Source organism: Taudactylus pleione, unplaced genomic scaffold (genome assembly GCF_031769625.1).
Source record: "Taudactylus pleione unplaced genomic scaffold, aTauple2 ptg000703l, whole genome shotgun sequence".
NCBI lineage: Eukaryota > Metazoa > Chordata > Amphibia > Anura > Myobatrachidae > Taudactylus > Taudactylus pleione.
The window spans coordinates 36231-158126 of record NW_028285105.1 but is presented as its reverse complement, the minus strand read 5'-3'; the positions used below and the strand labels follow the sequence as shown (position 1 = coordinate 158126).

Sequence of the window (121896 nt, the reverse complement as noted above, 5' to 3'; positions counted from 1 at the left end):
ATGGGGCTGTGTAGCCACAGACTGTTCAGAATGCCCATGCTGACCCCTGTTCACTGCCGAAAGCACCTACAATGGACACTTTAGCATCAGCACTGGGCCATGGAGCAATAGAAGATCGCCCGATCTGATGAATCACGTTTTCTTTTACATCATGTGGATCATCAGAGTGCGTGTGTCATTTACCTGGGAAAGAGATGGCATCAGGATGCAAGCCGACTGAAGCAGTGTGATGGTCTGGGCAATGCTCTACTGGGAAATCTTGGGTCCTAGCATTCATGTGGATGTTACTTTGACACGTACCACCTACCTAAACATTGTTGCAGACTAAGTGCACACTCTCATGGCAAGGGTATTCCCTTATGGTAGTGGCCTCTTTCAGCAGGATAATGCGCCCTGCCACACTGCACAAATTGCTCAAGAATGTTTTGAGGACCATGACAAAGAGTTCAAGGTGTTGACTTGGCCTCCAAATTCCCCAGATAACAATCAAATTGAGCATTTGTGTGATGTGCTGGAAAAACAAGTCCAAGCCATGGAGACCCCACCTCTCAACTGACAAGACTTCTAGGATCTGCTGCGAATGTCTTGTGCCAGGTACCACAGTCCACCTTCAGAGGTCTTGTGGAGCCCATGCATAGACAAGTCACATCTATTTTTGGTGCACAAGGGGGACCTACACAATATTAGGCAGGTGGTTAATCATATGGCTGATGGGTTTAAGACAGGGGTATTCAACATGCAGCCCCCTTGGCTACTGTGAAACTACACATCCCAGGATGCCCTGCCACAACTTTAGCATGCCCTAATTGCAAAACTGTGCCGGGGAATGCTTGGATATGTAGTTCAACAGCAGTTGGAGGGCCGCATTCTGAATACCCCTGGTGTAAGGTGTCTCTGTACCCATGCATTAATAGTGTGAGTGGAAGCAACCAAGTAAAATCTCTTATGTCTTCTTTAAATATATGTTGTACTGACTTTTGTCTTATACTTTCACTGTTGTAATTCATTCATTGTAAGTAGACTCTGCAAATATCCAGCTATCTTTGGCTGTGGTTACACAATTTATACATGCAATCTGGGAATATTGTGCTTTTCCCTTCTATGTGCCAGCTGTATGCACACGTTCACTGCGTTTTGCTCCTAATATTTGATGCTTCTGTATTCATATTAACATTCATCACTGGTGCAAATTCTATCACACAAATCTTTGTTCTATCAGACACCGAGGTGTGCTTCGGTCAGACCTGGCTAACCTGTGGCTCTCCAGCTGTTGTGAAATTACAAGTCCTGCATACCCTGCCACATTTGTACGATTAGGGCATACTTGCCAACTCTCCCTGATTATCAGGGAGACACCCTGAAATAGTAGCAATCTCTGACTCCCTGAAGAGTCTAGTAATCTCCCTGATTGCACCTTACCCCCATTAGCTGTTCTATAAAAAACAATACACACACACATATATATACTGAAAAAGGAAAAGTGGCACTCACATCAAACAGAAAATATCAAATGCTGGGGTGTCAACCCAAAAAGTGGAATCCACAGACGCCACTCATTAGATAGATTTGAAAAAAAGGGAGCACTCACCAGGCTTTAAAAGAAGTATTCACGTTTTTAATCTTAATCATAGCATGGCTCCTCGACGTTTCGGTCACAGTGCATGACCTTCTTCAACAGACATAGCCCAATTGTAAAGACAAACACAACAACTACCAGGTAGGATCCAGAAATAGAACTTACCTTGACACAACAGCCTCTTATACCCCTTAACTAATGAGGAGATTGCACAGGGCGCACACCTGATCACCTTTCATGTGACTGACATCGGCATGACGTCACTTCCGGTCGCGGACCTCACAACATAGTGTAGTAACATGTAAACACGGGACAAACTAACACCAATCATAAGCACTAAGTGCGCAGAGCGTGTGTCAAGCACGCGATCGCGCTAACATAACAGCACAACATGTGCTCACAGTCCCGTCCGGGTAATCACAATGGAATTCACTCACAATGTTGGTAACCAAGGCAACCTACAGGAACCGGACGTGCACAAAGTAAACATCCGGTTGGCAGCGCTATGTATTTCTGGTAGTCACAGCAACCACCAACTACGGAAGCTCTGAGTTGCTACATTAATCAAAACGAGGTTATAAACAAGTTGTCAAGACAACAAATATTATAGAGGGCAACAGGTTAGTGTACTAACCGCAAATATAGTAAATATCGGGGCAGACACCCCTGATATAGATGCAGCCTACAAAACAAGTGTTGCATATTTGGTACAATATGAGGATAATAAAAGCCTCATATTATGGTCAGGATATAGAGGCAAGTTGTGTCATTGTATCACAAAAAAATGCGGTAACACAAATAATTCAATACAATATACAAAAAAATTCTATAAAGCATATGAAAACAAACAGATAATAAAGAAAAAGAAAGATAAATTAAATGAAGAAGCACAGGGTCATTGGAAGGCGGCAGCACAAAAATAGAAAAACTTGTCATAAAAAATTAACGTAAGAAAATATTAAATGGGTTACTTTCGTTCAAACCCTTAGGTATGAGGGTCTCTAGTTGGAAAATCCATTTCGTTTCCAATTTCCTCAGCAATAATGAGTGATCACCCCCTCTTATCGGTGGAGGTACCCAATCGATGATACATTTCAGCGCAGAAACTTGGTGTTGGAAAGCTAAAAAATGTCCAGCGACCGGTTTATCAGTTCTTCCACAGCTTAGTGCTGAACGAATAGCACTTTGATGATTCGCCATCCGTTCTCTAAAAGGACGAGTGGTAAGGCCAACATAGGCTAACCCATACGGGCACGTAAGTAGGTAGATAACGTGGTCCATCAGACAGTGTAATTTATACTTTATTTTAATAGGCTTTCCACTATGAGGATGTGGAAAGGACGAGCCTGGCGTCATGGACCTGCAAGTGGTGCACCCTGTACACCGAAAGCAACCTGGTTTCTGTGTTTGTAGCCACGTCTGGTCAGTATTGTTGGTAAATCCCAGAGGGCGCATTAGTATATCCTTCAGGTTTTTGCCACGTTTATATGCCATCAGCTGAGCTTTTTTTGATTTTTGACCCAAAGAAGAGTCAGAGCTGATAATGGACCAATGTTTTTTCACAGATTAAGAAATGACTGATGATTTATGGTCATATTGTGTGACATAGATCATTCTATCTTGTGATTTACGTGTACTTCTGGAGCCGCGGTATTTCCTAGCCCTGGTGAGGCAACCCTCTATCTTGGAGTTCGAATAACCTCTTGATCGGAACCTGTCCTTCATTTCAGTAATTTGTTCCTCAGCTTTGAGGGGATTAGAGTTGTTCTGGTATACTCTTAAAAATTGAGATATAGGAAGACTCTCTTTCAACCACGGGGGATGGTTACTGGTTGCAAATAGTAGAGAGTTCCTATCAGTCTCTTTACGAAAGAGTGTTGTCTTCAAAAACAAACCATTAAAGGTAATTGTCAAATCCAGAAAATTCAATGAAGTAGGGTTGCATGTATAAGTAAATTTAACCGTAGAGTCCAGACCATTCAGGGCCGCCACCATCTCAATGAGTGTCTCCTCAGTGTCATTCCAAATTAAAAAAATGTCGTCAATAAAACGTTTATAGTAAGAAATTTTATGACCAAAAGTAGGTATAATATAAGTATCCTCAAATTCATGCATGAAAATGTTTGCATAGGCCGGCGCCAGGTTTGAACCCATCGCCGTACCTGATTTCTGTACATAATAATCTCCATTGTACATGAAGTGGTTCTTCTCAAGAACCAATGACAACTGCAGAAGAAATTCAATGGGTATGTGTGTATTACTCTTCTCAGTGAGAAATTTACGTACAGAACAAATCTCACGATCGTGTGGTATAACAGTGTATAAGGATGATACATCCAATGATACTAGTAACATAGTGTTAGGTAAATCATGCAGTAAAGCCAGTTTATCAAGAAAGTCACTGGTATCCCTGATGTAACTAGGTATCAAAGGTACCACCTCTTGCAGCACACTTTTTGACAATTACCTTTAATGGTTTGTTTTTGGAGACAACACTCTTTCGTAAAGAGACTGATAGGAACTCTCTACTATTTGCAACCAGTAACCATCCCCCGCGGTTGAAAGAGAGTCTTCCTATATCTCAATTTTTAAGAGTATACCGGAACAACTCTAATCCCATCAAAGCTGAGGAGCAAATTACTGAAATGAAGGACAGGTTCAGATCAAGAGGTTATTCGAACTCCAAGATAGAGGGGGTTGCCTCACCAGGGCTAGGAAATACCGCGGCTCCAGAAGTACACGTAAAACACAATATAGAATGATCTATGTCACACAATATGACCATAAATCATTGGTCCATTATCAGCTCTGACTCTTCTTTGGGTCAAAAATAAAAAAAACCTCCGCTGATGGCATATAAACGTGGCAAAAACCTGAAGGATATACTAATGCGCCCTCTGGGATTTACCAACAATACTGACCAGACGTGGCTACAAACACAGAAACCAGGTTGCTTTCGGTGTACAGGGTGCACCACTTGCAGGTCCATGACGCCAGGCTCGTCCTTTCCACATCCTCATAGTGGAAAGCCTATTAAAATAAAGTATAGATTACACTGTCTGATGGACCACGTAATCTACCTACTTACGTGACCATATGGGTTAGCCTATGTTGGCCTTACCACTCGTCCTTTTAGAGAACGGATGGCGAATCATCGAAGTGCTAATCGTTCAGCACTAAGCTGTGGAAGAACTGATAAACCGGACGCTGGACATTTTTTAGCTTTCCAACACCAAGTTTCTGCGCTGAAATGTCGTATCATCGATTGGGTACCTCCACCGATAAGAGGGGGTGATCACTCATTATTGCTGAGGAAATTGGAAACGAAATGGATTTTCCACTAGAGACCCTCATACCTAAAGGTTTGAATGAAAGTGACCCATTTAATATTTTCTAACGATATTTTTTTATGTCAAGTTTTTCTATTTTTGTGCTGCCGCCTTCCAATGACCCTGTGCTTCTTCATTTAATTTATCTTTCTTTTTCTTTATTATCTCTTTGTTTTCATGCTTTATAGAATTTTTTTGTATATTGTATTGAATTATTTGTGTTACCGCTATTTTTGTGATACAATGACACAACTTGCCTCTATATCCTGACCATAATATGAGGCTTTTATTATCCTCATATTGTACCAAATATGCAACACTTGTTTTGTAGGCTGCATCTATATCAGGGGTGTCTGCCCCGATATTTACTATATTTGCGGTTAGTACACTAACCTGTTGCCCTCTATAATATTTGTTGTCTTGACAACTTGTTTATAACCTCGTTTTGATTAATGTAGCAACTCAGAGCTTCCGTAGTTGGTGGTTGCAGTGACTACCAGAAATACATAGCGCTGCCAACCGGATGTTTACTTTGTGCACGTCCGGTTCCTGTAGGTTGCCTTGGTTACCAACATTGTGAGTGAATTCCATTGTGATTACCCGGACGGGACTGTGAGCACATGTTGTGCTGTTATGTTAGCGAGATCGCGTGCTTGACACACGCTCTGCGCACTTAGTGCTTATGATTGGTGTTAGTTTGTCCCGTGTTTACATGTTACTACACTATGTTGTGAGGTCCGCGACCGGAAGTGACGTCATGCCGATGTCAGTCACATGAAAGGTGATCAGGTGTGCGCCCTGTGCAATCTCCTCATTAGTTAAGGGGTATAAGAGGCTGTTGTCAAGGTAAGTTCTATTTCTGGATCCTACCTGGTAGTTGTTATTTGTCCTTACAATTGGGCTATGTCTCTTGAAGAAGGTCATGCACTGTGACCGAAATGTCGAGGAGCCATGCTATGATTATATATATATATATATATAGACCATTAATATTTCTTTGCATTGGTTATAAAGACAATGATCCCTATGGGTACATGTATTTTCTGAAAAGTATCAGTAAAATCTACTTGTTTATGAATACACACTAACTGCTTTTGGTCTCATTTACATTTAGATGTAAGTCAATTTTATGACACACCTCTCAGATGTAGTAGTACAGTCCACTTTACCACCGCGCTCATAGGTGTTGCTTTCACAGTCTCCATGTAAGTAAGCAAGTACGTATTAGGGTATGCTAAAACTGTGGCAGGACATGTTGTTATGTGTAGTTTCACAACAGCTGGAGAGTTACAGGTTGGCCAGGCCTGGCCTAGATTTTATGCAGCCAGTAATGGTTAGGGACCACAGTTTTATAAATAGCAGAGTACATGGCCATCTCCTTGTATACCCATAGTACTGTTGTTGTTCTCCACTCCCTTGTGTCAACTTCCATAATGCTTATATTGGCAAATGGCTTTTAACACTCATTCTTTGACAGACTTCAATGCATTTAGTTGGACAAGTTTTAGTTTTATAGTGGGGCAAGAGGTGATTATAATTAATTTGTGGGGTTATTAGGTCATAGTGGTATTTATTTGGGACTAATTTAATACAGGGCTTAGTTTGTTGAGGAAAGCAATTAAGTGTGATTACTAGTTCATGTTGGGGGTCTTTTTTTTCAGGGGGGGGATAGGTATATTTATTAAATGTGGGTATTTCATGTTGCGGCAAATTGGTTGGAAATAGTTATGTTTATTAAATGTGAATATTAATTTGATCTCTGGGCTGCATCCATGCACAATAGGCCTATTAAATGTGAATACTATTTTTTATATGATGTGATTGGTTGTAGGAGGGATGAATAATAAATAAATATGGGCGCTATTAAATGAGTAGTAGCAGTATGGAATGACATTGCCACACATTCTAGTTTCTTTTAAAGACTTTCAGGACTTTAGTCACAACAATAAGTCAAAGATTTCCAAATTAACAGCTGTGTTTTTTTTTTTTTTTTTTTAAATGAGATCAGATTGGTCACAATTCCTGTATGTGCTAGATGCTCACCGATTATGGAATGCATGGCTTTTGAGAAAGAGGAGAAGGTAAATAATAACTACATTCCCAATAAAGTGTGTTTATTGACTTAAAGCAGCACACCACCTAAATAAAAGATCTGCCCTTGCTCTTGTCTGGAGCATTGGGGCTGCCACATGCATGGGACTCAGTTCTGTAATACAGATACCAGAAAATCAATTGAATTCACCATTTTTAAACACTTGTATACGAGTAGGCGTGAGAGCAGCCCCAGATGGGGGTTGGCACTTTAGTAAAATTCTCAGTAGGTGGTAGTACAGCAAATCCCTTTTTCCCAATAAATGTAGAGCAGACTAAACTGAGTCAGCATGTTTTTTCCCCATTAACGGTTTACAATTTCAGTGTTTCCTACCTCATCGGAAATTAAAGTGAGCCTGTCACCTGCACCTGAAGAAACATATAAACAAGTATTTGTTACATTTAGGTCTTATACTGTAGCATCATGTTTTATCACGTCTGCATGTATCTATCTTCTGGCAGGAATAAACATTAATGAAAGTGTTGAAAACCCATGTGCTGGCAGGAGCAAGGGTCACTATACACGAGTAGCTCTTTATGGAAATCTGTGCAAGTTAATGCAAAGGTCCTAAGTGGCTCTGAACAATCACATAAGATGACACATATATTACTAGATTAGCCCGCAGGACAGCATTCAAACAACTAGTTTGCATTATGGCTAAGACAAAATAAAATGAATACATAGGTAAGGGCACGAATGCTGTGTGTTAATAACTGTACATTGGAACTACGCTTAGGGTGTTAAAACCACCAATTTGAAATAACAGAATAAAGAAGTGATCCCATTTCACCTCAAAATCGAGGTTCAGGCCCCCTGGTTGCAATGTACCAAATCCATATATATCTCTCATTTCTGCTCTAGACAACTGGCTAGCTAAATCTCTCTGTCTCCAGTGTCCTTTAACCCATTGTAATCCTACAAAACTCCTGATTGCTGCAGGAGAGCAATTGTGAGTTAGTCTAAAGTGGTTCGACAGGGCATGACTCTCTAGACTCCTACTTATATTCCTGAGGTGTTCCCCAATATGTAATTTTAGGGGTCTAGAGGTCCTTCCTATGTAATACAATCCACAATCACATTGTATAGCGTAAACCACATTTCTTGTATTGCAGGTGATGAACTCCTTTATCCTAAGCTTTTTTTCATTTATCAGTACCTCGCTAATTTAGGATGTACTAACTTTACCATTTCCCTTATACCCCACACAAGACCCGCAATGATAAAAACCTTTTGATCTTATGCCAACCGTAGGTTTTGAGGGGGAAATGGCACTTATTACTAAATTGGTACTTATATTCAGTGCCCGTCTATACAGTATATGTACTTTGGTTTCTGGGGTCCCCTTAGACCACCGGAGAAACCGATAGTCTCAGGGATAAATTCTGTAACATCCAACTTATGAGAATTCACTGATTTTTGCCTACAGCCATTAGTTCTCCATAATAAATCCCACCTTAAGGATACTACAGCTCTCTTGGACCATCTAAAAACAATAGAATGGCAGGATGGATATATTATGGTTACTGCTGATGTACGATCTTTGTACACCACTATTCAACATCAAGAAGGTGTAAGAGCAGTTAGAAACTTCTTGAAGAACAGTGAGATTGATCCTAGACTTCAAGATTTCATAGTAGAAGCAGTCATGTTTATTTTAAATATATTATATATATACACACACACACATATATATATATATATATATATATATATATTTTGTTTTAAATAATAATTATTTTATATTCAAGAACAATTTTTATTTACAGAATATCGGGGCTGCTATGGGCACCAGATCCTATACCAAGTTATGCTAATATATTTATGGGGCAGGGAGAGAAAGAGTCCATTTGGAGTCAACACCCCCATGGTGCGAACCTGGTGTCATGGTCCCGATACATAGATGACGTCCTTTTTATCTGGAGTGAAGGAGAAGATACCTTGAATTAATTTTACACTTATTTAAATACTAATGATCTTAATATAGAATTTACTTTTACAGCAACAGGGAAACTATTATTTATTTAGATGTATGCATCTACAATCTAAATTGAAGGAGGACAGATACAAACCAAAAACTGTTCAAAGCCAACAGATTCCCTCAGTTATATTCAGGCGGATAGCTGCAACCATCCTAACTGGTTGAGATCTATGCCAGGTGGGCGGCTAAGGAGATTGAAGCGCAATTGCACACTAAATTATGTATACGTAGAACAGACTGTGGAGATGCAAAGAAAATTCTTAGCATGTGGGTAGTAACAGGAAGTCGTCCAAAAAGCAGTTGAGATAGTTATGAAGATCCCTAGACAGATCCCTACTATTATCAAAGAAATGCAATGAGAATAAATCCAATGCATACGAGTGGGCATTTATTAAAAATTTTAGTAACCAGCACAAATTGCTGGAAAAATCAATTAGAAAACACTGGGGAATATTACAAAAAGATCCAGTAATAGGACCCGCATTACCCCAGAAACCAAAGTACATATATAGACAGGCACCGAATTTAAGTACCAATTTAGTTACAAGTCCCCGTCCACCCTCAAAACTTACGGTGGGCATAAGATCGAAAGGTTTCTATCGTTGCGGGTCTTGTATGGGGTGTATGTAAATTGATAATATTAGTACATCCAAAATTAGTGAGGTACTGATAAACTCCTTTATCCTAAACTTTTTTCATTTATCTCCTGCAATACAAGAAATGTGGCTTACATAAAACAATGTGATTGTGGAATGTATTACATAGGAAGGACCTCTAGACCCCTAAAAATATGTATTGGGGAACACCTCAGGAATATACGTAGGAGTCTAGAGAGTCATGCCCTGTCGGTCCACTTTAGACTAACTCTCAATTGCTCTTCTGCAGCAATCAGGAGTTTTGTAGGATTACAATGGGTTAAAGGACACTGGAGACGGAGAGATTTAGCTAGCCAGTTGGCTAGAGCAGAAATGAGAAATATATATGAATTAGGTACATTGCAACCAGGGGGCCTGAACCTCGATTTTGAGGTGAAGTGTTTCTTGTGAACTAGACTCTTTCTCCAGGGATGTAGTTAATAGACCGGCGGACGCAATGCCGCCGGTCTAAATCCTGACTGGACCAGCCCGACAAGGGACTTAAGGTAGGCTATCTTAATTCCAACTCCGGAGGACCGACCCCTGCCATCCCGATCGTCCGCTGACGGGCAAGTATAACAGTTAGCCCAGGGATAGGGGGGGGTAGGTTTAGGGACCCCCGGGGGAAGGCTAGGGTTAGCCTGAAGGGGAGGGTTAGGCACTAGGAGGGTAGGTTAGGGTTAGGCAGCCCCCAGGATGGTTAGGTTTAGGGTGCGGGAGAGGGGGTTAGGTTTAGGCACCCCTGGGGGGAGGTTAGGGCTAGGTACTAGGAAGGGAGATTAGGCACCCCTAAAAAAGGGTTGGGGGGAAAGAGAGTAGGGGTTAGGGTACTTACCAACGCCTGTCTGGATTCTCTCACTGTCGGGATTTGAACCGGCGGCTGTTGAGCCACCGGTATTTCAATCCCATTCCCTTTCTCCATATGTCACTTTTTCTGTGGTGAAGGTGCATGTTACAGAATCTGTGTGTGAACATAAATATTTGCATTGGATACATTAATATGTATACCTCTTTAATTCTTCATTAGATCATTGTATATGTCTCTGAGAATAAAGCCCGGCCAGGCTGTTTTTAACTACATCGGAGAAACTTGATTTGAATCCCGACATAAAACATCAAACAAAAGCTAGAATATAAACAAATGGATCGCAATGCAAGCTATACAGCTTCTGACAAAAGGTGAATACTCCGTTGAATGAGAAAGAAAACGCCAGCTGAATAGTTTAATCTTGAGACGATATATCCATTGCATGATGGGATTTGTAGTTATAGATTGCATGCTGTTCCGATTGGTCATTGCTATGACAACGGAACACATTTAAGTATGGGACTCCTAGCGCACAGGATCATGGGACTTGTATGCGCATTAAGTGTATAGTGATCAGTTGCGCTGGAACCAATTAATTAGTTAGGAGGACTGATATAAGGTTACTCAGGACAGCACATGGCATTTGACTGTATGGATTACCTTGAGTAAGACCCCGGAGATGGTCGGAATGCGTGGGTGCCGTGGTGACTGCTAGAGACAATCCGGCGTGGACAGGACTCAGGATGAAGTGTATACCCAGGATTGCAGCTGGGTAACTCCTTTATTGCTTCGTGCGATATTAAGAACTTCCCGTTGCCAGTTCTGCCAACAGCTGGTAAACGCCTCTTTGACAGCCAGTTGAGGATTGCGCTATAGTGGAGCTTATATATGCCATGTGATTTACCACATAATATGTTATATGTGCTTTTATTATATATATGTTTTCATCTTTATGTCTGAAGTTGCTATTTTATCTGGGAGTTTATTAAACGGCATTACACTATATATGCTATTTTCCCCTTTTATGTTTCACAACTGAGGAAGTCGACAGCTAAAGAAGGGTTTTAACCAAAGGCATTCAGGATCCTATAATCAGCAGAATCTTCATTTAGGAGTCTATCAATTTATTTATGTGTGTGTGATTAAGCGCTATATTGTCACCAGCATACGTCTTATTTGTGTGTCACTGTTTTGGTGGAGGTTTTTGGACCACCTCTTAGTGGACTTGGTTTCATAAGCTGCTTATTTCTATTGCGTACCTGTGCACCCAGCTATATTTATTGCATACAAGGAAGTGATACAATACGCTAGATGTTCATTATAACTAGTAACACCAACACTGGGCCTGCCAGTAAACACAGAAAGTCATGTTGAATTTTGAAAATTTTACTTGAAGTACTCAGAGAAATAAAAATGTTAAATAACATTTACAATAAATAGAGTCTAGAACCTTAAGTTTTGGTCTCTAAAATAGTAATTACATAAGTATAAAAACACATGATCAAGCAAAAAAATGTTTAATTAGTAGGTCAGTCATAAATAAATCTGCAGAAATGAAATAACAAAGAATAGATCTGTTTTTCTGGGATAAATGTTGCATGTTAGTTGTAATCAGACCTCATCCATACGTAGAGCTGCACTACATTCATCAATGCTTCACACTTTAGCAAGTCATTTTTTAGTTACATTTTTACACTTAATATACAAATGCAATTCTATGTACATTTAATAATGAATTTCTATAGAGATAGATGCCAAGTCTAATCTTCCAGGTCAAGAGTGCCAAATGCCACAAAGTCGTCTCTTAAAATATAGAAAACAAATGTAAGTGAAACATTGGTCTTTGGCATCTCTTCATATCCGGAAGAAATATAGATTTAGGAAAAAAATAGTTGCTATCATCATGAAAACTGAAAAATCCATCCATCACATAAAATAAGCACAGCACCAGAATGCCACACAACTGAACACACACATCTGCAAAAAGTTTTGCCTTATCAAAAGGTTGAAGATTCAGTAAGTACTTTGGTGTCATTCATTTCTTGTTTCTTCTTAATAGACCACACAACAGAGGGCAGGGCTCTATTAACTGGTTCACTTTTTGCACAACCCTGTCATTTGCATACTTGCTGTTGAATGTGAAGTAAAAATTCATAATAGGAAAATGCAGCTTCTGATCGGTCCTCAATTAAATGCTGGAAAAACTCAGTCTTTCCAACACTATCATCCCTGAAATGACACAAAAGTTACTTCTACAAAGCTCCCATAAGAGACACAGAATATTTTTGCAACAAAAGCAACACATTCTAGCACCTTTGTGTTAGTTTTTGAAATTAAAAACTATCTTGGCTTAAAGTCAATCAGCAGAATCCAATATAAATACATAACAGGTAGTGTGCAATATATTAACTTATAAATTACACAGTTACTCATAATAAGAAAGGCCAGCATACATTACATAAATAATAAAATGATCATCCAAGTAGCGTACAATAGATGTAGGATTAGGGATGCTGTACAGTACAATGTACAAACAGGTGATATTTCCAGATGCTATTCTGGATGAACTGCATATTTACCATTTATTTTACAATGTATACAAAGTATTATTATCTGTTGTGGAGAAACTGAAATCACAGTATGGCTCCGAGCCTGGATAGACAGGTTATTGAATGCTTACAAGCCAACATTTCAAACATTCTTTTAGAACTTACTCCAAATTTACATTACAATAAAACAAAAGTAATTGTTATGGTCGTCAGAGTTATAATTGAAGAGGAATCTTATTCCCAAGGTCATAGTTCAAAATACAATGCAAATTCATTAGAAAAGCATACTGTATAAGAAAATATCTGAAATACTTACTTCAACACATATAAAACAGGATTCAAAGGACTATCCTGTTTAAGCCATGAAATGAAATGTCTTGTTCTTTCTGAAGCCACAGTGTCTAAATCAGGGAGCTGAGTCTGCACGGAGAATAACTAGGTTAGTCAAATAAAAGCAACAATTTTATAAATAAAAGGTGAGAAAAAAATAACGGTATGTCGTACTGGAGCTGTATCCAAGATCTCAGATACAGAGCCAGTACTACAAATCATTATTTTTTCTCACCTCTGATCTTGGTCCATATGGGTAGGACCTAGGTATTGTCAGTAATCTGCTTATCACCTCTTTGTAAAGCACTATATAGGATATCACTATGCCTTTCGATTTTATTCAGAAATAACTAAATTATCAAAGAACATTTCATGCAAAGTGTCTGTATGGAGCATGTGGGTTTCTGAAATCCAACGATTTAAGATTGTAATTGTGCTGATACTGGGAAATGATGTACCATATGCATAACATTAGACACTATATTATATTAGATACTGGGAAATGATGTACCATATGCATAACATTAGACACTATATTATATTAGATACTGGGAAATGATGTACCATATGCATAACATTAGACACTATATTATATTAGATACTGGGAAATGATGTACCATATGCATAACATTAGACACTATATTATATTAGATACTGGGAAATGATGTACCATATGCATAACATTAGACACTATATTATATTAGATACTGGGAAATGATGTACCATATGCATAACATTAGACACTATATTATATTAGATACTGGGAAATGATGTACCATATGCATAACATTAGACACTATATTATATTAGATACTGGGAAATTATGTACCATATGCATAACATTAGACACTATATTATATTAGATACTGGGAAATGATGTACCATATGCATAACATTAGACACTATATTATATTAGATACTGGGAAATGATGTACCATATGCATAACATTAGACACTATATTATATTAGATACTGGGAAATGATGTACCATATGCATAACATTAGACACTATATTATATTAGATACTGGGAAATGATGTACCATATGCATAACATTAGACACTATATTATATTAGATACTGGGAAATGATGTACCATATGCATAACATTAGACACTATATTATATTAGATACTGGGAAATGATGTACCATATGCATAACATTAGACACTATATTATATTAGATACTGGGAAATGATGTACCATATGCATAACATTAGACACTATATTATATTAGATACTGGGAAATGATGTACCATATGCATAACATTAGACACTATATTATATTAGATACTGGGAAATGATGTACCATATGCATAACATTAGACACTATATTATATTAGACACTATATTATATTGCACACTTCTTGTTCCAATATCTTAAATATGTCTTGTGGGAATCCATTGTCGCATGTCGCTGCATAAAGGATAAACAAAAATGCCAAAGGGCAAATGTAGTCTATGCTGATTTTAAAGTTATTGACGTGTACAATAATTCAAATATAAATATATTTATTAAATTGTCATTGGCATGCCTTTATCAACTCAGTTTTCCAGTAAGTCTGGACAATAAACACATTTTGTTCAGCTGTGTACAGGTTCATATCGGCACGTCACACACAGACAGGATGAATGTGGACACCACAGTACACAACACCACTGTCAGAAGCAGGAATACCTACTGACTAGCAGTGGGGGCTACAGAGGTGGGGCTGCAGCACAGTCTAAAATTCAAATAGGGGAACCACACCAACTGCCATCCTCACTGGTTCTATCCTCGCTGGCAGTTGGTGTGGTTCCCCTATTTGAATTTTGGACTGCGCTGCTGACTAGAGGGGTGAACAGCTGGCCTTCACCTCGCACATGTGTGAACAACTGGCCTGGATGCCAATGGTGAACACATCCATCACTTTCTATGACTTCCTCATGTTTCTCAAAGACCAAGGTATGTCTGTCTGTGTCACATTTCACTAAATTACGTCAATTACTTTAAAAGATATAAGAAAAATGTCGGGGCCAATAGCGAGTGAAGCACCCTCTATAATTAATATGTATCACTAATGGCACCCGACAAGGTTTCTGACTAACAAAACAGACAAACCTAATTCTGAAAAACAAACCTTAAGAATTTAGCATACAGTACAATAATGAAGGCTAGACTTACCACATTGACAGAAGAAATCAAATTCTCGTAATTCAGAATAAATTAGGAGTCAACATATATGGCAAAATACATAACTTTTTTATTGACCTTACAATAAACTAAATATTCTCCTGTATAAACTCAATAGCCTTGTTACACATACCATTTTTTGTGGCACTGATGCATAGTTAGGGAATCCTAGAACATCCTTCAAAAAGACAGTATCACAATTTCTTCCAACCCAGAGGTAAAGTGACTGAAACAATAAAGAAATAATTTTCATAAAAGATAACAAAAGACCTTCTGGAAAAACATGGTGCTATACATGTGTTTTCATTCACCCAGCATTTTTGTACATATGGGGCAAGAAGCTTGGCGCAAATTAGATGCTCTGCCATGGGTAGCAATGCATACTTTTCCCCTGAAATGTGCATCTTATTCGCATCATAGCCACATACACAGTGCTTACAATGTACACTAGATTAGTACTTCTGTTGCAAAGGAAATGGTCGCACACAGAAGTACATGGTTAGACCAAGAAGAAAAAACAAATAGAATTCCAGGATTAATCTTCATCAAAATAATAATCAAATGGTATTTATATGAGCTAATTTGTCACATGTTGTAGCAACAGTAATATTCAAATATTGGTTCAGGATTCATTTAAATATAATGTGATTTAATAGATTTTTTTTATATATATATATATATTTTCATAAAAATAATTAACAGACAAAATGGAGTAAGACCACAACAAATGTCTAAAAACATTTTTAAAGTAAGGATTTCCTAATACTTTTAGATAGTTTGCAAAAATTCTATACTAAAAAATTATGTTAAGGTCGCTAATAAAAAGTGTTATTTAAACAGGTCAATGCCATGCACCTTTTTATCCAATTTAGCTACTTACTACTACAGTAACCATCTTGAGTATAATTTGTTGTAGTTTTTTTTTTTTTTTTTTTTTTTAAATGAATATTAATCTACAAAAAAATGTAATGTTTCAAATTTACATCGTGCCCATTTTATCTCTTTAGCACACATTTCAACTTCCAGGATTGTAATATTATAGATTGTTTTTTTAAATAAAAAAAAAATGTATCACTCTTGTGTATGTAAGAACTAAGGCCCTCATTCAGAGCCGTACGCTCTGAGCAGAGCGCACGCTCTGAATGAGGGCCGGGCTCCATTTTCATGGAGCGTCCTCCTGGACGCTCGTATAGCTGTGGGTCACCACCCACAGGCTATACGAGCGTGCTTTGTGATGGCCACGATGGTCGAGACCATCGCGACCATCGAAATTGCGAGCCGGAGCCTGCGGTTGAGGTTTTCAACCGCAAGCTCCGGAGTGATTTTGGCTCTATCAGAGCCAAAATCACTCCCACTGACATCACTAGTGATGTCAGTGGGCCGGCTTCTGACGGGAGGCGTTCCCGTGGGAACGCCCCCGGCAGGGAGGCACGCCCCCGGCACGCCCACCAAAGGGGGCGTGCTGTCAATCAACATTGACAGCACGCCCCCTTTGATCGGACACAACGAGCGAAGGACTTTCCTTCGCTCGTCGCGTCTGGCGCATGCGCACGACGGAGCTCCCTCCGTCGTGCGCATGCTCAGTGCATAACATCGACCCACTTGCGAGCGGACAGCCGCTCGCGAGTGGGTCTGAATCAGGCCCTAAGACTCCATGTACAATAGTATACATATATAAAATATATATAAGTTCTGATGGAAAAATATAATAAAAAAAAAACGTACTGAACCGACATCCATGAGAAAAGCTCCTTCTCTCTCAAGTTTCTCTGCAGACAAGTGCTGAAGAGGTGGCTGTGGTACAACTAGGTCATTGATAAGAATAGCACCCTATGAGACAAGAAAATCAAGAATAAATAATATTTTTAAAATTAAATCATTGTAATGCAAAATGGTGACAAATGAGCAATGCGAACTAACTCCATTTCCTCCAAAAGCTATCAGTTTGTTGTAGTTATGTTTATCTCCCAAGTCTGCTTTGGCAGGAAGGCAACTTTCCAACAAGATCAACTTAATCTATAAAGTGGCAATTCAATTCAACGTGATTGCTGGTCTGGAACAGCACGTCGTGACCATCAACTGCAAGTTTTCCCCTCACACTCCAGCTGTAAAAGGCTTAATAGGTGTGCAGCCACAGCTCACCACTTTAAATTGTATTGTCCCCTAAGAATGCACACGAAATAACTGTGTGCCACAATAACCGAAACAAGAAGAGCTTACAGTATGTACAAAAATCTCATTCTAATGCACTGCACAGGGTAAGGTGAACTGGATGATGAGACATACAGAGCAGCCAACCTGAAAAGTGAATAGTGAGAAAAGGCAAAAACCACAGTTGCCTGCAGCACCTTAAGCCCAAAGCTGGTATTGATTGATGCCACCAAATTAAAACAATGTGAAAATGTGCATGGCAGACCATGCTGTATCAATCTTGCACAGCTGTTTCAGAGACTAGATTCCGAAAGACCCAGGATATGTTTACTGCCCACACACAGAATGCCATGACCTTAAAAGGGAAAATTATCCTTTAAAAGAATACATCTTATGAACTGACCTCCCCAGTGTAAGAGCCTTCTAATGAGCAAACTGTCCTGCAAGATGCAGAAGGCAAAAAGAATAAGAGCTTCGGAAGAAGGCTGTGCCATGGAGGGAGTTTTCAAAGGTGTGTACTGCATTTAATGAGTTACCTCCTGAGCATGTGGGAAGAACAAAAGGTAGGGAGCACATCCTTCCACGGATTCAGATGGCAGGATGACACTTTAGCAATATATTTAGACAAACGGAGAGGATGATGCATTCATCGGTATGATTTGTTGTAGAAGGTATTGGAGTGTGTGGAACAAGGACTAGAAGTGGATATTTCCACTTACACTATGTCCCCCTAGTGCAGTGTTTCCCAACCTCAGTCCTCAAGGGCACATACTAAACAATGTGTACCTAGCACGATCTCTTCAGCGACGGGACCCGACGGGGGTCCCAGCATCAGCAAGTGCATATACACTTGCCGATGCCGTGAGCGACGGCGGTGGCCATGCTGCAATTGGTGCATCGTCAGCGACATAGCTGGTCTAACCCATAACTAGACTAAGGAAAGAAGAAGGCTTGGAACTATGCTCTGAACATAGATGAGTTACTGGCTCCTCTTCAATGTCCACCTCCAGGGGGCAGGACCTATAACCATGGTTATGCATTCCCCTGTGCAAAACAGCAGACATTTTAGTAAATATTTGTAATTTCTTTACTGATTGGCTAAAAGATATTAAAGACCGTTTGGAAATATATTAAAAATGAAAGTTTACAAGAATTGCAAATACATCCACACAAATCAAAGTGATGGTAGCATGCCCTGTAAGACAGCAGTTCTTGATTAACAACTACAATTTAGAACATAAAGTCCATAATAACTACAACTAAAACATTTTCAGATAAATGTAATAAAAACTACTATGTAGCTAAGGTATAAATATTTCAAGACAATAAAAAGCAATAAAAGTAAAAATGGGCAATCTTTAAAATACATCCAATGTTGTAGACCAATTCTTGTGATCATAAACTAGTTCAAGACAATTGTATTTGCAATAGACACAATTTAAAAACAGGAGCAAAACAAAAGATTAAAGTCAATTTATGGCCAGAAAAAGGCACACAGTAATTTCCTGGGAAACAATCACACTACATCTTTGAAGCTGCTACAACAGCGGTTTTGCTAAAGTGAAATATCAGAGAGCACACAGGCTGTCCTCTAATTGCTTAATATTTCATGCACATGTTTTCCTACCTCATCAGTAAGCCTGTCTATTCTGTAGAGGCTTGGGTGAATCATTTTCATCAGATGAACCAGTGGTTGATATTTCATCTGGCACATTGCAAAGACTCGATCATCCAGACGTGTGCTGGTGCCAGTCCTGAAGGCTTTCTACAAAGAAAATACAAATAAAATTGTTCTCTTCAATCACACTCAAACACTAAGGGTGAAACTAAAGATAACTCAGGCAATCAGTGCCTCTCCAACTATTGAATTTCCATTATGCCTTCAGAGTTGCCAACTGAAAGCAAACCGCTGAAAAGGTTTTTATTTTTTAATTTACATTTTAAACTCTGTGTCATGATTTCTGTAATATCATGCACTTAGCTAATGTAGTGTTCCCTCTAGGCCGTTTTAATGGGGCACCGGACCTTGCCAGTTTTTAAAAGGGCAAAATGCGCCCTGCCCTTATAGAGGTGCCCCGCTAAAACAGAATGCTCCGAGTCTTCCCCACCCATGGGCCACAGTGGGTGGGAGAAGTTGCGGTGACAAGATTACCGTCCGGTGAATAGAAGCCGTGTGCATGACATCTATACACCGTTAGGGGAGACCTTGGGGGAGCCCAGCACCTCCGTAAGTCCTGGGTACTTACCCAAGTGTGCCGAATTGGGGGCATGTCACAAGGACAATTCATTCTTAGAACTAGTTTCCTGAAACCAGGAGAAATATGTGAATTTCACAATTGATAAAATAAGCACCTTGTACGGAAGTTACTATGAATCTTGTATCATCTTGTTATATTAGGTTAGTACAGGTGCCATTTTTCACAGGAAAACAAAGCACTGCTTAAGGGCACATGACATGTCCGTTACATATGCTCACTGGTATACAGTAAGTAAAAAGAAAGTTATTCAACCCTCTTTTTCTATTACAGGTAATGTGTGCATTTGTAAAGTAGATTCCACCATACAGAACTTGTACATACACTTAATAAATACACACTTTACAAACAAGTGATCTTATAGACAATCACCTGCTTCAGGAGAGCCAAGATATAAAGAGGAAATAGCTTCAGAGAATTGGGTGCGATCAGAGTTGACTGTTGTAGATTTGAAAGTGTTGAGTTGTAGGTTGCCAAGGAATCTACCGCTGCATTCACCAATGCATCTCTTGCATCAGAAAGACTAGATGTAATCGATCGGTCTACAGCTGCAAAAATAAACTGCATGTTAAGTAACAGAATTAAATACTCAAAGTAAACAATCTTTTGAATTGTAAATATACTATGTAACATCATATTACCCTCAGCAACACTAAACCATAGATTAAAATTTGTAGCCAAGGATCAGTACACATTATTGGATGCACAGTGGAAATGAGCTTGGTGATGCGCTGGTGCATATAAATGATCTGAGCAACTCAGTTCATCGCTTTGCGTAGTCTCTATTCTCTGGCAATGTCTTTAAGTATTCGCCTCTCTCCAAACAGGATTTGCGCATTGTAAATTATCTCCAGTGTCTGCTAAAACTTGTGCAAAAAAACCCATACGCAACCAGGTAGCCATGACAGATACCAAGAAGGTAGTTCTAACTAGGAAAGAATATGGCCGAAGTAAGTGACTGAAGGATACATATAGATGACTGAAGGATGACAATCACTCTTTGGCAGCAGGACATGGAGATAAATGGGAAAATAGGATTTTTGGTCAACTTACCGTTGAATCCTTTTCTCTTAAGCAGGCTGGGGGACAATGGACAATGGGACAGAAGGTTGGAGTTGGAGCTGGCACTTGATAAAACTGTATCTTTAAATCCTATGCTCCTCCTCCTGCAATCCCACAATTTCAGTACTTCTTTAAAAGAGTCCGGAGAGGAGTAGCAGGAACCCTGTGAAACTATTAGAACAACCGAACAAACCAGTAGGGAAGAAACCGGTTAAGAACGAAATATTTCGCAGTGTTCCCAGCCTGCTTAACAGAAAAGGATTCATGGCTAAGTTGACCAAAAATCCTATATTCTCTTGCAGTAAGGCTGGGGAACACTGGACAATGGGGCGTTCAAAAGCCGCCCCCAAGGGAGGGAACGCTCAGGCTGCCTTACCGGAGAACTGTACGACCAAAGTGGGTGCCGCCGGAGGCAAAAAAAAAGCCTGAAATGTAAAAATGAGCAAACGTGCAGACAGGGGACCAGATAGCCGCACAGTGGACCTGTGCTGCTGAAGTCCCGCTGCCCATAAGATTGCCGCCGTCCTAGTGGAAGGCGCTGACACCCGGTCTGGTGTACACATAGACACACCTGTGCACATACATATATAGTAGAGATGACCGGGTTCAGTTTCCAGAGATCTGGACCCACCCGAATTTAGCAGAACAGAGTCGGATCCAAGCAGGCTCGGAGCTTCCCGCCTGACTCGGATCTCGAAACCGAGGCAAAACGATAGAGTCTGAAATCTCGCAAGCTTTCGTCTCTATGATCAATGTAGTACATAAAGGGACCACGCGACAGACACCATTTCACTCCGGCTGTGGAGACTGAAAAGGGAGGGTGGGTAGTGTAGTGCTGGGAAACGTGCTGGTGCTGTCTGCTGATCCACTCGGGGCTGGTGCTGTCACTGTGCTGTCTGCTGTGTCCATCTGGGCTGTTGCTGATCCATCTGGGCTGTCTGCTGTGTCCTGGGCTGGTGTTTTTCATGTCTGCAGTGTCCATCTGGGCTGGTGCAAAACTGCAGATACATCTGGGCTGGTGCTGTGTCCATCTGGGCCCAAGTTCTGGACTCAAAAAAAATAAAATAAATAAAATATATAGTAAAAAAAAAAAAAATCAATCAAAGTGTCTTTTATATTTTTTGTGTGTGTGTGTTAGGCTTAACCGCAGTACCGCACAAGATCCAGCCAGCAACGCAAGTTGCAAGCTAGTGCTGCCTGACTCCAGCCGTTCTAAAAAAAAAAAAAAAAATCACAGTGTCTTTTATATTTTTCTGTGTGTGAGTGTACGTGTTAGGCTTAACCGCAGTACCGCACAAGATCCAGCCAGCATGCAAGTTGCAAGCTAGTGCTGCCGACTCCAGTCGTGATCAATCTGTGCTCTGGGCCCAAGTTCTGGAGCATAAAAAAAATAAAAATCAATTGTCTTTTTTTCTAATAATTGTATGTGTGTCTGTGTGTGTTAGGCTTAGCCGCACAAGATCTAGCAAGTCGGCAACGCAAGCTAGTGCTGCCTGACTCCAGTCGTGATCAATCTGTGCTCTGGGCCCAAGTTCTGGAGCATAAATTTTTTTTATATCAATTGTCTTTTTTTTATCTTTAACTATCTGTGTGTGTGCGTGCCAGCCAGCAACTCAACTTGCAACCTAGTGCTGCCCGACTCCAGTCGTTATTAATCTGTGCTCTGGGCCCAAATTCTGGAGCTGAAATAAAAAACATATATTGTCTTTTTTTTGTGTGCGTGTCAGCCACACCTGGCTGTCACTTTCATCAGTGTAGGTGCGCAGGGGTGCTGTGCTCCTGTCTGTCGAGAATCTGCTGCCCAAAATAATAAATAAACAATTTTTATTGTGTGCTTGTTAGCCACACCTGCCATCAGCGTAGCTGCGCAGGGGTGCTGTGCTGCTGTCTTGTCAAAGGGCTGCATGAAAATTGCATTTAAAACTTTTTTTTTTAAGCTATTGGGTTACAAAAAGTTTTTTTTTTTTTTTATCTTAAACATAGCAGAAATGTTATCCTAACAACTTACAAAGTTATATGCTCTAAAAAACTAAAGCCTATATTTACAAACCTATAGACATCCTAAATTCTAAAACTGTTCTATTCAAAAACGTAAACAAAAGTCAGGAGAGGCCTCAGAGAACATGAAAAAAGATGCTCTAGGGGCTGAACTTCAAGGGATTTCTTCATCAAGTTCTGCAGTGTGGAAAGGTTTCATTCACATGTTTTCTATAAAGCAGTTCAAAGTTACAGCCTTCAAAGTGTCTGGCTATAACACCCACCTTTGCCAGGAATTACCAAAGATTACTACAAGCAAAGGATTCATCTGTCCGGAATCTGTCTGGGAATTCATGGATCGTATTTGGCCTGAATGCACTAAGACATCCAGTGATTCTGTCACTGTGTTCTGTAGCCAACTTTATTCCTACCTGAATTCGCAAACTGAAAAACGGAATAGTAAGCACAGACAACATGGGGGCCTTTGTTGTTCCGCTGCCTGCATGCCAACCAATACCTCCCAGACAACACCCACTGGGGGGACCAGGTCTTGATAATGACCATCCCCCATCTGTTGCTAGGCCTTCTTCTTCCAAACCATCCATCCTGGACTTCCTGTCCAAAAAGGGTGAGCAGGGTACAGAAAGAGGAGCTAGATGTCCCCGATTACTATTTTTTCTTCTATAATAGATGATATGGAGAGATAAGAGCTTCAGATGTTGGAACAGGGGCTCCCACCTATTTGGCTTCCCTCCAGAGAACAGAGCTCTGTTCCTTAGGAAGTGTCTATGCCTGAGCGGATAGGTAGGCAGTCTCTGTCTGTTGGTAAACACCCTTCAGGAGATGGCAACCCAAAATAACAACTATAATAATGTGTTCACTGATGATAACCAGCCTGATCCCTTAACAGCAACATACCCCATATGGCCTCCTCTTCCTTATGACACTAATCCAGTCGACATGGTTGATCAATCAGCCATGTGTGGTCCACCCAATTTTTGGCCTTCTACATTCTAACATTCACATATCTAAGAAGTGGACACTGGGAACAATGGCAACTAACTAACTCTGTTTTTTTTTTAATGTCCCTGTACAGGTTGGGAAATTCCGTTACAGAACAGAAGGTTTGCAAAGGATTATTTAAGTCAATTGTTTATTTTTGGAAAGAACGCTTCCTGATCCCCTTCTGGGATGAAAAAATCAACTCCCAGCAAGCAGGCATGGCGCTCAAGAAAGAATTCCCAAAAAAGAAAACGTAATACTTAAACCTTAAATCTGAAATGTTGCATTTGCTGCTCTGTTCCGCTTGTTCACATATCTCATATGGTTAAGTGGACAGTGGGAACAACGGCAGTTTGAAGGCCACTAACTATGGTTTTTTTTATGTCCCTGTACAGGTTGGGAAATGCCTTTATAGAAGATTAGCAAAGCATTATTTAAGTCAATTGTTTATTTATTTTTGGAAAGCACGCTTCCTGGTCCCCTTCTGGGATGAAAAAAAAATCAACTCCCAGCAGAAGCCAAGCTCAAGTATTCCTCTGTGGCAAGGACTGATGTAAATGTACTGTATCACATTTTTTTGTAAATACCTCCTCCCTCAAATGTTCTTTGGAATCAAAAAACTAAATTAAATTTACTACCAATCAACCCCATTCTGTCCCTGCCCTACCTTCAACTACATACATACTCTAACTCCCTCAGGCCTCTCATGAATAATAACATGTGCCATGTTTGAAGTTGAACTGCCATGTGTTTGTGCCGCCCACTGCTGTAGCTTAGCTTAGTCAGTCAGGTATCTTGGTGCAAATTTTGGGCTAAACTAGATGAACAAATCAAGATTGTGAGCTGTGAGGTGGTCAAAATTGAGTGGAAACGAGTGGAAATAAATGTTATTGAGGTTATTAATACTGTAGGAACAAAAAAAGGCCCATTTTATGTGATTTTAGCTGTTTTTTTTTAAGAAAAAATCCAGATCCAAAACCAAAACACGAAAACAAAACACGGAGGTGAGGTTTTGGCAAAACCAATCCAGATCCAAAACCAAAACACGGGGGTCGGCGCACATCTCTAATATATAGTCACACACATATACACTTACATTCCTACTATTGTACACATAGACACACCTGTGCACATACATATATATGGTCATACACATACATACTGTCAAACACGACATACACATGCATACATACAGTCACACACATATACACATACAATGCTACTGTTGTACACATAGACACACATACATACATACTGTCACACATATACATACAGTAACATATTTGTATTCCCTTACACTGTCTGGTACACTGACTGCAGCTGCTGCTCCTCGTCCCCTCCTCTTTCTTCCATCCATACGGCTGCTGCCCTAACTTCACACAGACTCTGGACTCTGCCTTCACCACTCTTCAGCTCAATTTTTTCAGGTCGCAGAGCACTACACTGTAGCTTATGGGTCCCCCCTCCAGAGAGAGGGGGGACCCATAAGAGGGGGCCTGGGGGCACTAACCCACTGTGCTCCCTCTGTTATCTGACACTGGCAGTAGGACCATATTGCTGAACTGCCCCTGAGGCTGCAAGCCTGACTGTCACGACTTAAATAATGTGGCCTCACATACCCCCCTGCTCAGCCCGATCCTGTAACAGCCAGCACCAGCACCCTTGCCTCTCCTCCGGCTGTCCTGTCAGGCATGGTCAGTGCCGGCATGGTACGCTGTCACTGACGGCTGCTCCTCAGCTTCTTGGCTGGGTGGATCCTCTTTTTACAATGAAATGTGTGATCGGAGCATATGACATCCCACCTTACACAGGCAGAGGGGGTATACGGAGCCATACAATAGCCAGGTGGCCTCCCAAAGAGACTAATGTTCTGACACAGATCCCCATGCTATCGTGGCCACGCAAGCCCTGCCTCCTGACAAAAAGGGGCAGGTCTTAATGCATTGGGGCCCACCGGGGAATTACCCGACTCCCCGGCAGGCCTGTCCAAGCCTGGTGACAGCACAAAACTTTGCAGAACAAGGAATATATATATATATATATATATATATATATCTATCTATCTATCATCAGCAGTCTTAAGACTCAAATCAAAAGTGGAATGGCCGAACCCAAAGGTTTGGTGCCACTGCAGGCAGTAGATGATGGTATAAGTGAGGGAAGGTAAAGAACAAGAGGAAATAGGGCTCTAATTGTGAGAAACAGAGGAGAGGGACAGTGAGCAAGGAGCAGCACGGTTGGTGTAATGGTTAGCAGTACTGCCTCACAGCACTGAAGTCATGGGTTCGATTCCCACAATGGCCCTAAATGTGTGGAATTTGTATATTCTCCCCGTATTTGCATGGGTTTCGTACGTGGGCTCCGGTTTCCTAATACAAGCCAACTATATACTACTGCTGAGGTTCCCAAACTCGGTCCCCAGGCCCCCTAATGTTCCAGGTTTTAAGGATATCCATGATTGAGCACAGATGGTTAAATCAAAAGACTGAGTCACTAATTAAGCCAAAATCCTGGACCTGGTTACAAAAGCCTGAGCCTTTAGGGTGCCTTGAGGACCAAGTTTGGGAACCTCTGTACTAGTAGGTTAATAGGCTCCAGACAAAAATTTACCCTAGTATGTATGTCTGTGTACATGTGTCTATTTAAAATAGGTTGAGAATATAGATTGTAAGCTCCAATGGGAAGGGACTGATGTGAATGGGAAAATATTCTCTGTAAAGCGCTGCAGACCGGTAATAAGGAGCATGAAGCATTTGTTAGGATGAGGGCTGAAAGGCTTTGATAAAGTAGTGGGTCTTGAGAGCCCATTTATATTTTTCTAAACAGGTAGAGAGTCTGATAGGGAGAGAGTTCCAGTGGTAGGGAGCAGCACAGGCAAAATCTTGGAAGCGAGAATCAGTAAGAAGTAGAGACAGCATTGAAGCCAGTAGGCAGGAGAGTGAAGGTAGCTGAGGTTAGAGATGTAAATAGGATATTGGGTGAGGGCTTTGTAAGTGAGTGTGAGGAGTTTCACATGTCTGCATCAAGGTGTTTTTTGTTTTGTTTTTTTAAGAATGGGGAGACAAGGGCCTGCTTGAATGAAGAGAGTAGATTACCTGATAAGAGGGAACGTTTGAAGAGATGAGAACATGGGAACAGGCAATGGGAGAGATTGAGCAGAGAAGGCTGGGGTCAAGGGGGGGAGGAGGAAGGGGGCGAGGACGGAATTAGGGCCATGACTTCATCTCCAGATACAGGTGAGAAGGAAGTCAGAGTAGGTAAAATGGATGGGTAAGATGGAGAGAGGCAGGCTGGGACAGATGAGGATGGGATGATATGTCTTGATGTATGGATTCAATTTTGGATGCGTAGTGGGTGACAAAGTCAAGGACATAGAGTGAGGAGGGGAGGTGTGGATCTGAGAAGGTGAGTAGTGACCACCAAAGCAACAGTCTAGAGCAGAAGTAAGGGAAACATTGTATAGGGAAACAGCTTGGTCAGGGCAGGAGAGACAATAGAGAAAAACAAAATGAATGCAGACAACTTTTAGAGATGCTGCGCTCTAAGGCCTACCACTCACATTATCACTTCCTCAGTAACCGAAAACTGATAAACAATTGTGTAGGAAAAGGGTACAGATGTATCTTAATTTACCCATCCTTTTTGAACTAAACACTCCGTCACAGTTAGCAATTTTTGGAATTCATAGCTGCATCCAAGTTGCGTACTGGGTTCTTGTAAGTATTATTTTTATCGTAATGGAGCCGGTAAAAAGCTACAGATTAAACACAAACCTGTATGGCGGGATTCCGTATAAGCTCCTCGGCCTTTTGGCATTTTCCCCAGGTTAGCTGTATAGTCTCACACCGCTGCTGCATGCAATGCTAGTGGCAATGGCCAGGTTAATCCGTACTGCACTTTGTCACATTAGTAAAGTGATAAGACAAGCGATTAAGATACAACGGCATGGCTTAGTCGCATATGGTGCTTCAAACGGGGAGATCTGGTGCAATTTGAGAATAGGTTCAACTCATCTGTAATTACAGAGCTGTACCAAGGAGTGTCATCACACCAAGGACAAGATTGCTTTGACAATTTACTGGCTCTGTTCCTATTTTGTAATCTTTGTGGACTCATTGTTGACAACACCTAACCAGAAAGAAACCATAGCTCTGGATAGAGTAGAAAACACTGTTGTGCAATATCTCTGCAGTGCAATTGTGTGTGTGTCTGTCTGTCTCAATTCACATTCGGTCTAACTATACTACAGGTCTGACATTTCCTGCAGTCATGCAAGTGGTATCCAACATGAAAGGCTAATAGTAGCAAAGGATGGTGATTACACTCTTTGAGAAAACTGCTTGTTGGTACAATTGCTTGCAAAATAGTGAGAGAAGCAGGAAAGTGACAATGGCTAGGTTAGTGTTTGGCAGGGTAGCGCACGTGGAAGCAGTGCCAATGTAGGAAGATGAAGCAGAGGTCCAGGCCAGAGAACTGCAATAGCTGGTTTTCAAGGAATTTGTCAGAGAGTAATTGTTAACGTTAAGACTAATGAGCAATAGCCTACAGGCTACTTTCTGGGGAAAAAAAAAATGTTCATTCTAATACACAGCCTTATAAGAAAAACAAACACTTAATATACACTATATGGAAAAAATTATTTGCCCACACCTGTTAATTATTGGCTTGAGGTGTTTCAATCAGACACGTTGCCATAGATGTATAAAAGCAAGCACCTAGCCATGCAGTCTCCATTTGTGATACAAAATAGGTCGTGGTACTGTGATAGGATGCCACCTCTGCAATGACGGTTCGTGAAATTTCATCCCTACTGGATATTCCACGGTCAACTGTACGTGATATTATTAGAAAGTGGAAGCGTTGAGGAACAGCAACTAAAATTATAGAGCAGGGTCAACGATTGCTAAGGCGCATGGTGCGTAAAAGTCGCCAATGCTCTGCTGATTCCATAGCTGGAGAGTTCCAAACTTCCACTGGCATTAATGCAAGTACAAAAACTGTGCGGAGGGAGCTTAATGGAATGGGTTTTCATGGCCGAGCAGCTGCATGCAAGCCTCACATCACCAAGTTCAATGCCAAGTGTCGGATGGAGGTGTAAAGTATACAGACACTGGACTGTGGAAATGTGTTCTGTGGAGTCACAAATCATGCTTCTCTGTTTGACAATCAGATGGGCGAGTCTGGGTTTGGCGGATGCTGGGAGAACGTTACCTGCCTGACTACATTGTGCCAACTGTGAAGTGTGGAGGAGGAGGGATAATGGCATGGAGCTGTTTTACAGGGTTTGGGCTAGGCCTCTTATCTCCAGTGAAGGGTAATCTTAATGCTTCAGCATACCAAGACATTTTGGTCAATGCTATGCTTCCAACTTTGTGGCAACAGTTTGGGGAAGGTCCTTTTCTATTCCAACATGTCTGTGCCCCAGTACACAAAGCAAGGACTATAAAGACATAGTTTGATGAGTTTGGTGTGGAAGAACTTGACTGGCCCGCACAGAGCCCTGACCTCAACCCCATCGAGCACCTTTGTGATGAACTGGAATGGAGAGTGCGAGCCAGGCCTCCTAGTCCAACATCAGTGCCTGAACTCATAAATGCTCTACAGAATGAATGGGCACAAATTCCCACAGAAACACTCCAAAATACTGTGGAAAACCTTCCAAGAAGAGCGGAAGCTGTTATAGCTGCAAAAGGGGGACCAACTCGAAATTAAAGTATGTGTATACAATGTCATTACAGTCCCTGTTGGTGTATATGGGAAAGATTTCTGGACTGCACAACCTGACTATATATATTACGGGAGGTGCTACCTGATGAGGCTAATTGCAAGCACAGAAACAGACATCTCAGGTGCACAACTCCAAATTATTAATAATATATACAGTCAGGTGCATAAATATTGGGACATTGACAGAATTTTCATATTTTGGCCTCTATTCACCACCACAATGGCTTTGAAATGAAACAAACAAGATGTGCTTCAACTGCAGACTTTCAGATTTAATTTGAGGGTGATTACATCCAAATCAGGTGAACGGTGTAGGAATTACAACGGTTTCTATATGTGCCTCCCACTTTTTAAGGGGCCAAAAGTAATGGGACAAACTAAACAATCCTAAATCTAACTTTCACTTTTTAATAATTTGTTGCAAATCCTTTGCAGGCAATTACAGCCTGAAGTCTGGAATGCATAGACATCACCAGACGCTCGGTTTCATCCCTGGTGATGCTCTGCCAGGCCTCTACTGCAAATGTCTTCAGTTCCTGCTTGTTCTTGGGGCATTTTCCCTTCAGTTTTGTCTTCATCAAGTGAAATGCATGCTCAATCGGATTCAGGTCAGGGGATTGACTTGGCCATTGCATAACATTCCACTTTTTAGCCTATAAAAACTCTTTCGTTGCTTTTGCAATATGCTTCGAGTCATTGTCCATCTGCACCTTGAAGCGCCGTCCAATGAGTTCTGAAGCATTTGACTGAATATGAGCATATATTGGCCGAAACACTTCAGAATTCATTCTGCTGCTTTTGTCAGCAGTCACATCAATAAATACAAGGGAACCAGTTCCATTGGCAGCCATACATTCCAATGCCATGACACTACCACCACCATGCTTCACTGATGAGGTGGTAGTTTTGGATCATGAGCAGTTCCTTTCCTTCTCTTCTCTTCCCATCACTCTGGTACAAGTTGATCTTTGTCTCATCTGTCCATAGGATGTTGTTCCAGAACTGTAATGGCTTTTTTAGATGTTGTTTGGCAAACTCTAATCTGGTCTTCCTATTTTTGAGGCTCACCAATGGTTTACATCTTGTGGTGAAGCCTCTATATTCACTCTTGTGAAGTCTTCTTTTGATTGTTGACTTTGACACATATACACCTACCTCCTGGAGAGTGTTCTTGATTTGGCCAACTGTTGTGAAGGGGTTTTTCTTCACCAGGGAAATAATTCTTCTGTCATCCACCAGTTGTTTTCCGTGGTCTTCCGGGTCTTTTGGTGTTGCTGAGCTCTCCGGTGCGTTCTTTTTTAAGAATGTTCCAAACAGTTGATTTGGCCACACCTAATGTTTTTGCTATCTCTCTGATGGGTTTGTTTTGATTTTTCAGCCTAATGATGGCTTGCTTCACTAATAGTGACAGCTCTTTGGATCTCATATTGAGAGTCGACAGCAACTGATTCCAAATGCAAATGTCACACCTAGAATCAACTCCAGACCTTTTACCTGCTTAATTAATAATGAAATAACGAGGGAATAGCCCACACCTGTCCATGAAATATTTTTTGAGTTGATAGTCCCATTACTTTTGGCCCCTTAAAAAGTGGGAGGCACATATAGAAACCGTTGTAATTCCTACACCGTTCACCTGATTTGGATGTAATTACCATCAAAGTAAATCTGAAAGTCTGCAGTTAAAGATCATCTTGTTTGTTTCATTTCAAAGCCATTGTGGTGGTGAATAGAGGCCAAAATATGAAAATTCTGTCAATGTCCCAATATTTATGCACCTGACTGTATAAATGCAATAAGATTTTGCAATCAATAGAGGTTTTTAGCATAATCATGGCCAAGGTTATGGGCCTACCCACCATATCCAGGTAACCTCTTTCGGGTAGGTACCTAACATACTAGGGTTCAAATCCAGAGCGCAGGACCCCCCAAAACTGGCCCAGCCAAGCTGCCCCAGGGCACCACCATAGTAAGAAAAGTGCAGTGTAAAGAGATAGTTAGGAGCAGCTGCATATAAAGAATGAAAATAAAAAAGTGAAGTACATATATATTAAACACACAGTGTGTTTAATATATATGTACTTCACTTTTTTATTTTCATTTTTATATGCAGCTGCTCCTAACTCTCTCTTTACACTGCACTTTTCTTACTATGGCGGTGCCCTGGGGCAGCTTGGCTGGGCCAGTTTTGGGGGGTCCTGCGCTCTGGATTTGAACCCTAGTATGTTAGGGACCTACCCGAAAGAGGTTACTAGGATATGGTGGGTAGGCCCATAACCTTGGCCATGATTATGCCGAAAACCTCTATTAATTGCAAAATTTTATTGCATTTATATATATTAATAATTTGGCGTTGTGCACCTGAGATTTGTCTGTTTCTGTGCAGTCCCTGTTGGTGTAATGTCAGGCGTGAAAATTCTTTTGTACATTTAGTGTACATTACACAGATCATACATTTTAAATAAGGAAGCAGTTTGCCATTAAATTGGAGGTACAAGTAGCAAACAAAAAGAAAATAAATGGAAACACAAATTTGGTGTCAACGAAAAGGGGATATTACAAGTAAAGACTACATGTGACACTGAATTTGAGCAGACGGGATGCGACATCACGTTAGCATAAGAAATGCACCCCACAGCAGTAACGAAACACTAGAATGCATTGCTGTTTGTAAGAAGAACTCAGAGCTGTATAGTTCTTTAGGATTGGTACCATACATGCACTCACCCATTTGTTGAGAACATGATAAAGCAGATTGATCTGACCATATAACATTCCTCCACTGCTTAGTAGTCCATTGTAGGCACTCTCTGAACTAGCTGATGTGCAATGCCAGATGTGGGAAGTGTGTTGTGTACTACAACCTAACTATGATATTCCTCTCTGGAAAGTTCTCATCAGTTTGAAGGGTGAAATTAGCAGTTTCTCACCGTGTTCTATATCACTATACATCACTATACTAGACCATTCTCCTCTGTCCACTACTGTCCTATGCTGATGATTTATCCCCTCACATTTCTATGCAGAGATCACTGCTCATGAAATAATATACAGCTATCTTATTGGATAAGCAACTTTCAAAACGTGCCCTAACAATCGAATCTTTTTTACAAGTCACGGATGTCTCCTATTGGCAGCAAAGATAAAAATAACTAGCAGTCAGGACACCATTATTATTATGTTTTTACATGAGCCTGACTAGATGTTATTTACACGTGAGACACTCCTTTGTGGAAGCCTTTGCTTTCAATATGTGATAAAGAAAATAAAGAGAGCCCATGATCTTGTGCTCATAAGTTTGAGACATGAAATTACATAACACCGAACATCTTACAAATCGGAATGCGGTCAATATCCCGGCATGTGGGATGCCGGCACTTAGGACACTGGCGCCGGAATTCTGACACCGGCAACCCGAAGGTAAGTAGTGAGGTTAGGCACTAAGAGGAGGGTTAGGAGTTAGGGATAGGCATTAGGTTCAGGGTTAGGCACTGGGAAGAAGGGTTAGGAACTAGGAGAGGGGGGGGGGTTAGGATCAGGATGCGGGGAGGGAGGGTTAGGAGAAGGGTTAGGATACCTACCGACAGGTGTCGGTATCCTAACCCTGTGGGGATGCCAGCGTCAGGATTTGGACCACTGGGATCCCGAGCGCCGGCATCCAATATATCACCAAACTACCTTACAAGGTGACAAAAACGGAGAGGAAAAGCTGCACAGTAAAACAATTTGTTTAAAATCATAACTTACCCATGTTTGCCAAAAGGCAAGTGACAGCCTGTACATCTGCTCCTGCAAACACATCAGGCAGTGAATTTACCACAGGCAAGCATAATGTATGCACTCGGATCCTCCGCTGACCTGTGTAAAAAGAACAAATTCAGTTTGTACTAGTTTTATAATCGTTCTAGTAAATAAATGGCCTTTGCATTTGCTGGGTCACCTCAGTCAATCTGCCCCCTCCTGTCCCTCTATACTTACCTCGCCCGTTCCTTGTCCTCGTCTGTCCCATCGCAGCTGAGTGTACGTCACACCTAATGTGCACACGCAGTGGGAGCTGGGGCAGGCACGATTAGGTCATCATGCAAACTTGACTTGACTTTATCACCTGATTTTGATCAGGCTCCAATTTTATAATAAATATTTTTTTCAGTAAGACGTTCCGATTACTTACATACACAGACATACAACCAGTCACAAAGCAGAGCATAATACAAATACATATACAGTATAATTTCCTATTTGGAAACATGTCAGACAGATTATACTGAAAATTAGAAAGGAAAGCAAAATTTTACATTTTAAAAACTGGTGCTATTCTGTATATACACACAGACAGCATTTATTCCTGCTGGTACTACGAGGAGATCTTCTAAACAATTTCAGCAGAAATCGCAAGGGATAAACAGTTCCAAGTTACACAAATCTGTGTAGCCTAACATTTGCAATCATTTCTATTGACATCAATGGATGCACATTTTCCGTTACCTTAGGAGATCCCCATGGCTATATAGATCAGACTGATTTTACACAGAATTACTAGAAAGATACTAAAAAAGTGAAGCTAGAAATATACACTTTTAAAGTAAATAAAAGTAACTTGTGAAATACCATGCAACAATGAATCACATGCTTATAGATAATGGTGCAATACTGTTTTTAGAAATGATTAACCTAAATGGCAGCATTAAAGTATGATTACAAGCTAGGTGTTCACTTCTACACCCACAAGGCTGTGATCTTTACAAATGAACGAAAATAATTACCTTTGCTAGATGTATAAAGGAGAGCAACCTGAAAGCATGCCAAGGATGTATCTGTCAGACTTTCTTCAATAGACATTTGCACTGCAAACCCAGCATCTTCATTAATGTTAGCAAGAGATAACAGGTCCGTAGAACGCACAAAAAAATTCCCATGAAAAGTATGTATTGCGAGGCCTAAACATGAATATATATGAAAACAGTTTAATGCACAGACAATTTAATTTCTAAACCAGAAAAATTAGACTAGCCTTCACACACTGTAAAAGACTATTACAAATAAAAATAGGTCCACTCCCACCTGGTGAGTATCTTCAGCTGGAACTCACTAGCCAAATTGCTAGAGCTTATAAAGGCAATAATATAAAAATACATGACACACCTGGTTTAGCAGTTAAGATTATTACACCATTAAATCTAGCATCTGAAACCACTGATGGTGGTTTACAGATTGCTGCTTAATAAATTTAACACTTAGGGCCTGATTTCATTTAATATCAACCGTTACTAATTTTAAATGGTGCTCCAACCAACCAGCTCCTGTTAATTTTTAAACACAGCCTGTAAAGTGACAGTTAAGGCCGGGACACATTAGCGACGGGACCTGGCAGGGTGCCGGCATTGGCAAGTGTGTACACACTTGCCAATGCCGGGAGCGACGGTGCAACAGCGGGGGCCATGCTGCATTCGGCAGAATAGCCCACGCTGACGGGCGATGTCGCAGGCAATATGTGGGAGTGCGCATATTCAGTGACAAAGCCGGTACACACTGGCCGATGTGGACGGTATGTCTAGTGTGTACCTGGCATTAAGAGCTTATTGGTTGGAGCACCATTTAAGATTAGTAACGAGAGATAACAAGTATACCACTCGTTATTAAATTGGGCCCTCCTATATTATACACGTAACGGAAAATACTTACACTCCTTGTCTGGCAAACCACATCAGATATTCATGAGAATGACTATTAAACTAGCAGAACAAACATAGTCTAATGTATCATCTATGAGGTCAGCTACAGATGCGTGCATATACATCTAGCTTCCTAGCACATTAATAACAGCCTCTTCTAGAGGCGCCATGCCGTGACGTTACACGGTAGCGCCGAGCATCTTTACGTGCAACTTTTTCCCTTAAAATTAGAAATTCAACACAACATAGCGCACAGAGGATAGATGTATGTGGACACATCTGTAGATTTCTATTTATAGCAGGCATAATGCTGTAATCACTATTAGCCAATTACGAACACTGCAGTTCAAAACTTAAGAACAATCCCATGTTTCTAGTTTTTAGATTTAAAAAAATAAATAAAAATGTTTAGGTTACCAAAAGCTGCACAAAAATTTAATTTCTTCAGCGTTATAAAGAAAGGATTTTTTCAGGAAACAAGCAAATGGGCACCAGATTACCAATGAAGACTGGCAGTTGGTCTTCTGGACCAATGAATCACAATATTAAATCTTTGGCTCATCATGCAGGTTTTTTTATACACTGTTGAGTAGGCAAGATTGTGACAGAATTAACTCCTGACACCAATTGTCAAACATGGAGGAAGAGAGGTGGTCTGGGGCTCTTTTGCAAGATCCCAAGTCGTCGACGTGCAATGAGTGACTGGCACTCAAACTAAAAGTGTTATTATAGTGTTTTGCAGAACCATCCATGTAATACCTTTAGGCCATGGGTTCAACCTACAGCAAGATAATGACCCAAAACATAACTATAGGCTATGGCCCGTATTCAATTAGAGGCGAAAAGCCGCGATCGACTAAAAAGTCTTGCCAATGCGATGTTTTCGCCACATTCCCACTTATCGCCCTATTCAATTCTGGAACGTTTTCGCATGTGCAGAAAAGTCCATAGGTTAAAATAGGGAAAAAGTTTCACAACTCAAAGGCAGGAGAAAAGATGTGCAAAATCCCTATTTTTGCCTGCAAATGTGGGGACTTGGTTCAGAACCCTTTGGACACTCCCCCCTAATGATTAATTAGGCAAAAAAAAATATAAAATTATTTCAACACACCCTAAAAAACACGAGTCAATTTTGGGGTGAAAATGTAAAAATGTTGGAAAATGGGCATAAAATATTGGTTCGGGTATTTTCTATTTTGTGGTGCTGTATGGATGGGACAGGTGTTTCTAGAATTTTTTTTATAATGCACTTTATAGACACAAAAATATACTAGTACAATATTTTTCCCAAAATAAATTGCTTTTAATAATTTTTCCACACTTATGCAAGTAACAGCCCTATGACTCAATTTAAGAAGCTAAAATACATTTGTTAGGTCTATGAATACACTTCTATATTGATTCCCTGGGTCAGTTAGGCTTTTTAGGGGGTACAGACTAATTTCCGCCCAAAAAACCTGTCCTTTTCGCTATTCACTGCATTCACTCATATGTGTTTTTGCCTGTTTTGCAATTGAACAGGGCGAAAAGCTGGAGCGCGCATTGTGTAAGTAGGCGAATTATATCCAAATTAGGTGAACGGTGTAAGTATTACAACGGTTTCTATATGTGCCTCCCACTTTTTAAGGGGCCAAAAGTAATGGGACAAACTAAACAATCCTAAATCTAACTTTCACTTTTTAATACTTTGTTGCAAATCCTTTGCAGACAATTACAGCCTGAAGTCTGGAACGCATAGACATCACCAGACTATGGGTTTCATCCCTGGTGATGATATGCCAGGCCTCTACTGCAAATGTCTTCAGTTCCTGCTTGTTCTTGGGGCATTTTCCCTTCAGTTTTGTCTTCATCAAGTGAAATGCATGCTCAATCGGATTCAGGTCAGGGGATTGACTTGGCCATTGCATAACATTCCACTTTTTAGCCTATAAAAACTCTTTGGTTGCTTTTGTCAGCAGTCACATCATCAATAAATACAAGGGAACCAGTTCCATTGGCAGCCATACATGCCCACGCCATGACACTACCACCACCATGCTTCACTGATGAGGTGGTATGTTTTGGATCAAGAGCAGTTCCTTTCCTTCTCCATACTCTTCTCTTCCCATCACTCCGGTACAAGTTGAACTTTGTCTCATCTGTCCATAGGATGTTGTTCCAGAACAGGCTTTTTTAAATGTTGTTTGGCAAACTCTAATCTGGTCTTCCTGTTTTTGTGGCTCACCAATGGTTTACATCTTGTGGTGAACCCTCTATATTCACTCTTGTGAAGTCTTCTCTTGATTGTTGACTTTGACACATATACACCTACCTCCTGGAGAGTGTTCTTGATTTGGCCAACTGTTGTGAAGGGGTTTTTCTTCACCAGGGAAATAATTCTTCTGTCATCCACCACAGTTGTTTTCCGTGGTCTTCCGGGTCTTTTGGTGTTGCTGAGCTCTCCGATGCGTTCTTTCTTTTTAAGAATGTTCCAAACAGTTGATTTGGCCACACCTAATGTTTTTGCTATCTCTCTGATGGGTTTGATTTGATTTTTCAGCCTAATGATGGCTTGCTTCACTGATAGTGACAGCTCTTTGGAACTCATATTGAGAGTCGACAGCAACTGATTCCAAATGCAAATGTCACACCTAGAATCAACTCCAGACCTTTTACCTGCTTAATTGATAATGAAATAATGAGGGAATAGCCCACACCTGTCCATGAAATAGATTTTGAGTTGATAGTCCCATTACTTTTGGCCCCTTAAAATGTGGGAGGCACATATACAGTAGAAACCGTTGTAATTCCTACACTGTTCACCTGATTTGGATGTAATTACCCTCAAATTAAATCTGAAAGTCTGCAGTTAAAGCACATCTTGTTTGTTTCATTTCAAAGCCATTGTGGTGGTGAAGAGAGGCCAAAATATGAAAATTCTGTCAATGTCCCAATATTTATGCACCTGACTGTATATATACCAACCAGTGATGATCTGGCACTCAGAGTTAAAAGAAAAAGTAATGCTCCGGTACCCTCCTGATTAAGGGGAACGTGTCCCCACAATACAGATGGCACAACAGGCGGCACTCAGAGACTTAGTATAAAGATGCAGAATATTTATTCAATCATTCATCGATGTTTCGGGGGTAACCCACCCCTTCCTCAATATTGCATCTTGAGGAAGGAGGCCAAAATATGAATGTCAATGTCCCAATATTTATGCACCTGACTATCTATCTATCTATATATTCACACTGTAAATAGATATAGAGAGTGTGTGTGTATATATATATATATATATATATATATATATATATATATATATACACACATATATATATATATATATATATATACACACACACTCTCTATATCTATTTACAGTGTGAATATAAACAGAGAAAATATATATATATATTTATTATACAATGGGGCATGACTTGTTTTTTCAGCATCTCTCACAGAGGCTCAATCAGATTGAGATCTGGGGAATTTGGAGGCCAAATCAACACCTTTAACTCTGTCATGTTCATCAAGCCCTTCCTGAACAATGTCTGCAGTGTGGCAGGGAACATTATCCTGCTGATAGAGGCCACTGCCATAAGAGAATACTGTTGCCATGAAGGGGTGTAGTTGGTCAACAAAGTTTAGGTAGTTGGTACATGTTGTTAAGTAACATCCACATGGATACCAGGACCCATCGTTTCCCAGCAGAACATTGTCCAGAGCATCAAACTGCCTACCCCTGCTTGCCTTCTTCCCATAGTGAATCCTTGTGTCATGTCTTCCCCAGGTAAATGACGCACGCGCTCCCGGTATCCACATGATGCAAAAGAAAACGTGATTCATCAGACCAGGCCACCTTTCTATCACAGTCAGCATTAACTTTTTTAGCAATCGTGCTACAGTAGGTCTTCTGTGGGATCGGGCCAGATTGGCTAGCCTTCGCTCTCCATGCACGTCAATGATCCTTGGGCACCCATGACCCTGTTGCTGGTTCAACTGTTGTCCTTCTTTGGACCACTTTGGGAGGTACTAACCTAACCACTGCATACCGGGAACACCCTACAAGACCTGAGGTTTGGAAATGCTCTAACCCAGTTGTCTAGCCATCACAATTTGGCTCTTGTCAAAATCACTCAAATCCTTACACTGGCCCATTTTTCCTGCTTCCAGCACATCAACTTCAAGAACTAAATTACTTTATGCCTTAATATATCCCCACCCCTTGACATGTGCCATTGAAATGAGATAATCAATGTTATTCACTTCACCTGCCAGTTAAGTGTACACATACGCAGATGGTCTGTAAACAGTATTTTTAGTAAAGACCTTATTCTTAGACATGGGTCACCATTAATTCAGCTAGTTTTATTAACAAAAATGCAGAACAGGAATGATTTGGATACAATAGCACCAAAATCCATATTTAACAAAAAAAGTACATACCTTTTGTACAACGTATTCTCATTACTGCTTCAAATCCAATCTTTCTAGTTAGATAATGATCAAGATCTTGTTTTAATTTGTCAGCTTGAGCTGGATTGTGCTTAGAATGGAATGATGGATAGTAATATATGCAACCAGCAGAGTATTTTGAGACACATGCTAAAAAAAAAAACAAAGAAAAATGCTAAAGACAAACGCTCATTTTAGTCAGAACAAGTTATATTCAATAGTAGGATAGACGATAATGCATAAAATCTATTTTCAATGCAACAATGGGATATTTTGGTAGGCATTGTGATTTTGTAATTTCACCGGTACAGTAGTACATTGAAGGAGTCCCACAATCTCATGTAACACCATGAAGTGATGCTATTGTCAACTATTTAAATTCTCTCACAAAGTATGCTGTCTTTAGAGTTTTGCTTTCTGTCCCACTAATTTGGGGGAAGAAAAAAAAATCATACACAACTGAAGCCTACACTTACGGGAAAAAAATAAACCCATAACAGACCGGATGACAGATAAATCTGGAAAACTGACACAAAGGGGTCAATCCAATTAGCTGCGATGAATTCGCGGGTGCAAGTCATCGTGGCAACAGCTGCACTTTATGGCAGCCCAAACTCGCACAAAAGTGCTCGCAGACCCATAGGGGCATTGTGCGAATCTGGGCTCAGAGCATGCTACGAGGGGTGAAAGATGAGGTCTCGTTGCAACTCGAACGCTTTGCGGCTAATTGGATTTACCCCTATGTCTTTGTGCAGTCAAAGGAGTACAGCACCACCATAGCCTTGCAACTTGGAAAACAAACATAGGAGCAAAGACCCAGAGTGCTAGCTCACAACTAATACAGTAAAGAAAAGTCCATGGTACTCTAATAAGTATATTGACTGGTACAGAAAGAGTAATAGAAACTAACCCAGCATACTTTAGATGATTGGAAGTCCCTGCTCACATCATTGATAATTATCCAAATATCTAGGTGGATTATTGTCAAAATTAAATACCATAACAGGTAAGCTCAGCCTAGGTCTATGCAGAGAAAAAAAACTAATCTATAAGGGAGATTTATGACCATGTACATTGCTATTTTGATAGATAATTACAAAACATTGTTTTAGACCTAACTGGACAAAATGTACAGCATTAAGATGTTAAACATATAGGGGGCCATTTATCAACGAGTTTTAAAACTTGTTGCGTATGATAACGGTGCTCCAGCCAATCAGCTCTTAACTGTCATCTGTTTGAAAAATGACAGTTGGGAGATGATTGGCTTGGGCACCATTTATCATATGCAACAAGTTTTAAAACTCGTTGCGTATGATAAAACTTGTTGACAAGTGGGCCTCATAGTATATTATAATGAACACCTGAAAGGGTTAATTCATATACAAACAGGACGGCTGGTAACATCTGGTTGCTGTAGCACTATTTGACTGTGCTTCTATGATGCAGCCTTTAAATTTTAAACTTGTATATGTATTCTACGTCTGGGTATTTGAGACGAGCGGCTAGATGATCTCCCTGTATATGGGTACCTTAAGGGTAACAAAAATATACAAATCTATCTTCATAATATAATTCTGAAAAAGGCAGACTTTTCTTACACTTAGGAACAATTGTTGTTATAGCACTCACTGGCTGATTATTTTAGGGTCAAAGGCTCACTATAAAAAGGGCTGAGCAATAGCATTACTGAATCAGCTTCAACAAATAAATGTTTCCAATTATATTATTTTAGACAAAAGGTATCTCCTTCAGTTTTGAAGGTTTAAAACAAGTTGACTTCAAACCATAACTTGCACCTCTCAATACTTACACAATGAGGCAGATTCAGTTACCCACGAGTAGTGTGTTTACCCATAGATTCATTGAATGCTGGAATCTATGGGTTTCCCTGTGCAATAAGCCCCAGAGGATGCATTTAAAGCAATTTTTTTCCTCGCAGCTTCTAGGATAAATTTGTATTAAGTGCACCTTCTGGTGCTTAACACACAGGGATGAAGCACTTGACTAAATAGCCAGGGCTTACAGTTAGCTGCGGAGTGAACCTGCCACAATTATTGTTCTATCCTAGTTATCCACTGTCTTTCTGCCACAATAACTTCTCTATCTGATCAACGATTTAAGGTGGTAAAGTCAAGTATATACATGTAAACCTGGAGTACATATTTGTTGCTTGTTGAGTAGACAGCTATCACAGCATTCTGAGCCAGGCAGGGCACATTTGGCTTTGAGACCGAAGAGTCTCTCTATGTAAACCTGAGATGTACCTTGCAGGGTACCATGCATGGTCAAAGAGTAAATAATGGAAAAAAAACATCATTCAAATCAACTGGCGTTTAATGGTGCAATTCGTCAACAGTTTTCTAACTGGTGGTCTGAGAGGCTGAAAAGTGTATTACAAGAGGTACCTTAATCTCACATGGGTCCGGAGAACTAGATTACAAAGCCTGCTCCCTTTTTAATCTTCTCCAAGATATAGCCAAGCTTGAGAGGTCTCAATTGCTCCAAAGCAATTTCTACTACTAGAGATATGAATGCCTTTAGGCAGAAGTTGCAGGAGCCATTCAGCAGCCCAGATAAACTCTTATTTGCATGAATGATTTCAGTAATAAAAGCAGTACGCTTCTGTTCAGGGCTCTACATAAAAAGAGGGCAACTACATTTATTGGTAATCTAAAAAATAAGGCACATCTAAGTGTTTCCATGTGTATTATCCATGTCCCTATAACATGAGTCCTTATAAGAGTGAATTGGACATCAAGGATACAGAACTAAAGGATAACAACTTCATGCACTCAGACTTCAACAGGCTATAGGACAAAACAAAGTATGAGATAAACAAAATATATCAAATACCTAATATATGCTCTTGCTATATAATCAATAGCAGTGATTCAATATTGACTTTGAACTGTGGGCTACAGACTTAACACATTTATAGAGACCAATGGGGCCTTGCAGTACAGAAAGAGGCAAGGGACAAGACTAGGAAAGTTCTTCACATGCAGATTGAGCACCCTAAGTTAAGCTTCCTTGTTGCTGATGTCCAAAGATGCCGAAACAGTGTTTAACAGAATTAACCAGGCTTTTGTATTATCTTAGTTTCATCATCAAGGCTCTTATCTTAAAGCCACACAAGCAAAACTAGACTGGGAAAAAGAGCTCTGGGGGACAGTTATTGAGAAGAACAGTGACTATGCATTTTGAAAATTAACACAGAGCTTGACTAGGGGAAAAAACGACAAAGTAATCGTGTACAACTCACATTTAAGGAATAAAACACCCGTCATATTCAGTAAAAGACATCAAACATAAATAAATGTGTGAGCCTCCAAATGCCCCTATCCATTCTTCAACAGCTTTGGCTAACCAGGCTCCAGCCATAGCTGGATGAGTAACCACTACAAATAACAAAAATATATTTTTAAGACAGGCTGCAATCTATTTATCTGTGGATTTCCTTCAGCGAAGACACTGATGGAATAAACAATGTAGCATTTCTGATTAAATGTGTTACATGAGCATCCACAGTAAGAGGTACCTCCCACTTAGCACATACAAAAGATGGGAACGGGTACAATGATGTATTCTTTTATTCACATAAAATAATGGGGTTACCCCATGCGTCCTCGATAAGCTCAGTAAGCTGTTCAGATACAGGGAACTTTGTTGTTACTACCTTCCCGTGGTGATTAAACATTGGAGCCTTCTTACTATGAGCCGGTTCATCATCCTGAATATCTAGGACTGTTTTAACCGCCCTCACCAAAGAAGGAACTTCCACCGAGGACGGATGATCCTCCTCCCGAGAGCTAGATCCTGGAGAGAAACCCTGTGCTTCATCTGATTCCCCTGATGATGCGTCTGGTCTGGATCCATATGTTGGGCAGATTGATAAAAAGATAACTTGCGCTTAGGTTACTACCAGTCTGTTATCAACATTAGATGGTGCAATACTCGGACTAGAATAGCCATAAACATCCTTCCATGAAGGATGAATAGGAGGTGCAAACATAGTATACTGTGGACACCCCATCCAAGGAGGCATCGTAGGATCGGCTATATGATCCACAACCTTCATCGTAACCTGGGACAAAGTTGAAACCTAAGATGGCTCCTGTCCAGGGAGAGGTAAACTGGATTGGTGAAGTGACTCTTTATAACAGAAAACACACAAACCATCCTTTGCGTCCTGAAAGGACACATAAGCCGTACATGACTTACATGGAACCAGCACGGGCTGCTCCCCCTCCTGTTTCCCTTTATCTTTTCACACGGTCAATAAAGGCAATAATTGCAATGTTATGTGACAGCCTTCACAAAATCTCAATTGAATGTGAAGTACTCAGAAAGAAATCTCCACCCCAAGAAGATGGAGAGAAAACAGTGATAGTTATAATTGACAGATTTAGAAATAAGAGACAGCGTCAATCAGTAGCTAGCAAACAGTCAAACAATGCAAATGTAATATAATTACTTTCGGCTCTAAATCAACTACAGCATCGCAAAGGAATGGTAGGACATAGAGAACCATATACCTTAACCAAGGGAGAGGTATACAGGGAGACTTACCCAGACCCTTAGAGAGACCACAGCTACAGGGCGCACTGAGCGTGGACCATGAGCGTCTCATATACACGTGGAGGGTAGGTGGAGCAACCTAGACGCGCGAAACCCTTTGTAGGGACTGCGCCTGGGTCGGGAGAGGAGCTGCCAGGGGAGCGCCTACCTCCCCTAAGCTAATTTAACCAGCCAGGTATGCTGGCATCATAGCAGCAGATAGCGTCTGCTAAAGGTCCCCGGCATCAGACGATAAGGCCCCGGCTGGTGTAGCGGGGACGCGGACAATCCTGGGACCTGACAGCAGTGGCTTCTGGTGTGTCTGACACCAGAAGCAAGGACAGTCGCACGCGATTCCTCTTAAGCGAGGAATCGCCTTACCTGACATCTCAAGAGTATCCGATGCGGTCCAGGTCGCAGCATTGCTGCTAGCTAAGCTCAGCCGCGACCCGCTGAAATCATCAGCACAATTACTGATGTTGCAGCCCCGCAGAGGTAGATGGAGTCGCGTTATCTGTGTATTAATACAGACGCTGAGTACTGCTGACTCAAACATAAGAAAATAAAACTTAGGACTGCCAGAGCAGTCCCGTTACAAAGGCGCGTCTTGATCCTGCCGCACCAAATGAACAACCGACGTCCTATGGCTAGGGGAGGAGTATATATGGAGGAGGACCCGGGGCATTTTGGGAGCAGAAGCTTTAACTGTTTGGTGCCTGGTCTTCCAACCATAATATCCCCATGGTATCCCTGTGGATTCCTATGGACCCCGAAGAAGAAAAAGTTAAGTAAGGTAAGCCCTACCATAACTCTTATTTTCTTCTTCAGGTTCCATAGGGTCCACAGGAACTACCTTGGGGGATGTCCTAAAGCAGTTCCCTTAAGGGTGGGGATGCTCCAGAGCAGAGAGGAGAATCCACCGCCCAAAGGAATCATCATAAGAGGCAAAAGTATCAAATGCATAAAATTTGATGAAAGTGTGGACAGAAGACCAAGTGGCTGTCTTACACAATTGTTCAGTAGAGACGCCATGTCTAAACGCCCACGATGGTCCCACAGACGAATGTGCTGTCACAGCGTTTGGAACAGGGAGATCAGCCTGCGAATAAACCTGAGATATAGTCATACGCAGCCACCAAGCCAGAGTCTGCTTGTTAGCTGGCCAGCCTCGCTTGTGAAAACCATAAGGCACAAACAGCGCATCTGATTTCCTGATGGAGTTGGTACAGTCCACGTATATACGGAAGGCTTGAACCACATCCAGGAAAGTTTACTCTACGGAAAGGTCTGAATACTGGAAGGCTGGAACTACAATTTCTTCATGCAAATGAAAACGGGATACTACTTTTGGAAGGTAACCCACCAGTGTACGAAGGACAGCTCTATCTTGGTGAAAAATCAAAAATAGGGAGCGACAAGAAAGCGCTGCCAAATCAGAGACTCAGCGAGCTGGGAGATAGCGATAAGAAAAAGTGTCTTCGCTGTCAACTACTTGAGGTCCACTGTGTCCAAGGGTTCAAAGGGAGGAGCCTGTAGAGCCCTGAGAACAAAGGATAAATCCCACGTTGCCACCGGAGGAACAAAAGCTGGTTGAAGGTGGAGAACACCCTGAAAAATTTTCTAATATCTGGCAGGGGAGCGATTCTACAATTAAAACAAACTGACAGCGCAGAAATCTGAAATCTCAAGGTGGACATCTAATCTAGCCTGAAGAAAAGCAAGAACTCGGGAGACCCTAAAAACTTTAGGATCATACTCTGTGGGAACACCATTGAAAAAAGGAATGCCAAATCATGTAATAAATGCGGGCAGAGGAAGAATTTCTTGCCCTAAGCATCGTCTGAATCAGAGAACTAGTGAAACCTTTGACTCTTGAACCTTGCCGTCAAAGACAGACAATGTAGGTCCAAATGTAGGCAGGGACCCTGCGCTAACAGATCCGGCCATAGAGGAAGTGGAGTGTCTATGGAGAGACACGTTAGATCGGTACCAATGGCGCCTGGGCGAAGCAGGAACTATTAGTATCACCCTACCGCCTTCTTGCTTGAATTTTCTGAACGATCCTTGGAACGAGGGAGATTGGAGGAAATAGGTATGCAAGCCTGAAGTCCCACCTTACTGCCAGAACATCCACGAAGGCGCCTGAGCAGTCTCTGGTCCTTGACCCATATTGGGGGACCTTGTGGTTGTGACGTGAGGCCATGAGGTCTATGTCTGGCAATCCCCATTTGTCCACCAGGAGTTGGCATCCGGATGGAGAGCCCATTCCCCGGCGTGTATGTCCTGACGACTTAGGAAGTCCACTTCCCAGTTGAGGACTCCGGGGATGAATACTGCCGAGATTGCTGGAAGATGACGTTCTGGCCAAACCAGAATGTTCACCACTTCCTTCATGGCTGCCAGACTTCATGTGCCTTCCTGAAGTTTGATATAGGCCACTGTGGTCACATTGTCGGACTGAATCTGGAACGGCCTGCCCTGAAGGAGGTCCTCCAGAAGAGCCGTCTGTAGCCACCATGAAAGGGAGAACCAAACCTCTAGCGAGATGAGGATCCTTTGAGATGATACGACCCTTCCCAATGAGGCAGAATCCAACGTTGCAGGGACCTGGAATGGAACTGGGCATATTCCACTATGTCGAAGGTGGATACCATGGACTCCAGGACCTGCATTGCTGAGTGAACTGATACTCTGATTGTGGAGCAATTTGCACAACCACAATTGTAGAGCCGAAATCTTGTCTCCTGGCAGAAAGATCCTTTGTGCCAGGGAATCCAGTAGTGCTCCCAATGTACCATCTGCTGTGTTGGAGAAAGGGAAAACGCTTTCCAATTGATTATCCAGCCGTACTCCTGTAGACAGGCAATGGTCAGCTGGAGATGATGCTGTAAAACCTCTGTGCCAATATCAGGAGGTCTTCCAAGTACGGCAGTAATCAGAGTCCATGACGTCAGAGATGAGCTGCCATTATCTTGGTAAAACCCAGAGGGTCTGTGGACAGACTAAAGGGTAGAGCCTAAAACTGGTAATTTTGCTGAAGAACAGCAAATCTTAGAAACCTTTGGTGGTATAGTGCAATAAGTATGTGCAGATACGCATGCTGTATGTCAAGGGGAAGCCATGAAATCCCTAGGCTCTATTTGCCAGCATAATTGACCGTAGTGTCTCCATACAGAGCTTGGGCACATGGATTAACCTGTTGTGAGATCTCAGATTCAGAATAGGGCGATGAGACGCATTTGGTTTCTGAATCAAAAATAAATTTGAATAATATGTACTTCCTTTTAGGGCCAAAGGAACTGGGATTATCACCCTTGAACTCAGCAGGGCATGAATGGCCTCTTGGAGGGCCAGGGCCTTAATAGGGTCTGTTGGAGGAGTTGTACAAAATAACTTCTGAGGAGGACGCCTGAGGAAGGTGAGGGCGTAACATTGAGAGTGCACTTCTCGAACCCAGGCATCCGTTGTTTGATGCCAGGCGTAAGAAAACTGAAGAAATCGGCCTCCCACCACGAGATCCCCATCAGGCAGAGGGTTTGTCGTCCGGCGTCTGACCGGCCATGATTTCTTGGTTTGCGGCTTGGTATTACTGCAGGAACTAGCATGTCTGGAGAAAGACTGGCCCTTTGCTTTTCCTTGAGGGTTAAAGGACTGAAACAGAGGCTGCCCATACTTTGAGGTAGCTGTTGATGGCAAACTGGCAGATTTTGAGGCTGCCACTGTAGCCACTATCTTATCCAATTCTGGTCCAAACAGTAAATTGCCAGCAAAAGGCAGGGATTTGAGAGCTTTCTTGGATCCCGCATCTGCCTTTCAGGATCTTAACCAAAGGGCTCTACGAGCCACAACCAAAGTTGCTGATGCCCTAGAAGCCAGAAGTCCTGTATCTATAGCCGCTTCTCCCACATAAGATGCCGATTATCATATATGTGAGAGATAAGTCAGTTGCTCTCTGGTAGCATCTGGTATAATGTCTTCCAGCGCCGCCGTCCAATCTTCTATGGCCTTGGATACCCAAGGCTGCGGCCATAGCCGCCGGGGTAACCGCCAGATAATGAAAAAACACGATTTAAGACATGTTTCAAGTTTTCTATCTGTGGCATCCTTAAGGAAGGATGTGGACGGTATAGGGAAGGTAGAGCTCTTTACTAACCTTGCAACATGAGCATCCCCAGTAGGAGGGTCTTCCCACTTAGCACATTCGCCAGAATAGAATGGGTATGCTAATCTCTTTGTAGCATGAAAGCGTGTTTCCGGAGTACTCCAAGCTTCGGACATGAGATCAGTAAGCCGCTCAGACTGAGGAAAGTAATCCTTTACCACATTCTGATGTCTAAACAGCAGAGCTTTAGATTTAGGCGGAACCTCCTCATCCTCTATATTAAGGACGGATCTAATCACTCTCACTATAGAGGGGACATCCACAGAGGAATGCTGGTCTTCCTCACCCAAGAAAGACTTAGAAGAGGAACCATGTGCATCATCAAAATCATCGGATGATGCGTCAGAATCCTATGGCTGAGCAGACTGATCGGATTACTTCATTCGCCTATGAACTTTAGCAGTAACCGCTCTATTCGCTTGTACAATTTCGCTTGTACCATTTGCTGAAAAGCGGTAGCCGGTTGAACCATACTGTGACTTCAGTGAGCATAGGCATCCATCCAGGAAGGATGCATGGGGGGTATATACATAGCAGGTTGTAATTGCTGTGGGTAGCCAATAGTGGGAGGCAGTACAGGAGCCGCCATACGGTCTACTAACTGCTTCATAACCTGAGACAAAGAGGACACCCAGGGTGGCCTTGTACAGGAGCTGGTGTACTGGAATGGAGAGGTGGCTCTTTATAACAAACAGCACACAAACCATCTTGTATGAAATCCTGAGATGCCAAGCCCGCCAAACAGGATTTACATGAAACCAGCACAGGGGCCTCAACTTCCTGTTTCCCTTTACTTTTTGACATATCAAGTATAAAGGTGCAATGTAATGTGACAGCATTCACAATTAACTAGTAAATGTGAAGTACAAAGGAAAACCCCCACACCCCTTAACAGAGGGATGAGAAAAAAAACAGTGATAGTTATAACTGAGTCAGAAATAAAAGACAGTATCAACACAGCAGCTAGCAAAAGTCACATAGAATGCATATGCAATTTACTTGCAATGAGCTCTGAATCAACTACTCAAATCACGAGGCTTGGTAGGATATAGAGCACTATATACCTGACCCAGGGGAGAGGTATATAGGAAGACTGATCCAAAACCTCCTGAGACCAAACAGCTTCAGCAAAGCACCGATAGTGGACTGTGAGCGTCTCATATGCATTAGGAGGGGCATCCCAGACGCGCGAAAACCCTTAGATGGATCTGCGTCTGGATCGGAGCTGCCGGGGGAGAACCTACCTCCCCTCAGCTGCATCAACCGGCCAGATATGCTGGCCTCATGGCAGCAGATGCGTCTACTGCCAATCCCCGGCGTCAGACAATAAGGCCTTGGTGGTCTAGTGGGGGAGCGAACGTCCCCTGGCCTTCACTGCAGTGGCTTCTGTTGCGCCTCCAGCGCCAGAAGCAAGAACTGCCAAGCGCAATTCCGCGTAAGCGAGGACTTGCCTTACCTGACCTCTCCATGCATTCCGGACCCCCAGCGCTCCGCTAGCAAGCTCTGCTGTGACCCACCAGAGACGTTACTGGTGTTGCGGCACAGGGAGAGGTAGACGGAGTCGCCGTGCATGCGTCTCAAGACGCTCAGCACTGCTAACTCTATAAAATAGAAATAAAAAATAAAATTAAAGCTTGGGACTGCCTGAGCAGTCCCCCTGTTATAAAGGTGCGTCTGAATCCTGCAGCAACAAACCAAAAACTGAGGACCTCATTCAGAGTCGGTCGTTGCGGCCGCACGGTCGTACGCCACCGATGTTCGCTATACTGCGCATGCGTAAAGTTCGCAATGCGCGTGCACAAACTAGCCGCTACGATCAGAAATTTCTCTCTCCTTGAACACAGCCAGGTCGGTACTTTGAGTGACAGAATGAGGCGTTTGTGGGTGGTAACAGGGGAAGGTGCTTGAAAACGGGGGAGTGGAGATCCGAATGCAGGCGTGCCTAATTATGCGAACGGCGTTTTATGGGAGTGCATATGGTTTATGGGAGTGCATAATTAACAAAGTAGCGTCATGGCACATGTGACATGAGAGGTTTTTACACTGACATGATCGTAGAGCTTAAGAGAGGGTATGGTCAACCTTAAGCTCTACGACCAGTTCCGATGGTTCCCGATGGTCTCGATTAATCCTTATATGCCCGGAGATGACGTGCAATGCGTACAAGAAGGGGGCGTATTTTTTTAATTTCCGACCGCTTCCTCCCCTTGGTCGGCCAGCTACCGATCCGAACTTAGGGACGCAACTTGCAAGGGAATCATTTGAATATCCGGCCCCTTTTCCCGTACGACCGTGCGGCCGCTTCGACCGACTCGGAATGAGGTCCTGAATGCCTGTGGCTGAGGCGAGGACTAGGACATTCTGGGAGCTGAAAGCTGTTTGACTTTGGTGATCACTCCAACCACATACCTCAAGGTAGTTCATGTGGACCCATTGTGATTATCAAAAAAAGACAGGCAATTAAACTAGCAGCTGTACCTGTTAAATACTGAGCTCTAATGCCATACACCCAACATTATATTAACACAAGCCTAATAAATACAACAGGAGAAAATAGTAATAAAAGTTTAACAAACCTAGTGATGCAAGATCAGAATATTGAGAACTTAGTAGAAACAAATCAACGGCAGTTTGCTGACCGGAGCAATCCAAGGCCAACTTCTTATAGAAATCAGTGGCAGGACCTAGATGCTGTACTCCCTTAAAAATAAAAATAATTGAAACTGAAGCAGCCATGTAAACAGGTTTTGTATAACATACATACTACATCCAAAGTATGAGATATATATATATTTTATTATATAATTTTTATTTATGAATATAAAAAAAAAAAGGTTCACTTTGTCCAAATCAAACCCTCTCTGTGCCTCTCACACTTAAAGCTTTGGTGGTTCCTGTTTCCTAACATGCTCACATCATTCCTTTCTTGGTGTCTAACAGCAGAAGGTAGAGCACTCGTGCTGGGGGTGCAGTTAACTAGGAAGGGAGGCCCTTTTATATGTGGTTCATATAGCTGCAGCATTCGCATTCTCTACCCCTTTACAGTGCTGGCAGAATTATATCTCCAGTCCAGTATTCTACCCAGGAGAAAAGCTTAGTACTCAATCCATTGCCAAATAAAGAGGTCCTACATTGTAATTACACATTTTTTACAAGGTCAGCAATGACTTCTAGAGAGTAAAACACAGGTCACTGTACCTTTGTGCTTGATCTCTGGTTTGGGTCTTCTCTAGACTGTAACAGTCCGGACCCCAAGGATGGTAGCTGAGTTTGAAACACTGTTATTCGTCCGCCAGTGGGAGACATCAGTTTAAAAGCTCCCTGAAGAGCAGGGCCCAGAGCACTATGGGTTTCCCTTGTATTGGTAAACATGCTGGGCAAAGCAGTTAACAGATCTTTGACGAGCTAAGGGGCAAAAATGTAAAAGAACAGAAGTAAAATATTTACAACGCAGCACAACATTCAGAACATAAGAAAAAAATATGGTAATAGTATAACAACATTTTGGATAAATTGGTTGTATAAATAAGCAAAGGCTTTATAAATAAGTAACACAAAACATTGTCCATGCACATGATGATTTTTATTATCTTAACTAAAAACAAATGAAACAGTATAAGTCTCTGGGATATAGATATGGCGCAGTATAACAGATAGTTGATGTTTTCCGCCTATGCCGGCTATACCAGCATTTCCAAAACTTGGTCCTCAGACCCCCCCCAATAGTCAAGGTTTCAAGAATATCCTAGCTTGAAACTAGTGACAAAATTAGTAACTAATTTTGAATTAACCAGCTGTGCTAAATCATGGATATCCTTAAAACATGGACTGCGGAGGGGGTGTAAGGACCGAATTTAGGAAACACTGAGCTACACTGCTTCACATCACACCCAAGGAAATGTGAAAAGGAAAGAATAACATAAAAACTGTATATCAGAACGCCTACCTCCATGCTTTCATGTAGATTGACAAGTAATCCATCAGGCGTAGGTAAGAAAATCTCTGAAAGACAACAAGAACGTTACAAAGTTATTGCAAACACGCAAGAAAAAGGTAAGGGTTACTTTAGGATGATTGCTGGGGTCTGTACAATGAGATGGCCCCAAAACAGCAGTTTCCTTAGTGTTCCATTTTGTCTTGATCCAGCTGCACTACTGACTTGTACTACACATGCAGACACGTATCACAGGTTGTTTCAAAGTCCAATTTGTACCTTTGAGATTGGTTGCCATCTAATAAAATAACTGAAAGCTAAGGGAGTCTGTACTATGACATATGTGTAAATATTATGTCTAGATTTATGAATGATACAGGTATTTAGGTTTCAAGCCACATGATTCTCACTTTTATTCCTGGAGTTAATGTATGTTCACTGATGTGAAGGTTGCTAACCCCATTTTTCGCGCTATAGCTAAACATTTGAAGATGCACCTTTCTAATCCAGACCGCTGTGCACCTCCAGACTCTGATAAAAGGAGAGTTATGGTACAACTTACCTTTGTTAACTCTCTTTATCCGAAGTCCATAGGGAGACAATGGGGTGTAGGTGGACCTGGCGGACCAGACACCAACCCAAGATGCTCTGGTCCATCCCCCTATACCCTGCCCACAGCCTGAGGGCCACTCAATTTTGTTAACAAGCCCAAGGCAGGAGCAGGAGAGTAGAGAAGGAAGACTGGTACACTGAAGAATCACACTCTCACACATAGAAGGAAACAAGTGACCATGAGAAGAAACCCATAGAAGTCAGGTGCGTCAGGGCAGGTGCCCTGTGGACTTCGAAGAAAGAAAGAGTTAACAAAGGTAAGTTTTATCATAACTCTCCCTTTCTCCTTCAGGGTCCATAGGATTCCACAGGTAGACAATGGGGATGTCCCAAAGCAGTTGTTCAAGAGCAGAAACGCTCCTGAGCTCATAGGAGAACCCTAAGCCCGAAGGAAGCATCCTGAGAGGCAAATGTATCAAAGGCATAAAACCGAAGAAAGGTGTGGACAGAAGACCAGTTGGCCGCCTTGCATAGCTGTTCAGCTGAGGCGCCACGCCACGACAAACCCACAGAGTGAGTAGAATGAGCAGATACTGTAGCCGGCACAGAAATGCCAGACTACGTGTAAGCCTGTGAGATAGTCATGCGAATCCATCTGGCCAGAGTCTGTTTGTTAGCTGGCCATCCCTTCTTGTGGAATCCATGTAGGACCTGATGGAAGTAGTAGTATGGTTCACGTAGATCTTCAGTGTACGGACCACATCCAAAGAGGCCTCACCTGCCGAAAAGTCTGGTGATTGAAAGGCCGGAAGCAAAATTTCCTCATTTAGGTGGAAACGAGAAACCACCTTGGGAAGAAAGCCCGGGCGTGTTCTAAGAACAGTCCTGTCCCGATGAAAGATTAAAAAGGGGGACAGACATGAAAATGCCCCTAAATCCAATACCATATGCGATTGCCAGAACAGAGAGTCTTTGCAGTGAGTCACTTTACATCCACTGATTCCAGGGGTTCGATTGGAGGTTCCTGAAAAGCTTGGAGCACCACTGACAAATCTCATGGAGCCACAGGAGGGACAAAGGGAAGTTGTATACGTAGAACACCTTGCAGGAAGGTGTGAACATCTGGTATAGGAGCAAGTCTGCGCTGGAACCAGATAGACAAAGCAGAGACCTGCACTTTCAGAGATTATAGGCGGAGGCCTAGATCCAATACAGCCTGAAGAAAGGCAAGAATTCTAGACACCTTAAAAACTTGAGGGTCATAGTTTCTCGGAGCACACCATTGGAAATATGTATGCCATATTCTGTGATAAAATCCTGGCTGAGGACGGTTTACAGGCTCTTAGCATAGTCTGGACCACAGAGCTATAAAATCCCTTAGGATGTCTCAAGAGCCAAGCCGTTAAAAACAGACGGGTTAGGTCCAGTTGTAGACATGAACCTAGCAGGTCTACTCATAGAGAAAGTTGAAGAGGAACGTCGATGGAGAGACTTTGAAGATCGGAGTACCAATTGCGTCTGGGCCAAGCCGAAGCTATCAACAGGACTGTGCCTGCTTCCTGCTTGAACTTTTGAAGAACTTGAGGAAGCAGGGATATTAGGAGAAAGTATATGCCAAATGGAGGTTCCATTTCACTGACAATGCGCACATGAAAGGCTGTGTCGGGGTCCCTTGTCCTGGTTTCATATGCTGGAAATTTGTTGTATCTTGAGGCCATGATATCCACATCCGGCAGACCCCATTTGTCCACCAGGAGCTGAAAGACTTCTGGAGAGACCACTCTCCTGCATGCACGTCGTGACGGCTGAGGAAATCTGCTTCCCAATTGAGAAGAATCTCTGGGGAGCTGGCCAACAGCAAGAGGTAATCTAAGTACGGGCGTCTGACCCCTTGACGACGAAGGTAGGCCGCCATAACTGCCATGATTTTGTTAAAGACCCGAGGGGTTGTTGAGGGGGCCAAATGGTAGAGCCTGAAATTGGTAATGCTGCTGCAGGATAGCAAACCGGAGATATTGTTGCAGAGAAGGCGCTATAGGTACATGTAGGTAAGTGTCCTGAATGTCCAGAGACACCATAAAATCCCCAGGCTCCTTAGCTAGAATAATAGAGCGGAGGGTTTCCATATGAAACCTTTGCACCCTGATAAACTCGTTCAGAGATTTGAGGTTGAGGATTGGCCGATGAGACCCGTTGGGCTTCTGAACCAGGAAAAGGGTAGAATAATAGCCCTTGCCTCGTTGTGAGGAGTGGACCGGTATTATTACTGCTGAATTCAGTAAGGTCTGAATGGCTTTTTGGAGCAGCAGGGCCTTGCTTGGGTCTGATGGAGGTCCTGTGCAAAAGAAATGCTGGGGGGGTGGGTCGCCTTAGGAAGGATAGGGTATATCCGTGGGACACTACTTCTCTTACACAGGCGTCTGATGTGGTCAGACGCCAAAACTGGGCGAATTGAAGAAGTCGGCCTCCCACGTCAGGCTGTAGGCTTGTCCTCAGACTTGGCAGGTGGATGTCTAGTAGCAAAAGGAGGGGGATTTAACCCCCTATTGTACCTCAGCACACTGAATAATACCTGCAACAATATATGAAGACTATATGGTCATAGAAATTCAGAGATATTAGTTGCATGCATTTGCAAATACATGGGAGGCTGCTGGGCCACGTCACGGCTTCTCTGTTACCAGCAGTCCCTAACACTAAGGGGTTCACGTCCGGGGAGCAGTGCACCCCAAAAAACGTCCAGCCCAGGACCCCCCCCAGGGCATCGTGTGATGCCCTGGGGGGGTCCAGGGCTGGACGTTTTTTTGGGGCGCACTGCGCCCCGGACGTGAACCCCTTAGTGTTAGGGACTGCTGGTAACAGAGAAGCCGTGACGTGGCCCAGCAGCCTCCCATGTATTTGCAAATGCATGCAACTAATATCTCTGAATTTCTATGACCATATAGTCTTCATATATTGTTGCAGGTATTATTCAGTGTGCTGAGGTACAATAGGGGGTTAAATCCCCCTCCTTTTTCTACTTAGTATGACCCCTCCCTTTCATGCACCTGATTAGTACTGCTAGATTGATTGAGCAGCTGCCATTTTTGTTTGGATGTCTAGTAGCCCAGGATTGCTTGGCTTGGGCTGATGCCTGTTGCCGTGGAAAGGACTGACCCTTAGCTTTTTCTTGAGGGTGAAAAGGACCGAAAGGATGATGTCCGAGGCTTTGTATTATATAGAGAGAGCAGAAAAGCCGTCTTGGAAGCTGCCAAAGTAGTCACAATTTTGTCTAATTCTGGACCAAATAGAATAAGGAAGAGACTCCAGAGTCCTTTTTGAGCCTGAGACTGCTTTCCAGGAACGGTGCCAAACAATACGGCGGGCCACTACCGAAGTGCCAAATATCCTGGAGGCCAGGAGAGCAGTTTCCATAGCTGCTTCTCCCAAGTAGCAGGCTGCATCCCTAATGTGAGATATGTAGGATAGTTGCTCCCTTGAAGCTTCAGGGGGAAAAGTCTCTTCTAAGGCCTCTGCCCAACTCTCAATGGCTTTTGCCACCTAGGCTGTAGCCCTAGCAGGAAGAGTAATAGCTCCTGTAAAGAGTGTATATGGATTTGTAACTAGCTTCTATATGCATATCTGTAGTCTCCGTCTAGGAGGTTGCAGTATGGATGAGTAAGGTGGTATTCTTAACCAGATGTGTTACATGAGAATCCGCTGCATCCCATGTAGTGCAATCAGTAGCTGGAAGAGGGTAAAAGGAACTTAAACGTTTTGGAATTATAAACCTTTTACCAGGCATATTCCATGCTTAGCTCATGTGATCAGATAGCTGGTCAGAGTGAGGGAACTCTGGTAAAACTACCTTTTGTCATTTAAAAAGTGGTTGTTTTTTCATAGGAGCAGGTTCTTCCTCTTCTATTTGTAAAATAGATTTTACAGCTATCACAAGAGCAGGTATATTTAATTTAGAGGGTGACTCCTCGTCTCCTGAGACAGAGTCAGAGTAAGAGAGGTCTGCATCTTCTGCCTCCCCAGATGATATATCAGAATCAGATAACTGGGTGGGCTGGGAAGATAACACAGCACGTTTAGTAGGTAAAGGCTTTTCCTTTTGCAGCATATGCTAAAAAACTGTAGAGGTATTAGCCAACCTCTGGGTCTGATTCAGAGCCGCACACTATTTGCGCTCGCTCTGTCAGAAAAAGGGGCCGGCTATTTAAATTGAGTGCTCGCTCTTTGCGGTCTGTTGACGCCTCTATGTCTGAGCGAGCGAACAAAACATGCGCTCGCTATTTCGTAAAGACGCCCCCTGGCCGCTCGCATCATACGTCATCTCCGCTATTTATTAGATTAATCGAGTACATCGAAAGGCATCTGAACTGCTCGCAGTGCTTGTGGTAGGTTTATCCTACCGCAATCATGCGAACAGTTCAGGCTAAGAAACAACCAAGTGACGTGGTCGATGACGCTGCTTTGTTAATTATGCACACCCTTAAAACGCCCGTTTTGACTGTTTGGCACGCCTGCGTTCGGATCTCCACTCCCCGGTTTCAAGCATCTTCCCCTGTTACCACCCACAAACGCCTCAACCTGTCACCCAAATTAGCAGGCACTCGCTATTTTGCGAGCGCTCGATTTCTGATCGCACTGACTGGTTGGCGCATGCGCATTACGACCCATACGCATGCGCAGTTGTGCGAACATCGCTCGGAGCGAACGAGCGGCCGCTTACGAGCGGCTCTGTATCAGGCCTTCTGTACTGAGGGGGTAGACAGTACGTCTACTCATGGGGGAAGCAAAGGATTTGCAAGGAGTACCTGCTGTGGTCATCCCACAGGGGGGGCTACCACAGGGACTGCTAAGTAGTCTGCAATCTTTGCAGCACCTGAGAAAAGGCAGCCCAGGGTGGGTCATGAGGAGGAGTCACAGGGGCTGACGGGCCTGAGGCTGTGTAACAATTAGTACAAAGACCATCCTGAATGAGGTCCTCTGGGGCTAAGCCTGCTGAGCAGGACTTACAAGACACCAGAGTAGGAGCATCAGCCTGCTTGTTATTCTTTCCTCTGCAGACAAAGCCACAAGAATAATACACAGTAAGATACAGTGCAGTGAACACCCTGCAGTATATGTAATATGACAGTGTAGTGTGAAACCGCGCTATATAGTAGGTGATAGATCCCCACAAATATATAGGAGATGTGAGGCACAATGAACCCCCTAAACTTTAGTATGTCAGGGTATCCAAGATTAAAGGGAAATGTATAAGCTGGACAGTATAGAAAGTAGAGATCAGCGCTAGCACAAGTCACATATAAACGCAGAAAAACACTGTATATATATATCTGCAATTGGCACTACAATCAACTACACAGAGCGCAGTTGCTGGTAGGATATAGCGCTGTATAACCTGGCCTGTGGGAGAGTTATACAGGGAGACTGGACCCAGCGTTCTCGGAGACCTGTGAAGCATAAAATGGCTGCCGCGAGTCTCTGAGGGGGTGGAGGGAGAGGGAGGAGAAGGTCAGGGAACACCAAGACTGCAGTGGAACGGCTGCAGGGAGAGCGCTTTCTCCCCGTGCTGATGTTAACCACCGGGTCTGCTGGACTCTAAATATGCCCTGCACCAGTATATTAATGCCCTGGTGGAGTTGTGGGCGCACCAGTGTCCACATCAGCAACTCCGGTCTGTCTCCTGAGAGCAGAGGCTATACTGCGTAAAGACGCGGGGCCCTCGCAAGCGGGGGTCGGCCTTACCTGTCCCCTGGATTCTGGGCTGCAGTCTGGGGGCTGGGGGAGCCCATTATCTAGTCCCCCTCAGAGCCCCGCCGGGAGTACCTAGCCAGGGAGTGGTGTCACGACGCCACGGAGGGGTGATGGAGCAGCAACGCAGACGTCCATGGGACAGTCGTTTGCTGCTTCTCTTTATCAAAAAAATAGAAATAGAAATAAATCCTAAAAATAAGCTTGGGCTGCTTGAAGCAGACCCACTCTTAAAAATGGTCATCCAGCTCCTGCCGGATACCAATGAAACTGGGTTTCCCTCAGGCTGTGGGTGGGGTATAGTGTGAAGGACTGGAGCATCCAGGGATTGAAAAGCTTTGCTGTTGGTGTCCGTTGCTCCAGGTCCCACCTACACCGCATTGTCTCCCTGTGGAGCCCTATTGACCCTGAAGAAGAAATACATTTATGGGCCGTCTGAAATACCAATTGTCAGGTACAAAACTACCTGCCTGGTTAAGCGCATACACACTTACCAATTGTCTGCCCGATGTGCCGGGCTTGACGTCACAACTGGGCAGGCATTTAAATATGCCCGCCCACTGGAGCTGTCACTTATCGGCGGGTCCCTGCAACAAGTGTATGAGCTATTAGCGGGTTGCCCGTACACACCAGCGGATGACAGTTCTAAATCTTTCAGATATAGCGCCCATCTGCTGTACTGCAGGGCCGACCAGTTATGTCTGAACGACGTTCACAGACAATTCGGGTGTACACCCCCACCGATATACTATAGTTATCAGCCGTTCAATGGAATGCCCGATATGTCCATAAGGGTGTACCCAGATTTAGGCCAGAAGAAATAATAATGACATTCATGTATGTAAACACATAGTATGTTTTAGGTAAATGATTACTTAACACTCCATGAAAAGTTGAAGGAATTAAAAAGATTAGGGGATGATGACATTTTTTATCTGTGCTGAATGTGGTGGATTACATTTTTTGCAACACAACAAATTACTAAATAAATATACACTAGTACATTTTGTAAACATGAAACAGTCACTGAAACAGTCACCTACACAATGATTATACAATTTTATATTTTTACTTGGTGCTCTATTTATACTCTATATAAAGAACAAAACGAAATAAATCCCCCCCCCCACAGATGCAGTTCCATACCCGCTTATGCCACAGAACAGGTGTAATGGCAGTAATAACAAAGTGAGAGGATGATTATAAACTGAATCTGAGTCAGCAAGGAAACAGGTGTATGCAAGAGACCAACAACAAGCAGCACCCTCCTGCAGAACAGACTTGCATACGGGTGACTGGCCTTTAAGTTTGGCTTCACAATTTGCTTTCTGTACATATAATTGCATCTGGCAAGAAATTAAAACTGACTCCAGCAATAAAAAGTATTTACTTCAGTTTTGTTCCCCCTGTAGGCCACACTGAATGTCAATTTAAAGACAATATTATCCTACAGGAGAGTCAACAAGGTTAATAGTTGTGGTGATGAAATATGAGCTACATAAAGAGGTTTGTCTTCCATCTGAACACTTTGTTCCAACTTTCTAGCTGCTTACCATCTACATCAGAAACAATCAGCATTTGGGGCTGAGAAAGACCTTCTTGAAGATTGAAGAAATGCACAGTGCTATCAAATGTTATGAAGCCGATCTTTGTTCTGGTATCACCACGTAACCTTAAAATATAAACAGAATGAGATGTCAAAGCAGAAAACCAATGCCAAATACCTGATAAGTGCCATGTTACATGGCTCACATACCATAATCTTTCCTTTGGTTTATATTGATATATTAACGGCTCTTTAAAGAGAACCAAACATTCCTGCTGTGTATGGTGAATCTTTCCCTGCACATCAGCTGCCTTTTCTTGCCGTATATCACAAGACTTGCTGAATCAACATGTTACAAAATGTTGAGTGCTAACTGATCCTGAATACTAGACAATGCTACATTTTAAAGGTGCATACACACGTAACGATTTTTTTAACGATTTAACTATAACAACGTCGTTATCGTTCAATCGTTGAAAAAATTGTTCAGTTTCTGAGTTATAACGATGAACGATTATCGTTCATGCGCGTTCCCGTTTGTAGTTCATTCTGACTGACCAACTGAATGATTTTCATTAAGGGAAGTTACAAAAATCGTTTGTAGTTCAAAAAATCGTTCATTACACTTTAGAAAATCCGACAGAAAATCGTTGGTAACAAAATCGTTGTGTGTGTATGCAGCTTAAGAAAAGGAAACACCTATTATTTTTCAGTAGCTTTGTAACAGTAGTATCCTGATTAGGATAAATGATTGTGTGTGATACAAAAATGACCACAAGTCACTATACTACAGATGTGTCCTCCTGCATCTATCCTCAATACGCCACACAGTGCAACTTGCCTGGCGCTAGTGAGTAGCACACAAAGTCCGTGCAACTCTGCTAGTGTCGGACATCTTTTTTTTTTTGCCGAAAATGTATTTAAGTCACAATGTAATGCGACTAGGACGCACCAGGAGACAGTGCTGATTAATTTGTTATGCAACACTTGTATATCTTTGTGCGACTGAGGCTTTAAATGGAACCTTGCATGGAAAGAAGCTGCGGCCATTGCATTGTAGCACTTCGTATGCGGATTCAGAGACTCAGTGTTGCATATCAAATGAATCAGCAGAGTCTCCTGGTGCCTCCTAGTCACACCACACTGCAGTTTCAGCAAAAAAATAGCTAAAAAAAAGACGTTGGGTGCTAACAGAGTATCACGGGACCTGTTGCACAGAGAGGGGCTGTTTGGCGCGACTGCACCAAAGATGTGCGAGGAAACATCTGTATGTCATGTGACTCCAAGGAACAGACTCAAATACACGTTCTGGCAGCTCAAGCTATGAACATATGCGCATTTACAGTAGCCTGATTTCTGCTTGCACCTTCATAGTTTGCAAGCAGAAACAAGCTACAGACACTTCTCTCAAAATCGAAGGAAGCCATTCCAGCAGCAAATTGCAGGGGAAGCGGTAAGAAATACCGCCGGCCACACGGCCGGCAGTTCGATTCCCGGCAGCGTGAGGCAGACAGCTGGAGAGATCCCGACAGCGCTGGAAATCTCGATCGTACTTACTAACCTAACCCTCCTTAGGGGTGCCTATCCCTAACCTCCCCCCCTGTGCCTAACCCTAATCCCCAGTCTAAGTGCCTAAACCTAACCCCCCCCTTCCCCGCTGCCAAACCCTAACCTCCCCCCAGGGGTGCCTAACCCTAACCCACCTTCCCCCTAGCCTAACCCTAACCCTCCCGGGGGATGCCTAACCCCAAGTCCCCCCGGGAGCCCTAAACCTAACCATCCCCCACCACCCGCGGCTGTCCGCTCGCGGCGCTCGGCATCCCTTCTGCCGGCGTCGGAAAAATGGCAGGCTTCTAGATTTAGACACCTGTCATTTAACCCTCGTCGGGATAAAGCAGTCAGGAAGCCGGCTGTCGGGCTTACTCCAGCTGCCTTCCCGATTGCATCCCCTTGCAGGTAATTGGATAACCCCCTTAAAGTATATACAGTCAGGTGCATAAATATTGGGACACTCAGAGAATTTTCATATTTTGGCCTCTATTCACCACCACAATGGCTTTGAAATGAAACAAACAAGATGTGCTTAAACTGCAGACTTTCAGATTTAATTTGAGGGTAATTACATCCAAATCGGGTGAGCGGTGTAGGAATTACAACGGTTCCTATATGTGCCTCCCACTTTTTAAGGGGCCAAAAGTAATGGGACTATCAACTCAAAAGCTATTTCATGGACAGGTGTGGGCTATTCCCTCATTATTTCATTGTCAATTAAGAAGGTAAAAGATCTGGAGTTGATTCTAGGTGTGACATTTGCATTTGGAATTAGTTGCTGTCGACTCTCAATATGAGATCCAAAGAGCTGTCACTATCAGTGAAGCAAGCCATCATTAGGCTGAAAAATCAAAACAAACCCATCAGAGAGATAGCAAAAACATCAGGTGTGGCCAAATCAACTGTTTGGAACATTCTTAAAAAGAAAGAACGCACCGGAGAGCTCAGCAACACCAAAAGGCCCGGAAGACCACAGAAAACAACTGTGGTGGATGACAGAAGATTTATTTCCCTGGTGAAGAAAAACCCCTTCACAACAGTTGGCCAAATCAAGAACACTCTCCAGGAGGTAGATGTATGTGTGTCAAAGTCAACAATCAAGAGAAGACTTTACAAGAGTGAATATAGAGGGTTCACCACAAGATGTAAACCATTGGTGAGCCACAAAAACAGGAAGACCAGATTAGAGTTTGCCAAACAACATCTAAAAAAGCCATTACATTTCTGGAACAACATCCTATGGACAGATGAGACAAAGATCAATTTGTACCAGAGTGATGGGAAGAGTATGGAGAAGGAAAGGAACTGCTCATGATCCAAAACATACCACCTCATTAGTGAAGCATGGTGGTGGTAGTGTCATGGCGTGGGCATGTATGGCTGCCAATGGAACTGGTTCCCTTGTAATTATTGATGATGTGACTGCTGACAAAAGCAGCAAAATGAATACTTAAGTGTTTCGGGCAATATTATATGCTCATATTCAGTCAAATGCTTCAGAACTCATTAGACAGAGCTTCACAGTGCAGATGGACAATGACCCGAAGCACACTGCAAAAGCAACCAAAGAGTTTTTTAAGGCTAAAAAGTGGAATGTTATGCAATGGCCAAGTCAATCCCCTGACCTGAATCCCGTTGAGCATGCATTTCACTTGATGAAGACAAAACTGAAGGGAAAATGTCCCAAGAACAAGCAGGAACTGAAGACATTTGCAGTAGAGGCCTGGCAGATCATCACCAGGGATGAAACCCAACATCTGGTGATGTCTATGCGTTCCAGACTTCAGGCTGTAATTGCCTGCAAAGGATTTGCAACAAAGTATTAAAAAGTGAAAGTTAGATTTAGGATTATTTAGTTTGTCCCATTACTTTTGGCCCCTTAAAAAGTGGGAGGCACATATAGAAACCATTGTAATTCCTACACCATTCACCTGATTTGGATGTAATTACCCTCAAATTAAATCTGAAAGTCTGCAGTTAAAGTACATCTTCTTTGTTTCATTTCAAAGCCATTGTGGTGGTGAATAGAGGCCAATATATGAAAATTCTGTCAATGTCCCAATATTTATGCACCTGACTGCAAAACAGATTTAGTTCAGGAAACATCACAGCAATATGGATTTTTGTATACACAGATACGTACTTGTCTAGATTATCCAGCAACGACTGAGATAAATAATGTAGATACCCTGATTCGATAGCATTGTAGGATACATCCAGAACAAACAGATAAACTGCTGGGGGAGGAGGCCGTAACTTTATTGAAAAAAAAAACAAAGTTAATCTTATGACATGTCAGTACATTGTAATTCCCCCAAACTTACTTTTGTAAAACATGAGTAAACTACAAGTCACACGCATGTGAGTGTTCTCGTCTAAGAGAAAGTTCATTGAAGTACACAAAGTCGATATTGTCACTTTTATGCTGGAGTCTCTACTCTAGTGGAAGAATTCAATGCAGTACAATGTCCCTTAAGTGCTTTTGGTCGGTGGGCACTACACGGCCAGTATGTTTGCTAATGTTTCCCCACAATAAGAAAAACAAAAAATACCCACCAAAGCGTAATAAGCAAAAAGAATGAGCTGCCTCACAAGGAAGAAACGAGGGGTAAAAACACCACCCCCTCTACAGGTATCACAGAAAATATATATATAACCATGTGACCGGCGCTGGGTCTATTGCAGATGTTAGAAAGCCGGAAGAAAATGTTAATGTTTCCCCACAAAGCAAAGAGAAGCGAGGGAGTATATATGGTAATATGCACAGTCCATCATCATGAAGTATTTAAATTTCTTCTAAAGAAGGCAAATTTAAATAATGTTGGGATGGGAAGAAACATAACAGTAAGGTTATAGTAACAACATATTACCACCAGTGTTTGGGTGAAAGATTACATTAACCAAACTCGTTTTTAGATAATCATGCCATAGAGGTAACTTTTCTAATAAAAAGTATGCAATTACAAATGGAAAAAAAAAAATCATAAAAGGCCATAATAGAATTAATGTTTTACCATGTAGTCAGATGAAGCAATGAACTCCACTGAAGAATTCTGAACCTCAGGTCGTTTATGTGGCTCCCCATAGGATCGGGTCACTGGGTTGTACATAAATTCTTCTGGTACTTATAATAAAATCAACATTATCACATGTAATAAGCATAATTCTAAAAAGAAATTGGGGCTACTACAGCAGACTGAAACGAGAGAAAACTAGCCATGTATATTGTGATCATGTAATCATCATATTGTAACAATAGAGTAATGTACATTCGGCAGTGTATGACAATTATGTAGTCTTGACTTCAGACGGTGTTATTGCAGATTAAGGGTAAACAGACTACAATACATACCATCATTTACTCTGTAACAAAGATTACACTTCCATCTTCTCTGGTCAATAAAAGATACAAAGGGATTAATATATGTTCTACAACTCCTGCATCTTACAATAGTGCTTGGTGAAATAGTGGGGATTCTCTAGAAGAACAGGAAAACATGTTCATCATATAAGTTATAAACAGTAGTAAATTTTTGTTTTGATGTTTGTTATTTTTGTTGCATATGACTTTGTAGTCAGTGTATAGCAAAAGGTGAGAAACACATCCTTACCGGTTTGCTTTTAAAAGGATGAAGAAGTAATCCTAAAGGGAGTTTTGCTTTATTCAAAAGAGCTTGAGTCTGTGGAATATTCGCAAGTGTGCATCTAAAGAAACTGCAAAGTGGAAACACAGCTAAATCACTAATAAGTTCAAGTGAAGTTGTAACAATTTAAAAAAATCAATACAGCTCATTCAGCATCTACCATGGTAATAACGTATACTTGAAACCTACACACAATAAAGACAGCCAATAAATATCTGATGAGACAGATATATAACACTTACGGTATTGCAATGTGTTTGTCATCCACACGTTATTGCAGTTGTAAATGCTAATTACAACTGCAGATTGATTATGTGCCTATTACACAGGTCACTTGGGACAGAGCTTGGGGACCTCAGACTAAAACCTGTGAAGGACTTAAATGACAAAACACAATGTCGTCAGTTTATCTATTGGAAACAGAATACCTACTCTGGGTTGCAGTTTAGTCTTTTAAGGTCTGCATTTAGGTTTGGTGCTGGAGCTGTGAAGGAGGATACAGGAAGAATGTTGCGATCCTGAGTAAGGTTAACAGGTCGCAGGCCTTCTGGCTGTTGAGCTTGTTGTAGACTTAATCCTGCTAGAGAAGCAGGTAATTGATTCATTCCACTGTAGTGCTAAAACACAAGGGACATTTTAGTCGGAAAAACAAAACGTTCAGATGCTTAAATAGAATATCCCGCTATATGATTTCCAAAACTAGTTTACCAATGATGCTGATGCATTACAAATGCACAATCCCATTGCAGTAGCACAACCTAAATATAGTGGAAACTACAAACATTACAAAGCTAGTTTATAAATGTATTATTAATGCAGTTAAAATTCGATTTATAGTATGAATCCAAGTTAGTATCAACAATAAAATTGGAGATTGATTACTGGGAGATAAGACACCAAATAATGGGCCTGATACAGAGGTGGCTGCTAATGCTTGCGTGGCTGCAAATGTTTGTGGAGTCTCAGCGGCGGTAATGTGCAAATGCTAATTTCCGCCTTCCTCTTGTGTACTAGCGTATGATAGACTGTGCAAGCCCTGTAAACACTACACCACCGGTGCACCATCGCTTGTACTATCGACACTAATAGTGCCTTATGGCCTCTGTGGTTGTGGATCTGCGCTGGAGAAAGCGTTCACTGACACGCCCGTGACCTCCCATAACACGCCCGTGAGAAAGCCTTTTTTTGTGTTTACTTGAGGCCACCTTGCACACACCGCCTATGGTTTCTGCCGCCTGCTCAAATGGGAGGGATTTCATATCAACAGTGGTCTGTGTGTAAACTCAGTGGTACACATGCGCAGTAGGGGTTTCTAGGACTTTCTGGGCATTTGCAGCAGCAGACAATCGCTCAAATGCGCAAACACTGACACTGCATCCACCTCTGAATTAGGCCCAATATGAGGTGTAACAATATTATAAAAATAGCTAAACCGAATTGTCCAATACTGTTGGCACCTTAATTAATGAAGAATGCACTTGCTTTTCCTCTCATCTAAAAGTGTGAGTTTGTTTTTTTTGCTTGTTTCTGGGTTTATGTTATTTTTATACAGCGAACTCATCAGCAGGTTGGCTACATTTTTTATAGGCTCCATAAAATATATCCCTACAAGGGTAACAAATATACAATTAAAATGCTTACAGAAGCAAACTGTGAGTAACCCGGCTGGTGCACAGGGGTATTTGGATGGGAGCCTTGTGGAGTTGCAGCATTTTGATATCCTGGCTGAAGAGCTGGGTATCCATGTCCAAATGGTTTTGATGGCTTTAATGTGTGTGAAACAGCATTAATAGGAGTCTGGCTACATGTTGCTGCAGGTGTCTCTAGAAATGTAAACAACATAATACAGTTGCTTATTAGAATGGTGAACAAAGATGTATGAAAAATAATGAAGTTGATACACATGTACATTTAGAAGTAGTTGTGTTTAATAAACACAATAAAAAGTTACTGTTAATAGAGAAACATTCACCTGTGTATCCTCCTCCTTCTAGAACATCATAATTCTTAGGCTCAGATGATGCACTGCTGGTGGTGGAGGAGCTTTCATCAATACCTAAAGACACATTTTCATATCATTCTAAATTCCAGCCACAATTTCCAAACAGTTACAGCATCCAACTCTGTATACAGAACTGACGTTTACACCCTGAGTTTCTTTTACTTCAAATAATAAAAAATATATATACAAATGTGTTTATATGCTAGTATGCTTCTCTATATAATCAAACCTGTATTAGCCTGTTATTTAACAGTTTAATCAAAATAATAGTTACAAAAAATATCTAATTATAATGACTAGAATGATTAGAATGTATTTTGTGGGGACAGCCAAGTACTGTTGAGAATTGTAGTAAATAAAGTAAATTTTATTGCAAAAAAAAAAAAAAAAGAACAGTTGCTTTTCTTCATCAAAGCATGTGGGAGTTTTAGAGCAGCCGAATTCCTAACTAGAAAGCCAAGGCATTAAACACCCCTGGTAACAGAGCTGTGACTGAATACCGGGAATCCCTTTCAAGGTAATGTCATTACAGAGGCATCAAATACTGAAAAAACAAGCAGCTTTCTAGTTATGACAATGTAGCATTCTAACCCCAAGTTCCATAGTCCTTACTTAAAAGGGCTGAATAGGTTGGGTTTTTTCTGGTTACTTTAAGATTGCTTTTGAAGAGTTTGGTTGAGTCTATCTTCTGACGTTTTTTTAAAACTTTTACTGCCTGCGCTTAAAAGAAGACATTTACAATTTACATAAAGAAAGAAAACAAGGTGCCCTTTCTCATTAACACGTAATGAATCATTCTCAAATCAACTTCATACAAGGTCAACTAAACCGAACAGAATACTTTATAGCTTCTGAATCTTGGACTTGTGTTTTTCCTACATAGGCCCTCCAATGTCACTGCTTTCATGTCACCAGCAAAACCATAAAATGACAATGAAATGTAATGAATATGTCCAGTTTCATACATGGACATTACAAAACGTGATGCCTGGCCCCATTACATGGACAGTCATTGTATTTCCCTAGAAACACTGAGAATACTGCTTAAGTTTGTCAAGCTGCTGCATCAGACAGTGCCGATATACTTTCACTAATGGTGCTGGAGCATTGTAATGTAGACATGTCTGGGGAGTGAAATGGCAGTATCAGGTGGCTGAGAGGGAGATTTGCATGCATTGGTACTCCCGTTGTAGAGGAAGGACGTCCTAGGAAAGAAAACATTCATTTAACAAAAAAATATGCGAAAGGGGACAGATTTTAAAGCCTAACAGTTACCATTAGTAATAACAATTTGCAAAAACAATGAAAAATGCATGCAACAGAGAAGGTGAAGAGGATTAAAACAATGCATGTGATCTGTCAGCGGTAATAAATTAGTGATTGGAATGACTCATTAGAACATTTGCATCATTGAATTAAAAGCAGCTGAAATTCATATATATGTAAAGGTGTAATGAATACTCCCATGGTCTATACTACCTGTTGCTTCTACAATGCCACTTATGCATTGGAAGACAGATACAGTAGTCTAATTGGTTATTAGTTTGTTGGCATTTGCTGCATTTGTAATGCAGATGACACTGGGCATTAGTCCATGGTGCCATTTACAAACTGGACCACAAAACAGCAAAAACATGCTGACGAGACTGCCTGTAAGTCCCAAAGCCACTGCTAAGTAAAAATGGAAAAAAAAAAAAAAAAAAATGACCAATGCTCCAAGCCCTAGAATTACTGCAAACCTTTACATGTATTTGGCATCTATATGCTTGTGAGTGTTAATATTTTCCGTGATTTCACAAATTTGCGAACATCTAACTAAAGGAAGTTTTTTTTAAAAAAAAAAGGATTTTTTTTGCAATTTTGTAAATGTAAACAAATAAGTACCCGTTATTCTAAATGTAAAAATAAACTAAACTGAATATAGTACCAACAAAGGTCATGCTTGCAGTATGGGGCATGTTTAATTGAGTAGTTTTCCAAAAGTGGAAAATCTCTTCAAAAAGTATTTATTTTATTGCAATATGTACTTTATGTGTTGGGTATGGGATCCCGGTGGTGGGAATGCCGCTGGTCAGAATACCAACAACGGCATCCCAACAGTCAGAATCCCGACACCCTTAGGTAAGTAAGGTAAGACTAACCCTTACCCCTACCCCTCCCTCCTTAGTGCCTAACCCTAACCTCCCATCTTAGTGTCTAACCCTAAACTCCCCCTTTCCAGTTCCTAAGCCTAACTCTCCCCGTAACCCCCAATGCTTACCCTCGGGATGCTGGAGATCGGGATTCTGGTGCCGGGATCCAGAGGCTGGTATTTCGACCGTCGGCATCCCGCACGCCGGGATGCTGACTACATTCCATACTTTATTGCTTATTTTCAAATAACAATTTAACCATCTTAATATTTTTTTTGCTATATTACAAGTTTTGTCCAAACTCATCAACATATTAAACTATCAAACTAGTTTGACAGACCATTATTTATATTAACTTATAAGTTGTGAAAAGTTATTTTGAATAATCAAACACATTATTCAGCCTATTTATCATTTTTTTCTCAAAAATGCCCCCGTTAAATCACTTCATATTGCCATGGCTCCTGCAATCTGTTTAGTACTGAATGCAGGCAATATCTCATTCTGAAAACAATGCTTTACCGCATATTAGGATTGGGGCATTTTTTTTAAATTTTAATGAATGAGTCATGCATTAAAACTTCAAAAAAATGCCCCGATCCTAATATCATGCGGAAAAGCATTGTTTTCAGAATAGAACCGCTTTATAAATAGACCCCCATATTTGAGAACACAAATCATTAATACTCAGACTTGTGCCTGAAAGTGCACTTATAAGACTCAAACATGTAATTTGGCAGATATTTTGTTAAACTGTAAACATGGAAACAAATTATACATGCAAGGACTGTTTCACTGACTGTCGGATATTGCCTAGGAGCAGTGTTCTTCCCAGAATTTTTTTCCAGCCGGGTGGGGGCCTTCGCAATAATAAAATGTTTTAAATCCTGACCTTATAATGATTTAAACTTGAAATAACAATTTATATATTAATTATCCTCTTCCTCTTAGAGGCCCCACTTGCTGGCACCAAAGAAATTATTATTAATACAACCCTCAGATACTGGCCCCACTTGCTGGCACCAAATAAATTATTATTAATACAACCCTCAGATACTGGCCCCACTTGCTGGCACCAAATAAATTATTATTAATACAACCCTCAGATACTGGCCCCACTTGCTGGCACCAAAGAAATTATTATTAATACAACCCTCAGATACTGGCCCCACTTGCTGGCACCAAAGAAATTATTATTAATACAACCCTCAGATACTGGCCCCACTTGCAGGCTACACAGAATATATATTTTTATACAGCTCCACAGATACCGTCCCCACTTGCAGGCTCCCAAATACTGTCCCCACAGATTTCTGGAAAAATGGAACAGGGGCCGGTAGAAATATGCCCCTGTCTCCCCCAAGTCATTATTCCTTATGAAGTATAAGTTTTCCTCATTAACACTAAAGTGATTACGCCAGAACTCAATGGTTTTACAGCACATTATGCATATATATGAAAAAACACATATGTATTAGCTGTATATAAGAGTTTCGGGAGAATTTAGCGCATCTATCTGAAACAAGACAGCACTAGTGTGTATGGGAACAGAGAGCTTACAGTAAGTTGTGTAGCTAGTTAGTGCACACACTGAATACCCCATGCACGTCAGCAGTAATACTGGACTGGAAGTAACATCAGACTATGCTACTGCTTCTGGGATAGTACAGCCGGCACCCGGGGCTACAGGTGACTGTGTGCAACACAGCGCAGCAGCAACTTGTTACCTGACAGCCGATTGCGCCAGCTCCACATGGGCAGCAGCACTGGGGTACCCAAAGGACGTTCCCGCAGGAAGGGTAACCATAATAAGTTCCTGCAGGAAGCAGAGCCAGACCCTGCTGCACATGGGGACGGTGTAACTGCCATCAAGTTCCCCTGGAAGCGGCACATTGGTTCCGCTCTCAAAGTGTGTGTCAACAAAGACACGTTGAGGGTGACCGGGGACACGGCGCATTGGGGCAAGGGGAAGTGCCGGGCAGTAGGCTATTTCTGCTGGGCATGCATCTGCAAAAAACAGTCTTGTGAGAACACTGTAGTAGTGTCAGATAGTTACATGTCTGATGACCGCTATATACTGGGAATATTCTGTCTGTGGGGAGTTAACTTTTAAGTGTTGGCAAACTTTTGTTTAAGATTTTATTAATAGTGTATCACTTTTTAACCTGTATTGGGTTACACTGTACTTTTGGTTTTACTTCTAAAATATATATGGTATGCTATCACTTTATTTGTGTACAGACTAGAAGATATATCGTACGATAGATCGTTGGACACAGATACTTGTACGCCAGATTGCGCGTGCACAGCAGTTATTTACTGAATCATCGCATATGCTGTGCAATGAACGACACCATGTTGCTACATGCATGTAATGATAATATCGTGCTGTCGTACACAGAATTGTGTAGTGTGTACGGGCCGTACACACTACACAATTCTGCGTATGACAGCTTGATATACCGTTGCATTGCGTCTTTCTGTCGCTGGGTACACACATTGCATAGTACCCACTGAGTGTTAAGTAATTAGTATATGTTCCTGAAAATCCCTATTTAACTTCTTGCCGCATACTGGCATATTTGAATACTGTAAAAAGCATTGCTTTATATATTACTATACAGCATATTATAAAGGGAGAGCTTTTAGTTATATTCAACTATTTCTGAAATGTTAAAACATTGACAAAATACAAATGAAAACATACTGAATACATAGGTATAACACACTAACTATAATACTTTAGTACTGATGTTTAATCCTATTTTTTTTAGCACTTTGTTAATATACAGGAGATGAGTTATGCTGGGCATAGACTGGCAGATAAAAAGCCTGTCAGACGACAGGCATTTAATCTAGCAGCCTGATACCCAGCACATATTGTGAGCATACACTGTAAGATATATCAATGTACTGGCTACGATATCTGGCTTTCTCCACTGGGGACGAGACATTTCCCCGTTCCAGGGGAAATGTCTGTCAGTTGGCCGACCACAGCAGTACATACACTGGCCGATGCAAAATACTGCATCAAACGGACATGCTGGACGATCTGACATGCCCGATCGTTCAATATTTTCGATTCGGTCGCGCACATACACAGCACAATTATCTGTGCGATCCACTGATATTAGGTGAAATCATCCATGTAATTTTATAGTGTATGCCCAACATTACATGTTTCTCCTAAAATTAACATTAATACAAACATTTACAATGTACAAAATCATCCATAGGTAAGATGCATCTATTGAAACAGTATTTCAAATCTGCATCACAACAAATATCCCAAACATCTAGACAAAAGAGAAGGATGGGGGCATACACTAAGTACCGTATATACTCGAGTATAAGCCGAGTTTTTCAGCACAAAAAATGTGCTGAAAAAGTACCCCCTCGGCTTATACTCGAGTGAAGTGTAGCGCTGACCGGACGGAGTTCGGTCAGCGCTACACACTGCCAAACACACAGCCGCCGGAGCCGGCAGCTGCGTGTTTGGTGTAATCAGCAGCCGCTGAGAGTCTGTCAGACTCTCAGCGGCTGCTGCTGCTCCCACTGCGGGAGCCATCTTCCGGCTCCCGCAGTGGGTGATGGGAGACACGTCGTCATGACGACGTCTCTCCCATGCAAAGCGGCCGGAGGAGCGGACAGCGGCGGGACCAGGAGCGGACAGCGGCGGGACCAGGAGCGGACAGCGGCGGGACCAGGAGCGGACAGCGGCGGGACCATGAGCGGACAGCGGCGGGACCATGAGCGGACAGCGGCGGGACCATGAGCGGACAGCGGCGGGACCATGAGCGGACAGCGGCGGGACCATGAGCAGACAGCGGCGGGACCATGAGCAGACAGCGGCGGGACCATGAGCGGGAGTTTCAGGTAAGTGTTTTTTTTTTTTATTGTTATCACGTCTCTCTCTACTAGGGGGGGGGGGAATACAGGGGGCACTACCAGGGGGCGTTGACTGCAGGGGCCACTACCAGGGGGAGATGACTACAGGGGGCACTACCAGGGGGCGATGACTACAGGGGGCACTACCAGGGGGCATTATCAGGGGGCGATTACTACAGGGGGCACTAAAAGGGGGGAATACCACTGGGGGAACTACCAGGGGGGGATTACTACAGGGGGCACTACCAGGGGGGGATTACTACAGGGGAGGATTACTACAGGGGGCACTAAAAGGGGGGATTACTACAGGGGGCACTAAAAGGCGGGATTACTACTGGGGGTACTACCAGGGGGGGATTACTACTGGGGGTACTGAAAGGGGGGATTACTACTGGGGGCACTACCAGGGGGGGATTACTACTGGGGGCACTACCAGGGGGAATTACTACTGGGGGCACTACCAGCTGTTGCCATTTCCCACACTAGGCTTCTACTCGAGGCAGTAAGTTTTCCCAGTTTTTTTGGGTAAAAGTAGGTACCTCGGCTTATATTCGGGTCGACTTATACTCGAGTATATACGGTATATATCTATCATATTATAGGTATTATATATGATTTTATCCTTTTACATGAATTTCTCCAACAGATTCCAGGGATGATTTCTCTTAACATCCGTAGCCCCTTACAAATACAACTGTAGGAGAAAAAACGGTCTTAAGATGTTTCAAAAGAATAGAATATATAATGACAGACTCACCAAGAGTTAAAGGAGAAGGCCAGACATTTTTCGATTTTCAAATAATGAACATAATTAATCTTAATTATATTTCAAAACGGCAGCTAACAAAACATTAAATATATCTGGAAGGGCCATTTCTTTCTTCATAGTCATTCAATCAGTGTTACAGCCAATTATATCAGAAATCAGCAGTTCCAAATTAGGCTGGACACAACGGGCATGTTTCCCTGCAGCAGGAGTGCAATTACCTGGCTCATTTATCTTATGGGCTTCCTAGCGGACAAGGACATCTCTCTGCCCTCCAGGTGCTAAATTAAAAACAAAAAAAAGCTACAAGAATCTCATGCCCTAAGAGGCAGTGCATATAGCTCTTAGGAGAGAAAAAATAGAACTATTCATAATTATTCAGGACAATAATTGCTGAATAAGCATCTCCTTTAATATCAGTGGTGACATGGTATGTCGTTCAAGACACCGCTATCAAAGAAATAATGTTGTTAATGGTTAGGGATGTACACAAACTCATGCTAGACACCGTAAAAAAGCTAAAGCAGACCTGCTTCCTCATCATCCTCCTCCTCTTCCTCATCATCTGAGCTGGATGACAAGGGAGTTGGTGCAAAGTTAGCTTGATTATTGACATATCCAGCACACTGCATGCCTGTAAGGTATAGAAAGCACAAGAAAAGTCAGGTAGGTAGTAAATCACAGCACATCCTCATAAGGCACCCCACAACATGCTATTTTCTAGTTCTACACTCAAAAGAACACACAGGTCACACTACTAGTATTATTTTCATGCATTTATGTAAAGGAAATTGAAAGACGTCCTGCCATTTCCCAGCATTTCATTTCACCTGTTCAGTGTCTGGAGGTTTCCATTGGGAAGAATAGTTTATAAAAAAATATTGATACGGTAAAGAACAGGACTTCAGTAATGACATTTCATCCAGTTTTACTACAGGTGGGAAATTACGCAATTTAAATGTGCCAAACAAAGAATGCAAGGGAAAGCCTTATGAAAGCAAATACCTGATTGGCTGCTTAAAGATATGTTGATGTAGCATAAGAGCATTTCTTTTTCTCTAACGTATACCTTTCAGGTTAACGCTCAACTTTTGTAGCAGATTCTAAAGTAAAGGAAATTTGTAAACTTTTTCTATACTCCATTTAATATCTCTAATAGGTATATTACTAAAAGAGGCTCAAAGATGAAGGTAGACAGGGGGTGGTGTGTGAAGGGGTACTGAGGGAACAAGGGCAAAAGGGAATAGGATACTCCTTTTTAAAAAGACATCCAGCTTTGGATGCTCAGCTGTCCCCACTTTTAATCTAACAAACACTGTAGTCAATGTCAGTAAACATGAGCTAGCAGTTCTGCTACTCAGGGAGGCAGAGAACATAGAAATGGCTGGCTATACGTCCCTGCACACCCCCGCAAACCTATATTACTTGACGTGGATATCATTAAAGGCCATTGCAAATCAATAAGCATTTCCACTGAGATACAAAGCTTGACAAAGTGGTTATAACACAGAAAGGCAGACATAGTAATACATGCACTTTAAAGCTTGCAATTTATTGGTACATAATTCTTCCAATCTGAAAGGAAACTATTTCAAAAGTTTTTAATATCATCAACTTTAATGGATAGTTTTCTATATTCATCAGTGAAGGATGATGGGAAAGGGGAACAATATAACATAGATGTTCTTTTCAAGAACCGGGTCAAACCAAACAGTATTATTTGAGCATGATCCCCAAATGTACATAAGATGAGGCTCTTCGTATTCTATTATATTTAGCATCCACTATGCAGAAATCCTAGGCAAGGGCAAGTGTTCTGTGGGCCTGATTCAGAGCCACTCACTCTGACAGAGCACTCGCTCTGAATCAGGGCTGGGCCTTTTTTTTTTTTTGGATCCGCCTCTTGGCCGCTTGTATAGCTGTGGGTGACCACCCACAGCTATTGTGAGCGGCCATGATGATGGTCGCGATGTCCAAGGCATCACTCGTGATGTCAGTGGGGCCGCCCCCAAACAGCAGGCGTTCTCATGGGAACGCCTTCCGTTTGGGCAGCCAACCCCCCCGGCCCGCCCACCAAAGGGGGCGAGCTGTCACTCAACATTGACAGCTCGCCCCCTTTGGTGCGAGACCCGGAGCAACGGATTGCCCATCGCTAGCCGGGTCCCGCACATGCGCACAACGGAGCCGGCTCCGTCGTGCGCATGCACTGTGGGCCACCATCGACCCGGTTGCGAGCGCTCAGCGCTTGTGACCGGGTCTGAATCAGGCCCTGTGTTCCAAAAGAAAACACGCAAGTGACACCATCATGAAGTGGAATGAGTTTGCCCATGGGCCATTACCTAAGAATCAATCCACACATTTTTCAAAGAGATTCTAAGCTGTTTCCAAAGGAAATTGGAAATATAATCAGATGGCATCAGAAGCCAGAGGTTCTTAGGTAAACTGGAGACTTGAAAAAAGCCTCTACAGCCTGGACAGTTATAACACGATTATGCTGGGTACAAGTTAGACAATATGATATCCGATCAGGCAGTTCGGAGCGACATATCGGGCACATCTAGGGTGTACCCACTATGTCGCTAACGATGCGCGCTCCTGCGGATCTTCAGCCACATCCTCAGGTTGCCCTTCATGCAGGGCCGACGCATCGGCAAGTGTGTATGCACCTGCTGATGCCGGCTCCTTTGCCAGAACCCGCCGCTGCCAAAGTCGGGCTGGGTACACTTCGTCTAGTGTGTACCGAGACTTAAAATTGTGCTACATTAACTGCGGGTACAAAAAAGTTAATGATCATACAGAAAGAGAGAGAAAGAGGAAGACTGACAGGAAAGAGAACAAAAGCAGAATAAAAGTACAGATACTAGCTTTATCATACCTATGTTATTGGATTCTCAGCACTCTGCAGAGAACAGACAGCACCTCTTAGAGGGTAAAAATGTCTCACTGAACTAAAGGGGGTGAAAATGTCACTAACCCAAAAACACTATGAGAAAAGAGATACAATATTACACTTACTACAGAGAAGCAAAAATATCAAACTCAGGGTTCGATTCAATGGGCACGATTCTATTCTATGCGATGTGAATAGCGCCGGGAGATAGCTCCCGGAGCTATTCAATTGTGTGCTGTGTTTAGTCGGAGAATGCCCGTTCTCGCAACTAAACATCCTGTTTAAGGGGCGATAACGGGCATTCCCCGACCTATCTTCCCGGCGCGATGCTGTTTTCCCGGAGCTAAGCCTCGCGCTGGGACTTTTGGCGGATTTCTGGTCTCATCCCCGGGGGGATGCGAGAAGAAATCCTAGTCGGACTTGGCAGCGCTGTGTATTGAATAGCTCTGGAATAGAATAGAATCGTGCCCAATTAATTCACAGCGCTGTTTGGTGCGAGGAGAAATCCGACAAAAGTGCCGGCCGCGCAGCTGTTTTCTTGCTTAGTGCGGCGCCGCCGGCACTTTAGTCAGAGAATGCCGGTTCTCAAGACTAAACACCCAAGTTAAGTCGCGAGAACCGGCATTTTCCGACTTAACTGGCAAATGTCGGAATAGCTACGGGAGCTCCCTCCCGAGGCTATTCAGCATCACACTGAATTGAATCAAGCACACTATGTTTCATTTTTCTCAGCCTTTTACAAAGCCAATAAAAATTTTTAAAAAAAGTGTCAATTATGACAATAGATTTATGCATCTTTTACCTTGTTGTATTGCTTGCTGAGGTGAAGGTGATTGGTTGCAATTGGCTGAATGTGCCAAGGAGCTAGGAGCTGATGTTATAGGTTGTAACATTTGTGACTTTTGCCCTGGTACATGGAGTTCAGGAGACACTGTAAACAGAAATAAAAGGCATAATGAGATGATTCAGAATACAACACAAGCTTTAAAAAATCAACACCGGTTTATTACATAACAAATAAATGGCAAACAATACTTTTGTATAATTTATGATTTCAAAATTCTCAGATGAGCAACAGAAGTAAATGTATATTATGTGTTAGAATTTAACCACGTGGGATGCAACCGTAGCCAGCTAGGCCTTTGCGGGCATGGTTGCATCCTATGCGACCATGCCATTCCACTGCATCCACCGGCATGTGCAGAATATATTTCCTCATCCTGAACAAATATAGGATAACCAAACCCTCAAGTGCACAGTTTCAAGCTGCACGGTGTCATAAGAGTCACCTAACTCAAAAAATACAGAGTACAGAATACACAAAATGACCACCACAATATGCACTAGAAACAAATGTTCAAACAAGTATATATTGACCAATACTTATCGGTATACAGTATTCTTTGCTGTATGGTCTAATTGTCTATGTCTCCCGTGTACATGAAACAGAAAAAACATATAAAAACACAATACTGTAATAAAGTCTTAATACATAAGTCAATAATCCTCAGTGCGTGTAAAGGATGAATATAGTGCTTCTTAGCAGCGAAGGTCCACATCCAACAAATGAACGGTGCTCCCCTTTAAGTTCAGAAATCCAACCACATGTCAAGGTTTAAAGTGCAAATGCTTACATAGTGCTTACATGTAAACCGTGTTGTAAATACACATAAAGGTTTCTTTCGAAATCCACAACTCAAGCATCCTTTTCTAAATATATATAACAGGACCATGGGTAGGCAATAAACTAAATGTGCAACATGCTAACAGCACATTTTATTAAAAACTTTAAAACAGGGACACTAGAAACACTGCCGATATATATGATAAAATGGATCACAGTCACCTAGGAGATGGAACCACGGGATTATCCTCGTACCAATGCGTTTTGACGCACTGGTCCTCTTTGTCAAGGATCCTTGACAAAAAGACTGTACCGATCATTTGTTGGATGTGGACCTTCGCTGCTAAGAAGCACTATATTCCTCCTTTACGCACTGAGGATTATTGACTTACTTATTAAGCCTTTATTACACTATTATGTTTTTATATTTTTTTGTTTAATGTACACATGAGATATGGACAATTAGACCATACAGCAAAGAATATACCGATAAGTATTGGTCAATATATACCAACATTTGTTTGAACATTTGTTTCTAGCACATATTGTGGTCATCATATTTCCTAAAAGGGGCGGAGAGTGTAAGGGGGTAATGTTCCGCATAAGAATGAATGGCCCTGGGTGGAGGGTTATACTGTACATATATTTATACTGATACATGGTGGCGGGAGTGGGGCTTGTGCCACAGTGGGGGTCTATGGATACTGGCGGCTGGGGAGATAGTGGGAATCTATTACAACTATGGGGGCAGGAGGGTAATGCCACTGGTGATATAGTGCCACAGGGGGTTTGGATGTACTATTACAATGGGGATTGGAGTTTGCTAGGCATATATTTTATTCAATAAAATATAAAATTTTAAAAACGTACATTCTAAGCTTAAATTTTATTTTATTTTTTAAAATGACAATTTCTGAGCGTTTTTTGGGGAAATAAATTAGCCAGTTAAGTAGTTAAAAACAAATACAAAATAGTGCCAGCACTACCTTTGTAATATACAGTACATAACTGAATAGTGATAAAAATGCCAACAGCATGTAAAGACAGTTGGGTGAACTCTCTTCCAGAGAGTTCTGGCAGAACACTCATCTACAGTCTCCAAACACTTCTGTTTTTTCCCATTTTTTAAAGGGGCCCATACATCTGCGGCTGATTGCCAGAATTCCACGTTCTGCCGGGGGTCAGATTATTAGAGACATTCAACATGTTGATTCCGACCCAAAAATGGGCAGAATTGGCGAGTCACGGATTTTTTACATGTTGCTTTCCCCAATCCGCCAATGTATCTATCGCCGCCTGTCAAGTCAGATTGGCAGACTGGGGAATTGGGCACATAGACGTACAGCCCAAATTACTTACCACATACCTCCGCATGATGAAAATACAGACAATCCTGAAAATAACCCATTAACAACACAATCAATAACCAAAAAAGTATATCAATATACAGGTTGAGTCTCCGATATCCAAAATGCTAGGGACCAGGGGTATTTTGGATAACGGAATATTTAATATTTTGGAATATTTGCATATCATAATGAAATATCTTGGGAATGGGACCCAAATATACACACAGAATGCATTTATGTGTCATATACACCTTATACACAGCCTGCAGGTAATTTTATACAATGTTTTCAATAATTTTGTGACTCAAACAAAGTTTGTGTACATACATGAAATTCAGTTATGTTTCATATACACCTTATACACACAGCCTGAAGGTAATTTTATACAATATTTTTAATAATTTGTTCCTTAGACAGAGTTTGTGTACATTGAACCATCAAAAATCAAAGGTTTCATTATCTCGGTCAAGTAAAAAAAAAAAAAAAACTATTTCGGAGTATTTGGATATGGGAGACTCAACCTGTATAAGGGAAAAGGTTAAATCATTTTGCACATGCCTCCTACAGAAAATTTAAAAAAAAAAAACACTCTGTAGAGAAGAAAAAGTGAGGATGGCCCAAAAAGTACAAAAGTAAAGCTGTAAAGAAAGGATTATAGAAATTCAAGGAAGTCGCCGCCACTATTAAAACTCTGAAGAGTAAAAAAGCCCAGTAACAAAGCCCTGGTCCCTGATGGCTTTACGGCCAGCTACTACAAGGCCTTTCAACATCATTTTTACCCCACTTGACTGTTTTATGTAACAATATCTTACGAGGTGCCCCCCTCTCTAGGTCAGCTCTTGAGGCCAAGGTTATTGTTATACCTAAAGAGGGTAAAGATACATCGAACTGTGCTAACTACGACCTATATCTTTACTTAACATCGATATTAAGATATATGCTAAAATTCTGGCCTTACGATTGAACAATGTATTACCTCAATTTATACATAACGACCAGGTGGGTTTTATTCCAGGCAGACAAGCACGAGATAACACTAGACACATTATTAGCCTTATACATTCGATAAACCTCAGGTGTACTCTTGTTCTTATGCTTTCTCTGGATGCAGAGAAGAAGTTTGATAGGATTAGTTGGCCCTTTAGGTTTGAGACTCTACGTCATTTCGGGCTCGGTGACGACTTCCTCACTTGGATTCAAGCCTTGTACTCGGGTCCATCAGAAAGGGTTTCTGTAAATGGACTAGCTTCAGACCCATTGGAGATTACGAATGGCACCAGACAGGGGTGCCCTCTGTTGCCCCTGGTTTTTGCCTTGATCATTGAACCTCTGGCAGCATATATTCACGCCTCCAGGGATATCGCGGGGATTGGTGTTGGTGGATCAGAGTATAAGATCTCATTATTTGCCGATTACTTTTTGCTCTCCCTCTCTTCTCTGCCTAATTTGTTTCAAATTCTCAATGCCTGTGGTCATCTGTCGGGCTATAAAATCAATTGGTCCAAAAATGAAGCCTTGCCTCTTCACATTACTCCGGCCTGCTTACCACTATTACAAAGTAATTACAAATTCTCTTGGTGGCCTAATAAGATCCGTTACCTGGGTATCTTCATTACAAACCATCAAGAGAACTTCCTACCCTTGATATCGTCCATCAAAGCGGACCTGCACAGGTGGCAATCTCTTATCTCTTGGTTGGGTCGAATAGTGGTCCTTAAAATTAATATATTTCCACGCCTATTATACCAGTTTCAAACTTTACCGGTTAAAGTTCCTTACTCAGCTTTAGCTCAGCTACATACCTGGTTTCTTCATTTTGTGTGGAGGAATAAAGTTCCCAGAACAAGATTTTCATGGTGGGAGGGGTTTCCCGGACTTTCATTTATACTATTACGCCTCGCACTTGAGTCAGGCTAGTCCCTGGTTGGTTCGCCCCCTCCTCCACTCTTAGGTGGCTCCAACTAGAGACGGATCTCAGTCATGCTACCTCACTGGCCGCTCAACTACTACTTCCCTCCAAGTCCAGATTGCCTTACATTGGTATGTATCCTGTCCTTAATTTTACTTGTCAGATCTGAGACTATTGTGCCTGCCGCTTCAAACTCCTCTCGTCTCCCTCTTCCCTTATCTGGGATAATTCTGCCTTTCCACCAGGCCAGTTCACGGTAGTTGCAAACCCCTGGGTCAGAAGAAATATCCGCTTTTTATAGATATCATGGATAATGGTATATGTATGTTACCGGGTATTGTATCTAAATTTGACTTCCCTGAGGTGAACCCTTTTCTATGTTTTCAACTAAGACATTTTGCGTCCTCTCTATCTAGCCCCACACCACTTAGTTCCCTATGAAACTTAGAATCTCTATATTATCGTAGTACCCTAGCTCAGGGCATTATATCTACTATATATTCTCTCCTCCTATTGTGTGTGCAGTCTCCTTCACCATCGTTTGAACTTCAGTGGGAAAGACACCTGATGGGCAGACATGGGCCCTGATTCTGAGCCGGACGCTCTGACCAGAGCGCTCGCTCTGAAACAGGGCCCACCTCCATTAAAATGGAGCGTCCTCCTGGACGCTCGTATAGCTATGGGTCACCACCCACAGCATATACGAGCGTCCAACACGATGGTCTTGACCATCGCGACCATCGGACTTGCGAGTGAAACCCTGTGGTCGGGTTTCTCAACTGCAAGGCCAGGAGTGATTTTGGCTCTATCAGACCCAAAATCACTCCCACTGACATCACTAGTGATGTCAGTGGGGCCGGCTTCAGACGGTAGGCGTTCCCATAGGAACGCCTCCGACAGGCAGGCGCCCCCGGAACGCCCACCAAAGGGGGCGTGCTGTCAATCAACATCGACAGCACGCCCCCTTTGGTGCGAGACCCGGAGCGATGGAAAGTCCTTCGCTCGCCGGGTCTCGCGCATGCGCACGACGGAGCTCCCTCCGTCATGCGCAGTGGGGAACATCGACTCACTTGCAAGCGTACTTCCGCTCGCGAGTGGGTCTGAATGACCCCCATGGTCTGATATTTATATATCTGTTTCAAAGTCATCTATTTCGACCTTGGTGAAGGAGAATGCCTATAAGGTCTTTTACCGCTGGTACCTGGTCCCTACAAGGTTGCATAAGATGTTTCCTTCTGTTTCCCCTTAGTGCTGATGAGGATGCAGTGCCCTAGGTTCCTTTATTCATATATGGTGGACATGTCCCAAAATAGCGCTCTATTGGGACATGATTGCAAATCTGTTAAGTAAAGTAATCAATGGTCCTATAATTAAGGATCCTTGGTCTTTTCTCTTGGGTCTTCCAATTGAATCTCTAGATACGGTCTCCAGTAAACTTATGGTTCAAATATTGAATGCTGCCAGATGTCTCGTTGCATTATATTGGAAACGTGTAGATACTCCTTCTCTATGTCTAGTTATTGATAAAATCTGGTACCTGGCGAGTATGGAGAAAATTATCGTATCTCTTAATAATAGGTCCTCTAATTTCTTACAGATTTGGAATCCTTGGTATAACTATCATAGTCCCTCACATAGTTCCCCTTCATTGGGTGGCCTTTCAGCACTTCTGTTCTGACAGTTTGCTTTTATTGATTCATTTGTATTTTCATGGGATGTGTTTTTTACAGAACCTGTGATAACTATATTAGTACCATTTATCAATACTCCGAGTTCTAATATCTTGATTTTCGTCGAGAGATTATACCAGTGAGGTTTCTCCTCTCTCCCCCCTACACCTTCTCCTCACCGTGCCTTTATCTATTTCTTCCCTTTCTCCCTTCACTTATTCTTCTTCTTTTCTCTTTTATTTTTGTTCCTGTAACTAATTTTGTACAGTTGTTTATAATATATTGACACAATATATATGTTTAGCATATTTTTCAGACTTGTATTTGGCTCACAATGCTTTCTTTTTCTCATCTCAAAGCTAATGTTGTGGTTGTCTTATACATTTAAAATGAAAATAAACTATTTAAAAAAATAAGAAGAAAGGATTATATTAAAATCGAGAGAGAAAGTACCAACCAATCAGCTCCTAACTCTTATTTTACAAGCTGTGTTTGAAAAATAACAGTTAGGAACCAGGTTTGGTACCAGGGGTGGAACTATCGGCATTGCACCGGAACCCGCAACAATGAAGGGGCAGTACTAATAATGAGTCAAACTGACTCATTATTAAAGCACTCTGTAGCCAATCGCGAGCCGTAATGACGTAGGAGGCGGTCCACCAGGAGGAGAGGTGGGGGGCCTCTCCTCTTCTTACCCTCGCTCTACCTGTCACTAGACTTCACGAGACCCAGCCCCTTTCCCGTGTCCCCCTCCTCTCTCTTTATTCTACATGGACCCTCCTATCCCTGCCATAGACCCTGCCCCCTAACCCCAAGTCCCTTTCCCTTCTTCTCCAGTCTAACCCTGTGTCTCTCCTTGAGTCCTTTCCTGTGTCTTGGAGCTCAGCAATGACCACACAGCGTCATCTAGGGGGGTGGTATATGTAGACAATGAAGAGGAGGGGGGTATATTTGTTTTTTCCTGGGAGGTGGGGTTGGAGTATGTTTTAATAATGTCTGTGGTGGGGGTGGTTTATTAATGTAGATATATATTATATATACATACACATCTATCTCAGTGATACCAACAAAAACCAAACATCTTTAATTAAAGAAAATATGTAATGGATTTCAAACCACACAACTATAAAGTGGGGGAAGTAGTAAAAGCTTTAAGATCTAAGAGTTGGAATGACCAAGCATATATGTTAATGGGTCAGTTTAGACTATTAACATTGTTATCTGTAACTGAATAAGTAAACAAGCTACTTTTCTAATTATCGAATACTGAGGCTTAAGTCACCCCCAGGAGGGGTGCGAGAAGAAATCCTTAGTCGGGCATAACAGCGGACTGAATTTAATAGCTCCTGGAGCTCATTCCTGGCGCTATTCAATTTGCGTTGAATTGAATCGAGCCCAAAGCAGGAATTAAGCTCCAGTCTAAAGTGATGTGCGATATTCAATTGTTGGTGCTGCTGGGCGTGGATACCGCGGCTGCCCATTATTTCTGCTCGCACCCTCCTGAGGTGAACAGAAAAAATCCGTCCCAAGTTGAGCATTTCGGCAGCGTGCCCTCCGGCTAACAGTGCATTTTTGTGTCATGTGCGATAAGTAATGGATGTCCGCGCCACTCGTGTCCAGCAACAACAATTGAATATCGCCCGTCATTTTACATGGGAGCTGCAGGTGCGAGACATCAATTGAATTCTCACAAAAAAGTACAGTACTACATGCTCACAACAATGCAAAGTATGTACATAAATGACAAGACAAAGCTCAGAAGTTAACCTTACCACCGCATAAGAATGAAAACAGGTGCATGTTCTATTTCATCACTTTACAAACGTTGTACTTTCATTTCCTTTGGGACTGCCATCTGCACAGGGCTGCAGTAATAATATTGCACATATGCAAACTCAGAAACAGTGCTGTCAAATTGTTTTAGAAAGCTTGTAATGTTACATTATGGGTTGTAGTGTGAATTATGAAACTGCAACTATAAAGTTATCACTTCCTAAACAAACATTTAGCTAGAATGAAACTATAGCTTGGAACACTTAAGCTAACACATTAAAGTGAACATAACATATTTAAGGGCAGTAAGGTTTATGTATTATTGCCAACTAGCGTTTACATGCAGCTTTGCTTGTGTGGATGTCTGTTATTGCTCAACGACTCTATGATATGTAGTAATTGTCTTGGTGAGTCATCTACTGGATTGACATGTATACTGCAACTTAATGAGTCAAGATAAGCTGTCTGATTAGTGCTTATTATATAGTTGGCTTTTCCTGCAAAATAGATCTTGATATATATATATATATATATATATATATATACACATACATACATACATACATACACACACACACACATATACTGTTTGACTTTGGGGTGTGTAATGTGTGTATATATTTATATACATATAGTCATTTTGTACTTGAGAAACCTGTGCAAATTCCAATAAAAATAGTTTTTTGTATCCATAGTTCATAAACAGTCCCTAAAAGTATATTTGTCCCCAAAAAATTATATTTATAGTAATTTTTGGCTTAAGGAGCCTGCACACGCAGAGTGTCAAGGAGCCTGCACACACAGAGTGTCAAGTGTCTGGTTTTTCCTTTATTGCTCCTCTCCCTGATGTCACATTGAGACAATACATACCTCTAGGTGACTAAGCTATACAATATTGAAAATGCAATCCAAATCATCACTTAGTTTTTGCGTGATACCGGAACAAATAGACAAACTACTAAAAATCCCAGAATTTTTTTTTTTGTCTCAATAGTTCATCCACAGTCCCAAGGAGTACATTTCTCCAAAAAAAATCTATGTACAGACATAACCATTACAACTATATGTATAGATTATCTACAAACCTTGGAAAAAATTCCCACCTCATGACACTTTTACATTTTTAAATAGCAGCACTATGTAATCCCATAGTTCATCAGAACAGGAAGGCAACAGCTTCAAAAATGAAACAGAAAAGCAAAAAAAGATTTTACAGTTAAGGAGTCAAGCACAAAGTGTCCCAGTAACACACTATTACAACCATTGTGGTGTACATTGTTCAGGTATACGTATATATTGACCACGAGGACTGCCCAGATCAGAGTCGCAGGCAGAATACAAAATAACTGGTTAATAAGGGGACCTGTTCTTGATGTGTAGAGTACAAATATAATAAACCAGAGGAGAAAGAGCTAGCAAGCCTACCTAAAACAAGTGATCAGAACATGGACTAAACAACTGCAGTCCATTACATTTTACAATTCTCATTTTTCCAAGAATAAGGTGGAACCCCAAGTCATAGTGCTCAACAAAATGGCAATCCTAGGACCACAAAAATTTATTAGTACAAATTCTATATGTCTATTGTATAATATGCATATCCATTTATAATATAGTGGTCATTTTGAACGCTAGTGCACTGCTGAACACAGATTCCTGAGGATCGGGAACCTGTGCAGGCGCATGACCTGTTCTGTACCATTTGCAGAACAGGTCTGCGATTCCGCATTGAGACTGACAGCAGACTGTCAGTGATTGACAGTCTGCTGCCGTTTGGGGGTGGGGAGGCGATGTTTCCCGAAATGGAAGCGTGACGCCACCGCTGAGGGAAGAAGCCAGGATCTCTGTCGGCTGCCGGAGATTTCCTGGCTTCTTCCTCACATCTGCGGCGGCCGGCTGCGTGACTCCATGGGTCACCTTAGCCGGCCGATGTTCCACTAGCGTTCCCGCTAGGCTGTTTTAGCGGTGCGCGGCGCCCTGCCCTCACAGCCTGCGGGTGCCGTTCTCACCCGCGGGACGCAGTGTCCCGCGGGTGGACAAACATGCGGTGACCCGGTCACCGCCGGAGAATAGACGCCGGGCGCATGCGCCCGGCATCTATTCTCCCTTTCAGCAGTGATTGGGGGCTGCCCGGCATGTCCGTAAGCGCTGGGCACGCCCCCAAGTATGACGAAAAGAGGACGCGTCTTATAGACACGCTCCCTTTTCATGACCACGCCCCCTTTTCGGGCGCACGCGCACAAGGTTGCCCTCTCTAGATTCGGCGCCCTGCCTGCCGCCGGAGCTAGAGTGAACACTATTCCACTGGGTATGCGATACTGCGTTGGACAACCCAGCTAGTGATACGTAATGCAGCACAAGGCGTGATGCCTCCTGCTGCATTAACATATCCGCACAGACGGAATTGCAAAGCTGCTTGCGAGCAGCTTGTCAATTCCGTCTGAAGCTGAATTAGGCCTTACGTTCATCTTTGGCATCCATTTAAAACTGAAAACTTTGTAAGCTGATCAATATAATGAGCATGTAGTGGTAAAAGCCAGCTGTCCATTAAATGCCTTTAAGAAATGTCCCAGTGGAGGCACCCTCACCCCCCCCCACCTAACTGCACCAACGGTTGCTACAGTAAATGTGTAAGATTTCCAAAGATGAGTCTCTAACATAAAACACCAATAAAATTAAAGTCACCATGAATGAAACATTCCTTATTCTTAATTTGTCTGGCGTAATTCACAGCTACTGGATCAAAGGAAATTTGAATGTTTGAGTGAGCTGACCAATGTGGAGCTGAGGCCATCTTGACCGGTTTCCTTGTCACAGATTAATAACATATGGTAAAACTGCATTTCCCACTATGTGCTTGTTTCTAAAAACCTGTGTGACACCAACGTAAAAATCTGTACATTTACCAACATGGTATTTCCACAGATGAGTAACCTGTAGTCCCTGTAAGACTACTTATCAAAGCCAATAGTTAAAAAAAAGTAATAATTTTCAGACACTGGTATGACACATCTTGGACACTGGATACAGAGATGGAATAAAAAAAGAGAACTGACCCTTAACACCTTACCTGTGCTAGATTGTTGATTGGTAGAAGTCACAGACAGCCCATGGTTCTGCAGATGACCACCCTGGGCCCCCTGGTGTTCTACAGCAGAAACAGGGGGTGAACTATGCATATTCATATCGTGAGGAAATGATGTAGGACCAAAAGTTGTCTGAAGTCTCTGTGCACTATTGATCACCTGAGTGCCAGACTGAAGGCCCGAGGCATACTGACTGCTGGCAGGCATGGAGTAGTATGGTGCGCCTTGATTCAAATGACTAGATGCTACAGGTACAGAATAGTGAGTGGAATGACTGGTTAATCCCTGAGGAAGACATGATGAGGTGGCAGTGTATGTATAATTGTAGTCACTAGGATATGCAGAATATGGTTCACCTGGAGCTATACCTTGGCCTAGCCCCAGTGATGCTGGAATATGATAACCTTGAGAATGTCCATGGTAGAACTCATGGGAACCTTGATTTGTATTTAAATGATTGGTCTGCGAAGGCGGAGCCATAACATTCTGGAGTGGAGCTGCATAGTTGGTAGAGTAGTAACCTGGCCCATATTGGCTGTTGGTATATGTAGGAGTAACTTTACTCGGCACTTGGGAGCTGAATGGTGGAGGAGCACTGTTAATTGATGGATACATTCTGTATCCATGAGGCGGCTGCGGTTGAGTTGGGCCTAAAATAAACAAAACAATATTATCTGATTAATAATGAAGGATATGTACATCCAATAGAGCGCCTACTGAATCTGTCTCCTTCCTCTTTAGTAACAAATGAGATGAATGACACAGACCTATGCTTTTTGCACCCAAAATAAACTACAAGATCATTCATGCTTTATACCTAGCCATCTGTGAATGACTTGTGAAGCATGCATTTTATAGGTGGATAACATACACATATAAATACTAGTCAGCATGTGATCCCCATCTATGACACAATACCATTTTCCTTTCAAAGCAACAACCTGACTTCTTCTAATAACCCTATCCATAAATCAATATAACATCCCTTTGGATGACACTTCTGAGTCTTGAAAAATATATACTGTACATACATGTTATAGGTAATATACACAAACGTGGAGTACAGATGTGCTTATTTACAAATATTTTAAATAGTGGGTTTCCCCTTGTAAGTGTGACTAAATAAGAATAACCACATCAGTGATCCCAATAGAAGCTAATATTTATAAATGCTATATCAAGCAAAGCCATTACATGTGACTGTGCATAAAACTGCAATTATCTCAGTCATAAAATGTAAGCAAGCCAGCATTTGTGTGTTCACAGAGATACGCAGGTCTAACCCAATTAGATCATGGTCACTTCCATCTAGTATATACATAAAGCAGGGATACAACTTGGAAGTGACCACGTTTAGTTAAACTTACACCCATTATTAGCATGCAGTAATAACACATTTAGATTATTGGGTTGGGTATGAAATCCCGGCACTTGGGATGCGGTCTGTCAATAGACCGACAGCGGCTTCCCGATGCTGACAATCCCGACAAGGGAATAGTTCACACACGTCGTTCATCACATTGTCTTTCTGGTGTGCGGCACAATAGATGGGACAATGCAATGAACGATGTGGTGTACATCGTGTAGTGTGTATGCAGGACCCCACAACCACAATTGGACAATCGTACCTCTGAAGTTTGCATTGTTCTGCATGATTATTGCATAGTGTGTACAGGAGCAACAATTGGATACATTCCATGGACACAATATATTGTGTCATCATTCAGAATATTGCATGTGTTTACGCTCTTGTGAGATTGTAAGTGAAATTGGATGGTCCGTCACATCGTTTGTTACATTGTTCAGGTGTGTACCTACCTTTAGCTCTACAAACACTGTCAGTTATATACACCAAATCTTTATATTATAGAAATTTTCAAAGGAGGTTAAAAATCATATCATTGTGTATGACAGGTTATAATACGATCATTAGTGTAAATAATAGCCAGAATAGTAACCACTGACACTTAGGGGGCGATTCAATTCAGCGCAATGCTGAATAGCCCTGGGAAGGAGTTCCCGGAGCTATTCAATTCACCACGCTGTTAGGCCGACTAAAGGATTTATTCTCGCATCCTCCTGAGGGTGCAAACAGAAATCCGACTAAAGTGCCGGCCGCAATGTTGTTTTTCAGCTAAGCACGGCGCTAACAGCCTTGCGGTCAGCACTATAGTCGGAAAGTGCCGGTTAGCGCGACTAAACACCCAGCTTTAGTTGCGCTAACTGGCATTCTCCGACTTAAGTGGCTTTAGTCGGACTTAACTGCACAGTGAATTGAAATGCTGCGGGAACTACTTCCTGGGGGTATTCAGCATTGCGCTGAATTGAATCTCCCCTTTTTTTTTTTTAAACTGTTTTTTGTACAGGTCAGAGAGAGCTATGGAGGCAAGTGAAATATACTTTATAGCAACAGAGGTGAAGGTTATGCAGGGTTATGGCTGCGGAGGTGAGTGGTACATAGGGTAATAAGCTAAGGTAAGTGCACTGGCGTAGCTATAGTGGGTGCCATTGTTATGGGGCCCAGAGGATTAGGAGGCGCTGGACCCAGGTTATATAGTTGCATACCAATTTTCTGGTTTTGCCTGCTAAGCAACTGGTTTGACCCAGCCTGAATGGGATGACATTTAATTACCAGCGAGAGCTTTGTAGTGGATTTTAAAATGGTAAGGAGCACTGTAATGTGGCAAAATCTGAACTGGGGAACTATAATGTAGCATAATATGAACAGGGGGCACTGTAATGTGGCATATATTGCACTGGACAGCTTTATAAAGTGGCATAATATGAACAGAGGGCACTGTAATGTGTCATATGAACTGTCATAATGTGAATTGGGGGTACTGTGTGGAATAATGTGTACCAGCAGTGATACAATGTGATATAAAGTAAACTAGAGCACTACTATGGTTCAAAATATTAACTAGTAGTGTTCACGCTATGCTGTTTTGCAAAGCGCCGCGCATTGCACGGTTTTTAAAGGGCAAAATGCGACATGTCCCTTTTAGCGGCGCCCTGCTAAAACAGCCTGGCCGCTGCCATTCTTCCGTCGCGTGAATAGATGCCGTGCGCATGCGTACGGCATCTATTCACATTCAGGAACAACTACGTAGGTGCTGGGCATGCCCTATTAACGATACCACCGGCTTGTCCCGCCCCCAAAAGTGACAGAGGGGGACACACTGCTCCCAACAGTGACGTCGGAGGGGCCGTGCCCCCTTCACTGGCTGGACACACAGTAGTGCCTCCAGTCATCGGTGCCCTGCCCAAAACTAATCCTAGCGAGAACACTAAACTAGGGCACTACTATGGGGCATAACATTAACTAGGGCACTAATACGGTTTAGAAAATGAACTAGGGCTCTATTATGGGGCATAACATTAACAACTGTTGCTGAGAGGTGTCTCTGTAGTAGCATTAGGGCAGGGGCCCCTTCAAAATGTTGTTATGGGACCCACAATGTTCTGGTTACACGCCTGTGTGAGTGGTATATAGGGTTACATCTAAGGACGTGATGGGTATATACATGTATAGCTGTGGAACTGAGCGGTATATAGGATTATAACTATGGAGGTGTGTGGTATGTAGGGTTCAAGCTACGGAGGTGAGAGGTATATAGGGTTTTATCTATGGATGTGAGGGGAATATATGGTTACAGCTATGACGGTGAGAGGTATACAGTGTTATGGCTATGGAGGCGAGAGATATACAGTTTTATGGCTATGGAGATGAGGGGTATATAGTGTTATAGCTATGGAGGCGAGAGATATACAGTGTTATGGCGGTGAGAGATATACAGTGTTATGGCTATGGAGGTTAGAGATATACAGTGTTATGGCTATGGAGGTTAGAGGTATACAGTGTTATGGCTATGGAGGTTAGAGGTAGACCATGTTATAGCTATGGAGATGAGAGGGGTATAGCTATGGAGGTGAGAGATATGCAGTATTATAGCTGAGAGGTATATAGGGTTATGGCTATAATGGCGAGAGGTATACAGTGTTATGGCTATGGAGGTGAGAGGTAGACCATGTTATAGCTATGGAGATGATAGGGGTATAGCTATGGAGGTGAGAGATATGCAGTATTATAGCTGAGAGGTATATAGGGTTATGGCTATAATGGCGAGAGGAATACAGTGTTATGGCTATGGAGGTGAGAGGTATACAGTGTTATGGCTATGGAGATGAGGGGTATATAGTGTTATAGCTATGGAGGCGAGAGATATACAGTGTTATGGCGGTGAGAGATATACAGTGTTATGGCTATGGAGGTTAGAGATATACAGTGTTATGGCTATGGAGGTTAGAGGTATACAGTGTTATGGCTATGGAGGTTAGAGGTAGACCATGTTATAGCTATGGAGATGAGAGGGGTATAGCTATGGAGGTGAGAGATATGCAGTATTATAGCTGAGAGGTATATAGGGTTATGGCTATAATGGCGAGAGGTATACAGTGTTATGGCTATGGAGGTGAGAGGTAGACCATGTTATAGCTATGGAGATGAGAGGGGTATAGCTATGGAGGTGAGAGATATGCAGTATTATAGCTGAGAGGTATATAGGGTTATGGCTATAATGGCGAGAGGAATACAGTGTTATGGCTATGGAGGTGAGAGGTATACAGTGTTATGGCTATGGAGGTGAAAGGTATACAGTGTTATGGCTATGGAGGTGAAAGCTATACAGTGTTATAGATATGATGCTGAGAGGTATAGAGTGTTATGGATATAATACTGAGAAGTATGCAGTCTTATAGATACTGTGAGGAGTATATAGGGTTACAGGCTGGGGCAGTCAGTCTGTGCAGACACAGTGATAGGACAGGGCAGGTGACATATGGCTGGTCTGGCTGACCCCATCCTATAGCTGCTGAATGAGAGGGCAGGGAAGGACCTAGCAGCGTCGCTATGCTCCCTGTGAGCCGGGTGAGATGAGGATAGCGGCTGTGTCAGCACAGTGTGTCAGTGATGCAAACTCTACATCCCGGACCCGGACGGCGCTCGGTACACACCCCTGCTACCCGTACCCCATCCTCTCACCGTTGTGCTGGGCAGCCGGGGGGCCGGGCGCTGCCATGTTGCCGGCTCTGTGCGACTCTCGCGCTGACGTTGCGTCACTCGCTCCAACCCCGGGCCGCACGACCCTCGCGTCACCACCGCAACCACCAGCGTGTGGGTGGAGCCACCACCGACCTCTCGGGGATCCGGAACATCATGTGACCCATCAGCAGTCTCTGCCGTGCACAGCGGTCTCCAAAGTGTGGACGCGAGCGCCCTCCAGCGGCCAAAGAGGGGGAGTGGGGTTTGTAGGTCTCTCTTCACCGCAAGATCAGGCTCTGACATTGCGCTGCTGTTGCATGTGCCTTGCTTCATCTCGCTATGGCAAGCTGGGTCAAGTAGTTTTTAAGGGGATGGACTTTACGTTCGTTACACGGCAACGTGTTTCTACAGGAGGGGGACTGCGCAAGTGCGTATTAGAGGAAGTGGCGGCCTAAACATAGACCTGTACGTGGTGTGCTATTAGGCTTGTAATACGCAGTTAGGGGATGTAGCTCAGTGGTAGAGCGCATGCTTTGCATGTATGAGGCCCCGGGTTCAATCCCCGGCATCTCCACTTTTTTTTTTTTCTGGATACTTTTTAATTCACTCATTTGATATGAGAACAAGTAAAACTGTAAGGGCTGATTCTGAGTTGGGAGCACAGCACAAATATCAAGTAACTTTTCACCTGAAAAACAAACATGTTGTACTGTAAGGAGTGCAAACACATTTATGATTTTTGTTTACAGGGTGACTTGTGCCTTCATACTCCCAGCACCTAGGGCCGGTTTTACATATACGCTGGTTACGCGGCTGAGTAGTGCACCACATAGAGAGCGCCATTGCTCTTCCGCGCCAGTGACATACAAATTAGAAAGCGGCCTCTGGCTGACTGTGTCACTGTGACACAGCTGCCTGTGCAGTCACTGCAGCACTCAGGAGGGCGCCGCCAGCCCAGTCTCCTGCCACCTGTCCTCTGCTGCCGCTATTCAGGACAGGAGCCGGCAGGTAAGTGTGGGAGGGGGGGATGAAAGGGGCTGTGATGAGGGGTGCTGAGCTGTGAGAGGGGGGATGAGGGGAGCCAAAATATATCCGCTTACCAAAAAAAATTGGCCCTGCCGGTACCGCAAGCCTATGCCATACCACGCACCCCACTGTGCAAACAGAAAGTCGGCAGGTATGGGGTAACTATTGGTTGCTTTTGCATGTAGCACACAAATACTGAACACATTTATTTTTACATTGCAATTTAGATTTGATTTTGCATTCGATTCTCCCAAATCTAAATCTCTGTACACATTTCAAATCTGCCCCACCTGTAGTGCAACATGGTTTTTGCAAATGTGCAAAGTTACAGATTGTTTTGCTTAGCTCCCAATTCAGAATCAGACCCATATTGTTCATGTGTGTGACACTGTTACACAGAACTTGTGTTGTTCATTTGTATCATACCTCCCAATTTTGGAATATTCACTGGTGGGACTTCACGCGCACAACGAAGGCATGTGCAAGTGAAAGGGAGCGCGACCGTATGTGGCCGCTAGGCCATGCCCCTGGCATATGAAGTTTTGGGGGCGAGACTGCATGTCATGTCCATGTTTTGCATCCCATTGGCAGTGCTGTACAAAATGGTGCAAGTGCAGTAGACTCTGGCACAGCACCAGAGTCTACTCACTTGTGCCCCCAGCTAGAGAGTACGAGGTCCGGAGGGAGACTGCAACCCCCCCCTTCCCCACTTAATACGCCAAATTGGTAGGTTGGGGACCCCCACCGCCACAGCTGTGCGGCGGTGCCGGACCCCGGAGTCAGAATGTATGCTGCGCTCATGCACGTAGCATCCATTCGGTGATGGGAGAGGGCTGGGGAAAGCAGCTAGTGAGGCTCACCCCAGCCTGGCGTTATTTGGAGGTGTGCCATGCGGGCACGCCTCCAAATAATGTCACATAGGGGGCATGGTATATGGTAATTAGGCCATGTCCCCATTTTCAGTCACGCTCCCTGTTAATAGCCGACACAGGGTGCTCCGACCCCTGGACCCAGCCCTGCTGCCAGCATTACAGGAGCACTTGGAAAAGAAAATATGGCGAATGCCACAAGGAGTCCTAGGAGCCATTGTCACGGCGAACTCGCCCCACGAATTGCATTTGCAATTCAATTTTAAACTCATTGATTTTTCAAAGGAAATTCACTTTTTTTTGTGTGCACCCCTCTAAGCAGGTAAAAGGTAGGGAAAATCTTTATTTTAAGGTAACAATGTCGGAACACATGGCCTGATTCATATTTGGGAATAAAGTAAGATAGAGCAAGTAACTGTGCATCTTAGTAAAACCATGTAAAACCAGGTGAGGCAAATTTAAAATGTGCATGGAGGTTTAGATTTGGGAGGGGTGTGTCCAAATTGAAATCTAAATTGCAGTGTAAAAATAAAGCTGTCCATTTACTCCACATGCAAATAAAATATGTATTTAAACTCCATGGTTTGTTCAGGTGCACAGTTACTTATTCTATCTTCAGGGACATAACTAGGTATTTGAAGGCCCCATAGCAAAAATTTGTAATGGCCCCTATGTATTACCCAATAGTGGAAAATGTATATAACCATACTTGCCTACTCTCCTAGAAGTTGTGGTAGGGCCCCGATTTTTCGGGTAGCCCCCCGCATCCCTGGAAGAGTAGGCAGATCTCCCGCATCCCGCCCACTTCCTTGTGAAGTGGGCAGGATTGGGAGATTTTACAGGGAATGTGCGGGCCCGTTGGTAGGGAGCGGGGCTAAAATGATGAAAATCACGTAATTTAGCCCTGCCCCTCACGAACCCCCGAATTGCTGTCTTTTCCCGTAAAGGGGCAGGGCCTAGTCTACAACCCAGCCCGCCCCCGGAAGCTGTCAGCAGAATCTTCTCTCTGGGCTGCTCCCGGAAAGGAGTTTTGTAAAGAAGGTAAGTATCATACTTGCCAACTCTCCCTGATTGTCAGGAAGACTCCCTGAAAGAGTAGTAGTCTCCCTGAACAGTCTAGAAATCTCCCTGATTGCACCTTACCCCCATTATGTAGCTGTTACTGTGTATATAAAAAAAAACCGAGATATATACATTCAAATGGGACCATTAGTATAATTTCCCTGCATTGGTTATAACTAAGGTACAATGATCCCTATGGCTTCATGCATTTTCTGAAAAGTATTAGTGTGTTTTCATCAACAAGTAGATCTTACTGTTTTTGGGTATGTTTACTTTTGGATGTAAATCAATTTTATGACACGCCCCTCAGATGTAGCAGTACTTGTCAACATTACCGCCGCGATCATTGGTGTTGCTTTCAAAATCTTCCGGAAATGCTTTTTCAAAAGTAGGCAAGTATGGGTAAGTATGCATATAACACATGTAACTTTGACAAGGAAGATTTTCCTCCATCAGCTCTGTGCTCCATAGCCAGGATCGTCATCAGGGGGGGAACGCTAGGATTTCAGTCCCGAGCCCGGACAGAGAGGGGGCCCGCCTCTGCAACTGTGAAGGCTGATATTTGTATAGAAATGTCCTAAACAAAATGGCCACCGCCAATGAGGAGACAAAACAATCGACAATATGGACAAACAAATATGTAGGAACACAAGGAATCATCACATTAAACATAAGTCAGAGAGAAGGTAACATCATGTCTGCAGAATCGCCAGACCATCTAGCACACTGGGAAACTCCGGCTGACAGCGGTGAGGCAGTGCTAAGGTTTATATATTTGTGAGAGAGACACAGGTGGCTGTATATGTGTGTGTGAGAGGGAGGTGGATGGGGCAGGGCTGGTGTATATGTGTGAGAGGGAGATGGTTGGGGCAGGGCTGGGTTTATGTGTGTGTGAGGTAAGTAGGTTTGGGTATTTATATGTGTGGTAGTGGAGCTGCCATGAAGGTATATATGTATACTGTGGAGGTTGAGTCAGGGCTAGGGTAACTATATGTGTGAAAGGGAGGTAGCTGGGGCAGGAGCATATTTGTGTGAGAGCTCGGTGGCTGGGGCAGGGCTGGGTATATGTGTGTAAAAGGGAGGTGGTTGGGGAATATGTGTGAGGTGGGTGTGCCATGATGGCATTTGTGAATCATACTGAGGATCATACTGAGGTAGCTGGGGCAAGGCTAGGGTATCACATAATTTACAGTATATGATAGATTGACATGTTATAAAAATACCCACCCCTACAGCCCAAACTTTGACAGTTTTATAGTTTAATCTGGTTTCTGTACTAGGGATGGCCATCAACCATCAATGTTTATGAAACAATGGTTTACGAAACATGGTTAACAGCTAATATTATATAGGTTTGCCATCGATGGCGGTTCTCCACCATTGATGGCAGAGATCCCCCCCCCCATGGTTTTTTGTTTTTATGAACTCAATGCCAGGACGCGGAGCTAGCACCCTGAAGCACCCATGAAGCCCCACCCCTCAGTTCTGATTGACCGGCAGCCCAGTATGTCATGGAGCAGGGATGACCATCGGTGGTTGATACCATCAATGGCTTCCCTTTGAATGGTTTGTACCATCTATGATAACCACAAATGGTACCATCAATGGTGATCATCGATGTTTACTCACTGCTGGTCATCTATTCTGCACCAAATGATGCACCACCCCATTGTAGCTCAACCCACATTATCCACAGCTCCACCCCCAGGGGGGCCCTGCCTATTTTGTCAGTCCTGGGCCCCACAATTTCTGACTGCAGCCCTGCCCATAGCGGCTGCACCCCTTGCACCTATGGTAGTTACGCCCATCCTATCTTACTTTATCCCCAAATCTGAATCAGGCCCACAATGCAGAAATTCTGGTACACCCCTACCAATGAATAATCACACACTTGGATGGGTTTTACTGTTTAGTAGCATAATTTCTCTAAAAAGTTTAATTGTGGGTAAATAATGTGAGAGTTATGTGTAGGTGTTTTACAACTTGCAGATGGGAGCTAAAAAGCATTTATTCCAAATTTTTACAGATTTGTATAAACAAAACTGAAAAATTACTATATTGATATATTTCTGTACTCCAAAGTGCTGGAAATATTTTATATTGATGAAAAACGCTTGCTATAATTTTCCCACCATTAATAAGTGCAAAACAGGGGAATATTAATGCCCGAGGGGGCCCCTGTTTTCCTCCTCTGAGCTGCGCCCCTCCCCCAGCCGCACATCTTATCTTTAGCGCCGGGTGGCAAACAGGTCCCTCCATCTCTGCTGCGCCATCTTCATATTCCCAGTGATACTCGGAAAGATGGTACACGCACACAAAAGAACAAGTCACAGTCTTTGCTTCCACTGTGCGGCGCTATCTTCCCTAAGATTTCACTGGGAAGATGGCGCTGTGGGGTGGAGGGAACCTCTTGCCATCACAAGGTAAGTATAATCTGGATGCAGGGTTGGCCATGTGGGCCCCCAGGACCAAGGGGCCCATGTGCATTGCATACCCTGTGCCCTTTATAAATACGCCTATGGTGCAAAAATCAGCCATTTGACACCTTGTAAGAACCTCCAGTACTTATGGCCACTAATAGCCTTCTATATGGTCCTTCTGTCTCAGTTGCCACTTTATAGGGTCCAGGATGGTTTCCCCATATTATTTATACACTTCTGTCCGGTTGGTTTTTGTAAACAAAACTTGCACAACTTTGCTGCAAGTCCCGCAAATTGGCACTTCTAATTGAATCTTGCATTTCTTGGGTGCGCGCATTCACACAATGTATGAGGCAGGGATGTATCTATAATGGGTGTATGGTGTGCGCACCTGGGTCCAGGAGGGCCCCGCACCACACACCCTGCACCCATAATACTACTTACTTCTCCGGAGTCCCACATGGGCGCGGGGGTCCAGCAATGTAAAACGACTGGAAAATGGCCGTTGCGGCCATTTCCCGTCATTTGCGCATGCGCAGTACAGGGAAAATGGCCGCTGTGGCCATTTTCCCGGTGACCTGTGCATACATTATAGACTCTGGGCACACTCTAGTGCCCAGAGTCTATAACTCCGGCAGCTCAGTGCGCTGCCGGCCGCCGTGCGGAGAGGAGGGGGCCCGTGTTGGAGAATGCACACGGGCCCCCTCTCTAGAAACCACCTGGTATGAGAGTTTCATGATACAAACTTGCTTTTACAAACTCGCTCTTAATTCAATTGAACCCTATCGGGTTAATGTATCAAGCAGTGTAAAGCATGGAGAAGTGGACCAGTGTAGAAGTTGCCCATAGCAACCAATCGGCTCCTTCCCATTATATTACAGACTGTACTTGATAAACACTACTTCAAAGCTGTTTGGTTACTATGAGCAACTTCTCCACTGTACCACTTCTCCACACTTTACACTGCTTGATACATAAATCTATATGATTGTTAAAGACAGGGCCGTAACTAGGGTGGTGCGACCTGTGCCAGGGCACGGCAGGGCAGGGGGCGCTGTTCGGGCCTGTCAATTTCCTGTTTACTGTATTATCATTCTAACTTGCAGCTTCCTCTTCTTTTATCCCCAGCATCTCCTGGCCTCCCCTATCTCTTCCCTGGCCCTTCCCCATGAGGCCATGGCCCTTTTTCAGATGTGCGTCTTATGTCCCTATTTGAAAAATGGTGGAGGGGGGTGCCAATGCTCTTTCTGGCACAGGGCACCAAAAAATCTAGTTACGGCTCTGGTTAAAGATACTAGTTCAGCGGCTTTATCCCTTTGGTGGCTTACATTTTAGTTGATGACGTCATGTTTTGAGTCTTCATTTGACTATATTTTGTCATTTTTGATTAATATTAAAAGACTAAAGAAAAGGATATATTAGCAGAGGGTGCTGAAATATTGAACAATGCAACTCTGATTCAGAACTGTACACAAATCAAAAGCATTCCCATCTGAATAAAGCAGATGCAATCATGGTGAAAATCTCCAGCTATTCAGAGTTGCGCGCATCCCTATAGCTGACCCGCCCATGATCAACTGCTTGCGCACGTAACAAAAATCAGCATTTGATATATACACATATTCGGAGTTAACAAACATGGATGGCATACTACTCTTATTGTGAGAGACCTGCGCATGATCTGTACCGTACATGTGCAAGTCTCGCTCTGCGATAACTCTTGCAGTTCCCCCAAGCCGCAGCCTGGTTGACAGGCTGCAGCTGTTTGGGAGTGGGGAGTGGATGGGGCCTGCCTCCTTTCCAGAAAACGGCGGCATGTTGCCAGGGGCATTTTAAGAGAGGAGAGGGCCTGTGTGCATGCTCAGTGTGGGCCCCCTCCTCTCTGGTAGTGCAGTAGATTCTGGCTTGGTGCCAGGATCTACTGTGCACGCGCATGTCTCCGGGAAAATGGCTCCCGTGCCTTGTTCCCGGGGATATGACTACTGCGCATGTGCAAGTCACCAAGAAAATGTCCGCTGCCATCTTCTCTGTGATTTTTGCTGCTCTGCAGCGCTGGCCCGGCGCTGCATAGCAGCACTCCAGAAAACTGCAGAGAGATAAGTACTGTATAACTGTATATGGGTGCAGGGTGTGGTCCCCCTTGGACCTAAGGGCCCGTCTGCATACCCTGCACCCATTATAGGTACGCCATTGCATGTTGCCTCATTTTCTGGGAGTGTCCGAGGCTGGGGTCTGTGTCTTCCAATGCAGACTTCCTGGCCTAGGATACAGGGCTACAAGGGGCAATCTGAGTAACCTCAGGGTTACTCAGATTGCCGCTGGTCTTGTAGAAGATCCAATGTTGTGTCACAGCACTCAGATCTGTGAAGCAGTCAGGAGGCGTCTATTCACACCAGACACCTCCTGCTGCATCTGGATATGAATTGCACAGCCTCTTCCCTGCAGTTATGCAATACCATACAACTCTGCATCAGGCCCTATACACCTTGGTAAAACCATGTTCCATTGCAGGTGGGGCAGAGAAATGTGAGAGGGGCGTGTCCAAAGACTGAAATCTAAATTACACTGTAAAAATAAAGCTGTCCCACATTTGTGGTCTACCAGCATCAGTAGCCAGTATTTATCCAGCATAAAAGAAAAAAAATTTTTGCACCCCTTTTATTGCTACATGGTTTGTCCAGTTACACAGTACTTGCTCTTTCTTGCTTTATTTCCAACTCAGATCAGGCCCAATGATTCACCAGTAATGTGACAGTCGTGTTTACATCCTATTCTGACCAAAACGAAAGTGCACCCGTAGCCCTTATTCATTACTCATTAAACAGCAAAATTATGTTTTTGGTACAGAATAAGTGAATTTAGTTTATTCTAACATAAACCAATATATTATTAATCCGTTGCCTGCTTCTCACTTCCCTCATTTCCCTATAATATGAGGGCAATCCTATTTCACACTACTTTTATTCTTCTTTAAACCCTGTGTATTTTGTCATTTATATAAGTCCATATTACATTATTTGTCCTTATATTTATATATGTGTATTTGAGATTGTATGCATTCCCTGTACTTAAAAAAAATATATAAAAACACCAATATAACGTGTGTGATATAACATAACATTTTATATAAACTACATAATTTATATTTATATAGCGCCAATATAGTCCACAATGCTTTACAGAGAATAATCATTCACATCAGTCCTTGCCCCTTTTACACTAATGTCAGAAGCCTATTAACCTACTGGGTTGGGTACATAACATAGGGCCTGTAGGGAAACAGACAGCTCCTTGCTGTACCTGCGATCCCAGCGCTACAACCGAGGTCTCAGCCTGGGGTCACCGTCGCAATGGTCGCGATGGTTACTCCTTTGGCCAGGCTGCGATAGCTGAAGCTTACCGCAGCCAGACAAGGTCCTGGCAGCTGCGAGACCAGGACATCAGCATCCACCGGCAAAAACCCTGGCCTTGTCCCTCCCGAAAAACGGGGATGACACAACCCTGTTTCCGAAAACAGTGGCCAGCCATGCCCCCACTCTGCCCCCCCCCCAGCTGCAGCTTTGGGGGGGCCTGATAGTGAGATCGCAGAACCTGTTCTGCACATGCACAGGACCCTAAACCATCTGAGATGTACGCTAACCACTGAGTAAAAACATCAACACCAAAACATCGACATTGTCAAAACATCGATATTCAATATGTCAACAGTCAAAATATTGAAAGGGGCATAATTTAGACATTGTAAAAAGTTAGACAATCAAGATTGAGACAGTATAGGGTTATCTATAGAGTTATTTACATGTCCGTTATTAATCAAAGTAGATACAGTATATTATCTAAAATCTAATGTCCTGACTGACTCACTGACTCGTCAACGCCCAGCCCAAACCCCTGAACCTAGAAACATGAAAATTGATACGTATATTCCTTCCATGACATACGTGCCCACTAAGAAGGTATTTTTTGAAATTTGACTCCTGTGCAGATGAAAAGGGCTAAAATGTTTCCCCCTGTGTAATGTCCTGACTGACTGACTCATCGTGGCTGTAGCACAGTTCAGAATTCAAACACCAACTGTCACCCCAAGTGCTGCCAAACATCATTATCAGTTGGTGTGGTTCCCCTATTTCAATAGTGAGGGAAGGGAATGAGTTACTACAGAGGTGAGAGAGGAAAATGTGTTACAACAGCAGTGAGGGAGGCATTTTTTACCATAGAAGTGAGGGAGGGGAAATAGTTAAAACAGATGAGGGAGGGGAATGAGTTACTATAGAGGTGAGGGAAGTGAATGTGTTACTACACAGGTGAGGTCGAAGAATGTGTTACTACACAGGTGAGGGAGAGGAATGTGAAATGTGTTACTACGGGGAGAGGGAGGGGAATGTGTTATTACAGGGGTTAGCGGAGGTAATGTGTTGCTACAGAGGTGAGGGAGGGGAATGTGTTACTCCAAAGGTAACAGGGGAATAAGTTACTACAAGTATGAGTGAGGGTAATGTGTTACTACAGGTGTGAGGGAGGAATTGTATTTCTACACAGGTGAGGAAGGGGAATTTCAAATGTGTTACACCACGGACAAGATAGCGAAATGTGTTACTACAGAGGTGAGCGAGGATAATGTACTGTATATATATATATATATATATATATATATATAAAATCAATTTTCCTGACTCACTGACTCATCAACGCCCAGCCCAAACCCCTTGACCTAGAAACATGAAAATCAGGGAGTATATTCCTTCCATGATGTAGGTGTCCACTAAGAAAGGATTTTTCTAAATTTGATTCCTAAGGGGCTGAAAAGGGCTAAAATGTTTCCGTATACATGTATGGAAGAACAGCGCAAGGATATTGTGGGTATATAGACTACTGCATGTAATGATTCAAATTTATACATTTATTGAACAAATTATATTATAGGTTATTAAAACATAAAATATGGAATTATTCCAAAAATATAAATACAATTAGAGAAATAAATACAATTGTATGTGTATAGGGGGTGTAATAGAATCCCATAAGGTTATATCTCTAGTGCAAATAATAGACCTGTCCCGCAGGTCAAAATAGATTACTCTGTCCAAAAATAAATATCCATACCATCCAAATGGAGCAGTCCTGGAAATGAAATGAATCCCTGCAGCTACTTGTAGTCCCACTGATGGGGAGATGTTATGATGAGTAAATTAAATTCCAGCAGCTTCGTGCCGTCCTTCTTGGGGTGTAGATTGTATTCCTTTATTGGAGTATCCAATCAGGACGCCTGGTAGAATGGTGGTTTTGGGATTTGAAAGGACCAGAGAAAACCAAAATCTCCGTGGATAGTGTGATAGGTCAGACTAACGCGTTTCTCTGTCTGTAGCAGCTTCGTCAGAGGCTTAATTCTTCTAAAATGTTTCCACCCCCTATGCAATGTCCTGCCTGACTGACTCATCGTGGCTGCAGCCGAGTTCAGGGGGCCTGATTCAGAGCCGAACGCTCTGACCAGAGCGTTCGCTCTGAATCAGTGCCCTCCTCCCTGAAAATGGAGCGGCCTCCTGGCCACTCGCATAGCTGTGGGTAACCACCCACAGCATATGCGAGCGGCCAAAAAGATGGTCGCGATGGTCAAGACCATCGCGACCATCGGGCTTGCGACGAGACCCTGCGGTAGGGTCTCGCTGCCGCAAGCCCAGGAGTGATTTTGGCTCTATCAGAGCCAAAATCACTCCCACTGACATCATTACTGATGTCAGTGGGGCCGGTTTCAGATGGTAGGCGTTCCCATGGGAACGCCTCCGTCTGGCAGCCACGCCCCCGGCACGCCCACCAAAGGGGGCGTGCTGTCACTCACCATCGACAGCACGCCCCCTATGGTGCGAGACCCAGAGCGACGTATTCCTCATCGCTCGCCGGGTCTCGCGTATGCGCACGACGGAGCTCCCTCCGTCGTGCGCATTCGCACATCGACCCGCTTGCGAGCGCCCTTGCTCGCGAGCGGGTCTGAATGACCCCGAGAATTCAAACAAACTGTCAGCCCAAGTCCTGCCAAACATCACAAGCAGTTGGTATGGCTCCCCTATTTGAATAGTGAGGGGATGTATTACTACAGACTTGAGAAAGGAAAATGTGTTACTACAGCAGGGAGAGGGGAATGTGTTACTATAGAGGTGAGGGAAGGGAATATGTTACTACACAGGTATGGGAGGGGAATATGGACCTCATTCAGAGTCGGTCGCAAGCGCAAGCCCCGGAGCGAGAGAGAAACTCTCTCGCTCCGGAGCTCACTAAAAAAGGGGCGGCTGTCGATGTTGATCGCCAGCTTGCCCCGTTTTGTAGGTGGGGCGGTGGGGTGGTTACACAAACGGAGGCGGTGATGCCAGTGGGGAGCCTGCTGCTCGATCAGATAAGGAAGCTTCCTGGGGCTTGCGGTTGCCGAGACCCAACCTTAGGGTCTCGTCGCAAGCCCCGATGGTCACGATGGTCTTGCAACACGAGGGGTAGGAACGTGTTACTACAGGGGTGAGTGGGGGGTAATGTGTTACTCCAGAGGTGGGGGAGGGGAATAAGTTACTACAGATGTGAGTGAGGGTAATGTGTTACTACAGGTGTGAGGGAGGGATTATACTTCACAGGTGAGGGAGGGGAATGTCGAATGTGTTAGTACACAGGTGAGGGAGGTAATGTCTTACTATAGCAGTGAGGGTACATCAGCTGATGTGTGTGTATATATATATATATATATATATAAATATACTATATATACAAAATGGCAAAAGTCATGGGATGATGGGATGGATGCCTAGTTTCAGTTAGGACACCTTCTAGTCTATTGAAGTGCACAAATTGATGTGGCATCGATTTCACAAATGGATGGAAGACCTCTAGAGAGATGTTGACCCATGCCATTTGGATAGCTTCCCACAAGTCCTTGATATATGAAGATGCAGGAGCTTTTGTGTGAATGGACCTGTCACAAGCCGTGGCAGAGGCTTGTTTCCCACCGGCTAGGGACCTACACTGACTCAGAATCCGGTTCCGCTGATTACCAAGCATCGGGGATGCTGCAGAGAGTGACTCATACTCCATATGCTGCTGATTGCTGCTCCTCCTATTTGTAGCTTCCAGATTCATTCCCCCTCGCCAGTTATAGAGTTTCCTCCTACAGCTCGGTCTGGTTGTTCCAGCTGTCCTCCGTGATTGTCTACACTTCAGCCGCTGCTTCTATTTACCACTCTCCGTCTCCCTCCATGCTGCCTTCCAGACTTCAGCAGGTAGCTCAATTATTCAAGACTGTTGTTCCACTCTGCTCTGAATGCTGTTAGCTTGCTGTCTGTTTTCACCATCCACATGCTGTGCTCAGTGTATGCAGGCCCAAGCCTTTGGGTCCGTGCTTCCTCTGTATAATCAGCAGCTACAGCTTTCTCAGCCCTACTGTGTGTAATCAAATTGTACATTTACACCTGAACTATTCACCATCCACATGCTGTGCTCAGTGTATGCAGGCCCAAGCCTTTTGGTCTGTGCTACCTCTGTATTATCAGCAGCTACAGCTTTCTCAGCCCTCCTGTGTGTAATCAAACTGTACATTTACACCTGAACTATTTTCAGCCTGTGTTATCCTGCCCTCCTGGCAGGCAACTCATCTAACCAAGAAATCCTGCCCTCCCGGCAGCCAACTCATCTAGCCAAGAAATCCTGCCCTCCCGGCAGGCAACTCATCTAGCCAAGAAATCCTGCCCTCCCGGCAGGCAAGTCATCTAGCCAAGAAATCCTGCCCTCCCGGCAGGCAAGTCATCTAGCCAAGAAATCCTGTCCTCCTGGCAGGCAACTCATCTAGCCAAGAAATCCTGTCCTCCTGGCAGGCAACTCATCTAGCCAAGTTATCCTGCCTTATCTGTTGAGACACTTTTCCATAACAGAACCTCTCCACCACATCCCATAAATGCTCCATTCATGTTGGGTGAACATGGCGGAAGTCTCCAGAATGCTCCCTGAACCAATTTGGGACTGATGACATGGTGCATTATCTTGCTGGAATATTCCATCATTGTGGGGGTACATGAAGTACATATCACGTGAACACACCCCACACCATTATCGAACCACACCAACCTGCACAATGCTTTGTTGAAACTGGGGTCTATGGCCTCATGGGGTCTGCACATGGGCGTAACTACCATAGGTGCAAGGGGTGCATCTGCTATGGGGCCTGGAGCTGAGGGGGGACCATCTTCCTTGTCAAACTTACATGTGTTATTCACATTGGGTGGTACATAAGGGCCCTTACAAACTTTTGCCATAGGGCCTTCAATTACTTAGTTACATCCATGGGTCTGCACCACACCGGAACCCTATCATCAGCCCAAAACAACTGGAATCATGACTCAGCAGATCACACCAAATGTTACAAGTCCTCCATGGTCCAGTTAGTAATGCCACAAGCCCAGGTGAGGTCCTGTGTCCGGTGTTGTAGTGTTAACAGTGGTACTCTAGTGGGTCTTTTGCTCCCATATCCCATGGAAGCTAGAGAACTCTGCAATGACCTGCTGAATATGCGTCTGGTACTGTACCTTCTGTACTGAAAGTGGCTGTGATGGATGCAGTATAAGAGATAGACAGTACTTAGATAGACAACGTCTAGGTAGACACTAAATGTTAGACAGACAATAGATTGACAGGGACAAAAGGCCGACACACTAAAGGTCAACATGTAGGAAGGTATTAAAGTAAAATAATTGTGAAGTCCGATCAGCTTACTTGGAGTTCCAAAGTCCAAAAGATTTATTTGCATAAAGAAATACAAAGAGTACCACCCTTACAATGCGCATGTGCTGTTGGCACCAACACAAGGCTTCAATTATGAATGCACTGACTTGCAGGGTCAGTGTAGTACATTTTATATACAGACAACCATATAGGAGTAACCTTAGTAAAAAATATTACAGTTTAGATAAACTAGTGACTACACAATAGATTACAGGAAAAAACAATGCAATTGGTCAAGCTTTTAACTGTCTTCCTGAGTCGTGGTAACCTCTTGCTTGTCATCATTATTGTATACATCTGTGCTTATGTCCTCAGGCGCTCGCCACTCTGAGTGGGAAAGTCCAGGTAACAGTTTACAGTTAAAAACAGGTTCTTAGGGGAAGTGTCAGGTTGCAGCCTAGGACCGGCCGTTGCTCACCTCTGCGCCGGCTTCCCCTAATCTCCCATTTGGTCAGACGTCAGGTGCAGCGGAGTAACGTGCTGAATATTCTGCTTAGTGCCATGTGTACTGCCTTGGTTTGCTCCATGCCTGGTTTCTGCGGTTGCCGGCATGGATGCAGCAATGACAGTTTGCATCACCTGACGACTCCATACCGCAATGGTAGCATGCTGCTGGTCAGCTGATGCTGTACACCAATGATCTGCTACTTCTGGGAATAAGTCCAGACTCCAGATCACAGGAAGTTGCCTGTGCAACGTCGCTACGAGTGCTTCTTTGCTGCTGCCTCGTTCCAGGTTGTCCCAAGTCTTTTGTGGATTTTGCTGTCATCCTCAAGCAACAGTGCGTTTGTCATCTTACCTGTGTGCCGGATGATTACCATTTCTCCACAACAGTGTATTTGTCATCTAGCCTGTGTGCAAGTTACCAGCTCCCTCTTCAACAGTGTATTGACTATCTTACCTGTGTGCCAGACGATTCCCATCTCCCTCTGAAACAGTGCGATTGTCACCTAGCCTGTGTGCAAGTTATCAGTTCTCTCCGCAACAGTGTACCGACCATCTTACCTGTGTGCCGGACAATTACCATCTCTCACAGCAGCAGTGCAATTGTCATCTAGCCAGTGTGCAAATTTATTTAATCTCTCTGCAGCAGAGTACGGAACATCTTACCTGTGTGCAAGGTTTTCTCCTGCTCGACGCATTTTAGCGTCCAAGTCCTAGTAGTCTCCAGTGTCTCCTCGACGCATGTTAGCGTCCAAGGCCAAGTATTCACCTAGTGTCACCTCAACACAAGGTAGCGTCCAAGAATCCTCCGGATAGCTATTCGGATCTGTCTCCATCACTGGCCTCAAAGGGTTCACCCCTCTCTCCCAGGCGACACTTCTATTTAGAAGTGTGTTCTCTCGGGCCATCGTGTAATCCGACTCCATTCCCACGGAGTCAGACACCAGTGCAAAGGACTGCGACCTGCCAGCTGGGTGCAGCTAAACCCATATCCCGATTGGTGGGTTCACTGGTGAACACCTCTCGGCTGGTTAGACTCTGCACTTTTGTACTGGTCTCGTCAATGTTTGACGTCCGTGGATGAGGAAGTCTTATATACAGGCCCCACGCCTATGATTCCTCCCGCAACCCAGGACTCCCGCTTTCATCCACACTACAGGGGAATTCCCCACCGTGAACGTGACAGGAAGCCTGTGCATTTACCAAACAAGCTTTAACTGCAAGCAATGTTGAATAAAATAAGTGATCACAAATCTGTGATCACTTACAAAATTAAATATATTTTCATACATAGAATTGCAGTGCTATATTTACACACTTATAATGGAAATTGTGCAAAGTTCGTAAAGAATTTAAAAACTAATATATAACAATGTGTGATATAGAAAAGCAATATTTAAGTATATGGAAAATGTAAAATATGATTTAAACGTACAGAAAGTTGTTTATTATTGTACTTCATTCAGTTTTGATATTTGACTGTGACAGTCCACCCTTTGATAGTCTATTAAGCTATCACCCTTGATATTTATAATGATGGATCTTATTGCAGATTCTCCATTTCTGTGTTGTAATACTTTATTGGAACCCTAGCATCCATTTCTATACCAAGGTGATTGATTTGGTTGTTGGTCATTTTGAACATATTCCTAACACACTTATATAACATTAGATCATCCCCCTTATGTTGTCTTCCCTATATCCTGTCTGGTGTCAATTGTCTTATCCCCCTGGGTCAGATAATGTCCCAAATATTTCTTCTTCGTCCGACATAGCTGTAGCTTATCCTTATTATACCTTGTGTCCTGCTTGCGAGAGATGAAACAACAATTGTTTTAGGGTCAGGCAAAGTAGACCATAATGAACATAACAATAACTCATCCATATGATTAATGATGGATACATAACTTGGTTAAAAGGATTGAAACAGTCACTTCAGACTTGTGGAAAGATACTTGGGCTATCATTGATCCTTTAGGGCACTAGCACTAACAGTCAGGATGAAGAGGTACAGAGAAGAAAGCAGAGTAGATGTCAGTGATAGCAAAAAAAGAAATATGAGAGACAAAAAAATAAATAAATTAGTTTTTACATTAAAAATGACTGCTGGATTGGCCACTATGGGGAATTGACTCATTCATTTATTGCCTCTTGATCCCATATCAAATGTATAATTAATTATGGGTGCTACACTACCTTTTGCTCTCAATCCAGAGTCCTGTCCATAGGGAACCGGGTGTTTGCAAAACAATTTTTTTTTCTACCCTTGATGGAATAATGGGCCTGATTCAGCTTTGGGAATAGAGTGAGAAATAGCACTTAACTGTGAACCTGGACAAACCATATTGCAATGCAAGGGGTGTAAATACATACTTTTTTTTTGCATGTGGGGTAAATACTGGCTGCTTTTGAATGTCGCCCACAGATACTGCACAGCTTTATTATTACTCTACAATTTAGATGTCAGTTTGGACATCTCCCTCCCAAATCTAAATCTCTCTGCACATTTTAAATCTGCCCAACCTGCAGTGCAGCATGGTTTCACCAAGATGATCAGTTGAGTTAGGTATCTCTCTATTTCCAAAGCTGAATCAGGCCCAATGTCTATAACAGTCTGGTGCATCATTCGCCTTTGTGGAAAGAATATTGATACACTTCTCCTGTTACTCCCATGGTCGAAATAGTTTCCATTGTAATTGGTAAACTTCCGCTGCTGCTGTGTGCATGCATACCTGGTGATTAGTATACAATGTGTGTTCACACCCTGAATAGGATAAGTAATAATGCATCACATGGTCATGCCTTGCATATTCACACTCTACTCCAGATGCATGACGTCACACTGCATTGTCATGCTATGCGTTATCATAATCTACATGTGGCTTAGTTCCAACACCACTTTGGTTCAGACTGTGTGTTGTATGTGTATCCCTCCAATATCTCTCTCTCTAATCTATCTATCTATATATATATATATATATATATATATATAGTGTGATCAATGGCAGACTCTTTAGGCGTGACCACTGCCATACCCCTTTAATTTTATGTTTGGACTCTGGCCTTTAACAGCTCTCTGAGTCCAACCATTAATACTGCTAATGTTGCTTCTCTGTAGTGCACATTTCCCATACCTTAATAAGTAATAATTCTGTTCTACTCCAAAGGCATTGTGATACCACATACAGGTACAATCCCATCCCTATCTGATTTTACCACTAGGGACCACAATAGTACTCACCGGATGTAACCCTATATTACCCTGGTCTTCTAACACACTAGGGATTATCTCTCTACCTCATGGTTCAGCAATGGCAGCCAGGCTGAGTGGATAATGTAACCCAGCTCCTCCCCTGCCCATGCCAGGCCACATATAACTGCAATCCCTAAGACAATGCTGCAACTAAGGAGAGTCTATCTTCTGTTCCTGCGTAACCTCCTTATACATATTACCAGACAATACAAAAACATCATTTTTTTTTTTTAATTTTATGGCAGTACTCTTTCCTATATTATTATATGGAGATGGAGGAGCACTTGGTACATGCACCAACTTCCTTCCGGTCTCCTCACTACTGGTTTGCAATTTACCTCTCCACTCCTAACCTTCACATTGCCAAATTTCTAAACATTCACAGTGCAATTTGTGTAAGCTTATTCTACAGATTTAATTATTAACATATTTCACATCTTTGTCAAATGTACCAACAATGGAAAAAGATGTCACACACTCTTGGGTCACTTTTGACCACATATCACACTATTATGTTGTGTCCACACCATATTTTGTCCCTACAATAAATCTAGCCGACACTGTCGGCGCTGTACAGGAAATCGTTGTTGACGGTCCATTAACCATTCCCGACATCCCTTTTCGTACTTTATTGGCTCTAAACTGTGACTGGCTCCCATAGCCCATACCGTTACTGACTTCTTGTCCTAATGGCTTCCCCTGCACACAGGTAGGTATGTTAGTACCAATACAGACAGTACTCAGCTGCTCATCAGCGAAGCCCACTGTGATTGACTTCTTGTCCTAACGGTGCAAACTCGTGACTGACCTATTGTCCTAACAGGTTTTCTACACATAATAATGCACTCACTATGTATCATTTAAATTCGAAGTGGTACAAGCTCATTGGCTCCCTGATATTTGACTTTTGTGCTTATTGAATTAGTGTAGTCTCATACTTAATAAATGCCACTCCTGAAATGCGATCCTTTCGCTTCTCTTGTTGCGACCTTTTAAGCTTTAAAATGTTGCAAATTGGGGTGCAGTATTTTGCTCCCCTATTTGCAGTCCCTAGCACCATTGCACCCTATCTATCTCATCACTTGCTGCTGGCATTCGCATATACCAAAAACTGTATATTTAGTGTGATTATCTTCATTAAGGACAATTTCCTATTTATATGATGGTTTGAACACCATACACACATCAAGCATACAGTTTTGTTAACACAATTCCTTTAGTTGGTATCTTTAATTCAGATATTTCTTTTAAACATGTACTGACTAAAAAAACTAAACTATGAGTCAGTCTCTGAAATTGTCATAGATTCTATTTGTGTGTGGCTGGCTAACTGCTTTTCATGTGCTAATTAACCTTTTCATTAAACAAACATAGGAACAGTAAATGGTGATTTTTTATAACACTGAGCAAAGCAATTTTGACAAATGTTTAAAGCTTATGGCAACGTAACTACGAGGCAGAGAGTTATTTTAAAACACAGCAAATATCTACACAGACTAAGCAATTTATTTAACCTTATTCCCGATTTCTTCTCTGCACCTTCTCGACTCACAAAGCAAGAATTCGGTGTATCAACACAGATGGTTTAAGACATAGAACAAATTGTTCTTACCTTTTTTGTGACGTGTCTTCCACACTTTTTGATACTCTGAATTCCATGTGGCTATGAGTAGAGAATTGAGAGTACTTTTCACGAGCCCCCAATTTTTAAAGTCAAGTAATTGCGAAGTCCGATCAGCTTACTTGAAGTCCAAAAGATTTATTTGCATAAAGAAATACAAAGAGTACCATATAGGAGTAACCTTAGTAACAAACATTACAATTTAGATAAACTGGTCACTACACAATAGATTACAGGTAAAAACAATGCATCTGGTCAAGCTTTTAACTGTCTTCTTGAGTCATGGTAACCTCTTTCTTGTCAGCATTGTTGTATCCATCTGTGCTCATGTCCTCAGGCGGTCGCCACTCAGAGTGGGAAAGTCCAGGTAACAGTTTACAGTTAAAACAGTTTCTTAAGGAAAGCATATGCATTTACCTAACAAGCTGTAACTACAAGCAATGTTGAATAAAATAAGTGATCACATACTGTATCTGTGATCACTTACAAAATCCAATATATTTTCATACATAGAGTTGCAATGCTATATTTACACACTGTTATATTGGAAATTATGTAACATTTGTAAAGAATATAAACACTAATATATAACAATGCGTGATATTGAAAAGCAATATTTAAGTATAAGGAAAATGTAAAATATGATTAAATCATAGAGAAAGTTGTTTATTACTGTACTACATTCAGTTTTGATATTTGACTTTGACAAAGGCCGACAGGTACAAATGGTCGACACAAAAATGGTCGACACATGATGGTTTTTTTTTTTTTTTCTAGCCCTAATTTTCATCCTAACCCTCCCCTTGATGCCTAACCCTCCCTCCTAGTGCCTAACTTTAATGGCCGAGGTAGGTGCCCGACCCTAACCGTCCCTTCTAGTGCCTAACCCTAAAAAAAAAATTTTTTTAAATCATGTCGGCCTTTTGACCCTGTTGACCATTTGTACATGTTGATCTTACATGTCGACCTTTAGTGTGTCGACCTTTTGTCCCTGTCGATCTATTGACTGTCTAACACCTGGTGTCTATCTAGACATTGTGTATCTAATTACTGTCTACAGTCCGGAACCCGTGATTTGAGCCAGTGTTGCTTGTCTGTTACCATGGACAATTCTGGCCTGCCTAAAAGTTAGGTTGTGAAAAAAATATGTTTGTGACCAAAATACCCCCATATGTACATACAGATAGATAGATATATATAATTTGTTTTAGTTAAGATATTTTATATCTACTTTCATTAATATCAGACATGTGTAGATAACCCCATAGATAACAATATACACCAGTATAAAACTAAAATTAAAGTGGAACAGCAGTAGATTATACAGGTCTGCAAAATTTAAGGTATTGAAAGCTTTTTTAATAATACTTTTATATTCTTAATTATGCTCCTGTGTACATCAAGAAATACTATAGTAAAAAAATTACCACATCACATTTACCTATAAGGGGGTTACATAAATTTTTAAGAAAAAACAAGAATTTTAATACGAAGAAGTGTAGATGATAACACTGTGTTTTTGTCTTAATTACATAATAAAATAACAATAAAATCAAACAATAATAGAAACAGAACCGTAATTATTGAAAATATTGTTAATATCTTGTTTTTTTTGTCTTCAAACTTTTGTCACTTTTCGATTATAAGCTTTTTCTGTGTTGTCTTTATGTATCATCCAGCAGTAGTCAGCCATCATGCCGACCCTGGTATCTTCTTTCTACATCTTTAACGTCTTGGTGGAACCATTCACCCTGTTCCTCGCTGTAGTCTCCGAGATTATTCGGGAAATGCTCAATATGGGAATTCTTAAAATGTACCTTTAAACTCATATTGCAGCCAAGATTTCTGTAACTATGAGGTATTAAGCATTTTCCTGACAATTTCTTTGTAGTTTGGATCCTTGACATTGCTTAAAGATTTTGAAATCACTTGTACTGCATGAGTGGTGTGTACTGTATATGTACTGTGTGTGAGTAGTGTGTACTGTGTGTGTGTATGTATGGTAGGCAGGGGTTAAAATGAGCCGGCATGGGGCAAAAATGTATTTGGTTCCACTTTCGCCAGCTCACCTTGTAGTTGTTGGTGTGTGTGTGTGTGTGTGTGTGTGTGTGTTGTTGTTTTAGACAGTATGGGGTTTAGGCCCTTTGTAAATTTCAGCTCCAGGACCATGTGGACCTTACTATAGCACTGGGAAAGGGGGAAGTTTTGTGACAAGAACTGAATTGCAAGGTTCTATACCTGTAGTGACTGAATTCATTTAAGACAATGTTTTATAATAAGTGTAGGCAGAATACATTTATTACTTTAAAGAATATGAAAAAAAATGACTTATTCATAAATACACATTTTGCAGAAAAACGTGATGTTATATGCAAAATTGGGAGTCATTTTCATGTTCAGAAGCCAAAAATCTATAAGTATCACATAAATTTGTTAAAATAGCTTTTTCACCGCAGACCTGTGTTATCGATGGTATCGATCACTGATGGTACCTAGGCCTAAAGCTACCTGATGATTATTGATGTAACTATTTAGAGGTTTAAACCAAATGTTTTTTTTGTTTTTTTTAAAAACACTTTTTTTTTAATATGCAGTGACTTCTTAAAAAAAAGACTTTTATAAGGGAATCCTCCTTGTATTATTCCACATTCTTGTTGCTTGTGGTCTTCATATCAGTGAGCTGAACCAATACAGTAAATTCACTACACACAACAGAAAAAAGGGAGGGTGAACCAGATCAGAGAGGTACTAAATCTGCCTTACATCAAGACAAGCTTCTCCCCTAACAATCCTATAGGACAGTAGAAAACCATAACTAACATTCTCAATCTTAAAGGGTAAACAATTCCAACACATTACAGAGGCAATACACAGAGAAACCGCTCATGGTTTAATCTACTTCATGTTTATTTAAATTCAAAACCTTCAGTCCAACTGAGATGAGTGGAAAGAAGAACAACTTAGGGCCTGATTCAGAGGCGCTCTCTATTTGCGAGCGCTCGCTCTGAATCAGGACGGATTTAAAAAAAAAAAAAATTCCGCCTCCATGCCACTTGCACAGCTTTTGCGAGCGGCCTGGCGATGGTCGCGATTATCACGACCATCGGGCTTGCGACAAGATCCTTGTGGTAGGGCCTCGGTTCCTGCAAGCCCGAGTGAACTTCCTGCTCTAATAGAGCAGGAAGTTCACTACTGACATCATGAATGATGTCAGTAGAACCATCCACAAACGGCAGGCATTCCTTCGGGACCACCTCCGTTTGTCCAGCCACCCCCCCATCCCTGCCTACAAAATGGGGCGAGCTGTCGATCAACATCGACAGCTGCCCCATTTTGTAGCGAGCTCCGGAGCGAGTGAAGTTCTCACTCGCTCCGGGGCTCACGCACGCACATTGCGCACTCCGTGTGTGTGCACTGGCCGACCATCGACCCGCTTGCGAGCGCTATGCGCTCACAAGTGGGTCTGAGTCAGGCCCTTAGTCCTGCTCTCTTTTGATGAGATAAAAAATCCTAATAATTTAGGATTGTTAATGTTAGAAAGCTTTAAAACATGGTTAATCAATATTTCTAATGCATAGCAATGTTTCACAGTATTAATATAATAAAGAGGATGAAATATTTTTTCATTAAAACATTAATGCAAAAAACAACAACTGGTTTATACCCCCCTAGCACTCTAGCAGTGGCATAACGTGGGTGGTCCAGTAGGGCACATGTCCTGGGTGCTGTCGAACCCGAGGGCCCCGCCGGCCACAGACCAGAGCAGTGTGGTCAGTGGCACTACACACTAAACCAATGCACCGACGGCGGTGTATTTGTTTTAGCACTGCAGCCAATAAGAGTCAGACAGACTCTTATTGGCTGCTTCACCCAGGGCTGGAGCTCACTCATGAGCTCCGCCTTCCAGCTCCCACAGTGGGTGAAGGGGGAGAGTGCCGAGCGGAACGGAGGAGTGGACGGTGGCGGGCGCCGGAGCAGGGATTCGATAAGTAAATTATGTCTGTCTGTGTGTGTTTTATGTGTACGGGGCACTGTATGAGGGACACCACTGGGGGCACTGTATAATGGGCACTAATGGAGGCACTGTATAATGGGCACTACTAGTGGCACTGTTTAATGGACACTACTGGGGGCACTGCATAAAGGTCACTAATGGAGACACTGCATAAGGGGCACTACTGGGGGCACTGTATATGTGGAACTACTGAGGGCACTGTATAATGGGCACTAATGGGGGCAGTGCATAAGGGGCACTAGTGGAGGCACTGCATAAGGGGCACTAATGGAAGCACTGTATAATGGGCACTACTGGGGCACTATATAATGGACACTACTGGGGGCACTGTATAATAGGCACTACTGGGGGCACTAATGGAGGCACTTGCATAAAGGGCACTACTGGGGGCACTGCATAAGGGGCACTACTATAGAGGGCACTGCTACAGGGGCATTGCGTAATGGACACTGCTACAGGCGGCATTAAGGTGCATATGGAATGGAAAGCAATGTTTCCAGAGTGATGAGAAATGGTGGTGTGTCATGTTGACACATCCTCATTTTCAGTGGCCACATCAATTATGGCATCTGGCCACGTCCACTTTTTTGCACGCGCACTGAAGGCAAAAAGTTGGGGGGCCCTCCAAGTTTCATCTTGCCCTGGGCTCCAAAGACCTTATTTACGCCACTGCACCCTAGCCAGGGAGGCGTAACTGCACACTTCAAGATGTCACAGCCATCTCCTCAGCTTATTCCAAGGGGGGCAGATGGGGTGTGGTCATACACCCACCTGGCAATGCCCCTCCCTCCCAAGTATCTTAGCTCATCTTAGCTTTTGCTGACTTGCATCCAATCAGATTCTACTTATCATTTATCTAGCACCTTCTAGAAGATAGTAGCTAGCATCTAATTGGTTGCTATGGACCACACCTCCACTTCTATAACAGGAGCAGACAGAGATGGGGTTCTCACACATTCCACCATTTCTCTTTCCACTTCTTTCAAAGACTTTGTAATAGGAGTTGATACAGTAGAAGAAGAGGGTATATTCTAGCTCTCCTCTCTCTTCTCCACTCACCATACAGTACCAGTTGCAACTATCTCCTATAACTGGAGATGTACTTAGCCTTGGAGAGAGATGAAGTGAAGAGAAATAAAGTACCAACCAATCGACTCCTAAGTGTCACTTTACAGGCTGTTTGAAAAATAAAAGTTAGGAGCTGATTGATTGGTTATTTATCTCTCTCCACTTTAAAGCTCACCTAGGCTTAGTACATCTCCCCTATATTGAACAGCCAGTGAATGGGGTGCAAGAATACAAATGCCACCTGCAGTAGAAAGCCCACTGTGTTTGCCACAGAAATGTGATGAGGAAAAAGTTTTCTTTAGGCAAGGGGCTCTGTAATTATATCCCCAACAGTGTAAAATGTAGACTTTTACATGGTATTTTTTACTTATTATGTTTTTGTATATTTACTAAACTAGCTGTTCCATTTAAGAACTTACCATAAAAATTGGAATTGGCATGGTAAAAGAGGTGTGGCCTAAAATTGCCACTTTTTCATGTAAACTATGTTTTGGAAAAGTAGAGAAAAATAAGGCAGTTGTGTATATATAGACTTCATTTTGTTTCCAGCTAGCAAAAGCTAAGACATTACAAATAATCAGGGCCGGATTAAGGCTTGTGGGGGCCCCGGGGCAACTAAGTTGTGGGGGCCCTATCAATAAAATTACCATGGCCCAATGCAGCAACTACTATGCCCCTTACCTTGTCTCCGGACTCTCCACTGACCGGCAAGGTGGTAGCATACTACATCATGTCCGTGACACTGCTGGGAACCGACTCCTGGCAGCATAGTGGACATGATCTAGTACACTGCCGGGGCAAATGCAGAATTTTGAGTGGAGCATTCGAGAGAGAGAAAGAGAGAGAGAGAGAGAGAGGGGAAAAAGGGAGAGGGTGGGAGTGAGACAGAGACAGAGAGGGAGAGAAAAATAGAGGGAGAGAAAGAGAAACAGAGAGAGTGAGGGGACGGAGGAAGAGAGGCAAGGATGGAGGGAGCGGAGAGAAATGGAGAGAGAGAAAGAGAGGGAAGGGGCGAGAGATAAAGCATAAAGTTACTTAGTAGACAGGAGGAGTGTGGATATAGTTCAGGTAATGGAAGTAAATATCAGTGTCCCACGTTGCAGAGATGTTATGGCAGAATATAATTATAGAACTGTGCACCGTCAGGTGTGCTCAGTGCCCATCACTAGCTCACAGTCCTCCAGAACATAACATTTCCTCTGCATTGGGCTTTATGCATATCATTTCCTCAGAGGAATGATGCTAAGATTCTGTGGATCCGAAAACCATTGTGTCATTGACTAGCGCCGACTGGTCCCCCCCCTCCCCTCCTTTTTTCCTCCTCTCTACTTCTCATTTCTTTCTTTTATCTTTTCTCACTTCTACCAGTTGTTTTCCTCTTCTCTACGTTCCTATACTACTATTTTAATTGTAATAAGGGAAAACATGCCCAGTTAATTACCTTTGTCATGTTGAAGTTTTTATTATAAAGCTTTGTATTGATTTTTCTGTAACTACTATATGCAGGGGCGTCTTAAGAGAGGAGGGAGCCCGTGTGCACTCCCCGTGCGGGGCCCCCTCCCCTCTCCCCGGTGGCTGGCAGCCAACTGACACCGCTGGCCAGCTACCGGAGCATTAGTAGACTCCGGGCACTAGAGTGTGCCCGGAGTCTACTGCGCAGAACACCGGAAAAATTGCTGCAGCGGCCATTTTCCAGCGTTATGTGCATGCACAGTAGTCTCCAGGCACACTCTAGTGCCCTGAGTCTACTGTGCATGCGCAGAACACCGGAAAATGGCCGCAGCTGCCATTTTTCTGGTGTTCTGAGCAGCGGAGAAACCCCACGTGGGACCACGGACAGGTAAGTTTAAAAAAATATGGGTGCAGTATGTGCGGTGCGGGGCCCCCCTGGACCTGGGGGCCCGTGTGCCCCGCACACACTGCACCTATTATAGATACGCCAGTGACTATATGACATTTTCTGTAACTTTCAATAAAAAAAAAAAAAAGAAAATGATAGTGTCCATCTTAGAGAGAGAAAGGGAGGGAGACAGAGAGATAGAAGTCATGAGGGACATATAGAGAAAGAGAGAGAGAGAGAGAGGGAGGGAAGGGAGGGAGAAAGGGACAGAGAGGTGGAGGGAGGGAGAGAGATGGAGCTAGGGACAGAGAGCACGCACTGACACACACACACTACCTGTTGACAGGGCCAGCAACAGAAAATTTGGGGCCCGGTACACCGATATCTCTGGGGGCCCCCCAACCCTTGGGAATCTGGCGGTCAGAGTCCTTACAGCGGTACCCTGACAAAGTTAGGATACCGTAACCCTCTCCCTTCTCCCTACCTCTAACCCTCCCTCCCCGATGCCTAAACCCAATCTCCCCCCTTAGTGTCTAAACCTAACCCTCCCCTTATCCTCATTACTTACATTCGGAAACCCAGCTGCCATGATGCCGGCACCGGTATTCTGACAAGTGTCGGGATTCCGGCGTCGGCATTCTGAATGCCGGAATCCCCGCGGTCGGGATTATGACTGCTTCCCTCCTATTCATACACACACACACACACACACACACACACACACACACACACATACATACACACCATTCCAACTAACGGTGGCACTCAGGGATTTTTAAAAAAGAGACGACACAGCCATCATTTGGTCGACGTTTCAATGCAACCGCCAATTGATGGCTGTGTCGTCTCTTTTTTAAAAATCTCTGAGTGCCGCCGTTAATTGGAATGGTATGTGCGGTATATGCTTACACTAATTGCGGAGGGCAACACGGGGTCCTTTCAGTGCTTTCCTGGGTGCCGGATATTTTTTTCTATATATATATATATATATATATATATATATACACCCACACATATACATATAATTTACATTGCTGTCTTATAAAAAAAAATACATAAAAAATAAGAAATAACAATAAGTAGTTACTTACCTGGCCTGAGAGACCCTTTCTACACGCCTTTATCAGCTGGACCACCTAAAGAGGAAGACTTGGAGTGTGGGGGGGAGGCGCGAGAGAGGGGGTTCAGGTGTGCCATGAGATGGGAGGTCGGGTGTGCCGCGAGAGGGGGGGTTGAGGGTGCCGCGAAAGGGTGTGGGGGGGCCGCAAGGAGGGGTGTCGGGTGTGCCGCAAGAGGGGGGGGTCGAGGGTGCCGCGAGAGGGGGTGGCGCGAAGGGGGGGTCGGGTGTGCCACGAGGGGGGGTTCAGGAGTACAGCGAGAGGGGGGGGGTTGGGGGTGCCGGAGGAGGGGGATGACAGACTGTTAGACACTGCAGAGTGGAGTTGAACAGGCCGATGGTGAGGAACAGGAAGCAACAGTTTGCTGGATCAGTGCGGGGTAAGTGTGGATGCGGGCCCAGGAGGGAGGAACTCCGGCCCCTGCGTGTCACTCACAGTGACTTTGGGGAAGGAGGGTGACGGTGGGAGGAGCTTCTGCTGGACTGCTGCTGCAGCTACTTGTCTACAACAGCACAGCACACACACTCGTTTAAAATGTACGAGGTGACCATGTTGCTGATCCATTTTTTTTCTTTCCCTGCATCATTGAGGGCCCCCTGACCCGTGGGGCCTGGTACTGGTGTCCCCTTAGTCCCCCCGTGTCGCCAGGCTTGCCTGTTGAAGACTGCTGCAGCAAGATTCGGCTTCTGAAAGAGGCGGGCAATTCACGACATTAGGCTCCGTCCCCTGATACACCCGCGAATCGTGTCTTTATGTCAGTGAGGGGGCGGGGCTTCATCGTTAGCCACGGACCGGCCCATCAGTGACTGCTCACAGTGTGCTATCTGTCACT

General features: G+C 42.8%; 1 protein-coding gene and 1 non-coding gene across 3 annotated transcripts; one reads left to right on the top strand and one right to left on the bottom strand.

Moving 5' to 3' along the window:
* Positions 1–11919: 11919 nt before the first annotated feature.
* On the bottom strand, positions 11920–93748 carry SEC24B (SEC24 homolog B, COPII component). Of its 2 annotated transcripts, XM_088456433.1 has the most exons (24): positions 93578–93748; positions 88521–89186; positions 77928–78056; positions 74765–74869; positions 67420–67503; positions 67089–67270; positions 65880–66064; positions 65415–65517; positions 65156–65282; positions 64818–64927; positions 63947–64059; positions 60260–60378; positions 52422–52477; positions 51674–51880; positions 51052–51175; positions 39745–39903; positions 34405–34578; positions 33389–33499; positions 20246–20421; positions 19246–19383; positions 17193–17297; positions 15601–15693; positions 13284–13387; positions 11920–12647 (listed from the first exon to the last, which is right to left on the bottom strand). In XM_088456433.1, exons 1-24 carry the CDS (start codon positions 93612–93614, stop codon positions 12533–12535), a joined length of 3522 nt encoding a protein of 1173 aa, XP_088312559.1. In that variant the 5' UTR covers positions 93615–93748; the 3' UTR covers positions 11920–12532. The 2 variants fall into 2 exon arrangements, with proteins under 2 accessions (XP_088312559.1, XP_088312560.1); XM_088456434.1 differs by lacking the exon at positions 74765–74869.
* A 331-nt stretch (positions 93749–94079) lies between these two features.
* Positions 94080–94151, top strand: TRNAA-UGC (transfer RNA alanine (anticodon UGC)). The gene has a single exon. It is a non-coding gene; the product is annotated as a tRNA-Ala (tRNA).
* Positions 94152–121896: the final 27745 nt, after the last annotated feature.

Bases quoted from the DNA above. Each gene is read 5' to 3' on its own strand.
- SEC24B (XM_088456433.1), bottom strand. From the start codon at position 93,614: ATGGCAGCGCCCGGCCCCCCGGCTGCCCAGCACAACG. The intron at 17,298-19,245 runs GTAGGAAAACAT...CTTGTCTCATAG, and splicing joins TAGACAGGCTTACTGATGAG to GGTGCTATTCTTATCAATGA. The intron at 13,388-15,600 runs GTATGTGTAACA...TTCTCCGTGCAG, and splicing joins CATCAGTGCCACAAAAAATG to ACTCAGCTCCCTGATTTAGA.